The sequence below is a fragment of the Gorilla gorilla genome, chromosome X (genome assembly GCF_029281585.2).
Source record: "Gorilla gorilla gorilla isolate KB3781 chromosome X, NHGRI_mGorGor1-v2.1_pri, whole genome shotgun sequence".
NCBI lineage: Eukaryota > Metazoa > Chordata > Mammalia > Primates > Hominidae > Gorilla > Gorilla gorilla.
In genome coordinates this window covers 113,866,477-113,998,196 of record NC_073247.2, presented here as the reverse complement: position 1 = coordinate 113,998,196, position 131,720 = coordinate 113,866,477, and the positions used below count along the sequence as shown (strand labels likewise).

The following is a 131,720-nucleotide window of genomic DNA, read 5'->3' as shown; positions in this document are numbered from 1 at the left end:
ACAGCAAACAATGAATAAGTTGTGATTTGTAAAATTAATGTGTATCTAAAAGTTATTGTGTTCCCACTGTTCTCTTCCTACCTCAGGGGCTACACACAAGATGAAGGCTAAAATCTCCTTATAGATACCACACGAATCTTACTAGATGGCTCTAAAGCTGAATCCTGCTCCTAAAACAGTAGTTTCCAAATCTGGGTATTCAACAGACAACATTTCAAAACAACATGAGTGACAGATAATGATTTGACAATTTTTATTTTTCCACATATGGACATGAAAGCAAACAAACAAACAATGAAACTACCCTACCATCATCAAAATAATTACTTCATAAAAAGAAAACATATTTTAACACCTCAGAAAGTATAAAGAAAACACAGTCAGCGTTAAGAGTACTCTTTTAAATTGAATCAATTTAATATTATTTTAAAAACTCATTACAACATCTTTATTGTTTTATTTCATTCAATATTGGTAAGAACTATGTCCTAGCCCAGCATTCGAATTTGGGAACCAATGTTCTAAATTCATCATACAGAGTACTTTCAGTAGTAAAACAAAGTATATATAGTAGTCACAATTATTACTTGATATGTAAAATAAAATATGCAATAAAACTATTTTGTAACTCAATTTTAATGTAGTTTCATAACTTGGTCAGAGAGAACGATTTATCCTTAAGATATAATAAAACTCACATATAAGAATCCTAAAACTCACTCCAAGAAGATGGTCCATTTATGCCCATTTATTTTTCATTTAAAAAACAGTTGATAAGACTTCTGTTGAAAAGTTGGTCCATCAACTGGTATTTCCTTTCTATACTAACTAAAAAGCTACATATGTTAAAATATACCATCTAATTAATTCATTAAGACATCATTTCTTTGAGAGATATTATGAAGTATGAATTGTGCCATTCTGCTTACTAGCAGTGACCCCAAGTGGCCACCAGAGAAACACACGTAATTCAACTTCATATTTTTTCCCGTTTCAGTGTTCAAGAGGTTAGATCAAATTGCTACATCTGGAGAGGTCTGCAGATTAACCTTTGGTTAAATTCACTGGAGATTATTGTAAAAGAACTGCAATTTGAGTTCCTGTGAGGTTGGACTAGTCAAGCCAAAGCTTCAAATGCCTAACATAAGGTGTGAAAAAGACTTAAAGTCCCAATGTTCACATAAAAATGCTATTATTAAAGACCTAAATAATTTTACCCCAGAGCAGTGGTAATTTTTATGTCAACAAAGCACCCCTGGAAAAGGACAGAACACAACTGAAGCAACAGATAATTTGGATCACTTCTGATCTGTCCTAGATCTACCATTTACACTTTACAAAATCAAAATACAAGAATGCTATTTATTTCCCAGGCTTTGAACTGACTAAATCACTCTCGACTACTGTCAAACACAAGTAACTTGCTTTGTCGGTCTCTTTCTCTAAAACCAAAATCTTTTAATTTTACTTACCAATTAGGGGCCTAAGTCCTGCATGTAAAAATTAGAGGGGGCAGAAAGACAAGGGAAGGAATAATCCAAAAGGGGACTAACAGAAGGATTAGTAAGGAAACATGCAAGGTTGCAAGAGCCTTCTATATCCCTTAAAGGCCCTTAAATCACAGGCTGTCTATTCCTTTAGCCTAATTGCTGTCCATAGAAGTGATGACATGATTCTAGACCTACCAGGAGACTGGTCATCTAAACAGAAACTCTTGCTTTTCTGGCTCTGCCCTGGTGTTTTAGGCTCAGGGGCCCCATTCTCTGCTACACTGGCATCATTCTGGAGCACAGTTTCCTCAGTCTTCGGCATCTTGATGTTATCTGGAATTGGAGAGAAAAGAAGAGGCAAGCTGTGTAAGACCTGACTCTCGCCCAGGGACAAAAAGAAAGAGTGCTCTTCAACTACAATTGTGTGTCCTGGTGACTGAACCCGCTGCCGTCAGTTGAAAGGATTAAGTACCAGGGCTCAAAGGTTCTCAAAGGAACAACTAGGGTCTTCAATCAGGCCTCGAGGGGAAGGGGAATTAGCGGCACTTCCTTTACTGAAATCAAAGAAGTTTGGTCTTGGGCAAGCCGAAGAGGAAAACAAGGCCCAGAGATGGACAATAACTCGCCAGAAGCGGGGAACACTGCACATTACTGACCAAGCTAGGAAAGGAATCTTCCTCGGCTCTGGCTACCTTTCATTGGTCCTGGAATACCTTCTAACTCCTTAGCTACTGCTCCAGACCTTCCTGAAGGGGCTCTGCCGGCCTGGACTCAAGCAGCAGGGTATCCCCCACAGCCCTCGTGACCCTGGTCCCTCACCTCCTCCTCGTCCTCGACTGGCGGCCTCGCCTCTGCGTCTGCTAGCGAAGCCCCTCTGCCTCCCCAACCTGGTCCTGGGAAGTACCACTGTAGCCAGGAAGAGAGGGGAGATCATCAGGGAGGAGTAGGACGGAACCATGGAGATTATGAGGTCCACCTGGAGCGCACCCCTACCTGTGACACAAGATAGGAGAGTCCAAACATGAAAACAAAGGGTGATCCGTTTCCAGGGTAGCGGGGTGGTATCACTTGCCCAGGGTGCCTTGGAAACCAAGAGAGCAGGAAAGGCAAGCAGAGCCTCACCATTGGGTGATAAAGGCAGGAGGCTGAGATAGACGTAAGGAGGCTTCATGTCCATACCCTCCCGCCCAGGCTCGGAACCCCTCAGGAGCTTGGAAGTCATCTTCTCAAGCCCTGCTCCTCATGAACGAACTGTTCAAAGCTTTTATCCTTACTGCCCCAGAAACAAAAATAGCATTTAAATAACTATTTAGGGGGAAAAAATAAGCGTTTGTTGTCTATTTGTTTCACTTCATGCTGTTCATACGGCCCCTACAAATGAAGAACCAACAGGGCTACAAAATTCCAGAAGTCTGTTTTGGGTTTTCTTTTATCTTTTGTATAAGTGAATCCTCCACACAAAGTAAGGAGAGACACATGAACTGTTAAACTCTCATTTTACAAATATGCAAATCAAGAATCATTTTAAAGGGCTAGCCACAGAAGCTGTGTGGTAAAGGGGCAAGACCATAAGCCTGAGAGGAATCCTACATTTTGGTTTGGGTTCTTTCAGCTCAATTCTTGGCATGTTCTTCATTGCAATCCAATTGTGAGCTTTGGAGCTCATCTGTAAACTGAGGGCACTGGAACGGACGATCCTAAGGGGCCTCATGTTGCTCACTCTTCAGTCCTAGTCTACTTTGTCACTCCACTGGCCAGTCACCACAGTGATATGAGGACCCCTGGATTGGCCTATTTCCAGCATATATACATTTCCACACTATACTAGTTGATCCCTCTCTTACCCTGACTTAATTTCTTAACACATTAACTTGTTTCTTTTATAAATCAAGACTATACTTTGACCGGATTCTCACCACAATCCTCGCCTTGTTAGTGGCAACAGTACAGTGTGAATATCTTGCACAACATGGGGATTTTGAAGAAGAAAGTTATGGGGAAGAGGTCCAAGAACTTTCCAGCCTAGGAAAAATCCACCTTAACTTCCAGGCACAGGAGGATATGAGCGGACTTGGCTAGTAAAGTTAGCGCTTAGCTAAAGAGTTTATTTTACTAATGAATACTAAATCTGAATTTCCTCCTCATCCTCTCCTAGTATTTCCTTCAGTAATATCAGCTGTGAAACAAATTGCTCTCACATCAACCCCAGGATAAATGCGTAAATATATTTTTCTTGATTTGAACATAAAATCATACATTCATAAGGCATATGTTTCACTATACCAGAAGTTCATTTCTCATTAAAAAAAAATCAGAATTCTATTGTATTTCTTTCTAAGAAAAACCTTCCAGAATGACACCAATTCATCTTCTCACAAAATTGCATTGTTAAAAAAAAAACTCTACCCAGTGATAACCTAAAATTGTATTAGCAGTTCGTTCAAATAGTGAAATAGTCTTTTGAAGTGTCTTTTAATATTGAAATCCCCTGGGAGAGGTAATGAGGGGAAATAGAAGTGTGGGAAAAATAAAGGGAGAGAACTAGTGGAAAACAGCAAATCACATTTTGCCTAGGGATGGCCCAGATACTGTATTTAATAATACGTATTATCAAGAGTTGTCAAGAACCAACTAGAGGAACAGAGAGAGATGGTGGAATAGAAGGCTATACCTTGTGTACCCCCTGCAGGAACACCAAATTGCAACCACTATCTGCATACAGAAAAGCATCATCATGAGAACCAAAAATCAGGTGGGCAATCACAGTGCCTGGTTTTAAATTCATATCGTTGAAACAGACATTCAGGAGGTCAGACAGAGACAGTCTTTAAATCGCCGATGCCACCCCTCCCCCGTATCCTGGCAGCAGCTGTGCAGCCCAGAGAGTCTGTACACTTGGGAGAAGAAGAAGGCAGTGACTAGGGAACTTCACATTGAACTCAGTGCTACCCTGCCATACCAGAGAGCAAAGCCGTGCTGGGCTCAGCCAGTGCCCACTCACAGAGGGAGCATCTGGACCAGACCTAGCTAGAGGGGATTCACCCATCCCAGGGTGGAGAACTTGAGTCTCTCGGCAATCCACACCACTACAAGCCAAAGTGCTCTGGGGTCCCAGGTAAACTTGAAGGGATGCCTAGGACACAAAGACTGCCATTCCTAGGCAACTCCTAGGAAATTAAACGATATGCACATAAATGAACAGTGGATCAAAAAAGAAGTTAAAAAGGAAACTGAAAAATTTTACGAAACAAATGATAATGGAAACACAACATACCAAAACCTATGGGATACAGAAAAAGCAGTACTGATATCAAAATTTATAGTTGTAAATGCCTACATTGAAAAGAAGAACAACTTCAAATAAAAAACCTAATGATGCATCATAAAGAACTATAAAAATAAGAGTAAATTAGAAGAAAACAAATTAGAAGAAAAGAAACAATAAAGATCAGAGCAGAAATAAATGAATTTGAAATGAAGAAAACAATACAAAAGATCAATGAAACAAAAAGTTGCTTTTTTTGTTAAACAAAATTGACAAATGTTTAGCCGGACTCATGAAGAACAAAATGGAGAAGACCCAAATAAATAAAATCAGAGATGGAAGAGGAGACATTACGACTGATACCACAGAAATTCAAAGAATCACCAGTGGCTACTATGAGCAAGTATATGCCAATAGATTGGAAAATCTAGAAGAAATGGATAAATTTCTAGACACATACAATCTACCAAGATTGAAACACGAAGAAATCCAAAACCTGAGCAGACCAATAACAGGTAACACAGTAAAGCCTTAATAAATAGTCTCCGTCTATAGTAAAGCAAAGCCCGAGACCTGATGACCTCACTGCTAAATTCTACCAAACATTTAAAGAAGAACTAATGCCAGTCCTACTCAAACTACTCTGAAAAATAGAGGAGGAGAAAATACTTTCAAACTCATCCTACAATGCCAGTATTACCCTGATACCAAAACCAGACAAACACACATCAAAAAAGGAAAACTACAGGCCAATGTCTCTGATGAATATTGATGCAAAAATCCTCAACAAAATACTAGTGAACCCAATTTGACAATACACTAGAAAGATCTTTAATCATGACCAGGAAGGATTTATCCCTGGGATGCAAAGATGGTTCAACATGCACAAATAAATCAGTGTGACACATCATACCAACAGAATGAAGGACGAAAACCATATTATCATTTCAAGTGATGCTGAAAAAGCATTTGATAAAATTCAACATTACTTTATCATAAAAGCCCCCAAAACACTGTGTATAGAAGGAACACGCCTCAACATAATAAAAGCCATAAAAAACAGAGATCCACAGCTAGTATCATAAGAATGAGTAGAAAGTGAAAGTCTTTCCTGTAAGATCTGGAATACAACAAGGATACCCACTTTCACCCCTGTTGTTTCACCACTATGAAACTACTACTACAAGAAAACATTGGGGAAACTGTCCAGGACATTGGTCTGGGCAAAAAATTCTTGAGTAATATCCCATAAGCACAGGCAAACCAAGGCAAAAATAGACAAATGGAATCACATCAAGTAAAAAGCTTCTGCACAGTAAAGGAAACAATCACAAAATGAAGAGACAACACACAGAATGGGAGAAATATTTGCAAACTACCCACCTGACAAGAGATTAATAACCAGTATATATAAGGAGCTCAAACAACTCTATAGGAGAAAATCTAATAATCCAATTAAAACATGGGCAAAAGATCTGAATAGACATTTCTCAAAAGAAGACATACAAATGGCAAACAAGCACATGAAAAGGTGCTCGACATTAGTGATCATCAGAGAAATGCAAATCAAAACTACAGTGAGGTATCATCCGCCCCAGTTAAAATGGCTTATATCCGAAAGACAGACAATAACAAATGCTGGCAAAGTTGTGGACAAAAGGGAACCTTTGTACACTGTCGGCAGGAATGTAAATTAGTATAACCACTATGGAGAACAGTTGGAAGTTCCTCAAAAAACTAAAAACGGACCTACCACATGATCCACCAATACCACTCCTGGGTATATTTCTAAAAGAAAGAAAATCAGTATATTGAAGAGATATCTGCACTCCTCAATATATATTTGTTGGCTTCTTTTATTTCTTGGCGCACTTGGGGTTACCCACTCTGAGTACACATATCACAGTTTGCAAAGTCATTTATGAGAATTTTATGCCTTCAGCAGGGAATTTTTACCCTTCAGATGTGCCTTAACTCTACCTCAATACTGTGACCAATTACCATTTGTTAAATTATACTTTATGTGTACTACTCCAAAAAAGAAAATTATCCTGAGAGTCAATCTTATCCATAAGGACACAAAAGAAGACTACGTAAAAGAGAGATATTCATAGATGTCCATAAGTGGCATAAAATTACAGAATTTAAGAGGAATACTGGGTAAAAATAATTTAGTTAACACATAAAAATTTAAACATTTCATTTCAGAAAGAAGCATTTGAGACTCAGAGAACTTAAATCACTTCTCTAAGACTGCCACCAGTTTACAGAAAAGTCAGGACTAGAACCCATATCTCAGATTGTTTATTCCACAATATATAGAGCCATGCAAGAGCAATTTAACTAAGTATATACATTTGCTAAAGAAAAAAATGTAAATGATAAAATGATACACAACGGATTGTAAAACTAAGAGGTGAAGTTAAATGGGACCTTATTAGTCAAGATTCTCCAGAGGGACAGAACCAATGGGCTATATGTATACATGAAAGGGAGTTTATTAGGGAGAATTGGTTCACATAATTACAAGACGAAGTCCCACAATAGGCTGCCTGCAAGCTGTGGAAGAGAAAAGGCAGTAGTGGCTCAGTCCAAGTCCAAAAGCCTCAAAACCAGGGAAGCCAACAGTGCAGCCTTCAGTCTGTGCCTAAAGGCCTGAGAGCCCTCAGCAAGCCACTGGTGCAAGTCCCCGAGTCCAAAGACCAAAGAATCTGGAGTCTGATGTCCAAGGCAGTAGGAGCGGAAGGAAGCTTCCAGCATGGGAAAAGGAAGCCAGAAGACTCAGCAAGCAAACTTATCCCAGCTTCTTTTGGCTGCTTTGTTCTAGCCATGCTGGCAACCAACTGGATGGTGCCCGCCCACATTAACGGTGGGTCTTCCTCTCCCAGTCCACTGACTCAAATGTCAGTCTCCTCTGGCAACACCCTCACAGACACACACAGAAACAATACTTTACCAGCCACATCCTTCAATTCAATCAAGTTCACACCTGATATTAACTATCCCGGGGCCCAAGATACAGTATAGTGTAGCGGAAGATAAACAGCTAACTAAAGTGGTGGGGACACATAAATACAGGATGGCACCTTTATTTATTTTGTCTTATTAGAGATGAAGGTCTTGCTATGTTGCCCAGGCTAAACTCAAACTACTGGGCTGAAGCAACCCTCCTTCCTCAGCCTCCCAAGTAGCTGGGACCACAGATGCACACCACCATATCCAGCTTTAAATAAAACCACACAGAGTCATAAAATAGATTTATTTCATTACACTTCTCCTTTACAGTACAAAACTACATATCAACATTATCCATGTTAATCTTTTACCAATGTGTTTTCTTCACAGAACACAAAAGGAGTATGCGAAGGTTCTAGGTAATCTGGGGGCTTCCAAGCTAAAAGTGAGGCATGATGGGTGGAGAAACCAGTATAGATCTTCAAGGAAAGGAGAGATACAAAGCAATGGAAGATGAAACTTCTGACAGCAGCATTTAGTGTCTACTTCTACATTCACATCTCACGCCATTCATTCCTAGCGCATGGCAATACTGACCTTTTTTCCTTTTCCTTAACAGGCCACGTGCCTTCCTACCTCAAGATCTTAATCATGCTATTTTTTCCCCCTCTGGTGCTTTCTTCCTTCTTTACCCCCTTTTCCAGGACTAACTGATTCCTCATTGCTCAAGTCTCAGCTTTCAAATTCTAAATTCCTCAGAGAACTTTCTATGGTTCTCCAATCTAAACAAGAGTTCCCTATTAACCCCTCTCTTAACATTCTGTACTTTTTAATAATAGGAATTACCACAGTTTGTAATTATACATTTATTTGCATAATTAGTATTTACTGAATATTGAACTTCACCATGAGTCTAAGCTTTCTGAGGGCAGGGGCTGTGCATTTGGCTCTTCACTGTGCCTAGAACATAATGGATACTCAATAAATAAAGTGTGGAATATGAATAAATGCCCTAACCCCACAGGGCAACAACACTGTTGGGAGAATGACATAAAATGGAACATCCTTCCCTGCCAAATGTGCTGGACTCATCTTAGTTCCCAGAGTCAGCCTTTCTTTCTTTGTGTTATAAACATGTTTCCTCTCTGTGTCTCTTTCAGTTCTTGGCTTCAGAACTCTGATCCACAACCTTCCCAGGAAACTAATCCCCTTATCTATAATTACCAAAGAAGACAGCATGCTGTAAATCAGATTTGCAGGAAGTCAGATTGCTCTCTCTAGTAACAATCCAAGAAACTAAACAACTTCTGTAACAATTGGCCCCAAATGGCAAGTACTTCATTAATAATTGACAGCGTTTCCAATTTTTGTTCCTGCATCCACCTAACAAACTAAATATGAACCTCCTAACCAATCACATAAATTGTTCTGCTTCTAGTTAGCCCACCTACAGCTTCCCTATGCGAAAAAGCTCCAATCAGGGAATACCTGAAGTCTTCCCTTTTTTCCACTATAATGTTTTCCCACTTCTCTGCCTGCCTTTGAGTCTCTGCCAAAACACAAGTGATGATGGCTGACTCATTTGCTATAGTAAGTTCCGAATAAACAGTCTTCGCTTATTCTCATTTGGTTGCTTTTCATTTATTTCCATGCCAGCAAGTGTCTTTAAAGCCGAGAACGAATAAAGCATCAGCTTGGGAAAAAAGAGAGAACATTTTAGGTCCTGAGACCACAGGGGTTTTCCCAGGACACGTGGCAGCAGAGGGCAGCAGCATCCCAGAAGCGACTCAGAGAGGCCTATTCCTGGGTAAGGGCTCTCTCACTATTACCCTCACTCTTGCTCTTTCTCATTCGCTGTCCTGCTTGTTTATAAGATGGTGTTAGAGGCAACCTCAGCCCAAAGATACCAGGCTGATTTTAAAGCCCTACCAAGAGCTGCATCACCACAATTGTACCTGGTGCTCCAGGACATGAATGAGTTACACACTTAAAGCGGTTTCAACAAAAATACACTCAGTTGGTTTTGAATTCTGGCAAAAGTTGGTAGCTTATTTATGGGTTTTTTTGTTTGTTTGTTTTTAACTAGAGAGATTTTTTGTGGACCCCAGAATGCATCTTCACTGGCCAAAAATTTTTAAAATTATCTTTACTTAGAAAATAAAATCCACTTTCTGGCAGCAGGTAATATTTTCTGACATCTCATAATGGAATCGAGTACAGTATTCCCTTGGTATCCATGGAATATTAATTCCAGGACCTCCCCCAGCACCCACGTATACCAAAATCCACACATACTCAAGTCCAGCAGTTGGTCCTGCAGAACTCGACTATACTAAAAGTCGGCTCTCCATATATATGCAAGTTTTGAATCCTGTGAATATGGCATTTTAAATCCACGTTTGGTTGAAAAGATCTGCACATAAATAGACCCATAAAGTTCAAACCTCTGTTGTTCAAGGGTCAACTGTACGTATCTGAATGCCTTCATAATTATGGAAGGTGTTGGAGAAGTTAGAATCTTGATTCAAAGTTGGTATACGCCTTTTCTCAAAATAAGTACATCAAAGGCCTTAGGCTTTTCTGGTCTTAAATAAATCATATGAACCGTGGGAGCTCTTGAAGAAAGTTGTTTGGGGGTTAAAGCCAAGAAAACTCACCTTGCTACCTCTGTGTTAACTAATCTAAAACTATCCATTTGTCAATGGATAAATTCCTTTAATTCCCACTTCTTAATTCCCATCTCCTTTATTTCTACTCTTTTTTTTTTTTCTGAGACAGGGCCTCTCTCTGCCAGCTAGCATGGAATAGAGGCACAATCATGGCTCACTGCAGCTTCAACCTCCTGGACTCAAAAGATCCTCACATCTTAGCCTCCCAAGTACCTGGGACTACAGGCGTGCGCCATCATGCGTGACTAATTTTTATTCTTTGTAGACATGTGGTTTCGCCATGTTGCCCATGCTTGTCTTGAACTCCTGGGTGCAAGCAATCCATCTGCCTCAGCCTCCCAAAGTGCTGGGATTACCAGCATGAGTTACCATGTCCGACCAATTTTCACTCTTAAAACACAGTGTAATGCATTTATATATTTACAGAGTGGGTATTCTTGAAAGGCTAGGGACATTTTTTTGCTCCAATAACTTCATTAAGTGAACCATGGGATTCACAACTTAAAGGAACTTTTAAATTAGTTCTTTAATTGAGCAAATCTTCTTTCATAAAGCAAATAATTATCCACTAATTTTTTTCCTAAACCTGAGATTTTACATAGCAGATTTTCCTAAACGAAGACCCTTTTAGATGGTGGTCTCTAGATTTTCTCGTTTTTCTTGACTCCGGTAAAGACACACTTGTCATAAAAGGCCAATATGGGATGATGTTAGTGACAATGGCAGAGGAAGGACCTTGGAAAATTCTTCTCTCCATAAGAACAGTGAGTACACTGGCAAGTATTGTAAAAGTCAACTTTTTCGGAACTCTGGAAATTAACCAAGGCTTTGAAAAATTCAAGGTGAGTTTATTAAAGAAAAATGTTTGAATTTCAGAGACAACAGCAAGCATTGTGGTATTTCAACTTGTTCTATTTCCACCACTTTTTCTTCAGGTCCAAAGTTGTCGTAAAACTCAACAGCTATATAATCACTGTGAAAACCAACAGCCAAGGGAGGGAGCAGAGGGTTTGAAGCTGTCCAAAACATCATTCTTAGAGAAACATCATCATAGGAACTATTTGGCAGCTTCCTGGAAACACTCATTTCAAGTCTTGTCTTTATTTCACCTGACCCAGATCTCACTCCGTATGAACAGTCTTTTTCACAGGGGCATTTGATTTAAAGAAAACGGTAGCAATCATATAACACAATAGCTCCCTAAGGTGGCAATAAGAGTTAAGACAAACAAGAAGCTGAACAAAAAGCTTAAAAGGTAAAACTGGGGAATAAGATACTTATAGGGGACTCTGAAAAGCTTAGGCCTTTAAAATACCCATGAATCTAGGAGGCCACTCACATGTGCAGGGCTGTGTGCACATCTAGAAAAGATCTAGGAAGGCTCTAAATTTTTGCCTCTGGGTGATCTTGAGACCCAGCACAAGTTGAAGGCTAAGAGAGAGTTGTAAACTGCCTGCCTGAACATTGAAGGAATTATCCACAATACATACAGGCTCCCTTGAAAACAAGTCTGGGAGACTTGTTGGTTAATGGCTTTTCAGGAAATCTATGTCCAATAATTACCTGACCATTAAGCTAACCAGGTAGAGACTTTAGTGGCCACAAATGACAAACAACACACACACACAACAGAATTAATTTAAGAAAGTCCCTAAACAAGCAATAAAAACAAACAGAACAAAAAAATATCCTGGAAAGAAAGGAGAATCTGATTTCCAAGGTCCCCACAATTATATAATTTACAATGTCCAGTTATCTTGGACCCTTCTCTTACATCATACACAAAAATCAACTCAAAATGGATTAAAGGCCGAAATGTAAAACAGGAAACCATATAACTCCCAGAAGAAAACATATAGGAAAACTTCCTTTACATTGGTTTTGGCAGTGATTTTTTTGTTGTTGTTATCACACCAAAAGCTCAAGCAACAAGAATAATAATAAGTGGGACTACATCAAACTAAAAAGCTTCTGCACAGCAAAGGAAGCATCAACAAAATGAAAAAGCAGTCTATGGATTGGCAGAAAATATTTGCAAATGATATATCTGATAAAGAGTTAATATACAAAATATATAAGGAACACACGCAACTCAATAGCAAAAAAAAAAAAAAAAAATACAAATAGTCCCTTTAAAACATGAGTAAAGGACCTGAATAGACATTTTTCCAAAGAAGACATAAAAGTGGCCAGTAAGTATATGTAAATGCGCTCAACATCACTAATCATCAGCGAAACGCAAATTAAAACCACAACAAGATGTCATCTTACACCTGCTAAAATATTATGTTGTACATCCTCAACATATACAATAAGAAATAAAATAAACTATCCTGTTATCAAGGGATGACGTTAGCAAGATGGTGGAATAAGAAGTCCTGGACTCTCCTTCCCCAATAGACACACTGATTCAATAGCAAGATGATTGATCAATTTCCTTCGTGAGAAATGGATCAATTTCTTTTGTGAGAAATCCAGAAACTAGTTGTCAGGTTCCTGCACCCTGAGTGAGTTTGAAACCAGCCACATCAAAACGAGAAGGAAAATTGGAGACCCTCTCACCATAATCCCCACTCTAGGCACAGCACCGTATGACATGAGAGAAGTCCAGGTTCTCAGTGTCTCCTCAAAGAGCAAAGGAGTCACACCACACATCTGGATTTCCAATTTTCCCAGGTATTACCCAAAGGACTGGCTTCTATCTCTCCTGTTTCTAAAAGCTGATGGGGCCCAGCAGACACTAGTTCCCTGGGGGCTCCAGACAGCAATGCCTAAAGTGCAAGCACTTCCCACAGCTCCACCCCGTGGCTCAGCCAGTTTAACTCAAGAAGAAATAGAAAATGTGAATAGACATAGAACAAGTAAAGAGATTCTGTCACTCCTCAAAAACCTTACCACAAAAAAAAACAAACAACAACAAAAAAAAAAACCGAGGGCACGGTGGCTTCATTGGTTAATTCTACCAAAAGTTCTAAAAAGAAATAACACCGATACTTCACAAACTTTTCCAAAAATAAAAAAAGTGGGAACACTATGATTCAAGTATCACTCTTGTATCAAAGCCAGACAGACATTACAAGAAAAGAAGTAAAGGACATACGTATTATGAATATAGATAAAAATTCTTCTGCAAAATTATAGCAAAACAGATCCAGCATCATAGAAAAATAAGTATACACTCTGACCCAGTGCAGTTTATCCCAAGAATGCAAGGTTGTTTCAGCATCTGAAAAACAGTCAATTTAATACACAATATAAATAACACAAAGGCAGAACGACATGATCATCTCAACACATGCATTTGACAAAATCCAACACTATCTTATAATAAAAATAATCAACAAACTAAGACTGGAAGGGAACTTTCTCCACATTATAAAGGGCAGCTGTAAAAAACCAATAGCATACTTCATACTTAATGAAACGCTGGATACTTTTCCATTAAGATCAGGAACCAGACAGAGATGTCCACCTTCACCACTTCTATTCAATAATGTACTGGAAATTCTAACCAGGGAAATTAGACTAGAAAAAAAGTAAAAGTCATCCAGATTGTAAAGGAAGAAATAAAATTATCTCTATTTGCAGATAACATGATTTTATATAAAAAAATCCACAAAGATATATTAGTGCTAATAAACGAGTTCAGTAAGGTTGCAGAATTAACATACAAAAATCAGTTGTATTTCTATATACTAGAAATAATCAATTAAAAATGAAATTAACGAACCAATTTTATTTAAAATAGCATCACATTAATAAAATCACTAAAAAATTTAGAAAAGAAGGTAAAAACTTGCACACCAAAGAGTACAAACCATTGCTGAAAGAAATTAAAGAAGGCCTAAATAAATGAAAAGGCATTTGTGTTCATTAATTGGAAAAATTAATATCATTAAGATGTTGCTACTCCCCTAAATTGATCTACCGATCTAACAAAATAACTTTCAAAATTCCAATTGCATTTTCACAGAAATGGGAAAGCTAAAATTCATGTTTGTATTAGTTTGTTCTCACGTTGGTATAAAGAACTACCTGAGACTGGGTAATTTATAAAAAAAAGAGATTTAGTCGGCTCACAGTTCCACAGCCTGTATGGGAAGCATAGCCTGGATGGTCTCAGGAAGCTTACAACCATGGCGGAAGGTGAAGGGGAAGCCTGCACATCCTACGTGGCTGGAGAAGGAGGAAGAGAGAGAGGGAAGGGGGAGGTGCTATACACTTTGAACCAGATCTCGTGAGAACTCTTTCATGAGACAGCACTAGAGGGATGGTGCTAAACCATTAGAAACTACCCCCAGCTCCAATCACCTCTCACCAACACTGAACAATTCTATGAGAGTTGGGTGGGGACACAGAGCCAAATCATCACAATGTGGAAATAGATGGCGCCCTGAATAACCAACACAATCTTTAAAAAGTAGAACAAATTTGGAGAACTTGCACTCCTGGATTTCAAAACTGTAGTAATCAGTACAGTGTGATACTGATGTTTCCATAAGGATATATATAAGTAAAATAAAATTGAGAGCCCAGATATAACCCATACATCTATGGTAAATTGGTTTTCAATAATCTTTTCAAAAATGGTCCTGGGACAAATGGATATACACATAGTGGTTGCAAAATAATGAATTTGGTCACTTTCCTCACATTCCGTCAAAAAAAAAAAAAACATTAAAATGGATGGAAGACCTAAATGTAAGAATTAAATTTATAAGCTACTGGAAGAAAAAGATGTAAATCTTTGTGACTTTGGACTAAGAAATGGTTTCCTTGATATTTTGTTAGTCAGTTCGGGCTTATATAACAAATACCATAGTCTGGGTGGCTTATAAACGACAGAAATTTATTTCTCGCAGTTCTGGAGGCCGGAAGTCTAAGATCAGGGTGTCAGCATGGTCAGATTTTGGCAAAGGCACTCTTGTGGGTTGGAAACTGCCAATTTCTTACTGTATCATCACGTGGGAGAGAGCAGAGAGAATGAGAGCAAGCTTTTGTGTCTCTTCTTACAAGGGGAATAATCCCATTAATCAGGGCTCCACCCTCATGAGCTAATTACCCCCTAGGGCCCCACATCCCAGTAACATCACACTGGGAATCAGAATTTCAACATATAAATTTGGGAGGACACAAGCATTCAGTCCATAACCGATATGACATCAAAACGCAACAACCAAAGAAAAAGTAAACTGGACATCATCAAAATTTAAAACTTTTGTGCATCAAAGGACACTATCAAGATAACACACGTTTATCCATGTAACAAACCTGCACATCCTGCTCATGTACCCCAGAACTTAAAATAAAAATTTAAATTTAAAAAATATAATGAAAAGATAACACAGAGGAGGAGAAAATATTTGCAAATATTTTATGTAATAAAAATCTAGTATCCAGAATATATAAAGAACTCTTACAATTCAATAATAAAAACAAACCCAATTAAAGCTGAGAAAATAATTTGAATAGATATTTCTATGAAGAAGATACACAAGTGGCCAGTAAGCACATAAAAGAGGATCAGTATCATTAGTCATTAGGGAAATGCGAATGAAAACCACAACTAAATACCACTTCTTACCCACTAGGACAGCTATCATCAAAAGGACAGACATGACACATGGTGATGAGGATGTGGAGAAATTGGAGCCCTCATATACCATTGGTAGGAATGTAAAGTGGTGCAGCTACTCAGGAAAACAGTCTGGAAGTTCCTCAGATGATTAAATATAGAGTTACCATAGGTCCCAACAATTTCACTCGTAGGCATATATCCAGAACTGAAAACATATGGTTACACTAAAACTTGTACACGAATGTTGACCGTAACATTATTCATAATAATCTAAAACTGAAACAAACACAAATCACCATCAATTAATGATTTTATAATTAAAATGTCATATATCCATACAACGCAATATTATTTACCATAAAAGGGATGAAATTCTGCCACATGCTACAACATGGATGAACCTTAAAAAATTATATGTCAAGTGAAAGAAGCCAGTCATAAAAAGCCACATATTGTATGATTCTATTTATATGAAATGTTAACAATAGACAAAACCATAGAGACAGAAACTAGATTAGTGGTTGCCAAAAGCTGTGGGGAAAGGGCAATAGGGGGACTATTAACAGGTACGGGATTTCTTTTTGGGGTGATAAAAATATTCTGGGATTAAGTAGTGGTGATGGCTGCAAAATTGTGTGAACATACTAAAACCCACTGAACTGTACATTTTAAAATAACAAATTTAATGACATATGAATAATTTCTCAATTTAAAAAAGTTAATCCCAATCACCATCAATACACTATAAGGCTCAACTGGGCATCAGTGGCATAGACACAATTCTTCTGTGTCTTTCACTGTTGATCTATCTGCATGTAATTATAGAAATGAAGGTTGGACAGACACTGGATCTTGATGTCAGATTCCATACTATGACTGTATATAGATACTTTCCAAATCCAAATTGAAGTTTCACAATAGGTTTTGTTGTAAATGTGTGGCTCTAATTTTATATACTGTATTTACATGTATTCCATAAATAATGTTCCAAAATTGTATGAGACACACAGATTTCCAGAATACCGTCTTACTTTCCAAGCTTTACTCCAAAAAAATTGAGACTTTCTTCAATAGATTTAGTACAACAAACACAGTCTGTTGTCCTTATTAATATAGTGAAATTTATCCACGGTTCAAACTTTTGTCTGTTGAGCTTTCTGCAGCTACGTGTGCAGCTATGCCACATTGCAGAGACCTGACAAAATAATCCCACCACTTTTACAGCATTAGGTTTGCCTACGGCAGCAAATCAGAAAGACCACATCAAATTTATTTTGGATACACAGACAAAGCTGCGTTTCCCCAAGAAAGTTAGTAAAACAGGTATTGTTGAAATTGCAGTTTCAAAAAAACTCAGCAATGTATATTCTTCTTTCTCTGTCCTTTCTGGAGAGGCACAAGTGGAATATAAATATGGTAAAATAAAATTAATTCAGATTTCATTCCTTTATAACTTTGTAATTGTGATGTGAGCTAGGTATGATGTTTAAACTTTGCAATATTTCCCATTTTAATGTTAATTTTAGAAAAGAAATTTTAACTAACATCAAGCATTTTATACTCCCTTAATATACAAATATTTTATATATTAATGATAAAATTATATCCAGACATTAAAGTAAATCTCCTGAGATCTTTAATTAGATTCAGCTTTGATTGCTCCTAATTCTTGATAGTAGTTGAAATTATTAAAATAGCATTTCAAAGAAATCTTTCATGACCTCAAATTTTCAGTGACTGGGACTGGCTTTCCAGTAAGTTTGAATTAGTAAGTCTGAATTAATATCAATTTACTTTTGAGTACCTCCTGAGTGATTAGGACACAGAATGTGGAGTGAGACTGACCAAAGACAAATCATCGTTTCACTATATACAAGCTCGGTGACCACTTAGCCAAGTGACCTCTGTGCTTCAACTGTCCTCATCTGTAAAATTGGAATAATAATAGCACAAATGTCATAAAGTTATGACAATTAAATGTGTTAACCTTTTAAAGTACCTGGAATATTTTAATCATTATACTTTTTATCAACATAATAATTAAAACGGACTTAATTGGTTTGCTTTAATTTCCTTTAAGCCTGCATTAAATCAACAGTACTTAATCTGTACCAAATACCATGCCTAGGTTCTTGCAGCACTCCCTATATTATGACTATGGTTATAGTTTTATGAAGGGCCTATTTTACTGTTATGTGTTAATTTGTTATGTATTAAATTTAATGTGTTAGTAGAAAACAACATATTAAATGATCACAATAAAAAGGGATGGGGTAGCTAAAGGTGAAGTTCATGTGCTGTGAAGGCCACCTGGAGGCACCACCTTCACTGTGGAGCCCAGGAACATAGGCAATCTCGGATCTCCATGTGTCATGAATCAGATAGACCCCTGAACCATGCAGAACACTAGGACACTACTGCCAATGAACTCTATTGTCATGAGGCAGAAATAGCCATTCCAGGCAAGTGAACATTGCAGGCTTCTAATGCTATGGCTCATGTGAATACTACAATCACGTGGCCTCCTACTTTCATGTGGCAATGAGGCCCTCATAATTATGTGGGCACCACAGGTACTCTACTGCTGTTGGTCACATGGATACCATGTGGCTTAGTCTGTTTGGGCTACTATAACAAAATACCATGGACTGTGTAGTCTATAAACAACAGAAATTTATTTTTCACAGTTCTGGAGGCTGGAAAGTCCAAGGTCAAGGCACTGGCAGATTCAGTGTCTGATAAGGGCACTGGCCATATTTTCACTCTAACCTCACATGGAGGAAGGGGAAAGGGATCTTTCTTGGGCCTATTTTGAAAGGACACTAATCCCATTCATGAGAGCTCTACCCTCATGACTTAATCAACTCCCCAGAGTCCCAGCTCCCAATAACATCACCTTAGGGTTTAGGATTTCAGCATATGAATTTTGGGGGAACACAAATATTCAGACCTTAGCACTCTGATCATGTGCTCCCTTATAGTCATTAGGCAGGCTAAACTCTTTGTATTGTGTAAAAACTGTAGACTTTGGAACCCTGTGAGTCATGTGAATATTGCCCCCCTTATGGCCCTCACTATTGTGTGGCAGGTTCAGCTCTCTCATCCAGGTGAAGTCACATGAATCCTGTGGGCATGGTCACAGTCCTATGGCCATGTACCATGCCTAGCCCATTAATAGAAACTTCTGAACTGGATCTAATCTTTTAGCCCTCTGTAAATTCAGACCTACAGATGCAGAAAATTGTCAGAACTGTAGTCCATGCTCAGGCAAAACTTTGATCGGACTGTGGCTCAGATCCCAACCTTTCTACCAAATTTTACATCCTGCCTCAGTGGACAGTACTTGGGTATCAGGAGTGATAGCAAATATTAGAGGTTTACTCAGCAAATTGGACACTGAGGGAGCCAAATGGGTCCAAGTGGCAGAGGGACACAGAGGGTTGGTGGAGGGAGGGAGACTTCCTCAGGGTTTGTGGACAAATTTGGCAGATTCAGTGTCTGATAAGGGCCCTGGCTGTTATTGGTAGAGAGGGATGTGGTGTTAGCGGGGGGAAACACTATGAGAGGTATAGGTCATGGACTTGTAGATCATCTGTCTGTGGCAGGGCTCTGGAAGGCTGGTAATTAGTTAAGTCTGAATTAATGTCAATTTACTTTTGGCTACCTCCTTACTGATTAGGACACAGAATGTGGAGTGAGACTGACAGAGACAAATCATCATTTCACTATATACAAGCTCGGTGACCACTTAGCTAAGTGACCTAATACCTCTGTGCTTCAACTGTCCTCATCTGTAAAATTGGAATAATAATAGGGACACCATACCCTACCCCTCTCCCATCCCTGCAATAAAGCCCTGTACTTGCCTACCCCCTGCCATATTAACTGTCTGTGGAGATTAATTATCATAATCACCTGTATGTGATGTATCAATTTCCTCCTCCCCTGTTTACACCCCCATAAATGTGTGATGACCTGCTCTGCTCCTCTTCTGCCTATGTTTTTGTTAAGGACATCAGAGATTTTCTAGATGCCAATATGTACAGCATATCCTAAATCAGCTTAATTTCTCTCTTAATTGATTTTGTAATGATTATCTTTATACCCTTATTAATTCTCCCAGTAAACATTCTAAACATGTGCTCAGGGAACAAGCATAACAGAGAGAGTGAAGGAAAAGGAAGAGAAAGGAGAGAGAGTGAAGGAAAAGGAAGAGAAAGGAGAGAAAGGAAGGAAATGAAAGGAAAGGAGGAGACAGGTGATGTGTGTTTTAGTTTTTAAAGAAGTTGATATTTTGATAAAAGTGAGAAAGTAGCAATCATGCAAAGATTCAGAATTGATTTCTTGTATTTATGTTGCAGGTTAGTACTTTTACAAAGTGTATTTGGGGGTAGAACATAACAATGCTTTGTGCTTAGGATCAGTAAATGGTTTAAACCAATGCAGCCAGATACTATTCATTTCTAGCTTACCGCCTGTATTAGTCTGTTTTCACACTGCTATAAAGAAATTCCTGAGGGAGGAGGTTCCAAGATGACCGAATAGGAAGAGATCCAGTCTACAGCTCCCAGTGTGAGTGATGCAGAAGACGGGTGATTTCTGCATTTCCAGCTGAAGTACCAGGTTCATCACACTGGGGCTTGTTGGACAGTGGGTGCAGCCCACGGAGTGTGAGCTGAAGTGGGCGGCGGGGGGGGGGGGGCATCGCCTCACCCAGGAAGTGCAAAGGGTCGGGGAATTCCCTTTCCTAGCCAAGGGAAGTGGTGACAGATGGTACCTGGAAAATTGGGACACTCCCACCCTAATGCTGCACTTTTCCAATGGTCTTAGCAAATGGCACACCAGGACATTATATCCTGTGCATGGCTCGGAGAGTCCCACACCCAAGGAGCCTTGCTCACTGCTGGCACAGCAGTCTGAGATCGAACTTCAAGGTGGAAGTGAGGCTGGGGGAGGGCGTCCACTATTGCTGAGGCTTGAGTAGGTAAACAAAGCAGCCAGGAAGCTCGAACTGGGTGGAGCCCACCGCAGTTGAAAGAGGCCTGCCTGCCTGTGAAGACTCCACCTCTGGGGGCAGGGCATAGCTGAACAAAAGGCAGCAGAAACTTCGGCAGACTTAAACATCCCTGTTGGACAGCTTTGAAGAGAGTAGTGGTTCCCTCAACACAGAGTTTGAGATCTGAGAACAGAGAGGCTGCCTCCTCAAGTGGATCCCTGACCCCAGAGTAGCCTAACTGGGAGACACTCCAAGTAGGGGCCAACTGACACCTTATACAGCCGGGTGCCCCTCTCAGACAAAGCTTCTGGAGGAAAGATAAGGCAGCAACATTTGCTGTTCTGCAATATTTGCTTTTCTCCAGCCCCGGCTGGTGATACCCAGGCAAACAGGGTCTGGAGAGGACCTCTAGCAAACTCCAGCAGACCTGCAGCTGAGGCTCCTGACTGTTAGAAGGAAAACTAACAAATGGGACATCCACATCAAAACCCCATCTGCAGGTCACCATCATCAAAGACCAAAGGTAGATAAAACCACAAAGATGGGGAGAAACTAGAGCAGAAAAGCTGAAAATTCTAAAAATCAGAACACCTCTTCACCTCTTCTCCTCCAAAGGAACGCAGCTCCTCACCAGCAACGGAACAAAGCTGGATGGAGAATGACTTTGACAAGTTGACGGAAGTAGGCTTCAGATGATCAGTAATAACAACCTTCTCCAAGCTAAAGGAGGATGTTCGAACACATTGCAAAGAAGCTAAAAACCTTGAAAAAAGATTAGACAAAAGGCTAACTAGAATAAACAGTGCAGAGAAGACCTTAAATGACCTGCTGGAGCTGAAAAACATGGCATGAGAACTATGTGACGCATGCACAAGCTTAAGTAGTTGATTTCATCAAGTGGAAGAAAGGGTATCAGTGATTGAAGATCAAGTGAATAAAATGAAGCAAGAAGAGAAGTTTAGAGAAAAAAAGAGTAAAAAGAAATGAACAAAGCCTCCAAGAAATATGGAACTATGTGAAAAGACCAAATCTATATCTGATTGGTGTACCTGAACGTGACAGGGAGAATGGAACCAAGTTGGAAAACACTCTGCAGGATATCATTCAGGAGAACTCTCCCAACCTAGCAAGGCAGGCCAACATTCAAATTCAGGAAATACAGAGAACACCACAAAGATACTCCTCGAGAAGAGCAACTCCAAGACACATAATTGTCAGATTCACCAACGTTGAAATGAAGGAAAAAATGTTAAGGGCAGCCAGACAGAAAGGTCAGGTTACCCACAAAGGGAAGCCCATCAGACTAACAGCTGATCTCTCAGCAGAAACTCTACAAGCCAGAAGAGAGTGGGGGCCAATATTCAACATTCTTAAAGAAAAGAATTTTCAACCCAGAATGTCATATCCAGCCAAACTAAGCTTCACAAGTGAAGGAGAAATAAAATCCCTTACAGATAAACAAATGCTGAGAGATATTGTCACCACCAGGCCTGCCCTACAAGAGCTCCTGAAGGAAGCCCTAAATATGGAAAGGAAAAAATAGTACCAGCCACTGCAAAAACATGCCAAATTATAAAGACCATCGATGCTAGGAAGAAACTGCATCAACTAACAAGTAAAATAACCAGCTAACATCATCATGACAGGATCAAATTCACACATAACAATATTAACCTCAAAGGTAAATGGGGTAAATGCTCCAATTAAAAGACACAGACTGGCAAATTGGATAAAGACTCAAGTGTGCTGTATTCAGGAGACACATCTCATGTGCAGGGACGCACATAGACTCAAAATAAAGGGATGGAGGAAGATCTACCAAGCAAATGGAAAACAAAAAAAGGCAGGGGTTGCAATCCTAGTCTCTGATAAAACAGACTGTAAACCAACGAAGATAAAAAGAGACAAAGAAGGCCATTACATAATGGTAAAGTGATCAATTCAACAAGAAGAGCTAACTATCCTACATATATATGCACCCAATACAGGAGCACCCAGATTCATAAAGCAAGTCCTTAGAGACCTACGAAGAGACTTAGACTCCCATACAATAATAATGGGAAACTTTGACACCCCACTGTCAACATTAGACAGATCAACGACACAGAATGTTAACAAGGAGATCCAGGACTTAAACTCAGCCCTGCACCAAGTGGACCTAATAGACATCTACAGAACTCTCCACCCCAAATCAAAAGAATATACATTCTTCTCAGCACCACATCGCACTTATTCTAAAACTGACCACATAATTGGAAATAAAGCACTCCTCAGCAAATGTAAAAGAACAGAAATTATAACAAACGGTCTCTCAGACCACAGTGCAATCAAACTAGAACTCAGGATTAAGAAAATCACTCAAAACCGCTCAACTACATGGAAACTGAACAATCTGCTCCTGAATGGCTACTGGGTACATAACGAAATGAAGGCAGAAAGAAAGATGTTATTTGAAACCAATGAGAACAAAGACACAACATACCAGAATCTCTGGGACACATTCAAAGCAGTGTGTAGAGGCGAATTTATAGCACTAAATGCCCACAAGAGAAAGCAGGAAAGATCCAAAATTGACACCCTAACATCACAATTAAAAGAACTAGAAAAGCAAGAGCAAACACATTCAAAAGCTAGCCGAAGGCAAGAAATAACTAAAATCAGAGCAGAACTGAAGGAAATAGAGACACAAAAAACCCTTCAAAAGATTAATGAATCCAGGAGCTAGTTTTTTGAAAGGATCAACAAAATTGATAGACTGATAGCAAGACTAATAAAGAAGAAAAGAGAGAAGAATCAAATAGATGCCAAAAAAAATGACAAAGGGGATATCACCACCTATCCCACAGAAATACAAACTACCATCAGAGAATACTACAAACAACTCTATGCAAATAAACTAGAAAATCTGGAAGAAATGGATAAATTCCTCGACACATACACTCTCCCAAGACTAAACCAGGAAGAAGTTGACTCTCTGAATAGACCAATAACAGGCTCTGAAATTGTGGCAATAATCAATAGCTTACCAACCAAAAAGAGTCCAGGACCAGATGGATTCACAGCCGAATTCTACCAGAGGTACAAGGAGGAGCTGGTACCATTCCTTCTGAAACTATTCCAATCAATAGAAAAAGAGGGAATCCTCCCTAACTCATTTTATGAGGCCAGCATCATCCTGATACCAAAGCTGGGCAGAGACACAACCAAAAAAGAGAATTTTAGACCAATATCCTTGATGAACATTGATGCAAAAATCCTCAATAAAATACTGGCAAACTGAATCCAGCAGCACATCAAAAAGCTTATCCACCATGATCAAGTGGGCTTCATCCCTGGGATGCAAGGCTAGTTCAATATATGCAAATCAATAAATATAATCCAGTAAATAAACAGAACCAACGACAAAAACCCCATGATTATCTCGATAGATGCAGAGAAGGCCTTTGACAAAATTCAACAACCCTTCATGCTAAAAACTCTCCATAAATTAGGTATTGATGGGACGTATCTCAAAATAATAAGAGCTATCTATGACAAACCCACAGCCAATATCATACTGAATGGGCAAAAACTGGAAGCATTCCCTTTGAAAACCTGCACAAGACAGGGATGCCCTCTCTCACCATTCCTATTCAACATAGTGTTGGAAGTACTGGCCAGGGCAATTAGGCAGGAGAAGGAAATAAAGGGTATTTAATTAGGAAAAGAAGAAGTCAAATTGTCCCTGTTTGCAGATGACTTGATTGTATATCTAGAAAACCCCATTGTCTCAGCCCAAAATCTCCTTAAGCTGATAAGCATCTTCAGCAAAGTCTCAGGATACAAAATCAATGTACAAAAATCACAAGCATTCTTATATACCAATAACAGACAAACAGAGAGCCAAATCATGAGTGAACTCCCATTCACAATTGCTTCAAAAAGAATAAAATACTTAGGAATCCAACTTACAAGGGATGTGAAGGACCTCTTCAGGGAGAACTACAAACCACTGCTCAAGGAAATAAAAGAGGATACAAACAAATGGAAGAACATTCCATGCTCATGGGTAGGAAGAATCAATATTGTGAAAATGGCCATACTGCCCAAGGTAATTTATAGATTCAATGCCATCCCCATCAAGCTACCAATGACTTTCTTCACAGAACTGGAAAAAACTACTTTAAAGTTCATATGGAACCAAAGAAAAGCCCGCATTGCCAAGTCAATCCTAAGCCAAAAGAACAAAGCTAGAGGCATCACGCTACCTGACTTCAAACTATACTACAAGGCTACAGTAACCAAAACAGCATGGTACTGGTACCAAAACAGAGATATAGATCAATGGAACAGAACAGAGCCCTCAGAAATAACGCTGCATATCTACAACTATCTGATCTTTGACAAACCTGAGAAAAACAAGCAATGGGGAAAGGATTCCCTATTTAATAAACGGTGCTGGGAAAACTGGCTAGCCATATGTAGAAAGCTGAAGCTGGATACCTTTCTTACACCTTATACAAAAATTAATTCAAGATGTATTAAAGACTTAAATGTTAGACCTAAAACCACAAAAACCCTAGAAGAAAATCTAGGCATTACCATTCAGGACACAGGCATGGGCAAGGAGTTCATGTCTAAAACACGAAGAGCAATGGCAACAAAAGCCAAAATTGACAAATGGGATCTCATTAAACTAAAGAGCTTCTGCACAGCAAAAGAAACTACCATCAGAGTGAACAGGCAACCTACAAATTGGGAGAAAATTTTCAAAACCTACTCATCTGACAAAGGGCTAATATCCAGAATCTACAATGAACTCAAACAAATTTACAAGAAAAAAACAAACAACCGCATCAAAAATGGGCAAAGGATATGAACAGACACTTCTCAAAAGAAGACATTTATGCAGCCAAAAGACACATGAAAAAATGCTCATCATCACTGGCCATCAGAAATGCAAATCAAAACCACAATGAGATACCATCTCACACCAATTAGAATGGCAATCATTAAAAAGTCAGGAAACAACAGGTGTTGGAGAGGATGTGGAGAAATAGGAACACTTTTACACTGTTGGTGGGACTGTAAACTAGTTCAAACATTGTGGAAGCCAGTGTGGCGATTCCTCAGGGATCTAGAACTAGAAATACCATTTGACCCAGCCATCCCATTACTGGGTATATACCCAAAGGACTATAAATCATGCTGCTATGAAGACACATGCATATGTATGTTTATTGTGGCACCATTCACAATAGCAAAGACTTGAAACCAACCCAAATGTCCAACAATGATAGACTGGATTAAGAAAATGTGGCACATATACACCATGGAATACTATGCAGCCATAAAAAAGGATGAGTTCGTGTCCTTTGTAGGGACATGGATTAAATTGGAAATCATCATTCTCAGTAAACTATCGCAAGAACAAAAAACCAAACACCGCATATTCTCACTCATAGGTGGGAATTGAACAATGAGATCACATGGACACAGGAAGGGGAATATCACACTCTGGGGACTGTGGTGGGGTGGGGGGAGGGGGGAGGGATAGCATTGGGAGATATACCTAATGCTAGATGACGAGTTAGTGGGTGCAGCGCACCAGCATGGCACATGTATACATATGTAAGTAACCTGCACAATGTGCACATGTACCCTAAAACTTAAAGTATAATAAAAAATAAAAATAAAAAAAAAAGAAAAAGAGGGAATCTTCCCTAACTCATTGTATGAGGCCAACCTCATCCTGATAACAAAGCCTGGCAGAGACACACACACACAAAAGAGAATTTTATACCAATATCCCTGATGAACATCCATGCAAATATCCTCAATAAAATGCTGGCAAACCGAATTCAGCAGCACATCAAAAAGCTTACCCACCACGATCAAGTCGGCTTCATCCCTGGGATGCAAGGCTGGTTGGACATATGCAAATCAATAAATGTAATCCATCACATAAACAAAACCTTTGACAAAAACCACATGATTATCTCAATAGATGCAGAAAAGGCCTTTGACAAAATTCAACAACCCTTCATGCTAAAAACTCTCAATAAACTAGGTACTGATGGAATGTATCCCAAAATAATAGAGCTATTTATGACAAACCCACAGCCAATATCATACTGAATGGGCAAAAACTGGAAGGATTCCCTTTGAAAACTGGCCCAAGACAAGGCTGCCCTTTCTCACCATTCCTATTCAATGTGGTGTTGGAAGTTCTGGCCAGGGCAATCAGGCAAGAGAAATAAATAAAGGGTATTCAATCAGGAAAAGAGGAAGTCAAATTGTCCCAGCTTGCAGACGACATGATTGTATATTTAGAAAACCCCATTGTCTCAGTCCAACGTCTCCTTAAGCTCATAAGCAACTTCAGCAAACTCTCAGGATACAAAATCAATGTGCAAAAATCACAAGCATTTCTATACACCATTAACAGACAAACAGAGAGCCGAATCATGAGTGAACTCCCATTCACAAATGCTACAAAGAGAATAAAACACCTAGGAATCCAACTTACAAGGGATGTGAAGGACCTCTTCAAGGAGAACTACAAACCACTGCTCAATGAAATAAAAGAGGATACAAACAAATGGAAGAACATTCCATGCTCATGGGTAGGAAGAATCAATATTGTGAAAATGGCCATACTGCCCAAGGTAATTTATAGATTCAATGCCATCCCCATCAAGCTACCAATGACCTTCTTCACAGAATTGGAAAAAACTACTTTAAAGTTCATGTGAAACCAAAAACGAGCCTGCATTGCCAAGTCAATCCTAAGCCAAAAGAATAAAGCTGGAAGCATTATGCTACCTGACGTCAAACTATACTACAAGGCTACAGTAACCAAAACAGCATGGTACTGTTACCAAAACAGAGATATAGATCAATGGAACAGAACAGAGCCCTCAGAAATAACGCCACATATCTACAACCATCTGATCTTTGACAAACCTGACAAAAACAAGAAATGGGGAAAGAATTTCCTATTTAATAAATGGTGTAGAGAAAACTGGCTAGCCATATGTAGAAAGCTGAAACTGGATCACTTCCTTACACCTTATACAAAAATTAATTCAAGATGGATTAAAGACTTAAATGTTAGACCTAAAACCATAAAAATCCTAGAAGAAAACCTAGGCAATACTATTCAGGACATAGGCATGGGCAAGGACTTCATGTCTAAAACACCAAAAGCAATGGCAACAAAAGCCAAAATAGACAAATGAGATCTAATTAAACTAAAGAGCTTCTGCACAGCAAAAGAAAATACCATCAGAGTGAACAGGCAACCTTGCAGAATGGGAGAAAATTTTTGCAATCTACCCATCTGACAAAGGGCTAATATCTACAAAGAACTCAGACAAATTTACAAGAAAAAAACAAACCCATCAACAAGTGGGCGAAGGATATGAACAGACACTTCTCAAAAGAAGACATTTATGCAGCCAACAGACACATGAAAAAATGCTGGTCATCATTGGCCATCAGAGAAATTCAAATCAAAACCACAAAGAGATACCATCTCATGCCAATTAGGATGGCAATAATTAAAAAGTCAGGAAACAACAGATGCTGGAGAGGATGTGGAGAAATTGGAATGCTTTTACACTGTTGGTGGAAGTGTAAATTGGTTCAACCATTGTGGAAGACAGTGTGGCGATTCCTCAAGGATCTAGAACTAGAATTACCATTTGACCCAGCAATCCCATTACTGGGTATTTACCCAAAGGATTATAAATGATGCTACTATAAAGATACGTGCACATGTATGTTTACTGAGGCACTATTCACAATAGCAAAGATTTGGAACCAACACAAATGTCCATCAATGATAGACTGCATTTAGAAAATGTGGCACATATACATATGTGGAATACTACGCAGCCATAAAAAAGGATGAATTCACGTCCTTTGCAGGAACATGGATGAAGCTGGAAACCACCATTCTCAGCAAACTATCACGAGGACAGAAAACCAAACACCGTGTGTTCTCACTCATAGTTGAACCCCCAAAATAACGAGGACATGATTTTTTTCACCCAGTTTGGTTCTATCCCATAAGTAAGTTTCTATTTTCCCCTGTCCATTCTAAATCCAAAACTTCCAAACCTAATTTTTTTCCTAATTTTCTAGATTGCTGCTTGACTGCTGCAGTTGGCCTAAGAATGATGGGTGAACCTCTACAGTCTCTAAAAATAAACCCAAGTCCCTGTGGACCAAGAATATTTTTATCATTTGTGATGCTGAGTCAGCTGATATTCATAACCTGGCAGTTGGAGTCCCAGACTAGGTGTGAGCAAAAGCGTGGCAGCTGCCCCACTCTTGAATACTCACATCAATTCTGTCAAGAAGAATGAGATGTTCTAAGCCTGGAGATGTGGAAAGATAAGATTAATTCAGCTATAGAAATAGGATCAGGGTGAACTTTGTATGACACTCACTGACCTAATTGCTTCAGTTTAATGTCATTATCAGAAATTCCAAGCCTGACTCCTAGAATCACTTGAAAGAAAGAGAAATCCCGTGGAAGCTGAGACCTGTCCTTAGCTGAATGCCTGTTGGCACAAAGTTGATATTCACAATATCAACTTTCAACCAATCCCCATTTTTCATACTGCTTCAAACCAGACAATAGGACAGGAGTTGAGAACTCTTACTATTGCTGCATCCTTGAAAATTTAAGGGAAACATGGTGCTAGAAATGGAGTTCTGTCTTCTCTTCATCTGCAATTCAGTGAATTTCTGACTTCCAGAAGCCCTTATATTCATTCTCTGGATAATCCCACAAAGAGTTTTCACCGTCCGTCAAGAAAATGATTTTTCACTGGAGAAAATAATGCTAGTGACTGTAGGTTAATGAGTTCCCCCCTCCCCCACCAGATTACTTAAGGCTGTACATCTGCTGCCTGAACCCTGAAGGCCAGGTGGTGATCCAAGGCCATGTATGGTGCCCAGCTTAGAAGCCGAGGTGTCCCTGAGAATCAAAACATCAAAACATCCCAGAGCATACCGGGAAACATACCAAGAAAAAGAGTCTCATTGCATATGGAAGGCAAGAGCCAGAAAATTAGCTTAAAAGCAGTTTGCAGAGGAGTGTCAGGGCAGATCCCCAGAGCTGTCCTGCTGCCACCCAGGAATGTCCTATCTGTAAGTCCCAATAAATTCATCTGCTTATCAAGCAGAACTTGTCTGGGTCATTCTTTGGTCTCTTAGCTCCTTCGCAGTTTTGGGGAGGCATTATTCTATACAGTACCAGTATTTTCCCTTATCAGTACCTGATGCCCTGATTCTGGCTCAGGCCAGCATACTGAAGAATGATCAGCCAGTGAAGGGAAACCGGAGGGCCCACTGGATTCTCATTCAGCTAGTTAGGGGATGAGGGTGTAGAACCTGGCTTCAGCTAGAGCACAGGAGGAACTGAAATTTTCTTGCAGCTCAGAAGTTTATTAGTGAAGGGGATTGGGCCAGTTGGTGTTTACATGCTTGACCCCTGCATCCCTGTGTCCTGGCTGTAGTGAGGAGGTGATGTCATTCCAGAAACATACTGACCTTTCTCTCCTGTTGCCATGGTTGGGGTGCAGCACTATCTGTTTCTTGTGCTTGAGCTGGATGGATGATGTTTTTTAGGATCTCAGCATAGTACGGGCCAAATACCTGCTGATTATGATACTTCAGAATGACAAACTTCCAACCCAGTTCTACCAGCTCCCCTTCAATGAGCATGAGGCCTCCAGGAAAGTGTAGCAGAGACTCCTGCATGCCATGAAGCAAACAGCATTTGAGAAACAAACGGATCCGCTGATCCGTGAGCAGGGAAAAACAATGAAGAGAGGAAAAAAGAGGGTTCAGAATAAATTCTTTTTTTTTGTTGTTCTCATTTTTCTTTTCTTTTTTTTTTCTTTTTTTAAATTATACTTTAAGTTCTAGGGAACATGTGCACAACGTGCAGGTTTATTACATATGTATACATGTGCCATCTTGTTGTGCTGCACCCATTAACTCATCATTTACATTAGGTATATCTCCTAATGCTATCCCTCCTCCCTCCCCCAACTCACAACAGGCCCCAGTGTGTGATGTTCCCCTTCCTGTGTCCAAGTGTTCTCATTGTTCAATTCCCACCTATGAGTGACAACATGAAGTGTTTGGTTTTTTGTCCTTGTGATAGTTTGCTGAGAATGATGGTGTCCAGCTCCATCCATGTCCCTACAAAGGACATGAACTAAAGAAATTCACAATGTCTTTGCACTATCTGCTCACCAAAGTTTTACGTTAACCAGTTTATTCACTGACCTCTCCGCTCATTTGGGTAAACCGTATAAATTAGATTTTTGTTTATTTTGGGGAAGTGAATGCCATCAGGCTCCCAAAGGACAGTGCATGATCAAAAGATGCTGAGGTAGTAAATTTCTGGCGGTTCATAAGATTACTTTATGTAGCTGTACATGAGATCCAAGTGCACATTTAAATTAACAAGAGGACCGTAGACCCGGTACGTGAAAGTAACAATATGTGTTGCAGCCAGTGCACCAAGTTCAGGCCTATACACCCAATCCAGACTATGATCAGATGCTAAAGTTCAAAGCAAGCTGTCCAAATTCACTGCTTCCATTCCAGCACGGAACATGCCCTACAGCCTAACTCAACATCCCTTCCATGGAGAGGAGTAGGGGCCCACATGGTGGCTTAAAGCATAGGATAGAGAAAGGGTTTCTACATATATCTTGGCCGACAGTTAGAAAATGACCAGGAATGACTTCGTAGGGTTAGTGCGACAGTATCCAACACCTGTGAATGACATATCTTGGGTACAGAGCCACCTTCAAACCATACATGCATTCTTCAACCTGAAAAAGATCTAGTTGAACCATGCACATTATAGATGAGGAAACTAAAGCTAAAAAATTTTCCAAGTGATCATGCCTTTCATTTTTAAATGGCTAGGTAACTCACATCCAGGGTAAGGTCTACCTGCCCACCTCCCACATTCTTGCCACTTTTCTGCACCATGACCATGGGGATTCTTACCAACGATGCTACGAATGCCGCTCTCTTCCTTGGTGATGTTCTGGAGTTGGCCTAGAAGACATGCTGTGTTTTCACTGCTCAGAGTAGTGAGGCCCATGTCCTTAAGGCCTTGATAGATTTCCTGAGACACCTGTTCACTCACACTCAGCATAGCTTCTTTAGGCTTAGATAATGAAGGATAGAATGCAGAGTGGGCCTGGCAGAGGGGCAAAGCCCAGAGAGCCTCATACCACAAGCCAGGCCTATTCCAGGAAGAATTCCGTCTCTCTGCCGCCAGAAGACAGCATTAGCCACTGGGCCAGTGAAATACACTCATTGTTACCCACAAGGTACCACCTGATCCCAACATACAGTACCATATGCCACTTCAACAAAAACAAAGTAAATTGGGCAAGGGTTCAGTTCCATCCTTGGATCTACTCAGCATTTTCCAGTCCCATCAACTGTATTTAAATATTGTTTTAAGACTCTATTGGATATTTTTCATGGTTTTTCTCCTACCCCACCAATTAAATTGCAAATATATTAACAGGCTTGGACTTCCTACTCCTCCTTGTACTTTGATATAATATCCCTGCCCTCACATGCAGTGAATGGTCAATATCACTGACCAACTGATCAACTTCTGGATATACATAGCAGAAATCCACTGTCATTCAATCAAGTATATAATGACTCATTTTTAGCAAACACATAAGGAATATTTTTAGCAAACTGGCTTCCACACTCTCCTCTTTGGAAAAAATAAGTTTTATTTTCTGTATCCCAAACCTCAATACAACTTATCGAAGATACCAAAATCTTTGGAGATGGTTCCCAAGGGCCTTTGGTCATTTGTGATGAAGTATAAGCAATAGTAGTATTGATATTACCTGCCTATGTCCCAAATACCACACATTTTCCTTTGTAACAGAGATCTATGAATCTTACCTGGAGATAAATTCCTCAGTTAGGGCCTTGGTGATACATTTCAGTCTATCCACAAATTCAGGTGAGATGAATAAAACTTCACCAGAGAAACTTCTGGCCACTAGCAAGACTGAGGCCAGGTGCAACTAGAATGCCATTTCCTGGAGCCGGATTCTGTCCACCAGCAGAGTATGGTGAGGGAGCGAAGGACAGCCCATCAGAAGAGGAGGGCTTGAATAGAGGCACTAATGCAATAGAACAAGGAATGCCCCAGCACACATCCCTACCTCAGATAATTCTTCATTTTCAGGATCCCAGAGGAGGAGGTTCAGGTAGCCTTGGTATAGCACCATTGTTGGACTGGGGGGCTCTGAGTTGTTACCTGCCCAGTTTGGAAGTGAACATGCCATGCTGCAGGAGGAGCTAGGTGAGTCAGGAGAACTCAGACACAGTGTAGTGATGTCTGTGGCTGCCTTGGTTAGCCATTTTGCAGTATAACTGAGGAGACCTATGATGAGAAGGAAATGCATCTTAAAATTCCAAGGCTTAAGGACGAAGTCTTTGAGACATACTTTTCATCTATAAATAAGTGATTTTGTAGATCTTTCTGTCTTAGAGAAACACTCCTTCTCCCTAACCCTTGCCCAAGGAAGAAACTTTCTATTCAAAAAATAGAAAATAGCCTCTATTGCTATAAAACCGGAGGTCAAATCTCCCCTCTCCTGCCCTTGAATTTTAAACATACTGGGCTGTTTATCAAGGAGTTCCTGGAATTTAGCTTGTTCATACTGGATGGAATGCTCCTGCAGGTAGGGTTGAAAGCTCTGAATGGTATAGTTCACCATGTCCATTTTCATTAGGCCCAGAACATGGAAGATGCCCCTGCCATAGGGAGAAACAGAACATTTACACTGTTAAAGGAAATCTAGTCTGGAAGGGTGGAATCCAAGGAAGGAGCCATAAAAGCAGAGTATTTCAGAGTTGGAAGAAGCCTTAGAAAGAAATAGTCCTGTAGGGGTTCGGATCTTTTGGTGGGAAAAATTATAAAGATAAAGTTATAGGAAATAGACACAAACCTTCTTGGAAGGCCAGGAGGTTTGCATATCTTCAGTAAAAGATTTGGCTGAAGGTAGCCTAATTCTCTTACCTTAAGTTAATAGCTTAGAATAGGTACAAAGGAATATAAGGGAGTTTATCTAAAGAGCTTGTTTGCTCATGTGGTCCTAAGACTGGCCTTTGATCATTCGTAGGACTGCTCTTTCCGGGGGAGGGTGACCAGATTTATTACCCACAGGTGTGTTGACTCAAAGCCTTTGTCATTAAATCCGTGCTGAATAAGTGCCCACGGGCCAGCTATTCAGTGTGTGAAGCTGTTGCATCTCTTTCTGTGAGTGACCCGGGACCCTAGCCACTCTTTCACTGAATATCGGTGTCTGAGTATGTTATTCGTCCATCATGCAGACTGGATCTGTGGGTCAGACCCCAGCAGATGGTGCCCTGTGTGAGGAACGCTACAAAGGATCACAACAGAACCCTCAAAAATGAAGGTGAAAAGGACTGTGCAGTCAGTGAGTCAGTAAGTCATTGGCGCCTGCTCAGGATTTCCAAGTTTCAGGGGGATTTTTCAGGCTGGGGTTTCATCATGGGACAACAGTTATCAGCTCAACAGAAACAATATATAAAAGTATTGAAACAGCTGCTTAAAGCTAGTGGAGCCTCAGTTTCATAGGCTCAATTAAGGGACCTAATGCAAACTGTTGTATTCCATAACCCATGGTTCCTGGGAAAATGTATGCTAGACGTAGAGCTCTGGGAACAAGTGGGGAGAAATATTAAACAACATCATGCATGAGGGCAACCAATCCCAGTATCATCTCTAAAGTTATGGGTTTTTGTTAGGGCAGCCCTTGTCCCATTATATACAGAAGAGCCTAAAAAGGGGAGGGAGGAAGAACCATCACCTACCTTACTGCCTCCATCTCCCTCAGCTCCACCGTTTCCAGGCAAAAATAACAAAGAGGAAACAGAGGTTTTGTCTAAGCCCCCTCCTCCAATAAATTGGAAAAAGACAAGGGATATGCTACAGCTATGGGACCCTATCTTAGGCAAGTGGCATTAGAAGTGGAGCTCTTATCCTGCCTGGTAACGCAAGATTGACAAGGCAATCAGGTACATGAACCCATTTCTTTTGATGCTTAAAAAGAGCTAAGAAAAAGCATTAAAGAAAATGGAGCCACTAGCCCATTTACAAAAGGAATGATTGAAGTCTTGGTAGACAACTTCTGTATGACCCCATGGGACTGGTCAGTGCTAGCTAAAACAACTTTGGAGCCTAGCCAATACCTTCTCTGGAAGGCGGAATACGATGAGTTGTGCGAACAACAAGCCAACCAGAATCAGGTGGCTGGGAAAGACATAACAGCTGCTGTGCTCCAGGGGAGGGGTTCCCCATGCTGATGTACAACAACAACTAGATTTTGATCCCTAGGCCTACGCTCAAGTGCCTTGTGGGCTCTCAGGGCTTGGGATCGAGTTCCTGAAAGTGGAGTTCAACAGAGATCTTTTATAAATGTTCGGCAAGGGCCTCAGGAGCCATTTGTTGAGTTTATCAATTGGTTAACCCAGGCAATTAAGAGACAAATTAGTCACGCCCAGGCTGCTGATATCTTATTGTTGCCATTGGCTTTTGAAAACGCTAATGTGGATTGCCAGCAAGCAATGCAGGCAATCAGAGGAAAGGCAGCCACAGCTGGGGAACTTACAAAAGCATGTCAGCTGGTGGGGACTGAAACACACAAAGCCAAAACATTGGCTATGGTATTAAGGCCTCCTAAAGTGAAAAGGGAGAGAAACCCAAATTGTTTTCTATGCAGAGAGCCAGTTCATATGAAGAGGGAATGCCCCAATAATAGAGACCAAGGTAACTCAGGAAAAGAACCCCCTTCTATATGCCCCCGATGTAAAACAGGGAAATATTTGGCAAATCAATGCAGGTCTAAATTTGATAAAATCGGCAACCCCATAAGCAACCAGGTGGAAAATTTCATGAGGGGCCGGCCCCAGGCCCTGCTTCAAACTGGGGCAATGACAGTGGCTTTCCTCGGTCAGATGGAAAGCCCACAGTCCTCCCTCTCAGAGCAGCCACTACTGGGAGCACAGGACTGGACTTACTCTGCCCCAACGAATTAGTGCTAAAAGAAGGAGAATACCCTAAAAGGGTTGCAACCGGGATCTGGGGCCTGCTGCCTCTGGAACCAGTGGGGTTAGTCCTAGGGCAGTCTAGCCTATCCAGTAAAGGAATTAATGTGCTCACTGGGGTAATTGATGGTGATTATCAAGGTGAGATATTAGTTATGATGGAATGTAAATGTCTGCATATTCTTCCCCGTGGATCAAAGATAGCTCAGCTACTGCTTTTACCATACTGAGTCCCCAATGCCCATGGAAAGGAAAGGGGAAATGGAGTTTTGGAAACACAGGAGCCACAGGAGTATATTGGAATCAATCACTAATCAGAGACCCGTGATTACCCTAAAAATTAAAAATAAGAGTTTTACTGGCTTATTGGAAACAGGAGTGGACATTTCAATCATGAGTGATCAAAACTGGCCAGAAACTTGGCCTTGGGTCACTCAGAAACAAAAAATTGGCGGCATCAGGAAAGCACACACAGCCAAGCAGAGCATGCTCCCCCTAACCTGTTGTGATTCAAAGGGTAGAAAGACAGTTATACAACCTCTAATCATGCCCATCCGTGTTAATCTTTGGGGATGGGACCTATTAGCCCAATGGGGGTCACTTTGCAGACCCCTTTCTAATAATGGCCACTGTTATTATCCCTCCCCTACCCCTGATGTGGCTCTATCAAGATTCAATTTGGATAGAACAGTGGCTTCTGAAGGAAGATAAATTACAAAAAGACCATGAATTAGTGAGGAGTAATTAAAAGTTGGCCATATAAAACCATCAAATAGCCCTTGGAATTCGCCTATTTTCTTCATTCCCAAAAAGTCTGGTAAATGGAGACTTTTGCATAACTTACATGCTATTAATGCTAATTTGCAACCTATGGGGCCCCTTCAACAGGGCCTTCCCTCCCCCGCGGCAATTCCTCGAGGTTGGCCTATAATTATTATTGACTTAAAAGACTGTTTTTATATGATTCCTCTTGCAAAACAAGACAGAGAAAAATTTGCGTTTACAATGCCAGCTATCAATAATAAAAGGCCACCTTGCCGATTTCATTGGAAAGTGCTTCCTCAAGGGATGCTAAACAGTCCTACCATGTGTCAGTATCATGTGAATCAAGTTTTGCTCCCCAGTAAAAAAAAAAAAAAAAAATCCTAATTGCAAGGTTATTCATTTTATAGATAATATTTTACTAGCAGCCCCAACAGAGCCAATGTTTTTAAGTTTATATACCTCTGTCATAAAGAATACACATTTAAGAGGTTTAATCATAGCACCTGAAAAAGTACAGATGTCTTCTCCTTGGAAATAATATTGGATATGTACTTACTTCCCAGTCAGTAAGACATCAAAATGTTAAATTAAATACTAGCAACTTACACACCTTAAATAATTATCAAAAATTACTAGGTGATATTAACTGGCTTCGCCCCACCTTAGGCATTCCTACTAATAAGTTTTAAAACCTGTTTTCTATCTTAAAGGGCAACACAGTCCTGGATACTTCCAGGTATTTAACCCCTGCAGCAAAAAAAAAAAAAAATTTAAAAAATAGAACAAGCTAGTTCCCAAAGGCAACTAGGTTGCATAGACACCCAATATTCCATTCAATTGTTTATCTTTCCCACTAAACACTCCCCTATAGGGTTAATAGAACAGATAACCCCAGGACTGCCCTTTCTAAAATGGGTTTTTACTCACATACTGGGACTAAAACACTCTCTCCCTATATCGAGTTAATCAGCAAAGTCATATATTCAGGCCACAGATGATGCAATCAGTTGCTAGGTTATGATCCTGATATCATGAGGAATCCTTTAAGTAAAAAGCAATTCAAAGCAGTATTGCCATTATCTATAAACCTGCAAATACATCTCCCTAATTACACCGGCCATTTAAAGCATGTCCTTCCTGCTGATAAACTTCTTCAGTTCTTATCTCGCACTTCTGTGGTTTTACCTACAAAAATAGTTCACTCCCTCATACCTAATGCTTTAACACTGTTTACTGACGACTCTGGTAAACATGGAAAAGCGGCCGTTTGGTAAAGACCACATAATTCCCTCACTCGATCTGGGTTTACTAGCACTCCAAAAGCTGAGGTTGGAGCCTTAATATTGGCTCTGGAGACATTTTCCTCTCAGCCCATCGATATTGTCAGTAACTCTGCCTACTCTGTTTGTTTACTGCAGAACCTTAAAACAGCCCTAATTAAGTCCACTGTGGAGCCCACCCTGTGTGCTCTTTTTCTCCAACTTCAGCAATTGCTAAATCAATGTACACATCCTATTTTTATTACATTCAAGCCCACAGCTCACTGCCTGGCCCACTGGCTTATGGCAATAATAAAACAAACCTTTAGGTTATAACATCACTACTTAACCAAGCCACTGAATTGCATCATTTTTTTCACCAAAACTGGAGAAACTTATCTAAACAATTTCAACTTACCCAAAGACTAAACAAATTACCCTGCAATGCCCAAATTGCCAGCTCACAGGCTCATCGTCCCCTCCTTCAATAGGTGTTAACCCTAAAGGACTAAAACCTAATCTTTATGGCAAACAAATGTTACACACATCCCTAAATTTGAAAAACTCAGATATGTTCATGTGTCCATTAATACCAATTTCCACTTAATTAGTGCATAGGCCTTTCCTGGAGAGTCCAACCGATATGTCAATAAACATCTTTTAACTTTTGTGTTTATGGGGCGGCCCACAAAAATTAAAACTAATAATGGTCCAGCTTATGCCAGCTCACAATTTCAACAATTTTGTCACACGTGGAATATCCAACATTCCACAGGCATCCTGTATAACCCCTAAGGACAGGGCATAGTAGAGCGTGCCTACTCCACTCTTAGAAATATTCTCTAAAAACAAAAAAGGGGGAGAATGAGTAAGGACCCTGCAACACTACTAGCACAAGTCTTATTTACCCTTAATTTTTAAAATTTAGATGACAAATTTCAATTGTCTATAGAAAAGCACTTTGCTAAAACCTCTCAAGACATAAAACCCGCAGTTTTATGGAAAGACGTAAACAGTAATGTATGGTGTGGTCCAAAAGAATTGTTAACATGAGGAAGAGGATATGCTTGTGTTCACACCCCCTCAGGTCCTCTTTGGATTCCAGCATGATGCATCAAACCATACCGTGGCATGGCTAGGGCCCAACCTGGTACCAAAAATGAAGAAAATGACCCTATAGGACCCACAGCCCTGGATGATGTGGCTTCCTTGGATGACACAAGCCCCAGACATTACCTGGGGGATGCTAAAGAAGACAACTCAAAAGGCTGAACAAAATCCTACTCTGGATACAGAGACCATTTACTCCAGATAATTTGTTCCTTGATATGCTCTCTGTTGTACATTGCAACTCGCGTAGGGTATTGATCCTGTTCATGCTCTCACTTTGTCTGCAACCTGTATCTGCTATGCTCTATTGGGCTTATATCTTAGATCCACCTTTCTTTCACCCTGTCACCTGACAGACACCCCCTTCCCAGCCTTTAATAACTTCTTGGCTGGGAGGGATAGATTTACCCTACACATCCAACAAACAGCCATATGGAAGGGTGTGCAAGATCATCTCTCCCGGATAGACCCCCGCTCTTGGGCACCACTCCTTGATTGGAAAAGAATGTTGTTCATTATACACATGTTTGTCATATGTCATTTGCTAATTATAGGATGCAAAGCTGGAATAAGAGCAGTGACCACCACACCTGACAGACCTGTTGCTGCACATATCTGCACTCTTCAATCAACAAAGCCTGATGCAAAAAACAGAAAAGGGGGAGATTTAGGGGTTCAGTCTGGGTGGTAGAAAAAATTATAAAGATAAAGTTATAGGAAATAGACACAAACCTTCTTGGAAGGCCGGAAGGTTTGCGTAGCTTCAGTAAAAAATTTGGCTGAAGGCAGCCTAATTCTCTTACCTTGAGTTAATAGCTTAGAGTAGGTACAAAGGAGTGTAAGGGAGTTTATCTAAAGAGCTTGTTTACTCATGTGGTCCTAAGACTGGCCTTTGATCATTCGTAGGACTGCTCTCTCCAGGGGAGGGCGACCAGATTAATTACCCACAGGTGTGTTGATTCAAAGCTTTTGTCATTAAATCCGTGCTGAATAAATGCCCACGGGCCAGCTATTCAGTGTGTGAAGCTGTTGCATCTCTTTCTGTGAGTGACCCGGGACCCTAGCCACTCTTTCACTGAATATTGGTGTCTGAGTATGTTATTGATCCATCATGCCGCCTGGATCTGCGGGTCAGACCCCAGCACAGTCCTACATCAACTTATTAATAATGGTACTGTAGCCAGTGACCCAAGGCCATAGAGTGAGTTGATGGCAAAACTAAGGATAGTTATACCTCCTGACACTTTAACTACCAGATTAGAGCTCTTTCACCTGTAATCATTCTGTCACCTTGAAAAAAGGGTAGTCAGTGAAAGGAAAATCACCAAGGTGCTAGCAATTATATGTGGGTAGCTTGGATGTGGGTGACTGAATTTCTAACTCATTGAGCAGATCATTTTACTTTTCTAGGTCCTGGTTCTTCTACCTGTGAAACACAGATAATCCTCTTTTCTGTCCCCTCACAAGGTTTGAGTTGGGACAAACAGGACAACATCTGGGAAAAGGCAATTTGCAATCTATAGGAGAAAGAATTACTGTACCTTAATGTCTTAACAGTATCATGACATAAAGGAGACCCAACTGATCTACAGATCATCAAAGGAACCCTGAGAGGCTGTCCTTGGAAAATAAAGCCAATAATTCAGAAAGGAGAAAAGGTGTGTTAGTCAGGTTGTCAGTACACAAGAGCTAGACAAGACAGGGGCTATATCCACAGTATCTGGCTCAGAGTTCTCCGGCACAGTGTCTAAGGCAGATTTGGGGGACAGCACATCTAGACTCTCACCTCAGTAACTGCACTGGATCTATTATGGTCTCTAGTTTCTGTATCACTTCATCTCGAACTGGTGCACATAGCAAGGCCATCAAATTGAGAATGTAGTTAGAAAGATGAGGGACATCCAGGGCCCCATGTTCTGCTTCCTGCTTGAGGAGATCTGTGTCCAGAGCTTCTTCTATCTCACTTCTTAGGCGGTTCTGCCATGGTAATAGCAGTGATAACAAGATCTGCCCAACAAAGGATATCAAAGGAGCCAAGTTCTGTTTAGAACCTCAAACTTTCTCTCCAGTGAACTATGTTAGTCCGAAGGCATCCCAGATTATGTCTTCTGTGGGTCAGAAAACTGAGTATCCAAGTTTCTTAGAGAGTATTATTTCTTTCTGTTTAGAGGACAATTACCATTCAAGGTTTCATTGGGATCAGTTATAGTAGGAGTTATTATTATTTTTTAGGTAGAATGAGGTAAAAATATAAATAAAAACAAGAATGTGATTTTAAATGTGTGGGATATAAGAAATATGATATACACACCACCACAAGGAGATGAGGTAGTCAGTGGGAAAAAGGGCAGTCAGTGGAAGGAAAATAAGATTATTTATTCTTTTTTTTTCTCTTTTTTTTAGACGGAGTCTTGCTCTGGCTCCCAGGCTGGAGTGCACTGGCTATATCTCAGCTCACTGCAAGCTCCGCTTCCCAAGTTCATGCCACTCTCCTGCCTCAGCCTCCTGAGTAGCTGGGACTACAAGTGCCTGCCACCACGCCCGGCTAATTTTTTGTATTTTTTTTAGTAGAGGTGGGGTTTCACCGTGTTAGCCAGGATGGTCTCGATCTCCTGACCTCGTGATCTGCCCGCCTCGGCCTCCCAAAATGCTGGGGTTACAGATGTGAGCCACCGCTAATAAAGGAAATAAGATTATTTATTCTTAATAAAGGATAAGGACATTTTTAGATAGTTTTACTCCAAAGCATGAGGATAAAATAGCAAATTTGGAATCTTTATGGGTCACTTGAAATAGGCTTTTGACTCAAACATGTAAGTTCCTTGTGGGCAAGGGCTGTCCTATTCATCTTTGGGTTTCTGAAACACACAGACCATAGTGGGGTTTCAGTAAGAATTTGTTTAATTGAATTACATATTTTTATAATAATCACCCAACTGTCAAGTTTCGTCTTACACAAATAAAATGGAAGCTGCCTCATCCTATCTATTTAAGTAGCAGGCCACGTTAAAAAAGTATGCTACTTAAGATATTAACAGCCATTGACGATCCAAGGTTCTGAGATGCCCAGGAACTTCCCATCTACAAATGGGAGGTTGGTTACTCACCTCCTTAACTTCTTTTAGAAGTTCAAGAGCACAAGTGAAGTCAGGAGGAGTACTCAATAGCTGTTCTTTCAGATGGTTCCAAAAAGCTTTGTACATTGCCCCTGTAAACCTGCCTTCCACACTATAAGAAGGGTCAAATGAGGGCAGGAGCGGTGGCTCATGCCTGCAATCCCAGCACTTTGGGAGGCCGAGGTGGGTGGATCACAAAGTCAGGAGTTCAAGACCAGCCTAGCCAAGATGGTGAAATCCCATCTCTACTAAAAATACAAAAATTAGCCAGACGTGGTGGCAGGTGCCTATAATCCCAGCTACTCGGTAGGCTAAGGCAGAGACTTGCTTGAACCCGGGAGGCAGAGGTTGCAGTGATTCAAGATTGTGCCACTGCACTCCAGCCTGGGCGACAAACTGAGACTCCGTCAAAAAAAAAAAAAGGGGGGGTTAAATGAGTAGATTGCTTTTTACCTAGAGAATTGATACAGGATCATAATCTCCCAAACAGCATTTAAAATAATGAAAGACATTTAAATTGACAGGCTAAGAGGACCTATGTTTAGACTTGATAAGGGCTGAATAAACTGAAGTTAGTCTCAGATGAAAAAGCGTTGGCTAAATTCTCTTAGAAGGGTACCTCATGGTTCCAGAGACACTCTCTTCCTGCAGCAGGAAGAACCATAAACTAGAAGTAGAGACCCCGACTTCTAACCCTAGTTCTGCATCTAGTCTGGATGTGTGACTTAGTTTCCACTGCCATAGACTTAAACCTTTGAACCAGATGCTATTTTTCCTTCAGGCCTGAAATCTAGGAAAGGATTTTACCTCTTGATAATACTTGAAGGTCTTTGAGATGCTTTAAATTCAGCAAGCCCAAAACTGTCTCCTTCAGACAGAACAGGCTTTAAACCAATGAAGAAAAAAACAAAACAAAACAAAGAAGCGTATTACAAAATGGTAAAGAGTTCAATTAAAAAGGAAGATCTAACTACCCTAAATATATATGCACCCAACACGGGAGCACACAGATTCATAAATCAAGTTCTTAAAGACCTTCAAAGGGACTTAGATGCCTACACAATAATAGTTGAAGACTTTAACACTACACTGACATCATTAGACAGAGCAAAGAATGAGAAAATTAACAAAGATATTCAGGACCTGAACTCAGCACTGGATCAAATGGACTTGATAGACATTACAGAAATCTGCATACAAAACAAACAGAATATACATTCTTCTCATCTCTACATGACACATACTCTAAAATCAATCATGTAATTGGAAGTAAAACACTTCTCAGCAAATACAAAAGAACTGAAATCATAACAATCTTGTGAACCACAGTGCAATCAAAATAGAAATTAAGACCAAGAAATTCACTCAAAACCATACAATTACATGGAAATTGAATAACCTGCTCTTGAATGACTTTTGGGTAAATAACAAAATTAAGTCAGGATCAAGAAGTTCTTTGAAACTAATGAGAACAAAGATATGACGTACTAGAATATCTGAGACACAGCTAAGGTAGTGTTAAGAGTTAAATTTATGGCACTAAATGTCCACCTCAAAAAGTTAGAAACATCTCAAATTAATGACCTAACATCATAACTAAAATAACTAGATACTCAAAAGCATACCAATCCCAAAGCTAACAGGAGAAAAAAAATAACCAAAATTAGAGCTGAACTGAAGGAGACTGAGACACAAAAATCCATTCAAAAGATCAACCAATCCAGGAGCTATTTTTGAAAAACATTAATAAAATACTTAGGCCTCTAGCTAGACTAATAAAGAAGAAAAGAGAGAAGATTCAAATAAACACAATCAGAAACAACAAGGGGGATATTACTCCTGACCCCACAGAAACATAAGTAACCATTAGACAATATTATGAACACCCCTGTGCACATTATGAACTAGAAAATCTGGAAGATATGAATAAATTCCTGGTCACATACACATCGCAGGACAGAACCAGGAAGAAATTAAATTCCTGGACAGACCAATAACAAGCTCCAAAATTGAGTCAGTAAAAAAAACAGCCTACCAACCAAAAGAAGCCTGGGACCAGAGGGATTCATAGCTGAATTCTATCAGATATACAAAGAAGAGTTGGTACCTTTCCTGCTGTAACTATTTCAAAAAATTAAGGTGGAGGGACTCCTCCCTAGCTCATTCTATGAGGCCAGCATCATCCTGATACCAAAATCTGGCAGAAACACAACAACAACACAAAAAAACTTAGCCTTATATCCTTGATGGACATTGATGTAAAAATTCCCAACAAAATGCTGGCAAACCAAATTCAGCAGCACATCAAAAAGCTCATCCACCATGATCAAACAGGCTTCTTCCAGGGGATGCAAGGTTGGTTCAACATACACAAGTCAGTAATTGTGATAAATCACATAAACAGAACTGAAGACAAAAACCACATGATCATCTCAATAGATGCAGAAAAGACTTTCAATAAAATTCAACACTCCTTCATGTTAAAAACTCTCAACAAACTAGGCATTGAAGGAACATACCTCAAAATAATAAGTGCCATCTATGAAAACCCACGGCTTACATCATACTGAATGGGCAAAAGCTGGAAACATTCCCCTTGAAAACCGGCACAAGACAAGAATGCCCTCTCTCACCACTCATATTCAACATAGTATTGGAAGTTTTGGCCAGGCAATTAACTAAGAGAGAGAAATAAAGATCATCTAACTAGGAAGACAAGACGTCAAACTACCCTGTTTGCAGATGACATGATCCTATATCTAGAAAACCCCATAGTCTCAGTCCCAAAGTTCTTAAGCTGATATACAACTTCAGCAAATTCTCAGGATACAAAATCACTGTGCAGAAATCACTAACATTCCTATACACAAGCAACAGTCAAGCTGAAATCCAAATCAGGAATGCAATCCCACTCACAATTGCCAGAAAATAATTAAAATACCCAGGAATAGAGTTAAACAGGGAAGTGAAAGATCTCTACATGTAGAACTACAAAACACTGTTCAAAGAAATCAGAGATGACACAAACAAATGAAAAAAAAATCCATGTTCATGGATAGGAAGAATCAGTGTCATTAAAACGGCCATACTGCCCAAAGCAATTTATAAAGTAAATGCTATTCCTATTAAAGTACCATTGACATTGTGCACAGAACTAGATAAAACTAGGTTAAAATTCATATGGAACCAAAAAAGAGCCCGAATAGCCAATGCAATCCTAAGCAAAAAGAACAAAGCTGGAGACATCACAGTACCCAACTTCAAATTGTACTGCAGGGCTACAGTAAACAAAACAGCACGGTACTGATACAAAAACAGACACACAGAACAATGGAACAGAATAGAGAACCCAGAAATAAGGCTACACACCTACAACTATTTGATCTTCTACAAAGCTGACAAGAACAAGCAATGTGAAAAGGATTTCCTGTTTAATAAATGATGCTGGGAGAACTGGCTAGTCATATGCAGAAGATTGAAACTGGATCCCTTCTTTACATCATATACAAAAATCAACTCAAGAAGGATTAAAGACTTAACTGTAAAACCCAAAACTATAAAAACCCTTGAAGATAACCTAGGCAATAGCATTCCGGATATAGGAACAGGCAAAGATTTCATGATGATGACGCCAAAAGCAATTGCAACAAAAACAAAAATTGACAAATGAGATCTAATTAAACTAAAGAACTTCTGCACAACAAAGGAAACTATCAACAGAATGAACAGACAACCTACAGAATGGGAGAAAGTTTTTGCAAACTGCACATCTGACAGGGGTCTAATATCCAGCATCTACAAGGAACTTAAATTTACAAGAAAAAACAACCTGTTAAAAAGTGGGCAAAGTGCACGAACAGACACTTTTCAAAAGAAGACATACATGCAGACCAACAATCATGAAAAAAATCTCATCACTGATCATTAGATAAATGCACATCAAAACCACAATGAGATAACACCTCACATCAGTCAGGATGGCTATTATTAAAAAGTCAAAAAATGACAGATGGCAGTGAGGCTCGGGGTGGGGGGGTGCGGATGTGGGGGAAGGAAAACTTATACACTGCGGCTGAGGAGTGTAAGTTACTTCAAGCATTGTGGAAGACAATGTGGTGATTCCTCAAAGACCTAAAAACAGAACTACCATTCATCCCAGCAATCTCACTACTTGGTATACACCCAAAGGAATATAAATTGTTCTATCATAAAGACACATGCACACGTATGTTTATTGCAGCACTATTCACAAAAGCAAAGACATGGAATCAACCTAAATACTCATCAGTAATAGACTGGATAAATAAAATGTGGTACATATACTCCATGTAATACTATGCAGCCATAAAAAGAACACAATCATGTCCTTTGCAGAAACTTGGATGGAGCTGGAGGCCATTATCCTTAGCCAAACTAATGCAGGAACAGAAAATCAAATACCACATGTTCTGACTTATAACTGGGAGCTAAATGATGAGAATGCATGGACACATAGAGGGGAACAACACACACTGGGGCCTATTAGAGGGTGGAGGTTGGCAGGAGGGAGAAGATCAGGAAAAATAATTAATGTACACTAGGTTTAATATCTGGGTGAGGAAATAATGTGTACCACAAACTCCCGTGAAACAAGTTTAACTATATAACAAACCTGCACATGTACCCCTGAACTTAGAATAAAAGATAAATTAAAAAAGGAAAATGAAAGAAAACATATTATTCAGTAACTTTTTTTTTTTTTTGCTTTTTGTGTTTTGTTTTGTTTTTCTGAAACAGGGTCTCACTCTGTTGTCCATGCTGGAATGCAATGGCGTGATTTCTGTTCACTTCAGCCTTGACCTCCCAGGATCAGGTGACCCTCCCACCTCAGTCTTCCGAGTAGCTGGGACTACGGGCGCACACCACCGTGCCAGGCTAATTTTTGTATTTTTTTGTACAGACATGGTTTCACCATACTGCCCAGGCTGGTCTCGAACTCCTGGGCTCAAGCAATTCGCCAGGCTTGGCCTCCTAAAGTGCCGGGCTTACAGGCATGAGTGACTGTGCCTGGCCTATATTCAGTAAGCTTTTAAATAAAATAAACAACTATTACTGCTTTATTTTTAATATAGCCATGATATTTGGTGGATTTTCTTTGGACACTATGCTTCTTGATACATAATCAAGTGATTCTAAACAATACTTTTATTAGTACCTATGTTAGTTCAGGTTCCCTGAGAGGCAGACACCAAGATAAGCCTCCTGTGAAAGAGATTAATTATGGGAAAAGGGGATAAAGGGGAGGGAGCAGAAGTCAGGAAGAGCCTTTGGATCATAATGCAGAAATGATGTCTGTGAAAGGAGAAGAGGAAGGAAAAAATAAAGATAGGTAGGAATACTTTCAGACTGCCCCACAGTTCTAAGATTTCTTAAAGGTTGATAGGGATACCATGAGTCAAAGTTGCCTGTTGGAGGTGTTCCTCATCTCTGAGGAATTGACCCGTACTACTATTTCCCACTCAGTGATTATCTAGGAGAAGTCTGAGGGAAGCATGGCTTTGGTGCAAATGCAATAGTTGGTCCCGAGGGACAGCAGCTGGGGCCATCAAGTAACTATGCTCCCTATAGCCAGGGATCTGAGCAGCACATTTTCATAGTCACCACAGTCCACCTTTGTACTCGACAGATCTACTTCTCCATTCAGGTTCATGGAACAGTTCCTTCCTTATTCCTTTAAGCTTCTCTTTATGAAGGCAAACTTTGAAGAGGGAGGATAGTGGGACACACTACAGCCCCCCTTGCTGCATTTAGTTTCTGGGTCAGAACTGGTAATTATTATCTTCCTTTTCCACTACCTATTTGAAATGTCCCTCACACAGTTATTATTTTGACAAGTCTTGGAAGCTTACTTAGTCATGTGAACCAAACTTTCATTGTGGAAGTGTCCAAACTCTTTTCAATGACATTATCCATTCACAGTTAAATGAAGCAAGAGAATACCAGGAGGCACTCAAGTAGATCACCTGGTTTCATATGTATTCCTTTCTTACTCATTTTACTAAAGCAGCCCTACCCCTCCTACACATCATAGTCAATTACTCCTGCCACATGTGGATTCCCCTTCTTGTGTGGCGGTTCCTGGATATCAGTAGTCCAATCCTTGTTCAAACCACTGCTGTGATACTTGTGGGCCACTATGATGGGAAGTAGGCACACTCCTGCTTTCACCTCTTATTCCTAATCCCATTCTTCCAATTAGATCTAAAGCCTAACATATAGGTCTGTGATTTAATGTATACACTGCATCCTGGAGGACGGCACCCAATTTTTTCAGGGTTTACTTTTATTGGTGCTTTATCTTTGCCTTCAGAAGTGTTCTGTGAGGTCAGCTCCTTCTGGATGGTGCAGTATTTGATATGATAAGTGGATCCTCTTGTTCTGGACCCATTTGTGCCCCTTCTTTACTATGAAGTGACTACTCTGTCCAGATGCTCTGTTGTGTGGGATTCCGAGACTATGGCTCAAGAACCCCCAAATCCCTCAGATGCTTAATGAGGCTGTGCAGGCAGAAAAGGCAAATCCATACCCAGAATAGGTACATAGTTCTGTGAGCACGAACCACTGACTGTTCCAGGATAAAAAGCATCCAATATAGTCAATTCACTGCTAAGTGGCCTTCATAAATAGTGTCGTATTTGAGATAGAGCCTTGGTCGCTGTTGCTGCAGGTTGGATATTCATACAGGGAAGCAGCTAAATTGTCTTGGTACACAGGAGTCTGTGATATTGGGCCCATATATTACCTCCATTTCTTCTGCCATGGCTAGTTCTTTGAGATGCCTATTGGACCAGTCCTGAGAAGGCCAGAATGAATGCTGGTTAATGTCAATGGTCAAAGTCGCTTTGTCTACTTAGTTCTTCAGTTACTCTTTCACAATTGATGCTTTCATGTGAGCATTAAAATAGGATTGATACAAAAATCTTCCTATTTCATGTCACTTCCAATATGTCTATCCACATGCCTCTACTCTAGACTTCCCTTTCTCTGATCTTTTCCTTCCAAGCTCCTGACCAGCTCACCAGACCTTTGGCTACTGTCCAATAATGCATATATATTACCATCTTGGACCACTTCTTTTTCCACAAAAAGTGGATAATCAGGTGCACTGCTTGCAGTTCTACCCACTGGGAAAATATTTTCACTCCCTGCTGCCTTTCAGGACCACCTCTAAATGTGGCTGTAATACAGTCACCATGTATTTTGACTTACATTCACATACCAAGCTGATCCTGTAAACCAAGCTTGAGCTTTCCTTCAACTGGTTATATGGGACCACATACTTTAATATGGCTATAGGTTCAAACCAAAGGAGAGGCACTGGTGCAACTGTGGTGGATAGCATGGGGATCTGGGCTATCTGCTCATATACCTAATCTGTGTCCTCTGGTTTTCCTCGGACTTAATCTAGGATATTCTGTTTCCACCGTATTATGGGCTACTGCTGGATTCATCTTACTTTATGACTTAGAGGGTATAAAATGTGTTGCTTCAAAAATCCAAAGAGGCCTGCCAGATGCTGTGCTTCCTTCTTTGTGGGAGATGATACAAGATGCAGTAACTTGTCTTTAACTCTGCAGGAGATATCCTGGCATTCTTACAACCACTGAACCTGTTACAATTTCTGTAAAGTAATGGGCTTATCTTCCACAGTCTAGAGCCCATGTGTCTTACAAAGGCCTCTAGTGTAATAACCACATCTTGCTCTTCCTGTCCAATCAGCATATCATGGATATAATGGGTCAATGTGAAGCCCTGTGGGAGTGTATATTTTGTTTGCCCTGAGGCAAAACTATAAATGAATATGTTATCTCCATGTGAAAGTAAATGTTCTGATCCTTTTTTTAAGTAAATGCAAAAGAATACATTCACCACATCAAAAGCTACATACCACGTAATTAGGCTTTGTTAATCTACTCTGGCAATGCTACCACATCCAGTACAGCAGCTTTTATCAAGGATACCCCATGGCTGGACTTGTGGTAGCATGCTATTATTCTCCAGAATCCAATTAGGTTCTGCAAAAGCAAGATTGGCAAAGCAAGTGAAAATATGATAGAGACCACAGCTCCTGTATCCATTAGGTCTTTAACAGTGACTGTAATTTCTTTCTCCACCTTGAGAATGCTATATTATTTGTGATTTATTGCCTTGCCCAGAAGTAAGGGCATCACCATAAGTTTCCACTTAACCTTTCCCACTATGAGATTTCACATCCCACAGGACAATGACTCAATAAATAGTTATTCCAAATGCCAAGTATATAAATCCTAATTATACAATCAGGATGTGAGGGAAAAGAATATAGAAGCTGTAGATCCACAGTGAGCCAGACTTTACACAGAAATTTGTTTATTACCTGGCCTCTGTAAACTCCCACTATAATAGTCAGGCCATCATGATGCCTTGGGTCTCTAGGTATCAATGTCAAACTCAGGCACTGTGTTCAATAGTTGTTGAAATGTCTGGATATTCTTATTCCCCTTGTACACAGTCATCTAATGAATGGCTATAATTCCCTTTGTGGAAGGACTGAAAGAATTATTGTAATGCAAACTTACTGAGATGCTACAAGGTTCTTTTTTCTAGCGATCTGGCTCGTCCTTTAATAAATGTGTTCTGGATCTAAAAATTAGCTTGGATTCAGCAACTGAACAAGGGTCATGACTTCTTATTGAGGAAACCTCTCTCAGCCTCCTAGTCTTACACTCTTGTCTTTTTCAGCTTGTATATGTTGAGCAACACCCATGTTGGCTGATCATCAAGGGCTGGTGATAGCTGTGAAACACTATCCTTGGCTGGGTTTTCTGGTTTTCCATAATATAGTCATTCTAGGCTGCCCTGGAACTTTGTATTTCTTCCTCTATGGGATGCCAGGGTACTTCAGTCATTTCTACTTCACTCAGCAGGGGCCATTGCTTTCTCCAGGCTTTGAAGAACCACACTAGCAGCAAGTCTACTTCACTTCCTAGGGTCCTTGCTAGAGTGTTAAATCCCATGTTCCCAGAAAGTGCTTTCAACTCAATGATTATTGCTTATCCAGTATATTCTGGTTACCTTGATCAAGTATCATTAAAACCCGATATCAAGGCTATTTCCCCGGCTCCTACCAGTACATGCTATGTAATTCTTACATACGACAACTTCAGTATATAATCTCATTCCTTCCTTATCAGGCTCAGAATGTCCTTGGCTGCATCATGCTGTCACTTAGCCCTAATTAATGGTCTGGTAACCTTTCCAAGGAAGTAAGGGCAGTTTCTGAGGGTGGCACTTGTTGCATTGCTGGGTGAGGCCTCTGTAACATGAGGAAAGTGTTTATTCTTATGAGACAATCATGGGCCATCTCTGCAACTTCTGAGGGTTCAGAGTAATCTACGGAACCAACATTCTCAGGACCATCTATCCAGAATGTCCACACCTGCTATGGTTTGGATATTTTGTCCCCTTCAAATCTCAGGTTGAAATGTTATCCCCAAAGTTGGAGTTGGGGTCTGGTGGGAGATGTTTGAATCATGGGGGTGAATCTCTCATGAATGGCTTTGTGGTAATGAATGAATTCTCCTTCTGTGAGTTAACATAAGATCTAGTTGTTTAAAAGAGCCTGGAACTCCCTCCTCTCTCTCTTCCTCCCACTTTCATCGTGTAATATGCCTGTTTGCCCTTCACCTTCCACTATGATTGTAAGCTTCCTGAGGCCCTCACCAGAAGCAGATGCCAGCACCCTGCTTCCTGTACAGTCTGTGGAATTGTGAGCCAAAGTAAACCTCTTTTTTAATAAATTACTCAGTTTCAGGTATTCCTTTACAGCAACATAAATGGCCTAATACAGAAAATTGGTACTGTGGAGTAGTAGAGCATTCCTATAAAGATACCTGAAAGTGTGGATGTCACCTTGGAAATATGTAACAAGCAGGGGTTGGAAGAGTTTGGAGGGCTTAGAAGAAGACAGGAAGATGAGGGAAAGTTTGGAACTTCTTAGACACTAGTTAATTGGTTGTGACCAAAATGTTGATAGAAATATGGACAGTGAAGGCCAGGCTGATAAGGTCTGAGATGAACATGAGGAAGTTATTGAGTACTGGAGCAAAGATCACCCTTGTTACATGGTAGCAAAAACTTGGCTGCATTGTGCTTATGCCATAGGGATTGGTGGAAGGTTGAACTTAAGAGTGATGATTTAGGGTATCTGGTGGAAGAAATTTCTAAGCAGCAAAGTGTTCAAGATGTGGCATGGCTGCTTCTAACAGCCTGTGATTTGATTCCAGAGCAAATAAATGACTTAAATTTGGAACTTATATTTAAAAGGAATGCAGAGTGTAAAAATTTGGAAAATTTGCAGCCTGGATATGTGGTAGAGAGGGAAAGAGTATACTCAGGAGAGGAATCCAAGCAGGCTGCTATGGAGCAACCACTTGCTAGATAGATTTACATGACTAAAAGGGAGCCAGGTGCTAATACTGGGGAAAAGGGCTAAAAGCCATTTCAGAAGTTTTTGGGCCAGTCCGTTCTATCACAAACCCAGAGGCCTAGGATGAAAGAATGGTTTCAGGGGCCGAGCCCAGTGCCCAACTGCCCCACATAGCCTCGGGACACTGCTCCCTGCATCCAGGACCCTCTGGCTCCAGCCTTGGCTCAAAGGCTCCAGGTACAGCTTAGTCCATTGCTCCAGAGGGCAAAAGTCATAAGCCTTGGTGATTCCTATGTGGTGTTTACCATACAGGTGCATAGAATGTGAGCATGAAGGAGCCTTTGGAGCTTCTACCTAGATTTCAGAGGATGTATAGGAAAGCCTGGGTGCCCAGGCAGAAGTCTGCTGCAGCAGTGGAGCCCCTGCAGAGAGACTCTACTAGGGCAATGCAGAGGTGAAATGTGGGATTGGAGCTCCCACACAGAGTCTCCACCTAGGAACTGGCTGCAGGAGCTTTAGGAATGGGGCTGCCACCGTCCATACCTGAGAATGATAGAGCCACTGGCAGCATGCCCATTGAGCCTAGAAAAGCCATAGGCACTCAACTTCAAACCATGAGAACAGCCATGGAGGTTACACCCTGCAAAGCCAGGGGAAGGGTTGCACAAGCCCTTGGGAGCCCACCCCTTGCACCAGTGTGCCCAGGAAGTAGGACATGGAATCAAGGAATATTTTTGGAAATCTGAGGTTAAATGTCCCCTGCTGGGTTTCAGACTTACATGGGACCTGTTGCTCCTTTCTTTTGGCCAATTTCTCCCTTTGGGAGTGGGAATGTCTACTCAATACATGTACCACCATTGTACCTTGGGAATAAATAACTTGTATTGATTTCACAGGCTCATAGGCTAAAGGAACTTGCCTTGAGTTTCAGATGAGAATTTGGACTTTGGACTTTGAGTTAATGCTAGAATGAACTAAGACATTTAGGGACTACTGGAAAGGAGTGATTGTATTTTGCAATGTGAAAAGTATATGGTATTTGTGGGGCCAGGGGTGGAATGATATGATTTGGATGTTTTCTCCCCTCCAAATCTCATGTTGAAATGTGATCCCAATGTTAGAGGTTGGGCCTGGTGGGAGATGTTTGAATAATGGGGGTGGATCTCTCATGAATGACTTTGTGCCATTCTTGCAGTAATGTGTGAGTTTTCAGTCTATTAATTAATGCAAGATTTAGTTTTTTAAAAGAGCCTGGAACTTCCTCCTCCTCTTTCTCCTACTCTCATCATGTGATATGCCTGCTCCCCCTTTAACTTCCACTACGAATATAAGCTTCCTGAGGCCCTTACCAGAAGCAGATGCCAGCACCATATTTCCTGTACAATCTGCAGAATTGTGAGCCAAAATAAACCTCTTTTTTTTTTTTTTTATAAATTAACGAGTCTCAGGTATTCCTCTATAGCAATGCAAATGGACTAATACACCATCCCATGTTTCTGGATCCCAGATTTTTTCGACCTAGGTCATAACATGAATATAACATACCTGTCTTGACTCAGTATCTAAATATCTCTGAAGCTCTGCAACTGTCCCAAGTCTGCTGTTCAACTGTTTCTGCTTTTCCACTGCAGGAAGTACGAGCCTCTTTATAAGCTACCAGAAAGACTCTTAGATTTTAATACTTAGCTTTAGTTGCTTGGTGATGATCCTCAGTTTTTTGTTTTTGTTTTGTTTTTGTTTTTGTTTGAGACAGAGTCTTGCTGTGTCACCCAGGCTGGAGTGCAGTTGTGCAGTCTTGGATCACAGCAACCACCCCCTCCCAGATTCAAGTGATTCTCCTGCCTCAGCCTCCCAAGTAGCTGGGACTACAGGCGCCTGCCACCACACCCGGCTTATTATTATTATTATTATTTTGTATTTTTAGTAGAGACAGGGTCTCACTATGTTAGCCAGGCTGATCTTGAACTCCTGACCTCGTGATCTGCCCGCCTCAGCCTCCCAAAGTGCTGGGATTACAGACGTGAGCCACTGCGCCCAGCCCAACCCTCAGTTTTTCATTATATCTCTTCAGAGTAGCAATAAAAATTATCCAACTATTAGCTAGCCTACTTGGCTGCCTGACAGGCATTATTTCTCTCTTATTTTTCAAATGCCTGAATGCTAGCAAGGGTGTTCTCCATCTACAGGATATGCTTCCAGGTCAGGACTGGTGAAATTTTTAGCTATTTGATCACTATCTTGTGCCAGGAACTCTCTGTGTCCACATACCACTCAAGATGTTGTTTTATTTGCCCAGTGGGTAGCGAGTGAGTCAGATCCCAAACTCCACCGTATCATAATTTTTCTTGGACAGCTCCTGTCACCACTTATGTTAGCTCTTATCCTCTTAGAAGTAACAACCCAAATGGGAATAGATGAGCAAGAGTTTAACTGGGGACAACACCTGTGAAGGATAAAGGAGAAGGAGTGGGAGAAGGTGGAGAGAGTGTTCAGATGGTAATGCAGATCTGACATTGGTGAGGGAGAGCAGGGAAAGGAGGAAGATTTGACAGGAAGAGCCCTAGACTGTCACGTAATCCTAAGGTTTCAGCTAGGCTGAAGGGGAGCTGTGGAGCCAAAGACTTCAATTACAGAAGCCCTGTAACTTACAGAAATGCAACTGAATAGTGCTAGTTATTGGCAAGGATCAGCCCATGGGATTCATGACCTCAGCATGAATGTGCTAGTGGATTCAGAGGGTCAGCAACTAGAACCATCAATCAACAATACTTCCCACAGCAGGAGATCTAAGTGGTGCATTTTCATGGCTGCCAGATTATCTTATAAATTTTTAACTGAGCTAAAAATTCCTGTTGTATGGCTGCTCCACCATTTGTGATTACTTTAGTTTTTTCAGTTTATATTAATTAATGATATAATAATATGGACTCAATTGCACTAAATATTTTTAAATGACCATTTGGTCTTCAATTGATTTTCAAATGGTTCAGAAAAAAATAATAATGTATTCTTCAATATGAAGGGAGAATGAGAAAGCAAATGTAGCAAAACTCTGAGAACTGGGAAATGCAGTGAAGGGCATGTGGGGTTTTTCTCAAAAACATTCTATAAGTTTGAAATTATTTTGTAATAATTTTTTTAAAAAAAGATCACTTACATAATGATGGGAGATTCTTTTTTCTTTGTTTCATTTTGGTTTTTGCCTGTGACAGGGTTTCCCAACTCTATCTGATATTAAAAATTATGTCAAAGGAGCTTCTTAAATGCAGGTTTTCACACCTGACTCTAATCTATTAAACTGGGATCTTTAGAGAAAGAGCCTAAAAATCTTAACCCCAAGTGCTTCTTATGATGTGTCAAGTTTAGAAAACATTACCTGGTGACCTTGAGAAGTGTATTTAAATAAAAAATTAAACAAAAGAAAAAATAAAATACAATAATAGTTAAAAAAAAATAAACCAGGTGATATGGTTTGGCTGTGTCCCCGCCCAAATCTCATCTTGAATTGTAACTCCCACAATTCCCATGTGGAACCCAGTGGGAGGCGATTGAATTACGGGAGTGGGTCTTTTCTGCGCTGTTCTCATGATAGGGAATGAGAATCATGAGATATGATGGTTTTAAAAACGAGAGTTCTCTGCACAGGCTCTCTCTTTGCCTGCCACCATCCGTGTAAGACGTGACTTGCTTCTCCTTGCCTTTCATCTTCCACCATGATTGCAAGGCCTCCCCAGCCCCATGAAAGTAAGTCCAATAAATCTCTTTCTTTTGTAAATTGACCAGTTTCAGGTATGTCTTTATCAGCAGTGTGAAAACGATTAATACACCAGGCAATATTAAGCATTGGCAGACATGAAAAAGCAGGAATTCTCATACATTATAGATACCAAATTTGGACATTTTTCAGGATTGACTTCTATGACACTGAAAAATATCCACATATATATAGAAACGACTGTTCTAGAAATTTCAAAATTTGATATTAGTATGAAAATTTTATGTACACAGAAGTTCAATCAACATCATCTATGATAATGAACACTACAAACAACTCAAACATTTATAAATATGAAAATGAATATGTGTGTACAATAGCAAAGACTTGGGACCAACCCAATGCCCATCAATGATAGACTGGATAAAGAAAATGTGGCACATATACACCATGGAATACTATGCAGCTATATAAAAGATGAGTTCATGTCCTTTGCAGGGACATGGATGAAGCTGGAAACCATCATTCTCAGCAAACTAACACAGGAACAGAAAACCAAACACCACATGTTCTCACTCATAAGTGGGAGTTGAACAATGAGAACATATGGGCACAGAGAGGGGAACATCACACACTGGGGCCTGTCTGGGGGTGGGGGGCAAGGGAAGGGATAGCATTAGGAGAAATACCTAATGTAGATGATGAGTTGATGGGTGCGGCAAATCACTCCATGGCACATGTATACTTATGTAACAAACCTGCACATTCTGCACATGTATCCCAGAACTTAAAGTATAATAATAATAATAATAAGAAGAAGAAGAAGAAGAAGAAGACGAAGAAGAAGAAGAAAATGAATATGTGTGTATTATCTTTGTTTTTGAAGGGAGATATTTGGACTGATTTAGAGTAAAATGTGAATAGTATATTTCCTGTAGTGGGGATAAAACTGATATTATCCTTCTACCTTACCTGTGTTTTCTAATTTTGCTGAGGGCTTTTTCTGGTACCTTGGGAACTTGCTCAGCCCAGGTGTGGGACAACTTAAAAGTGCCAGAGATTTTAACATCCTCAGCGTGACATCCACCAATAGAGGGCCAAGTCTGTAGAAAAATACCCCAACTTCTCATCACTAGTTAGGATAATTCTGAGGCACACTCTAAATCATTTCTGAGACTTGGAGGGTCCCCAGCAGATTTGAGCCAGTTGCCTTTTGGTCTTGTCAGGATCTGGTGCTGTATTTTAAAACAACTTTTCCATTCTATTATATAAAAAATAACATGCTAAGTTCTATTTTTAATGGTTTAATGTCTTTTATGCAAACATTTAGTGTCTATTTTTAAGTGTATGAGAATGATAAGGCACTTCATTGTTTTTGAAAATAGTCAATTATCCCAATACAATTTCTTCAATCTAAACTTTCCCCACTGATTCAAAATATTTCAATGCATTTACTAGCATTTTTTCCATATTTGGGTTTGATAATTGAATCTCTTTTCTGGTTCATTTGTTCTAAATTTATTCTGGTACACTATTATCTTAACATTGTAATTTCACAATACTTTTTAAACTTTTATTTTAAGTTCAGGAATACTTGTGCAGCTTTGTTATATAGGTAAACTGATCCTCTCCCTCCTCCCACCCTCCACCCTCCTGTAGGCCCCAGTGTTGTTCCCCTCTATGTGTCCATCACAATACATTTTCATCTGTCAGGGTAGCTTCCCCAAATTATTGTCCTGAATCATCAGGGCTAGGTGTTATTGTAAATTGTGGTTAGACTAATATAATTTAGAGGAGATCATCAGTTTGTCACAGGTTCTCAAGACATGAAAATCCACCAGAGAGGCTCTATTAGACTCAATGCATCATTTCACGGAAGGACATGTAGAGATCCTTCATGAGAAAATCACTTTTTTCCTTCCTCTTTTCTTTTCTTTTCTTCTTTTCTTTTCTTCTTCCTTTCTTTCTCTTTCTTTTTTTCTCTTTCTTTTCTTTCTTTCTTTCCTTCCTTCCTTCCTTCCTTCCTTCCTTCCTTCCTTCCTTCTTCCTTCCTTCCTTCCTTCCTTCCTTTCTTTCTTTCTTTCTTTCTTTCTTTCTTTCTTTCTTTCTTTCTTTCTTTCTTTCTTTCTTTCTCTCCTTCCTTCCTTCCTTCTTTCTTTCTTGACAGAGTCTCACTCTATTGCCCAGGCTTGGTGTGCAATGGCGCTACCTCGGCTCACTACAACCTCTGCGGCCCAGGTTCAAGCAATTCTCCTGCCTCAGCCTCCCGAGTAGCTGGGATTACAGGCGCCTGCCACCACGCCCAGCTACTTTTTGTATTTTTAGTAGAGACGGGATTTCACCATCTTGGCCAGGCTGGTCTTGAACTACTGACCTCGTGATCCACCCACCTCGGCCTCCCAAAGTGCTAGGATCACAGGCACGAGCCACCGCGCCTGGCCTTATTTCAAAGTCCTTAAAGGAGGCAGGGGAGTGCTTTCTGGAAGGTTTATATTTATAATATGATTCAGCAGGAGAAACAGATTGCCATGTTTTTACAACTCGAATCCTGTTTTTTCAACTGAAAATAATTGTATTGTCTAGTTATAAAAACAACAACAAAATGAATGCATGCTGATGAAAAATAAAAGGAACCCCCTTCCCAAATAAACAAACAAAAAGGAAAGTAGTTGAAGTGAAAAAAAATTTGAATACCACTTCCTGCCTATTTTCCAGACTTCCTAGCCTCTCCCTCCCCACCCCTTCTCCGGGTTCCAATCTGGGACCAAGCCCTACAAGACTGTTAGGGCTTTACTTGCTGGACGTGAAGGGGAGAGAAGTGTGCGTTAGGGGAAGAAGCGATTTTTTAAAAGCTCCAGCAGATACCAGAGCAAGCCAAATACAAAATATTATGACCCGTTTGGTCATGGGGATCGCTAAATAAAAAAATAGAGGGGTGGATAGTAGCCTGTGGTAGTGGTGGAGAAAGCACGAATGAAGAGAAAGGTGGCCCCGCCCACAGTCCCGCCCCCACCCTCCTGCCGCACTGCGGGTGTGAATGGTAATTGGAAATCTCAGCTCACAGTGACGTGGCCCTTAGGAGACCCAGAGCCAATGCGTGGATTAGTCCCTCCTCCTAGTTGCAGTCTGGTAGTCGTCGCTGGCCGTGCGACGGCTCGCTGTTGCCCTGAAGGCAGGCGAGCCAGCTGCCCAGGAAAGGTGGAAAGTGGTAGAAGCTGACCCCTGAGCCCTGGCAGGTAGGTGGGCGCTGACCGGTGTGTGAGCTGCAGAGGGCAAAGACCAGAGCGGGTCTAGGACTGAATACACACCCTTTCCAGATACACACCCGTTTAGTGCGAGAAATGGAGCGGTTGGGGAGAGTATCTCCCGAGGGGGCTGGATTGAGAATGGGTACCATTTGAGATCTCCTAGGAGGCCGGCCATTGGGCAATGTCTGATGGAGTCCAGCCGGTGGAGGAGACTGAAAGGAAACAGCCTGCTTCCTGCAGGTCCGCGGGAGGGAGGTACAGCTGGCAAACAACGGGTGGGGAGGGCGGACCCTGCCAAGGTTTTAGGCCTGCCTTCTAGGTATCTTTTCTTCACCCTCTACCCATTTAGAGCTGGAAATGATAGGCTGCGGGGGCCGAGGAGAGGAATTGCTGCAGAGGAGGGGGACAGAGATTAGGTCTGGAAAGCAGGTCCCTATTGCGGCAGTTGAGCGGGCGAGCTTCTGACTGAGGGACAGAGGCGAGGAGCGAGAAACTGTTTTTGGTCTCAGCAGGTCGGTCGGTGTAAGCGTGGGCGCTACCTATAGATCCTGGAGTGAGAATGACAAAGCGCAGAGACAGCAGCAAGTCCTAGTTTTCAATGCCCACATACCTCTTCACTCATCGTCCATCTTGATGCATAAAATGGTGGGCATGGGAGTGGGGATCGGGTGGAGAGAGGGCCTGATGGATATCTAGATTGAAATTCTTTGTGAATAAACTACGTATTCATTCAGCAAGCTCTTCTAACTCCCCCGCCAGGCAAGTTGCCTGCGTTGCAGAAAGGGTAACTAGATGACAGGTAGGAGGAAACAGTAGAGATGGGCGCCTAAAGAAGAGGTTAAAACGTTTTGGAAATAATCATCTTTGATGCCTATTTCTGGAAGGTGGGATAGCCTGTCACAGGGTGGGAAAAGAAGCCATGAGACAGGATGGAGGAGAAACAGAAGGTGCTAATACTAGGAGAACCCTAAATCAACTCCCATTACCAGTGCTTTGATTAAAAGATCAGTCCTGGTAATTGTCACATTTGTCTGCAGGTCTTTAAGTGCGTTTGTGCAGCCGATTTCAAGGCTAAGAGAGAAAGACTGCCTCTGATCCCTGAAGGTAGGAGGTTGCCTGGGGCCCTCTGGTGTAGGGGTATCAAGGATCAGAGCAGAATCTGGGTGACTCACAGCCCTTCCTGCCCGAGTTGAGTGCAGGAGAAACTTAGGAGAGTCTTCATAAAATGACAGCCCTGAATCTGATGAGGGAAGAAGGGAGTAGAGGGGCGAGATCTGGGGCGCTCCTGGAGAGCTTATTAGGATCCCAGGGAGGTGAAGTCTGGTCTCTCTATGGTTGTCCCCCTCCGCCAAGTCGTCCTGCATTTTGGCGGTAGGAGTGGCCTGGGGAAGGGATTTTCAGGGAAAATGATGGGCTTTGGGGCAGCTCTGGGTCTGGGGCGCCCCCTACAGGGTTCACAAAGTTTCTCAGGTGGGAAAACCTTTGCCAAACAGAGCTCTGAATCCTATCAAGCATTCATTCCCTCTTCTTGCTTTTTATCTTCTAGGAAGAAAAAAAAAAACAGGAAAAAAACTCAACATGGAAAATGTCCCCAAGGAAAACAAAGTTGTGGAGAAGGCCCCAGTGCAGAATGAAGCCCCCGCTTTAGGAGGTGGTGAATACCAGGAGCCTGGAGGAAATGTTAGAGGGGTTTGGGCTCCACCTGCCCCGGATTTTGGAGAGGATGTGCCCAATAGGCTTGTCGATAACATTGATATGATAGATGGAGATGGAGATGATATGGAACGGTTCATGGAGGAGATGAGAGAGCTAAGGAGGAAAATTAGGGAACTTCAGTTGAGGTACAGTCTGCGCATTCTTATAGGGGACCCCCCTCACCATGATCATCATGATGAGTTTTGCCTTATGCCTTGAATCTTGAGGTTAATAATCATAAAATCCCTGCTTTCTAAATTCGCATTTTTCCTGGTGTACCTTTAATGTGAACCTTTTGGCATTCTTCTGCAATTTTCTGATTGGAGATTGCATTTTGACCTAGTCTGTAAGTTTTCCTGTCAGAAGAGGACTTTCATCAACTTTCATGGAAAGATGTTTATTGCATACTGTAAAGTTAATAAAGCAATTTAAAAGCAGTCTAAGATAGACTATTTCATTTAGATGTGTACGTATGCACACTATATATAATATATATGAAATATATATATATATATATATATGAATGAATGAAAACCAGAATGTGCTTTTTCTATGTTGTATAGTTACTGGTACTTTTAAATTTCTTTATTTTTTTCTTGGTTATCCGCTTTTTCTCACTTTTCCAAAATGAATACATGCGTTTCCTATGTTTCAGGGAAAAAAAAAGTAAGAAGCAAGGAACTTGCCAATCAACTTATATAGGAAATGGGGGCAATTAATAAACACTTGAAACACAGTTTAAAGACATATAAATCTTATATTACCTATGGATCTCTCATTTAGAAACATGTACCTGATAATTACAGGTACGTTACATTATAAATGCCTCAGACGGCTGCTGTGGGAATCAAATGAGGTGATGACTGAGCTCTGTGTCTTGCTCTATTTATACATGCAAGGCTCCAGCCCTCTAAGTGCCCTTCATTTTTAGGGAAGATTCCATGGAGAGTGCCTATCAGCAAGTCCAGTTGATTTCCAGGTGAGTACAGGTTCAAAATCCATTATCCGAAATGATTGGGACTAGCATTTCAGATTTCAGATTTCTGGTTTTTTTTTTCAGTTTTTGAAGTATTTGCATGTACATAAAGAGCTGTCTTGAGGATGAAACCCAACTCTAAACATGAAATTTATTTAATTTTATATACACCTCAAACACATAGCCTGAAGGTAATTTTATACAATATTTTAAATAATTTTGCGTGTGAAACAAAGTTTGCATATATGAAGTCAGGTGTGGAATTTTCCATTTCTAGCATCATGTCATGTTCAAAACGCTTTGGATTTTGGAGCACTTCGATTTTGGATTTTTGGATTAGGGATGCTCAACTGTAAATGCTTTTCTATTCATCTGCTACTCTGGCTTGCTTTCCTGCATAATGCCATAACTATTAGGCACATCTTCCTCTTCTCTTGCGTTTTGCTCCCTCCACTGGCTTCTACCACTGCAGATGTACTGGACTTCTAAAGATGACAAAGACCCACCGATTTCTCTGGAACCTTCAGTAATCCGAATCCCCATTTTGCCTTTTCAAAAATGTATAGAGTGTCCCTCCCTGCTTTAGAGTTATACTTAAACCAGGCAGATACTTCACCAACACTGCTTATAAATGCAAGCAGCCCTTTATGGTTTTCTCCCACTTCCTTCCTCATCCCCTTCTCCCAGACAAATTTAAGTGACACTCATGATAGTGTGCTCAGAATTGGACTATCTCTTCCATCCTCTGATGAATATAGCTTAGTCTCCTTGACTATCAATTTTCTGTGCAGACATTGCTACAGGTTTCATTCTGCACATACACAGGAGTTGTAGGGATAATTTTATGTTCCCAAGACTGTTCTGGTTCACACCACCCTGACCTCAGGAGTCCCCAGTAGTCTACACTAATTTACACGGATCCAGATACATTTCCCTCTTCCTTTGCTTTGAGATTTCTGTGCCAAATAAACCTGTAATTACAGATTGATGGGAAATAATGGCAGGAACTGGGGATCTGGTAGGTGAATCCCAATTTTAAAACATTGTTCACAGTCATCACTGTTCCCCACTAAACTGTGCCCTTCTCACAGTAAATATTTTGTCTCATTTATACTGGTACCCTTAGTGTTTAGTACAGGGCCTGATAAGTTGTAGGGCACAACAGTTAATTATAGCTGAGATCAATCCTGCAATGTGGACCCAGGTTTGCTTCTGATTATTTATGGGCAAGTGCTTCTTTTCCCTACACACTGTAGCTTGCAATTAAAAAGGAACACAGCAGAAGAAGCATTATACGCCAATTTCCAAAAAAAAATGCACTTATCATAACATTATATATGTCAGTGTTTATCAGCATGTGCTGTATAGACCAGCTGCATCAAAATTGCCTGAAGAACTGGCTAAAAATTCAGAAAAAAATGTGTTTCAGTCCATACTCACTGTACCCTAGTTAATCAGACATCTCTGGACTTACATAAATTAAAGCGGAGGCCCCAGCTTTAGTCAATCTCGGACACCCCTCTCCCCACCTTATATTTTATAGAAATGGGTGATTGGTTGATTGGTAGATCTGAGACCTGTGAAAACACTACATAGAATTTAATTAATCTGTATACATCAGGCATTATTTTCCCATCAGACGGTGCCCTTCTTAAAGAGACAACTACTTTTTATTTTTTAATGCTATTGTCTTTAGTGCATAAGTTCTCAATCCTTGCTTCAGATTTGAAATACCTGAGGATACTTTAAAGTGGAGCTCAGTACCCAATTCCAACCAGTTGAGTCAGACTCATTAAAAGTGAGACCAACAGATCCTTAGCGTGAAAGATCCCGTGGTGATTCCGATGTAGAGTAGAGTTGAGAAGTGAGTGAAATTTGTGGCTAAAATATCTTTGGCTTATTTTCTCTGTACTATCCCTGATTGTGTTACCCTAAGCAGGTTAATTTGTTTATATAGAATTTACATCTTGTGAAAGAAATACCTTAGGGGAGGAATTATACCCCCAAATCACAAAAACATCCTTTTAAGAAAATATTTGCCAGTGTTCTTCCAGCTTCGCTAGCCTATCAAATACTTCAGAATTCCACTTGGAGCTTGTTTAAAATACATAATTCTGGCACCATCCAAAATCCACTCTTTGGCAATGGTACTCAGGTAGCTACATTGTTAACAATCTTTAGGTGATTCTGATGCACATTAGAGTTTGTGGATCACTTGTGCATACATTTTTATCCGGATTGTGTTAAAAACAAACCAATAAAATAACTAAAATAAAATATAAATGTTCACCCAAATTCAGGGAAAGGAGCAGCAAGGAGAAGATGTATATGGGCACAAAAAATAATTTAAAAAACTAAAATAAAAATTTTAAAACATTAAATCATAAAGGGAAAGATTGACATTCACCATGTAAAAAATATTAAATCTTCTGCAAAGTAAAGCAAGACTGTAAATAAAGTTCAAGGAACTTCAACGAATTTCAGTTAGAAAGGAATATGTTCACTAAACCAATTATACCATGGTGACTATAGTTAATAACATAATATTGTCTACTTGAAATTGCTAGGAGAGTAGACTTTAAGTGTTCTCACCACAAAAATTGATTAGTATGTGAGTTAATGCATGTGTTATATTGCTTAATTCAGTACTTCCATAACGTATAAAGATATCAAAACATCATTTTTTGCACCATAAATATATACAATTTTTACTTCTCAACTAAAAACGTAAATTAAAATAGAAGATGAGACGAAGAGCAAAGGCAGCCATCAGCAAGCCAAAAAGAAAGGCCTCAGGAGAAACCAAGCCTGCTGACACCATGATCTTGAACTTCCAGCCTCCAGAACTGTGAAAAATAAACTTTTACTATTTAAACCACCCAGTATGTGGCATTTTGTTATAGCAGTCCTAGTAGACTGATAAAAGATATAACACATACTGGTGGTTATCAAGGACTAGGGGAGACAGTAACGATCAAAAACTGCTTTGTGGGTGAGGGGTTTTACTTTGGGGTGATGGAAATGGTTTGGAACTAGATAGAGGTGGTAGTTGCACAACATTGTGAATGTGGTAAATGCCGTTGCATTGTTCACTTTAAAATAGTTAAGTTTTCGGATATTTTTAATTGTGGAAAAATATACATAATATAAAGTTTACACCTCAGCCATTTGTAAATGTACAATTTATTGGTATTAAGTACATTCATTCTGTTTTAGAATCATCACCGGCATTCATCTCCAGAAATTTTGTGTCATTACAAACTGAAACCCTGTACTCATAAACAATAACTTCCTAGTCCCCATTTTCCTCTCCCTATGTCCCCTGGTAACCACTGTTCTACTTTCTGTCTATATGAATTTGACTTTTCTAGGTATCTCATATAAATGGAATCATACAGTATGTGCCCTTTGATGTCCGGCTTCTTTCACCTAGTATAATGTTTTTAAGGTTCACTAATTTTTTAGCATGTAGCAGAACTTTATTCCTTTCTAAAGCTAATATTCTTTTGTATGTACATATAACATATTGTTAATCCATTCATCTCTTGATGTACACTTGGCTTGCTTCCACCTTTTAGCTACTGTTGATAATACTGCTAGGAACACGGGTGTATAAATACCTGTCCCAGAGTCTGCTTTCAATTATTTTTGGCATATACCCAGAAATGAAATATAGTGATTTTATGTTAATTTTTTGAAGAAAGGCCATAATGTTTTCCCTAGTGGCTGTATAATTTTACATTCCCACCAGCAGTGTGTGAGGGTTCTAATTTCTCCACACCCTACTTGCCTTAGTCCATTTCGTGTTGCTAAAACAGAATACCTGAGGATGGGTAATTTATAAAGAAAAGAGGTTTATTTAGCTCATGGTCTTGTGGGCTGGGAAATATAAGAAGCATGGCACCCACATCTGCTCTTCCTCTATTGTAAGCCATGAATTAGATCAAAACATTGCAGAGAAGTTCAAAGGGAAAGCAGAGATGTGCAAAGAGATAAAACACAAGGAGTGTCCTGGCTTTACAACAACCCACTTTCCAGGGAACTAACCCATTCCAGTGATAACTAATCCAGTCTCATCAGAGTGTAAACTCACTAACTACCTCCAGAGTAGCACCAAGCCATTCATGAGTGATCCATCCCCATGATCCAGACATCTACCACCAGGCCTCATGTTCCAACACCACCACAATGGGGATGAAATATCAACATATATTTTGGTGGGAACAAACTTAGACCATAGCACTCACCAACGCTTATTATTTTTTTGATAACAATGATCCTAATGAGCATGAAGTGGTATCTCACTGGGCTTTTGATTTACATTTCCTTAATGATTAGTGATGTTGGGCATCTTTTCATGTGCTTATTGGCCACTTGTATATCTTTGGAGAAATGTTGATTCAATTTATTTGCCCATTCTTAAATTGGGTTCTATGTGGTTTTTTTTTGTTGTTGTCACTGACTTATGAAAGTTTTAAAATATGTTCTGGATTTTAATCCCTCTTCAGATATAGACCTGCAAATATTTCCTTTTGTCCTGTAAGTTGCATTTTCATTCTCTTGACACTGTCCTGTGATGCACAAAAGTGTTAAATATTGATCAATTTCTATTTTTTTTGGCCTATACTTTGTGTGTCATATTGAAGAAGCAACAGCCAAGACCAATGTCATCAAGCTTTCTCCTATTTTTCTCTAAGGTTTTCATAGTTTTACATTTTACATTAAGGTCTTTGATCAACTTTTAGTTAATTTTTATAAATGATGTGAGATAATAGTACAACTTCATTCTTTTGCATGAGAATATCCAACTTTTCCAGTATCATTTGTGGAAAAGACTACCTTTTCTCCATTGAACGGAAAACAACTGTAATGAAAAACTTGTTAGAGCAGCTCAATAATGGGTCTGAAGTGAACTAAGAAATAATCAGTGAGCTTGAGGATAGATAAATGAAGATTATGAGTATAAGGAACAAAAAAACAAAGAAAAATGGAGAAAAATATAGAGACATTAGAGAACCATGGCACACCATCAAGCATACAAGCATAGGCATGAAGGGAATTCCATAAAGAGGGGAAAAAGAAAAGTTTCAGGAAAATGTATTTGAAGAAATAATGACAAAATACTTTTTGAACTTGATGGAAAACACGAATCTACAGCTGACTTTTTATCAGAAATCATGGAGGCCAGAAGACAGTAAGATGACATTTTCAGAAAGTTGAAGGAAAAAGACTTACCTAACACTTCTTAGTCCGGAAACTCTCCTTAAAACTTTAAGGATAAATGAAGACACTCTCAAATAACAAACAGTGAGTAATTTTTAATCAGCAGCACTGTCCTACAATAAATACCAATGAGTCTTTCATGCTGAAATTAGAAAACACTAAATGGTAACATGAATCCACATGAAGAAATAAAGAACACTAGTAAGGTAACTAAATAGGTAAATATAAAAGACAGTGTGGTAGACAGAATAGTGGGTTTCCAAAAGTTATGCATGTCCAAACCCCTGGAACCTGTGAATGTTACCTTTTATGCCAAAAAGAGACTTTGAAGATGTTATTATGTATCTTGAGATGTTATTAAGTGTCTTAATTATCCTGAATTATCTAGGTGGGCCCTAAATGCAATCACAAGTGTTCTTATAAGGAGACACAGGGAAATTTGACACAAAGGAGAAAGAAAGGTATGTGATGATGGAAGCAGAGAGACATTTGAAGATACTATGCTGCTGGCTTTTAAGATGAATGAAGGGGACGTAAGCCAAGGAATACAAGAAATTCAGCTCCAGAAGCTGAAAAAAATAAGGCAGTGGATACCTGCTGACTCTGGTTAAAACCCCATGAAGGCATTTTAATTTCTTACTTCTAGCATTGTAAGAGAATAAGTTTTTCCTATTTTAAGCCACTAAGTTTGTGGTAATTGTTACAGCAACAATAGGAAATAAACACAAATAGTTATAAACGTATATTTGTCTGTAACTCATTTTTCTCTTATTAGATTAGAAAGAAAACTTGATAAAACAATAATTACAAAACAGATATAATGGCTAAGATGTAATTTCTATGACACTTTTCCTAAATCACAAAGGAGGAAAGAGGAAATGGAGATAAAGTTTTGCATCCCATTAAAATTAAGTCAGAACTGATACAAATTCACTTGTTTTAAATTAATACACTAATTTTAATCCTTAGACCAACTACACCAAGAAAATTATTCAAAAACTTTGTACAAGAAAAAGGAGAATTAAAATGGTAGGCCAAAAAAATATCCTTTTAAAAGTAATTCAATAATGGAGAAATAGAGGAAAAAAACACACAACAAATGGAAAACAAATAGCAAAACAGCAGATGTAAATATTACCTTATCATTATTGCATTAAATATAAGTTGATTAAACACTTCAGTCAAAAGGCAGAAAGTAGCAGAATGGGTAAAAAAAAAGCATGATACAACTATACACTATCTAAAAGAGAATATATTTAAATAAGCAAATAAAATTAATGTGAAAGGATGGAAAATATATACTATGCAAAGAATAACCAAAAGAGTCAGATGAAACAGACATTAAGACAAAAAATGTTATCGTAGAATAAAAACGTGTTATATAACAAGTCCTATCCATCAGGACTATACAAAAATTATAAACATATATGAACATAAAACAGATTTCCAAAATACATAAAGCAAAAACTTACAGAATAGAAGAAAAAAATTAGAAGAAAATAAAGACAATTTAAAAATAGTAATTGGAGACTTCAAAACCATACATTCAAAAATAAATGAAACAAATAAGAATATCAACAAGGAAATAGAAGACTTAAACAAAACTACAAAACCAACTGGAATAACAGACATGTATAGAACACTCCAAACAGCATAAGCATATACATTCTTGTCAAGCACCCATGGAACATTTTCCTGGAAAGGCTACATAATAAATAATAAAATCCTACATACACTTAAAAGTATTGAAATTATAAAAATAATATTCCATGATCATAATGGAATTAAATTTGTAATCAACAACATAAAGAAATTCAAAAACCCTGCAAATATGTGGAAATTAAACAATATACTTCAATTCAACCTGAAATATCATGAGAGAAATTGGAAAATACTTTTAAAAACAAACAAAAAAACCACAACACATCAAAAGTTGTGGGATATAGTTAAGCAGCATTTAGATGGAAATGTGTAACTGTAAATGTTTACTTTGAAAAGATGAAAATCCCATATCAGTAAACTTTCATCTTAAAAAGCTACAGAAAGAAGAGCAACTTAAATCAAAGAAATCAGAAGGAAGGGAATAGTAACCACTAGAGTGGAAATAAATGAATTACAGAATAGAACATCAATGAAACTAAAAGTTTGTTGTTTGAAAATATATATAAAAACAACCTGACAAAACTTTAGCTACACTCACCAATAAAAAATGATGAAGACTGAAACTATTAAAATCAGGAATAAAAAAGGGGTCATCATTAGCAACTCTACAGATATATAAAAAAAAGATTATAAGGTAATACTATTAACAACTGCATGACAAAAAAATGAGACAAGGTAGATGAATGGGATGAATTCCAAAAAAGACACAACCTACCCAATTGACTTAAAAAGAAATAGAAACACAAGTAACATCATTAAAAATGGTAGCGTATGGAACTCTGGAACTCCATAATGAGCAATTAGTGAGCTGGCAAAAACTGCTACCATCAGCTTTCTCAGAACTCTGGAATCCAGTAAAAAAGTTATAACAATGAGAGGAAAATTTGGTGAAGAATAAAAGCTGCTAATTTGTGGTAAGAAAGAAATTTTCAATTGCCTATCTACCATTCTCTATGCCCCAGATTAGCAGTGATCTGTTGATGATAGCCCACTATCCTGGTTTAGATAGCTAGTACCAGTGGTAGGAATTTGGACCGTATTCTCATAGAAGTGTGGTATGGCTATCAGCCTGCCTGGCAGCACTTTCATCACTAAGGCTTCTTTCATTACACCAGACTGGGAGGACTCCCAGGGCTTGGGCTGCATTGGCTCTCCAGTTGGCTTTTGCCAGAAGCATTTAAAATCACAGGTATTGACCAAAGAAGTCTGGAGCAAACGACAACACTCAGAACAAGCAATGAACAGACCGAGAAGCCTGAGAAGGAAGAGTTTGGGAAACAAGATATGTGGAAGAACAAGCATTTTAAAAAACCCTTTATATATACTGGAAAATCAAGAAGGCCATGTGTATGCCAAGGGTGGGACACATACTCAGAAAAGACCAGAGAAAATGCAAGCATTCAACTTCATTGAATTTGAGCTTCAGGCTCTGCATAAGAAAAATGTACAGCATTAAAAAGGTACTCCAACTCAGAGTTCATCTGCAAAGACTGGGAAATTTGTTTTGTTTTGTTTTGTTTTTTGAGATGGAGCCTCACTCTCTAGCCCAAGCTGGAGTGCAGTGGCACGATATCGGCTCACTGCAACCTTCGCCTCTGGGGCTCAAGTGATTCTCCTGTCTCAGCCTCCCAAGTAGCTGGGACTAGAGACGTGCGCCACCACACCTGGCAAATTTTTTTGTATTTTTAGTAGAGACAGAGTTTCACCATGTTGCCCTGGGTGGTCTTGAACTCCTGAGCCCAGGCGATCCACCTGCCTCGGCCTCCCCAAGTGCTGGGATTACAGGTGTGAGCCACCGCGCCAGGCCAGGAAATTATTTTTTTATTTATTGTTTTTCTTTTGTTGGCTTTAGGTACTTAGAGTAATGGCATCCAAACACCAGCTGATTAATAAGCTAATAAAACACAGACTTTAGTGGCCACACATGACAAAGAATACATAATTTGCTAAAATAGTTTAAAAAGTCACTAAATAAGTAAACAATAACCCACGAGAGAGTAACAACAAAACCCAAGGAAGAGGGAAAATCTAATTTCCAGAGTCAACATATTAGAATCAAAATATACAGATTTCAACAAAACTTTGTGAGGCATATAAGGAAATAAGAAAACATAGCCCATACACAGGAAAGAAATAATTAGATACTATCATGAAGAAGCCCGTGTATTAGAATACCTAGAAAATATTTTTAATCAACTGTCTTATATATGCTCGAAGAACTAAAGGAAATCATAAACAAAGGACTAAAGAAAAAGAGAAGAGTGTCTCAGCAAATACACAATATCAGTAAAGATGTAAAAATACAAAGAGATGTAGAAATTATAAAATAAATAGAAATTCTTTATTTGAAAAGTACAATAACTAAAAGTCACTAGAGGGGTACAACAGTAGGTTTGAGCAGGCAAAAGAATCAGTGAACTTAAAATAGGTCAATTGAGATTATTCAGTCCGAGGAGCAGAAAAATAAAAGTAATGTGAAAAATGAACAGAGCACACCTATGCATGATGGGGGTTCAACAAGAAGAGAAACAGAATAGAGAAGAAAGAATTTTCAAAGGAAAAATGACTGCAAATTACTCAAACTTGAGGAAAGACACTAATCGATGTATCCAAGAAGTTCAATACACTCCAAACAGGATAATCTGAAAGAGATCCAAACAAAAACATGTTATAAACATCTTGTCAAAACCCAAATATATGACACTACACTGTAGTGACAAGAATATTAAAAATTTTCTAGTTCTTTGAGTTCAGTGGTGGTTTCACAAATGTGAAAGAGAAAAACAATGGAAGGAAAGTAAACAGTTATTAGCAATTTTCTAGTTCTTTGGGTTTAGTGGTGGTTTCACAAATGTGAAAGAGAAAAACAATGGAACGAAAGTAAACAGTGGGGGAAAAGAAGGGAAAGCAGGGGAGGGAAGAGTAGTCAGTGAGAAGAGCATGTTGTGAACCAAGGGTTATGATGAATTTGTGGATCTGCAGTTCATATTAAAAACGTTTGAATGCTTTCTTTTCTAGCTGTCTGACATTCTCTTTCTATGAAAACTGGTCAACTGTTGGAAGGTAACTTTCAAGTGTGGAGAAAGGCCAATGGAGATTATAAGAAGGAAGTTGGTAAATCAATTTGGGGTACATGGGCTTTTGAAATCAATTTGTGGTACAGGGTTTTTACGTACCGTGTCCCTCAGGGATACTCAAGCGGTGATGTCCAATAAACAGTTGGCAAAGCTGATATGAGACACGGAGAAGGGAACAGCCTGGAGCTGTAGATCTGGGAGTCATCGGTGTTTACTGGAAATGAATGAGATCACACAGAGAGAGACAACTTGAGGACTGAGGAGAGAGGAGGCCCAGGACAGAACCCCAGGAACACCGCCACTCAAGGTGGCAGCTCAGCTTCCTGGCAGGCACCACTATCCCCCGGGCTCTGGAGTCAGGCAGAGCCGGTATTGAAAGTGGGCTGTGGAGTTCTGGGGCTAAGCGCTCTTGGCAAGTCCGGTACCCTCTCTGATCAGCTGTCACACCTGGCGATAATGGGCATTTAGAGAGAGATGCCTTGCGAGGATGCTGTGAGCTGCGTCAGGTAAAGCACCTGGGATCAGAAAGCCACCCCCTCCTCCTCTTCTTCTTGATGACCCCCACTCCTTTGTTACACACACCCTCTCCCATCTTCGGCAACCTCCTGGTCCCTCGGGGATGGATGGTGAGGTGGGCGGGAAGGGGGTGGTGGTGGCCTAGCTCCCGTGACGCGGTGCTCACGTGAGTGACCAGGCGCCTACGTGGGCACCAGCCCCCGCGCCCGCCCGCCCGCCCTGCGGTCCGGTCCAGGCGCCCGCGCAGAATCAGCTGTCTGAGCTGCCCAGGCGGCGGGGGAGCAGCGAGCGGGCTTCCGCGAGCCGGAGGAGGCACAGGCCTGTCCTGGGTACCCGCAGGTCAGTGTGAAGGCGTGCGCTGCCGGCGGACCCTGGGACAGGGGTGGAGGAGGCTGGCAGTAGGATTGGGGAGGGGGCGGAGAAGGGATCCCGTAGATTGGGGAGGAGGGGGATGCGGAGCGGGCCGGGGCGGGGGCAGGGGAGGGAGCACCCCGAAGCGAACCTGGCCCGCCTTCTCGACGCCCCTTGCACTGAGCCCTCCATCCATTTTAGTGCTGGAAATGGGGGGCTGGGGGTAGCGACCCCGCAGTGCGACAGTGAAACACAGACTTATTCTGGAAATAACCCCCTCTCACAATCCGCTCCCATGGAAACATCTGACCTCCGCAAAAACGGGGTGGCGCTGAGACAGGTTGCCTCCGGGGGAAGGGCACAAAGAGACAAACGCAGTTTGGAGGCATCCTGGTTTGGTGCCCCAGGCCTGGAAAGAAATGGCGGCTGGGGTGCGGGGGAGGTAGGGGAGGAAAACATTGGGTGAGCAAGGCCTAGACTCAGAAAAGGGAACGGAGTTCCTGTGAGCCCGCTGAGCGCACAGCCCCTACCCCTGTCTCCTGTCTGTCCGCAGGTCTGCGCGTCTGTTGTTCCCAGCGCTCTTGCAGGCCTGCAAAGGAAGAGCAACCTGTCCAGAATCCCCGCAGGTCCGTGAAAGCAGGGGGCTGCATGGACAGGGGCCCACAAGGGTTGAGAGTGTGGAGGGCCCAGCCAAGGCCAAATTGGGACCCCTGCACATAACCCCACCCACGTGAACACACACCTTACCAGGCTGAATCAGTTCAGAGAAGGTGGCAGGGCCTGCCAGGGTATGGCTGGCTCACGTGTGTGGGAGGAGTGGCGGGCTACGTGCTGGGCAGAAGGCCCTCTTGGAGGCCCGGCCAGCTTAGGGGAACCCTCACCAGGGGTGAGATGCAGTTACTATCCAGACCTGCATTCCACCCCAGGCCCTCAGTCTCCCATGTCTCCTCTTTGTCTCCTCTTCCCTCCACTGTCGTCCCCCAGGACAGGAAAAAGAGAAATCTCGACATGGAAAAACCCTACAATAAAAATGAAGGAAACCTGGAAAACGAGGGAAAGCCAGAAGATGAAGTAGAGCCTGATGATGAAGGAAAGTCAGACGAGGAAGAAAAGCCAGACGCGGAGGGGAAGACAGAATGCGAGGGAAAGCGAAAAGCTGAGGGAGAGCCAAGTGATGAGGGACAACTGGTAGATGTGGGAAGCCAGGAAAAGCAGGGCAAGTCCGAACGTGAGGGCAAGCCACAAGGCGAGGGCAAGCCAGCCTCCCAGGCAAAGCCAGAGAGCCAGCCGCGGGCCGCCGAAAAGCGCCCGGCTGAAGATTATGTGCCCCGGAAAGCAAAAAGAAAAACAGACAGGGGGACCGAGGATTCCCCCAAGGACACTCAGGAGGACTTACAGGAAAGGCATCTGAGCAGTGAGGAGATGATGAGAGAATGTGGAGATGTGTCAAGGGCTCAGGAGGAGCTAAGGAAAAAACAGAAAATGGGTGGTTTTCATTGGATGCAAAGAGATGTACAGGATCCATTCGCCCCAAGGGGACAACGGGGTGTCAGGGGAGTGAGGGGTGGAGGTAGGGGCCAAAGAGGCTTACACGATATCCCATACCTTTAATGCCTTTGGCCTTCCATTCTGACTTCTCTGATGAGATTATTGTCAACCCTGCTTTCCCTGGTAGATATTTGCCAGGCCCAATGCTTTAACCTTAAGCTGATATTTTTGCTTTAGATGTCAATCTCGTTACCAGCAGCCTTTTGACCCAACTACAGCGCTCTATATTTTAGTAGAGGATTTTCACCCATGTGCATGGAAAAGATGTTCATGACACATTGTAAAAAATAAATAAATAAAGAACAGTTTGCAGAACCGCGTATACGGTATCAGCCAATTTTTATAAAAATGTAAATGTTCGTATAATGCATTTCTGCGCAAAGAAAACCCTGAAAGCATGTACACTAAAAAGCAGGCAATGGTTATTCCTGAAGGGTAGCCAAGAATAGGTCTCACCTGTATTCAAAAATGAGTCCTACCACCTCTTGTATGTACCTCCATGACATTCCTCTGCTGCTGTGCACATCCCTATGTCTTCCCTAGGTCTAGCCAGGTCAGTGGGCACTGTTGCTAGGTCCTCTATCATGTTCCTGGGTCTTCTAACATGAGTGCTGGGTCTGCATACTCAGACCCATACTAAAATATAATACTAAATATTTGTCATACTAAAAAATAAATAAAAGCTGAAAACAATGCATACTAAGAAATTGAACTGTTCGGTGCACTTACAAAGGCAATAAAGACACTCAGAATTCCTGTTATCAGAACATAAGATGACAGGTAAAATTCATATTATCTCTGGGACTAAAAGCTAAAGGAATCAACCTGGAAATTCTAGCAGATCTATTGCTGTAAGAGTCAATCTTGTCATTTGTAAAATAAGGGTAATTCTTGCCTCACAGGACTGCCTGGTGGATCAGATGAGATATTAAGTATGTGAGCTGTGTTGTGACCAGGTCCCCACCAGGCACTCAGGGGAGGAATGGCTTCTAAACTATTCCCACACAGTGGCAGGAAAGTCGATGGAATCAGACACATCGGAGGAGGGCTGAAGGAGTTCTCACCATGTCTAGGAATATTTCCAGGCAGCTAAGAAGTAGATGCCACTCTCTCCTGGATACTGCCATGTCTGCTGGGCACTATGCCCTTTTTCCCGGGTCCTGCACCCTTTACTGATAGAGGATTTATGGTGTCAAAGCCCTGTCATTTTCTCTGGAGTCACTGGTGAGCAATGTCCACCAACCCATGACCCCCGTAGAAGTGGATAAAGCCCTCTCTCCACTTTATAGTTACAGTAACCAGGTACACATGGATATCACCTTGGTGCTGCTTCAGCCTCTCATTAATATCTTCCAAATTCTTTTTTGCCAAAATAATCATTTATGTGTATTCCTTATTTGTTTGTTTTGCATACATAAATATTGTCCTCACAAAACTCAGATATTGCAGGCTAGGCCAGGAAAAAATACCTGCATGATAGTAGTTGTGCTGTTCTCATGGGTTAATATCTTGTCTGCAGATGCTCTTTTCTCTGTTGAGTTCACTCTCAGGAAACTTGTCAGGTAACACTTTAGCAGTTCAGCAGACCCATCAATACATTTGAGTTTTAAATCCTTTGTAATGAACATGTTGTGGTCCATGAAAAAGCTGCATAGTCATCACCTGGGGAACTAATTAGAAATGCAGAATCTCAGGTCTTGCCTCAGACCTAATGAATTAGAATCTTCATTTTAACAAGATCCCAAGAAGATTCCTATGCACATTGAAGTTTGAGAAGCACCGGCTTAGAAAGAGACCCTTCAGGCTCCCCACTCCCACCTTCACATAAAATATGTGCCTAAAAATATAAATATATGTGCTATATAAGACACACATCACAGATTATTAAATAAGCCCATGTTTTTCAAAATGAAGTTGTCCTTCCTCCATGAAGAGTAGATCTTGAAATCAATTCAATGGGTCAAGATAGGTAATTTTTTAAAAATGAAATAGGTTAGAATAGACTTGAATACAGCCAAACAGAAAATAGCAAATAGCAAATAGCATTGTAACTAGAGTGAATATTTTTTGTGAAATTTGTGTTTCAGTTATGTATGTATGTATGTGTGTGCACCATGAGTTATGATGAAAATAAATTTCTGACTGTGGGCTGCAGCAAAAAAATTGAGAAAGACTGCACTGGATTCTGCATCTCAAAGCATGGCATGTCCATTTTATATTTGTATTTCTAGTGCCCAACACAAGTAACTGACAAGTAGTAAGCACTTAATAAAAATGTAAATAATAATGACTGAGACTCCAAGTTTAGCCCCTGTCTACCTAAATAACTTTGGACAAATAACTTAAATTGTCTAACAGGATTTACTTACATTCTCCAAAGTACTGAGGAGTAATGGGCTTTACAGGCTGTATAGGACCTTCTATATATAGCAGAATATCAGCAGAGATATTAGTTCACTATATATAGTTCACAGTAAAAGCTTCGCTTACTAAAGAACGCATATTCAGCAGCACCAAGGAGAGCTCCCGCACTGTAAGGGGTGAAACTTCTTAGCCCCTGGAAGACAGGCTCTGCAAAGTGAAACTAAACAACTGTGGAATCTGTGCTATAAAAGGACCCAGGGCTGGGTGAAGTGGCTCATGCCTGTAATCCCAGCACTTTCGGAGGCCAAGGCAGGTGGATCACCTGGGGTCAGGAGTTTGAGACCAGCTTGGCCAACATAGTGAAACCCCGTCTCTATTAAAAATACAAAAAAAAAAAATTAGCTGGGTGTGGTGGTGGGTGCCTGTAATCCCAGCTACTTTGGAGGCTGAGGCAGGAGAATTGCTTGAACCCGGGAGGTGGAGGTTGCAGTCAGCTGAGATCGTGCCATTAAAAACAAACAAACAAACAAACAAACAACAACAACAAAAACCCAGTGGAGGGTTCTGTATATGCCACAGGAGCACAGCCTCACAAAGGAACAGAAGAAATGCCATAGTGGGAAATCACGGGTGGTAAGCTGCCCTAGATGGGTAGCAGTTAAGTACATACCTGCAGATGATCTTACTACACTTACCTTGAAAGAATTAAGACCTTAGATTTTAGAGACAATATGTATCATACTGATTTTGTTCTTGGACTCCATATGGTTTCCAGTTTTAAGTGGTACCCAGAGCAAGAAAAAGATCTACAGTAGTTCCAGACTGTAGTGCAGGCTTCTCTGACACTTCAGCCTCATGACCCTGCAGATCCAATTGTATTGTGTCCATGCTAGAAAGAGAGGCTCCATGGAGTTTTAGAAAGCCCCAGTAGTAGATTAAAGTATATGCCTCTAGGGTTTTTTAAGCAAAATCATTCCCTCTTTTCTTGGCAACTAGTCTACATTTGAGAATCTGCTCCTGGCTTGCTATCAAACCCAGTAGAGACTTAACACCTGACCATGAGGTATTAGTTTTCCATACTAACAAGCTACTCTTAATGAATGTGTTGCTGTCTACTCTGTTGAATAATAAAGTTTTGTGTGGACATCAGCTTTCAACCGTTAATTGCAAATGGCTTTACAAGATCAGACTTGAGTAAACCAAGAAGGCACAAGTAAATTTCATGTGCAGTTTGATCAGACTCATTGCCTCTCTCAACCAACATATATCATATATGGCATCTTGGTGAATTCTTCATCCTTGTGACCAGTTAGAAAAAGAGAAATGAAACAATGTATCAGTTCCTTGTTGTATCTTCCTGGTATATTGATAGTAGGTACAAGTGGATGGCTGCCTCATTATAGTCCCACTCAGGGATAACCCAGAATAGTAGGAAAAAGACATGCTAGGATTTGGGGTACGATTTTGAGTGAATCATATGATTGTCCATTTTGTATAGAACTCTTAATTGTTGGAGGTATAGATCTACCCTGCCTCATGAGCAATGACTAAAACCAGCAATCGGCTGGTCAGGGACTTGAAGAGAACTATTTGGACAATTAATGATGAGGAGGATTTTAGAGGTCCTAGATGTCTTGCGGAGGATTCAAAATTTCATCCAGACTGAGTTCTCATTGGAGGTTCTGGGGGAAATATATATCCAAGTTCTTTCATGTTGTTTTCAGAATTTGCTTCCTTGCAGCTGTAGGAGTGTGGTCCCAGTTTTTTTTTTTTTTCTGGCTGTCAGGCAAGCCATTTTCAGCTCCTAGAGGCCATTTGCATTCCTTATGATGTGAACCCCTCCAATCTTCACTGTGTAACTGCACATTGATTCTTTCTAAAGCTTCTAACCTGCGACTTTTCTGTCTCTGACTCTAGACCCTTATCTAAAGGGATGATGTGATTAGGTTAGGCTCACCCAGATTGTCTCCCTATGTTATGATCAACTGATCTGGGAACCTAATTATATCTGCGAAATCTGTTCACAGCAACACATAGATTAGCATTGGATTGAGTAACTGGAAGAAGATATGTATAATACACTGTGGGCTGGTAACTTGTGGGAACCATCTTAGAATTCTGCCTACCATAGTCTGCCTTCAGGTCCCCCAAATTTATTTCCCTACCAAATGTAAAAATACTGTCAACTTCTCCCAAGATTCGCCAAAATCTCATCCCATTACAGCATGAGCTCAAAAATAAACATGTCATCATCTAAATTATATAAACCAGATGTGGATGAGGATCTTGGGCATAATCCATTAAGTAAAGCTCCTGAAGACATTTCATCCCATCTGCAGATCTGTAAAACTGAGGAGACAAATTATTTGCCCATAAAATTCCCAACCTATGATGATGTGACAAGCACAGGATAACAGTTATAGACAAAAGAGGGTAAAAATGGAAGATAAAAAGAGGTCACTGGCTCAAAAAAATTCTTTATTAGGTTTTAAGGCCTGGGAAAAATCTTTTGTGGCACTCAGCTTCACTCTCTGGATGTGTCCTCTGGACTGTCAGGTCTGTGCTCTGAACTCTTGGTTCTGTGATCTGAGTAATCCTTCCTTTTTCATTAGATGCAGCATGTGTTCTCAGCTGAGTAGTTTTATCAGACCATTCTTCAAGAGAATTTTGGGGATCTCACAACCTTCTCTCATGTTGTACTCCATCACTTTCATTTAGAGTTGGCAGTGTTTCTACTGATATAATTTTCTTTAAAATCTTGTGAGGTGAGCCTTGCATAAATTACAGTAGGTTTTACTTCATTGAAGAAAATTCACATTGACAGATATTTTTGAAATCATCTTTCTCTATTTTTGTCTCTTGCTGAGGTAGCTGAGCGTGGCTGGTTTCAGCTCCTAAAGGCTACGTTCATTCCTTGCCACATGGTACCCTCCAGCTTTAAGGCAGCAGCAGCAGCACATTGAATCCTTCTTATGCTTTGAATCTCTGATTTCTCTGCCTCTGACCTCTAGACTTGGCCCATCTAGTTCGATTGAGAGCATATTTGAGTCATGCTTTCAACCTCTTGAAAATGACCTTTGTGTGACTGAGTGCTCTGACTTTCTTATTTTTCTAAGGTTTCAGAGAAAGACTGTAACAACTACATCCTCAGCTTTTTCTCTGTGTCATACTTTCAGAAGGAATCTCTTAATTTTGTGTATTTTTCCATTTGGGTAGGATGGGTATTTCCCAGTCCTCAAGTTTTAGTTCCTTTTTGTTTAACAGCTATTCTCTCAATATATCTTTCTCGTCACCTTTTGCTATAAGCAGCAGGAAGAAACCAGGCTACACTTCAAAACATTGCTTGGAAATCATCACAGCTAAATGTCCCAGTGCATCACTTGCAAGTTCGGCTTTCCACATAACTGTTGGAGACTATTTCTCTGATTTCCATGCCACTAAATATAAGGATCTTTTTCCTCCAATTTCTAGTAACTTGCTCCTCACATACTACTGGCCCCTCACCAGCAGAATCTTTAAGGTATATGTTTTTACTGACAGTTGGATAAACATCGTCGTGTTCCTCAAAATTCTCCCAGCCTCCATCAATTGCCGGTTTCCCCAGCCACTCTCATATATTTAGGCATTCACTACTTTCAGTACCAAAATTTTTATTAATATTCTGTTACTGTGTAACATATCACTTCAAATGTAGCAGCTTAAAACAACACCTACTTATTATCTGACACTTCTATAGGTCAGAACTTTGGAATTCACAGCTGAATTCCTTAATCAGGGTCTCACAAAGCTAAAATCAAGGTGTCAGCTAAACTGAGTTCGTATCTGGGGATCTTGACAAAAAATAATGTATTACCAAGCTAATTCCTCTTGGCAAAATTTAGTTTCTTGTATTGTAAACTAAAAATAAAATCTCAAGCCCCCCACCGACTGAACAGACCACTTCTTGGCCAAGGGGACTCCAGAGAAACCTTAAAAACTGAGTTCCTGGCTGTGAGAGGATGCTAGGTCAGACACGCCTCATTATACCCCCTCCCTTTTACAATTTAGACAAAACAACTGACCATAGTTAATGTAAAAATATATATCATTAATGCTAATAGAATGGACTCTTTGTGGCAATAAGATACAAAATTATAAACAGGACCTAAAGCCATAGCAGGTAAGGGTTAAGTCATGCATGCCTGGACTTAAAGAATAAACTATGTTTTAACTGCTACAAGATTTTTCTTTTTGTCTAACAGCTACACAAACACCGGCCTTGAGATAAGCAATATTAAAACAATTGTAGCTCACTACCAGACACGGAGTAACTGACTCCCTGTTCCACAAGCCATAACTACAGCTTTGATTGGACAAGAGACAGATTTCAGTAACTTTCTCCTGATAAGAAGACCACTGACCATGGACTGGTTCTAGGCCAGTTTACAGAGGCCAGAACTTGAGTGCCTTCATGTCCCTGCTTTACCTTTTAACTTATAGAGACCAATTGTAATATATTTAAATGTTAAGTTTCCACCCCAATGTGAATGGGGTTCATATATAACATGGATGTTTATTCAATAGGCATGCATTAGGACTCACTGAATTATATTCATATCTCCTCCTATAACCTGTTGAATACGTATGCTTAGCCAACCTATCCAGCATAAATTCCTGTCTTACCCCTTTCTCCCTCGAAGTGCCTGTTTCTGGGTTCTGCCAGAGGCTATGCTTCCCAGACTGTCAAAATGACCACCTTGAAGGCTGTAACTCTTTATAAAAAATAAAATCTCCTTTCTAAATTTACAAATTGTGTCATTTTTAAGTCAACATACTGTAGGTCTGAGGTCCCCAGTTAGGACAGAAACAGATCATCTTAATTCAAGTTGGGACTGACCTTATTTAAAGCTAGGCTTTAGATATTGTGAAAACAGGTTTATTTTCCATTTACCTTTATTTCTAGAGCATAATGTTACCTGGTACCAACTGAAATTCAAGGACGTATACCAGGACCCTTCCTCCCTTGGAACCTGAACTTCAATTTCTGTGTCCCAGCCTTTTAAAACTGCTGAAAACTTCACTGCTTCTCAGCCTAATATCCTTAATTTTCCTATCAACAAATATCTCAAAGCAAAAAAGTTCTACCAAGTCTAGGTTTCATGTCTGTGGAATTATTTTCTCTTTAAAATTTTGGTCACACAAGTCTTCAGTGCTTTGTTATCTCCCCAGTGTCTTCAAACAGATTGTTTGTTTTCTGTTCGGCTTTTCTAGTAGTTCTTCATGGGAGGGTTTGCTCTGAAACAAGGTGATCTACCACTGCTAAAAACGTTATTTTTTTGTCCTCCTAATTACTAAGAACTTCTTCCATAATAGATGCCCTCTGGTGATTATTTAATTGAGAAACAAATATTTTGGCGCTCTGTTTACCTTGTGAACAGTTCAGGCACATACTTCTCCACTAAACCTCCTCATCACTAATTTTCCAAGTTTGTTCTTTCCAAGTCCCTGAAAAGCCAGCCAACTCACGTGCTGTTGCTCATGAATCAGGCTGTCTCTCTTTCCATGCCAAGTGAGCAACAAGTTATATCACTGAAATTTCTGCCCATTAGTAAGATTTCCCTCTGCTGCTGTCTTTCCTGAGTGAGATTGTAGTACAGCAGCCTTTCTCTTCCAGTGGGTTCCAGCATGCCATGCACATTCAGCTATAAAACAGACCTATACTTTTCTATTCTCTAGTTACAGGGAGTGTTCCATTAGGCCACAAATGTGGGTTGATAGGGAGGTGGCCAAGCAGTAGGAGACAGTACCTTGAGAGTCTGAACTTCTTGCTTATGTAGTTTTCTTGTGTCTTTTAGTTAAGTTTAAATTCAGTCAGTTATGTATAATTCTCATCTTAAAATAGAATTCTGCTGTGCATTTCTAGTTATGTGGTTTGATGAATTAAACAGTAGCTAGTTCATGATAACATTTCTAGGTGCATAGTTACTTGGAATAACATAGTCAGATGTTGGGTACCAGCCAGCACCCAGCAGTTACTTTCCAAATATAGAGCAGTTATTGGCTTATTTCCTCTACACAGCATCTCACAAGCTCCCCAATCTGATTATTTGTTATGATGCAGTTTGAGGTCTCCAGAAATTAGCCTCAATCCTGAGCCTTTAGCTAATAACTCCCAGAAGATTTTGGTATTTTATTTTCCTTAGTGCACAGTCACTCTGAAAAGTGTCTGTAGGTCCCACTGGGAAAGGTTTGATGTAAGAGTCACAGTATACACCAGTGGCTGCAAGATCATACCTTGGAGGTACCCTTCCTTTCCCTCAGTTGGGTAAGAAGTTTAGAAAACATGCTACAGCATCTTGAGTTAGACTTTCTTGCAGATCTAGAAATTTTTTTCTGCCTGAATATGTCAAGCAGCATCCAATAGGCTGCCCAATTATTTCATTTTAAGGAATGCTCTGATTAGCTATCACCACAAATCCCTGTGGGCCAAAAATTCACTAATTACCATTCAATTCCTGTGGCTTATTGTGGTAGTTCCACTCACCTTGTCTCAGATAATTAAGCCCTGTCACCTGACTTCCACCGCTCTGGGATTCCATAATTCACATTAAGATGAGGTAGGACAATTCTACTGCAGCATTCTGCACCATCATCTCCAGCCTACAAAGCACAGGCCCACAGAAATCTTCAAAGATGCTCTTGACCCTCTCACAAATGCATTTCTTAATGCCTCAGAGTACGTCTGCACAAATGTCCCTATCCCATATATCACAGTTCTATTCCTTCTCTACTAGTGTCCTTACTTTATTGTAAAAGCAACTGCATTTAGAGCATTTAATTGGCAGCGGAACCACAACACCATGAGGACCTAGCCTTGGTTCACAGCTATATCTACCCTAAGATGAGGGACTCCTTCAACACTGCCTTAGAGACTTTCTGGTGCTGTACATATGTTCTCTGCTGTATTTTTGTAGCTTCCAATGTCCTCTTTTTTCTATGCATACTCTCTAGGGTTGTCAGATGAACACAGATGACTCCAGAAACTTCTTGGTAATTATTTTTGTTTTAGTACTTAAGTAACATAACCACTTGATTTCTCAAACCTTTGGATTCCACTCGCACTTCATTCCATGCCACCAGTGGTGTATGAGTTACCATCATACTGCTACATACCGTGTACCTGTGAACCTCTCCTAACAGCTTCCCCCTACTGTTCTCAACCCTATTGTCAGTAGGTTATATTTTTCCCTCAAATTTACAAGGAACCCAATTCCTGGAGTGACTTCCTGTATCTGTTACTGTACCTGAAAAGTGCATTGCAGGAGATAGGGGGTACATTTGCAGTGGAAAATTTGAGGGCAGTTCTTAATAAAGGAGAATAGACAAAGGTATGGGAAGGGTATTAGAGAACCAAAATGAGTAGTGCAATACACCATGGCTACTAAAGGTGAGATTACCAGAGGTAGGCCTGAGGGACAGAGGCAAAGAGGGGTAACTAAAAGTTGGAGGTGCAGAGCCTATGTGGAGAGGGCTACCTTCTAGGAACCTTGGGAGAAGGGACTCCACCAGCATCTGACAACACTGCAGGGAACAAGTTGGGAAACAAATTTCCTGACTGCACTCACCACTGCTGGCTCCCAGAGGACAAGGGAGCCCTTTGATGTGGTCCATATAGGTCAGAGTACTTTGGGAGACAGCAGGGTAAAGAAGAATGTAGAGTGAATTGGGATGGGAAGATGGGGAGATATCCACAAATGAGTGAGGGCCATGTTAATAGTACTCATTAGGAATTGTGCCTGCAGCTTTATGCATATCGTAAGGAGGAGGATAAAAAGCATATTATTTTGTGAAAGTGAACTCCAGTAGGGCTGAGATTTGCCTGAGCTTTTTATCAAAATAAGAAATGTGCCTGCATGGCATTGACCCATGGTAAAGGCACAAAACATTGATTAAGAGTGCTGTTTGATAATCATGGGTCTGAGGAATTTGGGATGATTTTTACCAGCCTGTTAGCTTTATTGATAACAGTGAGATTGATCATTTAAACCTAGTCTCAGTGAACCTCATTGCCAAGGGCTCTGCCGTTGAGACTGGCTACATAGCAAGAATATGCTTACATAACCAGCAGTGTACCAGAAACCTTGACTGAGACTATTTTGCGTTCTCTGGTTTCAAGGTATTCTATGCATACATTAATGGTTCCTTATCTGAAAAGAGAAGTGCATCCTGCCAGGGCTATTATAAACAGGGAAGATAATCAAAGCTCATACCTGGCCACTCCAGATCCCTTACTATTAGACAGCTTTTGACTATGATGTTTCTCCTTAATGCTGTTGCTATGTTGCATCCATTTTTTTCTCCAACAAACTGTAGATTTGCAATCATGACCATTTGGGGTCCCAAGAGTCTTCTTTAGCAGTGGAACTGTTCAGCTGCCACAGTTATCATGGCATCTGGAGGAGGAAATACACTATACTATGATATGCTTTGACTTTGCCTTTGTTTATAAGTGTGGTTTGCTCTAAAGATACTTTCGGGTTCTATGCAATAAATATATTAAACCTTGACTTTATGGATTTTTACTTTTAACCTTTGTTTTAGAACTTAGAAAAGACTTCACCTTCCCCACCAAAAAAGAGACAGTGTAATTCTTTTTTTCTGCTTACCTTATGGTTTACAGTTAATACAGTGGAGATCATAATGAATATATAAATCAGTGGTGATTAGCCTTTATTATGAATCAGAATCACCCAGGCAGCCTGTTTAAGATGGAAATTATAGAGCTCCACCTAGTGGATCTGACATGGGGATTATAAATTCAGTTTTGATGAAGTCTTATGGTGATTCTGACATGTGACAAACTAGGACACTTTAAAAATGCATTAATAAGTGAGATAAGGTTAAATTCATGGTACAAACCCTTCTCCATGGTGTTTCTTTTGGAATTGCAAGTAAATGCTGCTAGAGATATAGAGTCCACAGTTATTTATGTAGACAGGGAATGATCTTGGACAAGAATTCTTGACTCAGGTATTATTATTTACAAATTCATCGAGAACCTATTACTTATCAGGCACTGTGCTAGGTATTGGGGTACCAGGATAAAGAACAGTTTGCGCTTTGACAAGCAAAGTCCAATGTTCCTCAATTTTAAAAAACCTCACCCCACAGTCAGAAACATATTGTTCAAATATACATAACTGAAATACAAATTTCAGAAAATAATATTAATCCTACCTACCTGCCATATAATCTGATGTTTACTATCTGGTTCTGGTTGAATCTACTATATCCTATTTCATTTAAAAATATTGCAGGTCTTGACCTGCTGAATTTGTTTTAAACTCTGCAAATATAGGAAGGTGAAACTTCAGTTTGACAAACACAGGTCTATTTAAAAATCTGTGATGTGCATCCTATGAAGCACATGTATTTATCCTTCTAGGCACATATATCATGAGAAGGTGGAATTGGGGAGGCTAAGAGTTTCCTCATTAACCTTGCTTCTCAAACTTTAAGGTGTACAGGAATCACCTGCAGATCTTGTTAAAACTAGAAAAGATTCTTATTTCAGTAGGTCTGGGGTGAGGATGTGAGAGTCTACATTTCTAACTATCTTTCAGTTGATGCTGATGCAGCTAGTCCATGAACCACTATTTGAGTAGCATTGCTCTAAAAATTACAAATGTGGGTAGGGGTGTTAAACTGGTAAGGTGGGACCTGGAAGGACTTTCCTAGAAGAGAATTTACTCTAAGGAAAGATGAGTCAAGCATACAAGTCACTGACAGATGAGAACAGATGAGTGTGTGCCACTCAAATTTTACCCCAGCCTCTATCTCTGAATTTGGTGGAGAGATGGCTGTATGCACACACTTACAAACCAACAAGCATAGAAATAATTGTTTTACTAAAAATCTGAAATCCCCCAGGGGCTGAAGCATCACTGAGGTGTTACCCTATTGGGCGAGTATAACTCTAAAGTGAGGAAAGGGACTTTATCCACATTTTCATAGTTGTTGTGGAATGGGGTCAGTAGGCTTGGCTCACTGGGGACTCCAGGGAAATCAACTGGACCTTGTTACCTTGAGAACTTCAGCCCATCGGCATCAATGTGAGCTTTAGGAGGGTGCAAGATTTATGAGAAGGAGCACAGTGCCCAGTGGACATGACATTGTCTAAGAGAGGATGGCACCCACATTTCAGTTTCCTAGACTTATTCCTGGACACAGGTAAGATTTACCCTAGTCCTCTTCCAAGTGTCTGAGGGGGTATTTTTTTCTGCTAGAGCAGGGGAGAAGGTAGATGCCAACCCAACAAATATATTCTCTACCTTATCCAACCCACTCAGCAGTTCTGAAAAGCAAGGTATTATCTCCATTCGACAAATGAAAAGACTGTCCGTTAGAGCAATGGATCTGTAACAACCCCAGATTGACTTCTCCAGATGAGTCCCACAGGTAGGTAATGTGAATTTTACCTATCATTTTAAGTTCTGACAACAAGAACGTTAAGTGTCTCTACTGAACTTCATAAGTTCACTGGACAGTTATTCTCTTTGCTTTTTACATACTGTTCTGATTTTTAAAAATATTTTATTATTTTTGTGAGAAAAGTAATTTGTGTTCTCTGGGAAAAGAAAGATTAGTAGAAAGAAAACAAAGAAATGAAATCACCTGCTAGCTCACAACTCAGAAAACCACTGTTAACCTTTCATGTATTTAACAAAAACAGACAGATTCTGTAGATGATATTATAAGCTGCTTTATTTTTCCACGAATCATGACGTCTCTGCAATGCACATGTGTGAAAATCTGCTACTGAAACATAGAGCAAGCAAACACTGGCAGGTGTGTCAAAACGCTCCTGGTAGCAGGAGGAACGACTAAAGCAAAGTATTACCATAAGGTTAAAACATATGGCCTGACAAATGCCTGCCAGGGACACTACACATAAGGAATGTCTTCAGTGTCCCTTCGTGGGGCCCTGCAGCCACCCCTGAATTCCCTTGGACCCCTAGGATAGAAGGGGTCCTGTAAATTTCTTTGCATCCACAAAAACGCCCCCAATTTCTGTTTGCTTTTTCTCCTTTTATCCTCCACCCTAGCCATGTTGTCAAATTCTCTTATCATGTCCTCATTGCTGAAATTCATATCGTGTATGGCTTCCTTATATTGCTTGAGGTACTGAGCCAGCCCCTTGTTGGTTTTTCTTTTGGCTTTCCTGGGTATATCATCCTCAGCTGGGCGCTTTCCTGCAGCCCTTGTTTCACTTTCTGGCTCTCCCTCACTCTCTGGCTCTCTTTCACTGTCTGGCTCTCCTTCACCCTCTGCCCTTCCCCCTCTCTCTGGCTTTCCCTCTCTCTTTGATCCTCCCTCCATCTCTGACTTTCCCTTCCTCTCTGACTTTCCTTCTCCTTTTGCCTTTCCCGCACTCTCTGGCTTTTCTTTATCCTTTAACGGTTCCTCATCTCTCTTGCCCTTGTTTTCTGTATTTCCCTCGTTTTCTAACTGCTTGTCTTCCAGAATACAAGCTACTTCTGGCTTTCCCTCGTCCGGTGGCTGTTCTTCATTGTCTATCTTTCCTTGATTCGAAGGCATTCCTTCATTTTCATTGAAGAGTTTTTCCATGTCGAGATTTCCCCTCCTTTTCCTTTCCTGGGGGATGGGTGTGGAGGGAAGAGGAGACAAAGAGGAGACATGGGAGACTGAGGGCATGGGGTGGAATGCAGGTCTGGATACTACTTGCATCTCACCCCTGGTGAGGGTTCCCCTAAGCTGACTGGGCCTCCAAGAGGGCCTTCTGCCCACCACTCCTCCCACACACGTGAGCCAGCTGTTCCCTGGCAGGCCCTGCCACCTTCTCTGCACTGGTTCAGCCTGGTAAGGTGTGTGTTCATGTAGGTAAGGGGATGGGCAGGGGCCCCAATTCGGCCCTGACTGTGCCCTCCACACTCTCAACCCTTGTGGGCCCCTGTCCATGCAGCCTCCTGCTTTCACGGACCTGCGGGGATTCTGGACAGGTTGCTCCTCCTTTTCAGGCCTCTCAGAGCGCTGGGAACAACAGACGCGCAGACCTGCGGACAGACAGGAGACAGGGGCAGGGGCTGCGCGCTTAGCGGGCTCACAGGCACTCGGTTCCCTTTCCTGAGTCCAGGCCCTGCTTACCCACCGTTTTCCTCCCCTTCCTCCCCCGCACCCCAGGCGCCATTTCTTTCCAGGCCTCCGGCACCAAACCAGGATGCTTTCCAAACTGCGTTTGTCTCTGTGTCCCCCTTCCCCGGAGGCAACCTGCCCCAGCGCCACCTCATTTTTGCGGAGATCAAGTGTTTCCATGGGTGTAGATTGTGAGAAGGGGTTATTTCCAGAATATGTCTACGTTTCACTGTCGCACTGCGGGGTCGCTACCCCCAGCCCCCGATTTCCAGCACTAAAATGGATGGAGGACTCAGTGCAAGGGGGCGTCGAGAAGGCGAGCCAGGCTTGCTTCGGGGGTTCTCCCTCCACTGCCCCCGCCGCCGCGACTCCGCATCCCCCTCCTCACCAATCTACCGGATCCCTTCTCCGCCCCCTCCCCAATCCTACTGCCAGCCCCCTCCACCCCTGTCCCAGGGTCCGCCGGCAGCGCACGCCTTCACACTGACCTGCGGGGACCCAGGACAGGCCTGTGCCTCCTGCGGCTCGCTGAAGCCCGCTCGCTGCTCCCCCGCCGCCTGGGCAGCTCAGACAGCTGATTCTGCGCGGGCGCCGGGACCCGACCGCTGGGCGGGCTGGCGGGCGGGCGCGGGGGCTGGTGCCCACGTAGGCGCCGGGCGGGTCACGTGAACACCGCGTCACCGGAGCTCTGCCCCCGCTCTTGCCTGACACACCTCACCTTGGAGCTGGGCCCCCCTACTCTTTCCTGACATACCTCACCTTCCATCCCTGAGGCACCGGAGGCTGCGGACGGTCGGAGTCTCGGTGCGTTTGTGTAGCAAAGTGGGGTCGCGGAGAAGAGGAGGAGAGGTGGCTTTCTGACCCCAGGTGCTTTACCTGACGCAGCTCACAGCATCCTCGCAAGGCATCTCTCTCTGATGCCCATTATCGCCAGGTGTGACAGCTGATCATAGAGGTACCGGAGTTTGCCAAGAGCGCTCAGCCCCAGAACTCCACAGCCCACTTTCAATACCGGCTCTGCCTGACTCCAGAGCCCGGGGGGTGGTGGTGCCTGCCAGGAAGCTGAGCTGCCACCTTGAGTGGCGGTGTTCCTGGGGTTCTGTCCTGGGCCTCCTCTCTCCTCAGTCCTCAAGTTGTCTCTCCCTGTGTGATCTCATTCATTTCCAGTAAACACCGATGACTCCCAGATCTACAGCTCTAGGCTGTTCCCTTCTCCGTGTCTCATATCAGCTTTGCCAACTGTCTATTGGACATCACCGCCTGAGTGTCCCTGAGGGACCCCAAAGCCCGTGTACCCCAAATTGATTTACCAACTTCCTTCTTGCCATCTCCCTTGGCCTCTCTCCACACTTGAAACTTACCTTCCAATATTTGATCAGTTTTCATAGAGAGAGAATGTCAGACAGGTAGAAAAGAAAGCATTAAAACATTTTAAATATGAATTTCAGATGCACAAATTCATCATAGTCCTTGGTTTACAACACACCCTTATCATCGATCCCTGCTTGTCCCTCTTCCTTCCCTTTTCTTTCCCGTCCTATTATTTCCTCCCCTTCCCATCCTTTGTCTTTTTTTTCTTTCCTTTTCTTTCACATTCGTGAAGCCACCACCCACAAAAACTAAAAATCACCAATATTTTAGCTTCTACAGTGTAGTGACATGTATATGTATATATACACATATGTTTATTTATACACACATATATGTATAGATGTATATGTGTGTACATATGTATGTGTATGTCTTGTGTATATCTGGGCAACAACTATTTTTATTTTGATTTGCAAAATACCTTATCATGATTACAGGATTATGAATTATGTGTGTTACACAAGCAATTCTGATTATACTTCTGCTACACATCTTTCTTCATTTAGTAAAACCTTGATCTTCCTACAATATTTTGCTCTATCAATATGTATATTCGTCATTATCACATCACCAATAATTCTGTCCTCAATGTTGAATTTTTTTTCCTGAATTATCGAGGCTAGGTGTTTCAATTTCATCAGTATAAACTTCCATAAAATTATTATAATTATTCAAGAATTTGATGAAAATAATATCAAATCAGTTGAAAAGAACTGATTTTCTGTTTTAATCATCTAATTATAGTGATTTTAAGCTGCCTTCAGTAACTATTTGCTAAGTTATTTTGCTAATGGAGCCAAAGTATTAACAACTATTTCTCCTCTTTTAAAACATATACACAAAAATGTGGAATTCAAAATTAGTATCATGAAATTTGAAGAAAAGTCATTTTATCTAAATTAAAAGATCTGTTCACAAAATGAGAAGTCAACACAACTTTTGCATTTGCATGTAATAAATTGACACATTGTTCCTCAAGTAATTACTACCTTTGGAAGAAGATATAATGACAGTTCTCTTGATGCATAGTATATGTTGATTAAACATATTTTAAGTTAAATGTTTGTCATCCACTTTCTTAGAAAAGTAACATTACTGAACATACCATTCACTAGAGACCTTTTGTTTCTTATTGCAGAATAAAAGTATCATTCCCATCAGTAAAATAAATATAGACATATATTAACACTATAAAATCACTAAGTGATACCAACACCTGGCAGAGACACACACACAAAAAGGAAACTTCAGGCCAATATCCTTAATTAACATGGATGCAAAAATCCTCAACAAAATAGTGGCAAACTGAATACAGTAGCATGTCAAAAAATGTATCCACCATGATCAGGTAGGATCCATCTCCAGGATGCAAGTTTAGCTCAATATACACAAATCAGTAAATGTGATTCATCACATAAACAGAACTAAAGACAAAAGCCACATGATCATCTCAGTAGATGCAGAAAAGGCTATGGATAAAATTCAACATCCCTTCATGTTAAAAACTCTCCATAAACTAGGTATTGAAGGAATGTACCTCAAAATAACAAGAGCCGTGTATAACAAATCCACAGCCAACATTATACTGAATGGGCAGAAGCTGGAAGCATTCCCCTTGAGAACCAGAACAAGACAAGGATGTCTCACACACTACCAGACAAAAGCAATGCAAAAATGGAAGTAAAAAGTGGAGATCTGTGGTAGGCTTAATAATTGCCTTCAAAGATATCCAGGTCTTAATGCCTGGAACCTGTGAATTTTACCTTATATGGCAAAAGGGGACTTTGCAAATGTCATTAAGGATCTTGAGATAGGAAGATTACCAAGGATTATCCAGGAAGACCCTAAATGTAATAACAAGTATTCTTATAAAAGGGAAACAGAGAGAGATTTTACTATGGAAGAAGAAGGCAATGTGAAAACTGAAACAAGATTCTACACTACAGACTTAGAAGATGAAGGAAAAGGCCATGAGCCAAGAAAGGCAAGGAATGCAAACTCCAGACGATGGAAAATGTAGGAAAATAGAGTCTCTTTTGGACCTCCAGAGGAAGCAAAGCTCTGCCAATATCTTTACTTCAGCCCAGTAAAACTAATTTTGGACTTTGGACTTCCACAACTGTAAGAGAATTAATGTGTATCATCTTAAGCTAACAAAACTGTTATTTGTCACAGCAGCCCTAAGAACTAAAGGTTTCCTAAACCCATTCTGGCTTATTTTAACATAAATATCAGTAATAAGAGTACATTTTAAAAAATGACAAATTTTGGAAAACGTTAAGCTAGATGGGATCCTAGGTCAACAGGTAAAAATAATTAGGACTATTCAGGGAAAGCCAGGAGATACTTTTATCCTAGAGGTAATTTATGTAAAGTCACTGGCACAGTGACTGGAACATAGCAAGAGTACAGTTGGGGTGAGTTTTCTTAGCTCCCTGGACAAGAATGCAATGCATTTTTAAAAACTTTTTTACATAATTATAGATTTATTTGTAATTATAAGGAATAATAGAGATCTCTCTTATTCTTTTACCTGTTTTCCTCCAATGGCAACATCTTTTGTAGCTACAGTAGAGTATCACTACAGAAAATTAATATTGATATACTCTAACAACCTTTTTCATATTTCACCGTTTAACACACATCTATTTGTGTGAGAGTGTGCATATTAGTTATATGCAATTTTATCACATATGTTTTCCTAGATGGAATCTCAATAACCTCCACATAGATATGAAAGGTGTTATTAAAAAAAATGGTTAGCACAGGAGAAATGACCTATCCAAGCCCTATGATGTAACTGGCTCTCAATGTTCTTTTGCAATGCTCTTCTGAAAAACCTCTTCTTGCAATGCTCTTCTGAAAAGCCTCTTCTTTCGGGGTCAATTGCACATATTTTTCTTGAGAATTTAACATAAAATATACAAAATGAATGATGAAGTATATGAAATAAAGTGAAATGAAGTGACGGTTTTATTTTACAAATTCAGTGGAACTGGTCCAGTGATTGTTCTTTTTTTAATTACTTTTATTTTAGGTTCAGTGGTATATGTACAAGTGTGTTTTAAGGGTAATTTGCATGCTGCATGTAATTTGCATGTTGTGTGTGCAGATTATTTCATCACCCAGGTAATAAGCATAGTAGCTGATAGGTAATGTTTTAGTCCTCACCATCCACCTTCAAGTAGGCCCTGGTGTCTGTTGTTCCCTTATTTGCATCTATATATACTCAATGTTTAGCATGCACTTATGTGAGAACATGTGATATTTTGTTTTCTGTTCCTGTGTGAGTTCACTTAGGATAATGACCTCCAGCTTCATCCATGTTGCTGCAAAGGACACGATCTCATTCTTTTTTATGGCTATATAGTATTCCACGGTGTATATGTACTACATTTTCTTTATCCAGTCTACCATTGATAGGCATTTAGGTTGGTTCCATATATTTGCTATTGTGAATAATGCTGCAATGAATGTACACCTGCATGTATCTTTATGGTAGAATAATTTATATTCCTTTGGGTATGTACTCAGTAATGGGACTGCTGAATTGAATGGCAATTCTGTTTCAAGTTATTTCAGAACTTGCCAAATTGCTTTCCACAGTGGTTGAACTAATTTACATTCACACCAGCAGTGTATAAGTGTTCCTGTTTTTCCACAAACTCACCAGCATCTGTTACTTTTCAACTTTTTAATAATAGCCATTCTGATCGATGTGAGATGGCATCTCACTGTGGTTTTGATTTCCATTTTTCTTATGATTAGTGATGTTGAGAATTTTTTTCATATGCTTTTTGGTTGCCTGTATGTCTTTTGAAAGTGTCTGCTCATGTCCTTTGCCAATTTTTAATGAGATTTTTTTCCTGGAAATATGTTTAAGTTCCTTATAGATTCTGGATATTACACCTTTGTCAGATGCATTGTTTGCAAAAATTTTCTCTCATTCTGGAGGTTGTCTATTTATTCTGTTGATAGTTTCTTTTGCTGTGCAAAAGCTTTTTGGTTTAATTAGGTCCCATTTGTCTGTTTTTGGTTTTGTTGTAATCGCTTTTGGTGTCTTCATTGTGAAATCTTTGCCAGGTCCTATGCACAAAATGCTATTACCTAGGTTATATTCCAGGGTGTTTATACTTTCAGGTTTTACATTTAAGACTTTAATCTGTCTTGAGTTGATTTTTGTATGGTGAAAGGAAGGGATCCAGTTTCAGTCTTCTGCATATGGCTAGCCACCTATCCCAGCACCATTTATTGAATAGGGGGTCCTTTCCCCATTGCTTGTTTTTGCTGACTTTGTCAAAGATCATATGGTTGTAGATGCATGGCATTATTTCTGCTCTCTATTCTGCTCCATTGGACTATGTGTCTGTTTTTGTACCAATATCATGCTATTTTGGTTACTGTAGCCCTGTAGTATAGTTTGAAATCAGGTAACATGACACCTGCAGCTTTGTTCTTTTTGCTTAGCATTGCTTTGGCTATTCAGGCCTTTTTTGGTTTCATATAAAATTTAAAATAGATTGTTCTAATTCTGTGAGGAATGTCATTGCCAGTTTAATAGAAATAGTATGAATCTATAAATTGCTTTGGATAGTATGGTCATTTTAACAATACTGATTCTTCCTATTCATGAGGATGGAATGTTTTTCCATTTGTTTGTGTCATCTCTGATTACTTTGATCAGTGTTTTATAATTCTCTTTGTAGAGATCTTTTACCTCAGTACTTAGCTGTATTTCTGGGTATTTTACTCTTTTTGTGACAATTGTGAATGGGATTGCATCCTTGATTTGGCTCTCAGCTTGGATGATGTTGGTGTATAGGGATACTACTGATTCTTGTACATTGATTTGTATCCTGAAACCTTGCTGAAGTTGTTTATCAAATCAAGGCACTTTTGGGCAGATCCTGTGGGGTTTTCTAGGTGTAGAATCATTTCATCTGCAAAGACAGGTAGTTTGAATTCCCTTTTTCCTATTCGGATGGATTTTATTTCTTTTACTTGCCTGATTGTTCTGGACACGACATCCAGTACTGTGTTGAATAACAGTGATGAGAGAAGGCATCCTAACCTTGTTTTGGTTTTGAAAGGGAATGCTTCCAGCTTCTGCCCATTCAATATGATGATGGCTGTGGTGTTTTCATAGATGGTTGTTATTATTTTGAAGTATGTTCCTTTGATGTCTACTTCATTGAGGGTTTTTTACATGCAGGGCTGTCGAATTTCATTGAAAGTCTTTTCTGCATATATCAAGATGATCATGTTGGTTTTGTTTTTAATTCTCTTTATGTGATGAATCATATATATTGATTTGTATATGTTGAACCAATTTTGCATCCCAGGCATAAAAACAGCTTGATTGTGGTGGATCAGCATTTTGATAAGCTGCTGGATTCAGATTGCTAGTATTGTGTTGGGGATTTTTGTATCTATGTTCTTCAAGGATATTAGCCTGAAGTTTTCTTCTTTTGTTGTACTTCTGCCAGGTTTTTGGTGTCAGGATGATACTGACCTCATAGAATGAGTTAGAGAAGAGTTCCTCTGTCTCAATTTTGGGGAATACTTTCGGTAGAATGGTATCAACTCTTTTTGATATTTCTGCTAGAATTCAGCTGTGAATCTATCTGGTCCAGGGCTTTTTCTTGTTGATAGGCTTTTTATTATTAATTGAATTTTGGAACTTGTTACTCGTCTGTTCAGGAATTCAGTTTCTTCCTGGCTCAGTTTTGGGAGGTTGTATGTTTCCAGAAATGTATCCATTTCTTCTAGGTTTTCTAGTTTGTGTGCAGAAAGGTGTTCATAGTAGTCTCTGAAGGTTTTTTTCTTTTAAATTTCTGTGGGATAACTGGTGAGGTCTCCTTTCTCATTCCTGATTGTACTATTTGAATCTTCCCTCTTTTTTCTTCATTAGTCTAGCTAGGAGCCTATCAGTCTTATTTATTCTTTCAAAGAACTAACTGCTAATTTTGTTGATCTTTTGTATGTTTTTTTCATGTCTTAATTTCCTTCAGTTGCACTCTGATTTTGGTTATTTATATTCTTATTCTAGCTTTGGGGTTAGTGTGCTTTTGTTTATATAGTTTCTCTAGCTGTGATGTCAGGTTGTTAATCTGCAATCTTTCTAACTTTTTGATGTGGGCATTTAATGCTATAAACTTTCCTCTTAACCATGCTTTAGCAGTATCACAGAGATTCCAGTATGTTGTATCTTTATTTTCATTAGTTTCAAATAATTTCTTGATTTCTGCCTTACTTTAACTGTTTACCCAAAGGTCATTTAGAAGAAGGTTAATTTTCATATGATTTTATTGTTTTGTGCAATTTTCTTAGTACTGATTTCTATTTTTATTGCAATGTGGTTCGAGAGTGTGTTTGGTATGATTTCAGTTGTTTTTTGTTTTTTTTTTTTTTTTTTTTTGAGACAGAGTCTCGCTCTGTTGCCCAGACTGGAGTGCAGTGGCATGATCTCAGCTCGCTGCAAGCTCCACCTCCTGGGTTAACGCCATTCTCCTGCCTCAGCCTCCCGAGTAGCTGGGACCACAGGCACCCGCCACCACACCCGGCTAATTTTTTGTATTTTTAGTAGAGATGGGGTTTCACCATGTTAGCCAGGATGGTCTCGATCTCCTGACCTCATGATCCACCCACCTCAGCTTCCCAAAGTGCTGGGATTACAGGCGTGAGCCACTGCACCCGGCCAATTTCAGTTTTTTAAAAATTTGCTGAGTATTGCTTTATGGCCAATTGTGTGGTTGATTTTAAGAGTCTGTGCCATGTGCAGATGAGACAAATTTATGTTCTGTTGTTGGGCAGAGTGTTCTGTAGATGTTTTTTAGGTCCCTTTGGTCAAGTGTCATGTTTAGGTCTCAAATATCTTTGTTAGTTTCCTGCCTTGATGACCTGTCTAATACTGTCAGTGGGGTATTAAAGTCTCCCACTCTTACTGTGTGGTTATCTAAGTCTCTTTTTAGATTTCTAAGAACTTGCTTTATGAATCTGAATGCTCCAGTGTTGGGTGCATGTATATTTAGAATAGTTAGGTCTTCTTTTTGAATTGAACTCTTTACTATTATTTAGTGCCCTTCTTTGTCTTTCTTTATTATTGTCAATTTAAAGTCTGTTTTGTCTGAAATTAGAATAGCAACCCCTGCTTTTTTTTTCTATCTTCTGTTTGCTTGGTACATTTTTCTCCACCCCCTTACTTTGAGTCTATGGGTGTCATTGCATGTGAGATAGTTCTCTTGAAGACAGAAAACTGTGGAGTCTTATTTCTTTATCTAACTTGCCATTATGTGCCTTTTAATTAGGGCATTTAGCCCATTTACATTCAAGGTTAATATTGATATGTGCAGATTTGATCTTGCCATCATGTTGTTAGGTGATTATTACGGAAATGTGATTGTGTCATTTCTGTATAATGTCAATGGTCCATGTACTTAAACATGTTCTTGTGGTGACTGGTAATTGTTTTTCCTTTTCATATTTAGCATTTCCTTTAAAACCTCTTATAAGGCAGGTCTAGTGGTAACAGATTCCCTCAGCATTTGCTTGTTTGAAAAGGATCTTATTTCTCCTTCACTAATGAAGCTTAGTTTGACTGGATGTAAAATTCTTGGTTGAAATTTCTTTCCTTTAAGAATGCTGAGTATAGGCCCCTAATATCTTCTGGTTTCTAGGGTTTCTGCTGAAAGGTCCACTGTTAGCTTGGTGGGGTTTCCTTTGTAGATGACCTGCCCATTCTCTCTAGCTGCCTTTAACACTTTTTATTTTATTTCAACCTTAGAGAATCTGATGACTATGTGTCTTGCAAATAATCATCTTGTATAGTCTCTCACAGGGGTTCTCTGCATTTCCTGAATTTGAATGCTGGCCTCTCTAGTGAAGTCGGGAAAATTTTTGTGGTTGATATCCTCAAATATGTTTTCCAAGTTGCTTGCTTTCTCTCCCTTTCTTTCATGGATACCAATGATTTATATATTTGTTCTCTCTAACATAATTCCATATTTCGTGGAGGCTTTGTTCATTCTTTATTATTGCTTTTTGTTTCTTTTTGCTTGACTGAGTTTTTTGGAAAACCAGCCTTAAAGCTCTGAGATTCTTTCCTCAGCTTGGTCAATTCTGCTGTTAACACTGATGATTGTATTACACAGTTTTTGAAGTGAGTTTTTCAGCCCTATAAGTTTAGTTTGGTTCTTTCTTAAAATGGCCATTTCATCTTTCATCTCCTGTATTGTTTTATTGTGTTCCTTATATTCCTTGGATTGAGTTTTGACTTTCTACTGAACGTCAGTGATCTTCATTGCTATTCATATGCCGGAACTCTATTTCTGACATTTTAGTATTTCTTTCTGGTTAATAACCATTGCTAGGGTACTAGTGGGGTCATTTGGAGTAAGAAGAACTAGCTTTTTGAGTTGCCAGAATTTTTGTGCTGGTTCTTTCTCATCTGTGTGGGCTGATGTTCCTCCAATTTTTGGAGTTGTTGTCCTTTGGAATTTTTTTTCTTTTGCTTTTATCTTCTTTGATGCCCTTGAGGTTTTGATTGTGGTATATAGTGGGTTCAGTCAACTGACTTCAATTCTAGTCCACTCCTAGGTCTTGCAGGAACCCTTTCTGATTACTCTCTTTGTGCCCCTGTTTCCTCTGTTGGGTGTTCCGGTCTAGGCAGGGGCTGCAGTTAGCAGACAGGCCATATACTTGCTGGTTCAGCTATAACTTGCTGCCTGAGTGCTTCCCAGGGGACATGGGATTGCACCTGCTTGCAGAGTTCAGGCAGAAGCAAAAGCACTGGACTTGAAATTTCTAGCAGGCATTGCCCACCTAGCTACCAGTGGTGGGGGGTAGGGTGGGCTCACCTGGCTGCAGTCCAGGTGCTTCCTGGGGCAACAGGAGGCTGCACCTGCTGGCTGAGTTCCCACAGAAGTGGACCACTGGGCCAGAAGTTCTAGCAGGCTTTGTCTGCCTGGCTACCAGTGGTGGGGATGGGTGGGGTCACTTACCCTGTCATCCAGGTGCCTCCTGGCACAACGGGAAGCTGCACTCACCAGCCGAGTTCAGGCAGAAGTGGGACTCCTAGGCTGGAAACTCTAGCAGGCATTGCCCACCTGGATACCAGCAGCGCGGGTGAGCAGGGTTTCCCCAGGACAACAAAAGACTGTTTTTCCCAGGACAACAAGAGACTGTGCCTGGTGGCTGAGTTCAGACAGAAGCAGGGCCACTGAGCAAGAAACTTTAGCAAGTGTTGCCTGCCTAACTACTAATGGTGGAGGTGGGTGGGCTCACAAACCCTGCCTTTTGGGGCTTTCCTGGGAAACAGGAGGCTGCACCATCTGGCTGGGTTCACACGGATGCAGGACTGCTGTGCCAGAGACTCTAGCAAGAGTTGCCTGCCGGTTGCTTCATTTTTTTCTAAATTATCTGAGAAATTATTTCAGCACATAGAAATGACAAAGAAATGACAAATACCTAATGAAAACTTGTACATTTCCTTTTTATTAAACATTTTAATTTCGGCCAGATGCAGTGGCTCATGCCTGTAATCCCAACAATTTGGGAGGCTGAGGTGGGAGAATAGCTTGAGTCTATGAGCTTGAGACCAGCCTGGGCAGCATGGTGAAACCCCATATCTACAAAATTTACCTAGGCATGGTGGTGTGCACCTATAATTCCAGTTACTCAGGAGGCTGAGGTGGGAGCATCACTTGAGCCCCTGTGGTCGAGGTTGCAGTGAGCCATGATTGCACCACTGCACTCCAGCTGGGCAACAGAATGAGACCCTGTCTCAAAAAAAAATCCATTTAACCTTCTAAAACAGGGACAAATGTTTTTGAACTATGTATGATGTTCTTGACAATTCATGCATGTATGGATGATTTTCAATACTTTTCTTTATCCAAGTGGACATTTCCAGTAAATATAAGCATCTAGATCCCAAAAGAAAGATCTGGGATACAGATGATAGCTGGAGTGTCTAGAAAATAATTTACACCCAATAAATATCTGTTGAAATAATTGATCTATCAATCAGTGAACGGTATTAGCCTTAATGCATTAAGAGCCCCTATAACAAAATGGGAAAAAGGACAAAATTTGTAAACAGTGCATAAAGGAAGAAATGCACATGGATAATTATCACAGGAAAATATTCTAGCTCATTAATAATTTAAAAATTGAAACTCAAAGCCTCTAAATAGTTTTAATTATTTATCACCTATGACAAAATTTAAGTATAGAAGTAACTCAATAACATGGGAAAAAATTTGCAGAAGAAAAAATTTAAAATTGGTTCTGTGTGTGGAGAGAGAGTGTGTGAGAGAGAGACAAAGAGAGAAAAGCCGAACTTCAATATCAATCAAGGAAATAATAACATGCCTATCAGTTAGAAATAAATTTTAATGTGATGATTCCAGGTATACAGGTGGTATGAAGAAATAAGAATTCTTATACACTTTTTGAGGAAGTTTAAATTACTGAGATCAAGTCCTAAGGAATATATGTTTAAGAATGTAATGTAGGAAAATTTTCTCACATATACATAAGAAGACAGGCAGAAGATATTGACTGTTGTATTGCCTGAAATAGAAAGCAGAAAAATAAAGCAATTAATCCAAATATCCATCAATACACAAACAAATTTGTGGGTAAAGATTAACAAAACTGTTTCTGCTTCTCTGGGAAAATGATCTCTGGTTTACCTTCTTTTAGTACACTTTTCTTGGAAACTTGATAAAGGTGAAATATCAACTATGTAACTGGATAAGATTTCTTATGGTAAAAATGACCACCGATCAGTGAAGACTTATGTCATTGAGCATGCCCTCTGCTGCTAGGATCACCATAAATGGCACTCATGGATTTATAAAATATATTGACACTTTTCAAACATGGGGCTTGCAATCAGGGGGCTCCCACACCCTATATGGCCTCTGCCTTATACCTGAGCACTCACTTGTGGAGATGGAGGAATGCAAATAATAATTCTTAGACAGCTCTAAGGCCTCCTCCTGTTGAAAAGACATTTGTATCTGACAATGTTCTCCAGTGTATCCTATTACAAAGCCAAGTGTACGTATACGAGTTGGAGCTGGTTGAGTCATGTTCGATTGTCAATCTGAATCCAAGTTTATTGATGTGGGAGTCACAAACTATAACAAAAATACTATGTCAATGCAATGGAATGCTATGCTGCCATTAAAATGAATTAATTATATTTACATGTATTAAAATGGATAAATCTCTAAAAAAAGTTAAATGAGAGCAATTCAGGTGCCAACATTATGAAATCAGTACAGTATCACTTACATGGTTACCAGAGGCTGGGAATGGTAGTTGGGGGCTGTAGGGGAGTTGGGGATGGTTAGTAGGTACTAACAAAACTAGAAAGAATGAATGAGACCTACTATCTGATAGCACAAAAGGGTGACAATGGTCAATAATAACTTAATTGTACATTTTAAAATAACTTAAAGAGTTTAATTGGATTGTTTGTACCACAAAAAATAAATGCTTAAAGGGATGGATACCCTATTCTCCGTGATGTGCTTATTTTACATTGCATGCCTGTATCAAAACATCTCACATACCTCATAAATATATACATCTACTATGTACTCACAAATATTAAAAATAAAAATAAAGAATACCACTTACAAAGTAGAATCTTATAGATACAAAATGATACCTTACATTCTTTATAATACACTATTATAAGATAAATGTAGAAATAACTAAATGGAAAGTATACATATCATGCTTATCTCTAGGGAACTAGGGAAAATAATGAGATGATGAGCCTTTGGTATATCTGTAATATTATATTTCTTTAAAAAATATGTTTAAATCAAATATGTCAAAATATTAATATGGGTTAAATATATATGATGAACACACAGATACCTGCTAGAATATTTTCTTTCCCATGTTTAAGATATTTTTTGTAAAATGAGATGGATAATATTCCATGTTGGTGACACTCTTAACAAATGTCCTTGTGAAAGTAAAAATTGCTAAAACCCTTAAAAAAAGTGTGTGTATATATATACATATATATATGTGTATATATATACATATATATGTGTGTATATATATACATATATATGTGTGTGTGTGTATATATATATATATGACCTTTTAAGGTCAGTATTCCTGACTTCCTTATAATAGAGAGCCCAGGTTTAATTCTTGGATCTCAACACCTTCCTATCTTCTCTCACTTAAGAAATAATTTTGTGAATTTGGGTGCTCCTGTATTGGGTGCATATATATCAGAATAGTTAGCTCTTCTTGTTGAATTGTTCCCTTTACCATTATGTAATGTCTTTCTTTGTCCTTTTTAATCTTTGTTGGTTTAAAGTCTGTTTTGTCAGATACTACGATTGCAACCTCTGCTTTTTTTTTTTTTTCTTTCCATTTGCTTGGTAAATTTTCCTCCATCCCTTTATTTTGAACCTGGTGTGTCTTTGCATGTAAGATGGGTCTCCTCAATACAGCACACGGATGGGCCTTGACTCCTTATCCAATTTTCCAGTCTGTGTCTTTTAATTGGGGCGTTTAGCCCATTTACATTTAGGGTTAGTATTGTTATGTGTGAATTTGATCCTGTCATCATGATGCTATTTGGTTATTTTGCACACTTGTTGATGCAGTTTCTTCGTAGTGTCATTGGCCTTTGTATTTTAGTGTGTTTTTGCAGTAGCTGGTACTGGTTTTTCCTTTCCTTATTTAGTGCTTCTTTCAGGAGTTCTTACAGAGCAGGCCTGGTGGTAATGAAATCCCTCAGCATTTGCTTGTCTGGAAAGGATTTTATTTCTCCTTCACTTATGAAACTTAGTTTGACTGGATATGAAATTCCAGGTGGAAAATTCTTTTAAGAATGTTGAATATTGGCCCCCAATCTCTTCTGGCTTATAGAGTTTCTGCTGAGAGGTCTTTTTTTTTAGTCTGATGGGCTTCCCTTTGTAGGTGACCTGGCCTTTCTCTCTGGCTGCCCTTAACAGTTTTTCCTTCATTTCAGCCTTGGAGAATCTGATGGTCATGTGTCTTGGAGTTGATCTTCTCATGGAGTATCATAACGGTGTTCTCTGTATTTCTTGAATTTGCATGTTGGCCTGTCTTGCTAGCTTGGGGAAGTTCTCCTGGATAATATCCTGAAGTGTTTTCCTACTTGTTTCCATTCTCTTTTTATCTTTCTGGTACTCCAATCAATTGTAGGTTTGGTCTGTTTATGAAGTCCCATATTTCTTGGAGGCTTTTTCATTCCTTTTTCTCTATTATTGTCTGCATGACTTATTTCAGTAAGGTGGTCTTCAAACTCTGATATCCTTTCTTCCACTTGGTCAATTTGGCTGTTGATACTTGTGTATGCTTCACGAAGTTCTCTTGCTGTTTTTCAATTCCATCAGGTCGTTCATGTTCCTCTCTTGGTTATTCTAGTTAGCAATTCCTCTAACCTTTTATCAAGGTTCTTAGCTTCTTTGCATTGTGTTAGAATGTGGTCCTTTAGCTCATCGTAATTTTTTATTACCCATCTTCTGAAGCCTACCTCTGTCAATTCATCCATCTGATCTTCCATCTAGTTCTGGGCCCTTGATGGAGAGAGATGTTGTGATCACACAGAGGAGAAAAGGCACTCTGGCCTTTTGGGTTTTCAGCTTTTTTTAATTGATTCTTTCACATCTTTGTGAGTTTTGGTCTTTGAGGCTGTTGACCCTTGGGTGGGGTTTTTGTGGGGGCCTTTTGTTGTTGTTGTTGATACTGCTGTTGTCACTTTCTGCTTGTTTGTTTTTCTTTCAATAGTCAGGTCCCTCTTCTGTAGGGCTCCTGCAGCTTGCTGGGGGTTCACTTCAGGCCCTATTCATTTGATTCACTCTCATGCCTGGAGATGTCACTCAAGGAGGCTGGAGAGCAGCAAAGATGGGTGCCAGCTCCTTTTTCTGAGACCTCTGACCTTGAAGAGCACCAACCTGATGCCAGTGGGATTCCTCCTGTATAGGATGTCTGACAACCCCTGTTGGAGGGTCTCACTATGTGATGTGCCAGCTCCCACTTCATCTTCCACCATGATTGAAAATTTACTGAGGCTTCACCAGAAGCAGGTGCTTGTGCTACACTTCTTGTACAGTTTGCAAAACTGTGAGCCAAAATAAACCTCTTTTATTTATAAATTACCAAGTTTTAGGTATTCTTTTATAGCAACACAAAACGAACTAATATACCACCCCCTGATACCCATGCATCTGTTCTCTGTTTTTTGAGTTCAACTTTTTTGGATTTCACATATAAGTGAGATGACGTGATATTTGTCATTCTGTGATAGCTTATTTCATATAGCTTAATGTTTTGTAGGCTCATCCAAATGGCAGAATTTCCTTCCTTTTTAAGGCTGAATAATATTTCATTGTATTTATTTACTACATTTTCTTTATCAACTCATCCTTTGATGGACAAGTAGGCTGTTTCCACATTGGCTATTCACATTGACTATTGTGAATAATGCTATGATAAACATGGAATTTTGTTTCCTTTGGATATGTACTCAGAGAAGGGAATGCTGGATCATATGGTAGTTTTACTTTTTTTAACGTTTTATTTTTAAATTTTGTGGGTACATAGTAGGTGCATATATTTATGAGGTACATGTGATACTTTGATGCAGGCATGTAACGGAAAATAATCACATCACGGTAAAAGGAGTATCCATTTACTCAAGCATTTATCCTCTGGGTTACAAACAATCTAATTATATTCTTCAACTGTTTTAAAATGTATAATTACATTATTATTGACTATAGTCACTCTGTTGTGCTATCAAATGCTAGGTCTTATTCATTCTAAGTATTTTTGTACCCATTAACCAGCCCCATTTGACCCACACCCCAACTCCCCCAGTATACTTCCCAGCCTCTGGTAATTATCCTCTATTTTTAATTTTTTGAGAAATCTCGATACTGTTTCCCATAATGACTGTACTAATTTACATTCTCACCAACAGTGTGCAAGGTTTCCCTTTTCACCACATCTTTGCCAACATTTGGTATCTTTCATTTTTTTTTATAATAGCCATCCTGACAGGTGTGAGATGATATCTTATTGTGGTTTAGATTTGTATTTCCTTGATGATCAGTGATGTTGATCATCACTTACCTTCTCATGTACCTGTTGGCCACTTGTATATCTTCTTTGGGAAAGTATTTTTCATGTCTTTCATCTATTTTTTAATCAAATTATTTGGTGTTTTTGCTATTTAATTTTATGCATTCTTTATATATTTTGAATATTAACCCTTATTGGCTGTATGGTTTGCAAATATTGTCTTCCATTCTATAGGTTGTCTTTTCATTTTATTGATTGTTTCCTTTGCTGAGCAGAAGTTTTTTAGTTTGACGTAATCCCACTTGCTTATTTTCACTTTTGTTGCTGGCACTTTTAGCGTCATATCCAAAAATCCATTGCCGAGACCAATGCCAAGGAATTTTTCATTATATTTTCTTTTTTTAATTAATTTTTTTATTATACTTTAAGTTTTAGGGTACATGTGCACAACATGCAGGTTAGTTACATATGTAAATATATGCCATGTTGGTGTGCTGCACCCATTAAATCGTCATTTAACATTAGATACATCTCCTAATGCTATCCCTCCCTCCTCCCCCCACCCCACAACAGGCCCTGATGTGTGATGTTCCCCTTCCTGTGTCCGTGTGTTCTCATTGTTCAGTTCCCACCTATGAGTGAGAACATGCGGTGTTTGGTTTTTTGTCCTTGCGCTAGTTTGCTGAGAATGATGGTTTCCAGCTTCATCCATATCCCTACAAAGGACATGAACTCATCATTTTTTATGGCTGCATAGTATCCCATGGTGTATATGTGCCACATTTAGGAGTTTTATGGTTTAATGACTACATTTAAGTCTTTCACCTATTTTGAGTTAATTTTTGTAAGTGGTAAAAGATACGGGACTAGTTTCATTTTTTACTTGTGGATATCCAATTTTCCCAACACTGTTTATTGAAGAGGCTATTGTTTCCACATTGAGTGTTCTTAGTGCCCTTGCAAAAATTAGTTGGCCATATATATGTGGTTTATTTGTGGGATCTCTATTTTGTATCATTGGTCCATGTGATTACCATACTGTTTTGATTACTAAAGCTTTGTAATATAGTTTAAAATCAGGAAGTGTGGGGCTTCCAGCTTTATTCATGCTCAATATTACTTTGGCTATTTGGGGTCTTTTGTGGCTCTATGTACATTTTTGGATTTTTTTTCTATGTCTGTGAAAAATTTCATTGGGATTTTGATAGGGATTACATTGAATCTGTAGATCACATTGAATTGTATGTATGTTTTACCAAATTAATTCTTCCAAACCAAGAATACAGGATATCCTTTCTGTCTTCTTCAATTTCTTTTATTGGTGACTTATAGTTATCACTGTACATATCTTTCACCTCCTTGTCTAAATTGCCTATTTTATGCTTTTTAATATTATAAATGGAATTTCTTTTATAATTTCTCTTTAAGTAGTTTATTGTTACTGTATAAAAACACAACTGATTTATTTTGTATCCTGCAATTTTACTGAATTTGTTTATTAGTTCTAACAGTTTTTCAGTGAAGTTATTTGGGTTTTTATATCTAAGATTATGTCATCTGCAAACAGAAACAACTTGAGTTCTTCCATTCTGATTTGGATTTTATATATATAAATACATGTAATATGTAATATATTATATGTTTAAGTAATATATATAACATAATATAATCATATAATATGTTACACGTAATACACAATTATATAATATACTACATATATCATATAATATATTACACATAATGTAATATATAATATATTACATAATTATTATAATATATTACATCTTATATTACCTAATTATATAACATATAATTATATATCATATATGCATATATTGCATAATTATGTAATATATAATGTTATATATCTATCATATAATGTTATATATAAAATGTAATTATATATAAAAACATAATTATATGTATAATGTATATATATATATATGTATGTATTTTAGTAATGGTTCCAGCTGGGACTGCCACTACTCCGGTATTATGTTGAATAGAAGTGGTAAGAGTGAACACCCTTGTCTTGTTCTTGATGTTAGAGAAAAATCTTTCAACTTTTTACCATTGAGCGTGATGTTAGCGGTGGATTTGTCATATGTGGCCTTTATTCTGTTGGGCTACATTCCTTCTATACCTAATTTTTTTAGAGTATTTTACCATGAATACATGTTGATTTTTTTCAAATGCTTTTTATCATCTTTTGAAATGATCAGAAAGGATAAAATGGTTTTATCATTTATTCTGTTGATGTGATATATCACATTTACTAATTTCCATATTTTGAACCATCCTTGAATCCCAGAACTGAATCCCACCTGACCATGGTGTATGGTCCTTTTAATGTGCTGTTAAATATGGTTTGTTGATATTTTGTTCAGAATTTTTGCATCTATGTTCTTCAGGGATATTATACAGCCAATTACTTTGAGAAATGTTATTAGTAGACAAGTAGGTTACAAAACTAAATATAAGATGAGATCTTATATTTGTAAATCAATATATAAATGCATGCATACATGTATAAATGTATAAGTACTTTCATAAGAAAACTATTAAAATAAAATAATGTTGATGAAAGCAATAGCAGATGTTATGAATGGAATCGTGTTCCCCAAAAAACATATATTAAAGTCATAACCCCAATGATCTCAGAATGTGACCTTATTAAGAAATAAGGTATTTATAGAAGTAATCCAGTCAAAATGAGGTCATTAGTTTGGCCCTATTACAAGATCAGTGGTGACCTTATTGAAAGAAGACATTTAGACACAGATTCACAAAGAGAAGGTGATATAAAGAGACACAGGAAGAATGTCATGTAAAGATGGAGGAGTGGAATGATGCATCTAGAAGCCAAAGGATGCTAGAGATTGCCTTCAAACCACAAAAACTAGGAAGAAACTATAAAGGAGTCCCCTGCAGGTTTGAGAGGGAGCATGGTTCTATCAATACCTTTATTTCAGATTTCTAGCCTCTAGAACTGTGAGACAATAAATTTCTATTTTTAAGCCACTCAGTTTTTGGTACTATATTATGGCAGCCTTAATAAAGTGATACAATAGGGCTTATCTTTGTGTGGTATGTTTTGAGGTAACAGTATTTTATTTTCTATGTTATATATTTTTACCTATAATAAACATGGATGGTCTTATAAGAATATAAAATAATAAATGGCAGTGAAATGTAAATATTTTCAGTCTTACTAACTGGAAACTCATTCAGCTTTAGAATGAGGAACATCCTTGGAGCTCAGAAAGGGAGACAGGATGGGAGATAACTTACATATCGTACAGAACTCATGTCTCCCAAATTCCAAACCACACTTATTATCATTGATATTTTATATTTCTGCCTAGTTAGCTAGGAAAAAAAATGGCACCTCAGTTTGTTGTATTTTGTTTTTTATTGAATTATAGTAAGATTGAAGCTCTTATTATATGAGAGGCAGTAACATATCCTGGTTAGATGTAGAGGCTCCAGAGCTACACAGTGTGTTGTACCCTCACTGCTTGCTAGCCCTGCTCTTGCTATGCCCCAGTTCCCTTATTTCTAAAGGTGAGCAACAATAGAACATCCATGTAGGTTGTAATGAGATTAAATGAGTAAGTATAGGTTTAGCACTTACAACACTGTTGGGTACAGAGGATGTCAGAAATAAATATTAATCTTTTAAAAATCGGTATTTTCATACCTGAATTGACCATTAGTGTTTCTATTTCCATTTTATTTTATTTTATAATGTTTAATTATATATGATAATTTATTTAAAATGTTTCCAAGTCGTCCAGTGATTTAACAGGATTTGATTCACTTTTATCATCTGAAGCAGCTAGAAATAAACACACTATTGGTATTTTATCTTAACCTTTATGTATGCTCTTTTAATATCATTTTTCTATATTAATAACAGAACAAAATTTCTTGACCAATAAGCAGTATAGATTTAAATTATCTCCTTGTATAGTTATGGTGTCATTTACAGATTCTTGAGATTTACCTGATGCTAGATGCTATTTCAGGCCCTGCCTCTAATTAGTTGTTTGTCTTAGGCAAAACTTGCCAATGTTCTAGGCCTGTTTTCTAATGTGCAAAATAAATGCCTAAATTAGATGATACCTACTGTTTTATCTGGCTTTAAAATTCTATGGCTATATTCCCCATCATTTCACTTACTTTTACTTCAATTTTATTTGCTACTTCTCTACTTACAAAACACAATTTTCCATACCCAAGTAAACATGAATTTACTAAAATGTAAACACAAACCCAAAATATTCTTATTCTAATATTATTGCATTAATAGATAAAAAGACTTTCACTTGAATTTTCATTTTTTATTTCTACCTCTTATGCAAAGTCAATAGTAAAATGAATGCATTTAAAAACGCAAAAGTGGAGAGAAGCAGAGCAAGATGGCAGAATAGAAAGCTCCACCAATTGTCTTCCCCCACAAGGATACTAAGTTAAACAACTATGTACACAGAAGAACACCTTCATGAGAACAAAATATCAGGTGAGCACTCATAGCACCTGGTTTTCTCTTCATATTGCTGAAAGAGGCACTGAAGAGATAGAAAAAACAGCCCTGAATTGCCAATGTCACTTCTCCCCCATGCCCTGCAGTGGTGCCATGGTGCAGAGAGCATCTCTGGCTGCTGGGGCACAGAGTACACAGCAATTGTGAGGCATCAAACTCAGTTTTGCACTGTTAGAGCAGAAAGGAAAACCAGACCAAACTCAGTTGACAACTGCCCACAGAGGGAGCATTTATTATACATATATATATATAATTAGACTTTAAGTTCTAGGGTACATGTGCACAACATATATATATATATAGATAGATATAGATATAGATATATATAAAAAATTAGACTTTAAGTTCTAGGGTACATGTGCACAACGTGCAGGTTTGTTACATATGTATACATGTGCCATGTAAGCCTGAGCCAGAGGAGAATCACCCATCCTAATGGTCAGACTTCAGTGCCTTCAGCACTCTGAGTTTCCAAATAAGTTCAAAAGGCAACCTAGGCCATAAAGACTGCAACTCTTAGGTGAGTCCTAGTGCTGAGCTATACCCAGAGACAGTAAACTGGTGAGGTATGTGAACTACTGAGACACCAGCTGGAGCAGCCTAGGGACTGCTGGCGTCACTCGTCCCCTGACCCGAGGCTGCACAGCTCATGACTCTAAAAAAGACTCCTTTCTTCCACTTGAAGAGAGGGGAGGGAGAAAAATAAATTAATCCTGTGATGTGGGTGTTGTTCTGGTCCACCACAACAGCTCCCAGGGCCAGGCAACCAGAACCTGGCAGGGTGTGTGGCAGCCACAGCTGCCTCCACAACAGGGCTGCTGCTGCCAGGGAGAGAGCTGGGGCCTGTACCCACAACAGGGGCAGCCCGACCATCCAGGCCTCTGAATCCGCCAGGGACTTGTCATAGCTCTATTGCCATTTTAATTATGTATATTTGTATTTATCAGCATGTGTTGAGTTTCATAATATGATGTTGGTCTAAATAAATCAGTTTATAGATCTGTAAATAGGATATCATCTAATTGCTACTCTTAAATATAGGTGTTTATATCTGCATAGTAGAATTTCTAAAAAATATATATCTCTATATTTTTTCTTACATATTTCATTTTTATCTATAGTGACAATATCTTGGCTTTGGAAGTGAAAACATAATAAGAATAAATAAAAATCCCTGGCCTTTACCTTAAAAAAGTGGCTCAGCATCCAAAAGGGGAACATCCCTACTCAAAGAAAATCAAGTAATAGGGTCATCACAGAACAAATGTATGAATATACTCACATGACAGTCTAAATTGAGAAGCTTCAGGGAAATTACAGAAGGCTAAGGGAAGGGCAAGCTGTCTCTCAGGTGAACCTTATATTTGTAAGTCAGACCATGTCTTCGCGTCCCAAGATTTTAGTGAAAGTCATGAGATGAAAGTAGTTTCACAGCACACTTCTCTCTGCACTCTCCCAAATGAAGCCCCTTGAACTCACAGTAGGCTCCTCTGTTTACTCACCTACTTAGCTAAGTTGTGAATGCTACCAGGGAGGTAAAGAGGAAGGGACTGCAGGAAACCACCCAGGGTTTAGCACTACAGTTTCCACAGGGGAGAATACTGACACAGAAGGATTAGGCCCTGCTCATTCAGTCTCATTCAGCCCAGGTCCCCAGGATCGATCAGCACATGTGAATTAAAACATCTTTGAAGCACCTTCCTTGTGCAATTAAAAACAATAAAAGGTGAGCATTTTTTCATGTGTTTTTTGGATGCATAAATGTCTTCTTTTGAGAAGTGTCTGTTCATGTCCTTCGCCCACTTTTTGATGGGGTTGTTTGTTTTTTCTTGTAAATTTGTTTGAGTTCATTGTAGATTCTGGATATTAGCCCTTTGTCAGATGAGTAGGTTGTGAAAATTTTCTCCCATGTTGTAGGTTGCCTGTTCACTCTGATGGTAGTTTCTTTTGCTGTGCAGAAGCTCTTTAGTTTAATGAGATCCCATTTGTCAATTTTGTCTTTTGTTGCCATTGCTTTTGGTGTTTTAGACATGAAGTCCTTGCCCATGCCTATGTCCTGAATGGTAATGCCTAGGTTTTCTTCTAGGGTTTTTATGGTTTTAGGTCTAACATTTAAGTCTTTAATCCATCTTGAATTAATTTTTGTATAAGGTGTAAGGAAGGGAACCAGTTTCAGCTTTCTACATATGGCTAGCCAGTTTTCCCAGCACCATTTATTAAATGGCCATCAGAGAAATGCAAATCAAAACCAAAATGAGATACCATCTCACACCAGTTAGAATGGCAATCATTAAAAAGTCAGGAAACAACAGGTGCTGGAGAGGATGTGGAGAAATAGGAACACTTTTACACTGTTGGTGGGACTGTAAACTAGTTCAACCATTGTGGAAGTCAGTGTGGCAATTCCTCAGGGATCTAGAACTAGAAATACCATTTGACCCAGCCATCCCATTACTGGGTATATACCCAAAGGACTATAAATCATGCTGCTATAAAGACACATGCACACATATGTTTATTGTGACACTATTCACAATAGCAAAGACTTGGAACCAACCCAAATGTCCAACAATGATAGACTGGATTAAGAAAATGTGGCACATATACACCATGAAATACTATGCAGCCATAAAAAATGAGTTCATGTCCTTTGTAGGGACATGGATGAAATTGGAAATCATCATTCTCAGTAAACTATCGCAAGAACAAAAAACCAAACACCGCATGTTCTCACTCATAGGTGGGCATTGAACAATGATATCACATGGACACAGGAAGGGGAACATCACACTCTGGGGACTGTTGTGGGGTGGGGAGAGGGGGGAGGGATAGCATTAGGATATATGCCTAATGCTAAATGACGAGTTAATGGGTGCAGCAGACCAGCAGGGCACATGTATACATATGTAACTAACCTGCACATTGTGCACAGGTACCCTAAAACTGAAAGTATAATAATAATAAAATAAAATTAAAAAAAATAAAAGGAAAGGAAAATACATGCATGCCCAGCAACTGTAATACAAAATCAGATCATGTTCTGAATGGGATGCATCCCTAAACCAAGAAAGGTATTTGTGTCTGGACACATTAAAACAAACTCACAGAAAGTGTTGTCTTCTTTCACTAGCATGGTCCACATTGGATTATGGATGTACAGGTGTAGATGAGTAATAGTGTGAGTAAAAGACAGAATATTAGGCCCAGACAAATGGGAAAATGTTTCACATTCAGGATTTACTGAGACATTGTTTTGGTATAGCTGGAACCTGAGAAATTGTAAGGCTTTGAACGCATCAGGGAACAAAGTGGCAAAAATGGTATTTGCAGATTCTGTCAGTGTTTCCTAGAGCATATAAACTGAGAAAATTGGTGTGTCCAATTTAGAAGCTCTGAAAGAGGATACATATTGCAAGGAAGCTGTATTAGTCTGTTCTCATGCTGCTGATAAAGACATACCCAAGACTGGGTAATTTATTTAAAAAAATAGGTTTAATGGACTAACAGATTTGTATGGCTGGGAAAACTTCACAGTCATAGTGGAAGGTAAAAGTTACATCTTACATGGTGGCAGACAAGAGAGAATGAGAACCAAGCAAAAGGGGAACCCCTTATAAATCCATCAGATCTCATAAGACGTATTCACTACCATGAGAGCAGTATGGGGGAAACTGCCCCCCATGAGTCAATTATCTCCCACCGGGTCCCTCCCACAACATGTGGGAATTATGGGAGGTGTAATTCAAGATGAGAGTTGGGTGGGGACGCAGAGGCAAACAATATCATTCTGCCCCAGCCCCTCCCAAATCTTATGTCCTCCCATTTCAAAACCAATCATGCCTTCCCAACAGTCCCCCAAAGTTTTAGCTCATTTCAGCATTAGCAAAAAAAAGGGGCTAAAGGCCCCAGGCAAGTCTGAAATCCAGTGGGGCAGTCAAATCTTAAAGCTCCAAAATGATCTCCTTGGACTCCATGTCTCACATCCAGGTCATGCTGATGCAAGAGGTGTGTTCCCATAGTCTTGAGCACCTCCACCCCTGTGGCTTTGCAGGGTAAAGCCTACCTCCTAGCTACTTTCATGGGCTGGTGTTGAGTGTCTGTTTTCAGTTGCATGGTGCAAGCTGTCAGTGGATCTACTATTCTGGGGTCTGGAGGATGGTGGCCCTCTTCTCACAGCTCCACTAGGCAGTGCCCCAGTGGAGACTGTGTGAGGACTTCAACCCCACATTTCCTTCTGCACTGCCCTAGCAGAGGTTCTCTATGAGGTCCTTCCGCTGCAGCAAACTCCTTCCTGAACACCCAGGCATTTCTGTCCATCCTCTGAAATCTAGGCAGAGGTTCCCAAAGTCAATTCTTGACTTCTGTGCACCCTCAGGCTCAACACCACAAGGATGCTGCCAAGGCTTGGAGCTTGTATCCTCTGAAGCCATGGCCCAAGCTGTACCTTAGCCCCTTTTAGCAATGGCTAGAATGGCTGGGGCTCAGGGCACCAAGTCCTTAGGCAACACACAGCAGGGGACCCTGGACCTGGCCCAGGAAACCATTTTTTTCTCCTGGGCCTCTGGGCCTGTGATGCAAGGGGCTGCCTCAAAGTTCTCTGACATGCCCTGGAGACATTTTCCCCACTGTCTTGGAGATTAACATTTGGCTTCTTGTTACTTATGCAAATTTCTGCAGCTGGCTTGAATTTCTCCTCAGAGAATGGGATTTTCTTTACTATTGTATTTTCAGGCTGCAAATTTTCCAAATTTTTATGCTCTGTTTCCCTTTTAAACCAAACTGCTTTTAACAGCACCCAAGTGACCTCTTGAATGCTTTGCTGCTTAGAAATTTCTTCCACCAAATACCCTAAATTATCTCCCTCAAGTTCAAAGTTCCACAGATCTCTAGGGCAGGGGCAAACTGCCACCAGTCTCTTTTTTTTTCTTTTTTTTCTTTTTCTTTTCTTTTTTTTTTTTCTTTTTTTTCTTTTTCTTTTCTTTCTTTTTTTTTTTTTTTTTTTTGAGATGGAGTCTCACTCTGTCGCCCAGACTGGAGTGCAGTGGCGCAATCTTGGCTCACTGCAAGCTCTGCCTCCCAGGTTCACGCCATTCTCCTGCCTCAGCCTCCCAAGTAGCTGGGACTACAGGCACCCACCACCAAGCCTGGTTAATTTTTTTGTATTCTTAGTAGAGATGGGGTTTCACTGTGTTAGCCAGGATGGTCTCGATCTCCTGACTTCATGATCTGCCTGCCTTGGCCTCCCAAAGTGCTGGGATTACAGGCGTAAGCCACCACACCTGACCAACTGCCACCAGTTTCTTGGCTAAAACATAGTAGGAATCACCTTTACTCCAGTTCCTAACAAGTTCCTCATCTCCATCTGAGACCACCTTGGCATGGATTTCATTGTCCATGTCTTTATCAGCATTTTGGTCAAAACCATTCAACAAGTCTCTAGGGAGTTTCAAACTTTCCCACATTTTTCCGTCTTATTCTGAGCCCTCCAAACTGTTCCGACCTCTGCCTGTTACCCAGTTCCAAATTCACTTCCACATTTTCAGGAATCTTTACAGCAGTTCCCCACTCCCATACCAATTTACTGTACTGGTCTGTTCTCACACTGCTGTTAAAGACATATCCAGGATTGGGTAATTTATTGAAAAAAAAAAGAGGTATAATGGACTCATAATTCCACGTGGCTGAGGAGGCCTCACAATCATGGCAGAACAGAAGGCAAAAGGCAAGTCATTCTTACATAATGGCAGGCAAGGGAGAATGACAACCAAGCAAAAGGGGAACCTCTTAAAAAACCATCAGATCTCATGAGACTTATTCACTACCATGGGAAAAATGTGGGGGAAACTGCCCCCATGGTTCAATTATCTCCCACCAGGTTCCTCCCACAAGTGAATGTGTATTTGTCCTCCATGCATTTTTTCTTCCTCTTTTCCCTCTATAGCCAGGCATTTATAGATAAATACATGCAATAAAACAATACTATTTTTCACTCATGAACATATATATGTAATAAAAGTATGAAGAATGGTCTTAAGAATGAGAAATCCAAATTCTTGATAGTGGTTACCCCTGGGGAAGAAGAAGTCTAATTTAATCAGAGAAAACTTCAAAGAGAGTTTCAACAGCATATGTAATGTTTTATTTCTTAATTCCAATATGTAGAAGCCTATTATATTATCTTCCATAACTTTTTGTATGTCTGAAATATTTAATAACAAACAATGCTTTTATAAGCTTTAACTGTAATTTTAAAAAGAGTCCATACTAATTTAGCAAATATGGGAAACATAGTCAAGTCCAGAATTAAATTTGTGATCAACCAACAACTCTACCACACATTATTTTCAAAAAATATATTATATCTGGCATTTCCTTCCATTATGTTGTCTTTATATGCATACAACAATGTGTATACATATGTGTTTTGCAAAATTGAAACATTATGTGTAATTTTCAGTATCTCCCCTTTTCACTCTTTAGCTATTGTAATTTTGCATATTTTAGAAAGTTTATGCTTACATTACTGTTTTCTTATGTGAATCATCTCTTGATGTCAAATATCCCCACCTCTATTCATTTTGAATACATACAGATGTGTGTGTATATATAGGAAATTTACATTTGTAGAAATTATGACAGAATTGAGCCTAAATAACTAAATAAATGAATCATATTAAATACAATAAATGGTTTAACTCAAGAGATATACCTAAAACAAATATACTCAGATAGGTTAATTTTTTTTAAATAAACAAGCACATTTCAGTCAGCTACAAATAAAAATAACCAGGGTTATAATCTTTCTGTTTATGAGGGTAGAAGAGAGACCTAAGTAGATTAAAGAAGTTTTCCTTGTTGAGTTTGTTCACATCCTTGGTTAGGTATATTCATAAGTTTTTTTTTTTCAGCTACTGTGAAAGCTGATTTCACAATAGCTGGATTTCAGCTTGATTTGATTCTCATCTTGGTCGCTGGTGGTGTATAGCAGAGCGACAGATTTGTGTACATTAATTTTGTATCCTGAAACTGTGCGAATTTTCTAGGTTAATCTCATTAATGATCTATCAATTTTATTAGTCTTTGTAAAGAACGAGCTTTTTGTTTCATGTATCTTTTGTATTTTTCTGTTTCAATTTCATTTAGTTGTGCTTTGATCTGTTATTTTTTTATTCTGCTGGATTTTGGTTTGGTTTGTTCTTGTTTCTCCAGTTCTGAGAGGTGTGCCCTTAAACTATTTGTGCTCTTTCAGACTTTTTGATGTAGGCATTTAATGCTATGAACTTTCCTCTTTGCACCACTTTTCGTGTATCCCAGAGGTTACATATCCTCTGTTCGCTGTATCCCATGGGTTGTGTCACTATTATCATTCAGTCAAAAAATTTTAATTTCCATCTTGATTTCATTGTTGGCCCAATGATTATTCAGGAGCAGGTTATTTAATTTCCATGCATTTGCATGGTTTTGAGAGTTCCTTTTGGAGTTTATTTCCAATTTTATTCCACTGTGGTCTGGGAGAGTACTTGATATAGCTTCAATTTTTAAAAATGTACTAAGTCTTGTTTTATAGCCTATCAGATGCTCTATCTTGGAGAATGTTCCATGTGCTGATGAGTAGAATGTGTATTCTGCAGTTGTTGGATAGAATGTTCTTTAAATATCTGTTAAGTCCATTTGTTGTAGGGTATAGTTGAAGTCCATTGTTTCTTTGTTGACTTTCTGTCTTGATAACCAGTCTAGTGCTGTCAGGGGACTATTAAAGTCCCCACTATTATTGTGTTGTCATCTATCTCATAAGTCTAGCAGTAATAGGCTAATAAATTTGGAAGCTCCAGCGTTAGGTGCATGTATATTTAGGACTGTGATATTTTCTTGTTGGACTGGTCCTTTTATCATTATATAATGTTTCCTGAAGACAGCAGAAACTTGGTTGGTGAATTCTTATCCATTCTGCTATTCTGTATCTGTTAAGTGGAGCATTTAGGCCATTTACATTCAATGTGAGTATTGAGATCTGAGGTGCTATTCTATTTATTGTGCTATTTGTTGCCTGAATAACTTGTTTTTTCTTCATTGTGTTATTGTTATATAGGTCCTGTGAAACTTATGCTTTAAGGAGGTTCTATTTTGGTGTATTTTGAGAATTTGTGTCAAGATTTACAGCTCCTTTTTGCAGTTCTTGTAGTGCTGGCTTGGTAGTGGCAAATTCTCTCAGCATTTGTTTGTCTGGAGAAGACTGTATCTTTCCTTCATTTATGAAGTTTAGTTTTTCTGGATACAAAATTCTTGGCTGATAATTGTTTTGTTTAAGAAGGCTAGCAATAGGACTCCAATCCCTTGTAGCCTGTAGGGTTTCTGCTGAGAAATCTGCTGTTAATCTGCTAGGCTTTCCTTTATAGGTTACATGATTTTTTTTACTTTGTCTTGACTTTAGATAATCTGATGACTATGTGCCTAGGTGACAATCTTTTTGCAATGAATTTCCCAGGAGTTCTTTGAGCTTCTTGGATTTGGATGTCTAGATCTCTAGCAAGGCCGGGGAAGGTTTCCTTGATTATGACCTAAAATATGTTTTCAAAACTTTTAGATATCTTCCTTAGGAACACCAATTATTCTTAGATTTGGATGTTTAACATAGTCTCAAGCTTCTTGGAGGCCTTGTTCATTTTTGTTTTAATTCTTTTTTCTTTGTCTTTGATGGATTGGGTTAATTCAAAAGCCTTGTCTTCAAGCTCTGAAGCTGTTTCTTTTGCTTATTTGATTCTGTTGCTGAGATTTTCCAGTACATTTTGCTTTTCTCTATGTGTGCCCTTGATTTCCAGAAGTTGTGATTGTTTTTTGTTTATGCTATCTTTTTCACCGAAGAATTTTCCTTTCATATCCAGTATCGTGATTTCAATTTCCTTAAGTTGGACTTCACTTTTCTCTGCTGCTTCCTTGATTAGCTTAATAATCAGCCTTCTGAATTCTTTTCCTGTAAATTCCAAGATTTTATCTTGGTTTGGATCCATTGCTGGTGAGATGGCATGATCCTTTGGGGGTGTTAAAGAATCTTGTTTTGTCATATTACCAGAATTCTTTTTCTGGTTCCTTCCTATTTGGTTAGACTATGTTAGAGGGAAGGTTGGGATTCAAGGGCTGCTTTTCAGACTTTTTGGTCCCACGGGGTGCTCCCTTGATGTGGTGTTCTTCTCCTTCCCCTAGGAATGGTGGTTCCTGAGAGCCAAACTGCAATGATTGTTTTTGCTTTTCTGGGTCTAGTCACCCAGCACAGCTACCAAACTCTAGGCTGGTACTAGGGGACAAAGGACAAATATCCAGAATCTACAACAAACTCAAACAAATTAGCAAGAAAAAAGAAATCAAAAAGTAGGCTAAGAACATAAATAGACAATTCTCAAAAGAAGATATGCAAATGGCCAACAAGCATATGGAAAAATCCTTATCACTAATTATCAGGGAAATGAGAATCAAAACCATAATGTGATACCTCACTCCTGCAAGAAATAAAGACAGATCTACCATTTGATCCAGCAATCCCACTACTAGGTATCTACCAGAGGAAAGAAAGTCATTGTATGAAAAAGATACTTGCACATGCATGTTTATAGCAGCACAATTTGCAATTGCAAAACTATGGAACCAGCCCAAATGCACATCAATTGAGTTGATAAAGAAAATGTGATTCCCTATTTAATAAATGGTGTTGGGAAAACTGGCTAGCCATATGCAGAAAACTAAAACTGGACTCTTTCCTTACCTTATACAAAAATTAACTTAAGATGGATTAAAGACTTAAACATAAGACTTAAAACCATAAAATCCCTAGAAGAAAACCTAGGCAATACCATTCAGGACATAGACATGGGCAAAGACTTCATGACTAAAACACCAAAAGCAATGGCAACAAACACCAAAATTGACAAATGGAATCTAATTAAACTGAAGAGCTTCTGCACAGCAAAAGAAACTATCATCAGAGTGAAAAGGCAACCTACAGAATTGGAGGAAAATTTTTGTAATCTATCCATCTGACAAAGGGCTAATATTCAGAATCTACAAAGAACTTAAACAAATTTACAAGAAAAAAACAAACAACCCCATCAAAAAGTGGGCAAAAGATATGAACAGACACTTCTTAAAAGAAGACATTTATGTGGCCAACAAACATATGAAAAAAAGCTCATCATCACTGGTCATTAGAGAAATGCAAATCAGAACCTTATGAGATACCACCTCATGCCAGTTAGAATGGTGATCATTAAAAAGTCAGGAAACAACAGATACTGGAGAGGATGTGGAGAAATAGGAATGCTTTTACACTGTTGGTGGGAGTGTAAACTAGTTCAACCATTGTGTGGAACACAGTGTGGCGATTCCTCAAGGATATAGAACCAGAAATACCATTTTGACCCAGTGATCCTATTACTGGGTATATACCCAAAGGATTATAAATCATTCTACTATAAAGACACATGCACGCGTATGTTTATTGAGGCACTGTTCACAATAGCAAAGACTTGGAAGCAACCCAAATGCCCATCAATGACAGACTGGATAAAGAAAATGTGGCACATACGCACCATGGAATACTATGCAGCCATAGAAAAAAGGATGAATTCATGTCCTTTGCAGGGACATGGATGAAACTAGACACCATCATTCTCAGCAAACTAACACAATAACAGAAAACCAAACACCGCATGTTCTCACTCATAAGTGGGAGTTGAACAATGAGAACACACGGACACAGGGAGGGGAACATCACACACCAGGGCCTGTCGGGGGGTGGGGGGCTAGGGGAGGGGTAGCATTAGAAGAAATACCAAATGTAAATGACAGGTTGATGGGTGCAGCAAACCACCATGGCACGTGTATACCTATGTAACAAACCTGGACGTTCTGCACATGTACCCCAGAACTTAAACCATAATAAAGAAAACAAAATTAGCCAGGCATGGTGGTGGGCACCTGTAATCCCAGCTATTCAGGAGGCTGAGGCAGGAGAATCGCTTCAACCCAGGAGGTGAAGGTTGCAGCAAGCCGAGATCGTGCCATTGCACTACAGCCTGGGTGAGAAGAGCAAAATTCTGTCTCAAAAAAAAGGTCTATTATGCTTCTGTATATGATGTCAGATTTAGTGGTTCTGCAGCGGCTTGCTAAATGGAGAAAAAAAGTCCCCTGTCATTACTAATGAAGAAAACTGTGATCTCTATCCCACTGGTCTTATGAAAGATAATAGATGTTTTCCCCTAATATCTAAAAAAAAAGTTATATATGGAATACTATTCAGCCATAAAAAGGAAGAAAATAATGGCATTCTCAGCAATCTGAATGGAACTGGAGACTATTATTGTAAGTGAAGTAGCTGAGGAATTTAAAACCAAACACATATGTTCTCATTCATATGTGGGAGTTAAGCTATGAGGACGCAAAAGCATAAGAATGATACATTGGACTTTGGGGACTCAGGGGAAAGGGTTGGGGGGTAACAAGGGATAAAAGACTACACATTGAGTACAGTGTACACTGCCTGGGTGCTAGGTGCACCAAAATCTCAGAAATCACTACTAAAGAACTTATTCATGCAACCAAACACTACTTGTTCCCCAAAAATGTATTGAAATAAATACATACATACATACATACATACATAGATTAAAGAAGACCGGAAAACTTTACATTTGATAATTCTGAAGGCTAAATTTAACAAGCAAGATTTGAGTTATTAATTTTTTTTGCACACACAGCAAAAAATACTCATAAACACTAAACGTGGCAAGGAGAAATCAAAAGAAACACATGAATAAAAGATAATTCTACCACACTTACCTCCATCCAAGAATACTCAAGTGGTAAAAATTTAGAAAACATAAAGAAATTCTAAAGAACATAATTTAAATGGTAGACCTTACAGACCTACTTAACTCTGATGCCTGATATTAAAGAATACAACTACATTTCAGATAATCAAGAAAATATTAATAGAAATCAACTGTGTCTGAAATTGCTGAACAAATTTGAAATAAAATGGAAATAGATTAAAATCACAGAATTAGATGAGGATAGTGATAATGAAAACAAAACATATCAGAATCTAGAGCTAGAGGAGTTATCACAAGAAATTTTATAACATTAAATACCTAAATCAAAAAATTAAAATAAATGAATTATATATTCTATTAAAAATACTGATAAAGAACCATATTGTGACTAAAAGAATGCAGAAGGAAATAATCACAACATGTAAAAGTAGAAGTGAATGAGTTAGGAAAAATGACAATAATATGTGTACAGGTTTATACTGGATTGGTCAGCAAAGTGAATAAACCACTGGATAATTTAATCAAGAAAATAGAAAATGAATTTTAAAAATTAATCAAAAAATATAAAAAATTTAAAATGACAAGGAAAAATAGTTATCCAAAGAAAGGAAGTTTTCAACACTCTTAAATTAATAATTTGCACAACTCTATTCACATACATTTGAAAACATGGATGAAATGAATAATTTCTAGAAAAATACAACTTGCAAAAATTGATCCCAGTAGAGACAGAGTCCAAACAGATGAATTACATCAAAGATCATTTAAAACATTGGTTAAATTTCTCCCATGCAAAAGTACCAGGCCCAGAAATCTCCAAAGAAAAATTCTACCAAACCTTTTAAGGTAAGATCATCCTAATATGAATTAAATTATTCCAAGCATGAAGGAAAGAAGAAAAATGTGCATATTCTTATGATGAATCAAGTATACAATTGATTCCTGTGACAGTTAATTTTATGTGTCAATTTGACTGGGCCACAGGGTGCCCAGATATTTGATTAAACATTTCTGGGTGTGTCTGTGAGGAATAGTCTGGATGAGATTAGCACTTGAATCAGTAGGCTGAGTAAAACAAATTGTCCCCAGTATGGGTGGGCCTAATCTGGTCTTTCGAAGGCCAGAATAGAATAAAAGGCTAATAAATCTTTTTTTGCCTGACTGTCTTTAAACAGGGACATCAATCTCCTGCCATTGGACTCAGACTCAGATGGGAATGTACGCCTTTGGCTTTCCTGATTCTCAGTCCTTCAGACTTAGAATGGAAATATTTCACTGGTTCTCTTGGGCCTCCAGCTTGCCCACTACAGATCTTGAACTTCTCAGGCTCCATAATCACCTGAGCCAATTCCTTCTCTAATGATCAGCAATGAGTTTTTTTTCATATGTTTGTTGGCCGCATAAATGTCTTCTTTTGAGAAGTGTCTGTTCATGTCCTTTGCCCACTTTCTGATGGAGTTGTTTGCTTTTCTCTTGTAAATTTGTTTAAGTTCTTTGTAGATTCTGGGTATTAGCCAACTTGATTGTGGTGGATTAGCTTTTTGATGTGCTGCTGGATTTGATTTGCCAGTATTTTATTGAAAATTTTCTCATTGATGTTCATCAGAGTTATTGGTCTGAAGTTTTCTTTTCTTGTTGTTGTATCTCTGCCAAGTTTTGGTATCAGGATGATACAGGCCTCATAAAATGAGTTAGGGCGAAGTCCCTCATTTTCAATTGTGTGGAATAATTTCAGAAAAAAATGGTACCAGCTCCTTTTTATACCTCTGGTAGAATTTGGCTGTAATTCCGTCTGGTCCTGTGCTTTTTTTGGTTGGTAGGCTATTTATCATTGCCTCAATTTCAGAACTTGTTATTGGTCTATTCAGGGATTAAACTTCTTCCTGGTTTAGTTTTGGGAGGGTGTATGTGTCCAGGAATTTTTCCATTTCTTCTAGATTTTCTAGTTTATTTGTGTAGATGTGTTTATAGTATTCTCTTATGGTTGTTTGTATTTCTGTGGGGTCAGTGGTGATATCCCCTTTATCATTTTTTATTGTGTCAGTTTGATTCTTCTCTCTTTTCTTCTTTATTAGTCTAGATAGTGACCTATTTTATTTCATTTTATTTTATATTATTTTTTTCAAATAACCAGCTCCTGGATTTATTGACGTTTCAAAGGGTTTCTCATGTCTCTATCTCCCTTCAGTTACACTCTGATCTTAGTTATTTTTTGTCTTCTGCTAGCTTTTGGATTTGTTTGCTCTTGCTTCTCTGGTTCTTTTAGCTGTAATGTTAGTGTGTGGATTTAACATATTTCTAGCTTTCTGATGTGGGCATTTAGTGCTATAAATTTCCTTCTTAACACTGCTTTAGCTGCATCCTAGTGATTCTGGTACATTGTCTCTTTGTTCTCACTGGTTTTAAAGAAATTCTTGATTTCTGCCTTAATTTCATTATTTACCCAGGAGTCATTCAGGAGCAGGTTGTTCAATTTCCATGTAGTTGTGTGGTTTTGAGTAAGTTTCTTAATCTTGAGTTCCAATTTGATTGCACTGTGGTCTGAGAGACTGTTAGGATTTCAGTTCTTTTGCATTTGCTGAGAAGTGTTTTACTTCCAATTATGTTATTGAGTTTAGAGTAAGTGACATATGGCACTGAGAAGAATATATATTCTGTTGTTTTGGGGTGGAGAATTTTGTAGATATCTGTCAGATTCACTTGATCCAGAGCTGAGTTCAAGTCCTGTGTATCCTTCTTAATTTTCCATCTTGATGACCTGTCTGATATTGACAGTGGGGTGTAAGGTCTCCCACTACTGTTTTGTTGAAGTCTAAGTCTTTTTGTAGTCCTCTAAGAATGTGTTTTATGAATCTGGGTGCTCCTATGTTGTGTGCCTATATACTTAGGATTGTTAGCTTTTCTTGTTGAATTGATCCATTTGCCTTTACGTAATGCTCTTCTTTGTCTTTTTTAATCTTTGTTGGTTTAAAGTCTATTTTGTCAGAGACTAGGATTGCAAATCCTGCTTTTTTCTGCTTTCCATTTTCTTGGTAAATTTTCCTCCTTCCCTTTATTTTGAGTTTATGTGTGTCTGCATGTGAGATGGGTCTCTTGAATACAGCTCACCGATGGGTCTTGACTCTTTATCCAATTTGCCAGTCTGTGTCTTTTAATTGGGACATTTAGCCCATTTACATTTAAAGTTAATATTGCTATGTGTGAATTTGATCCTGTCATCATGATGCTAGCTGGTTATTTTGCAGAATAGTTGATACAGTTTCTTCGTAGTGTCATTGGTCTTTGTACTTCAGTGTGTTTTTGCAGTGGCTGGTACTGGTTTTCCTTTCCATATTTAGTGCCTCCTGAAGGAGTTCTTGCAAGGAAGGTATGGTGGTAATGAATTCCCTCAGCTTTTGATTGTCTGAAAAGAATTTTATTTCTCCTTTGCTTATGAAGCTTAGTTTGGCCAGATTTGAAATTCTGGGTTAGAAATTCTTTTATTTAGGAATGTTGAATATTGGCCCCTACTCTCTTGTGGCTTGTAGTGTTTCTTCTGGGAGGTCTTCTGTTATTCTGATGGGCTTCCCTTTGTAGGTGACCTGGCCTTTCTGGCTGCCCTTAAATTTTTGTATTTCCTTTTGTCCTTGGAGAATCTGATGATTATGTGTCTTGGGGTTGATCTTCTCATCAAGTATGTTACTAGGGTTCTCTGGATTTCCTAAATTTGAGTGTTGGCCTATCTTGAGAGGTTGGGGAAGTTCTCCTGGATGATATCCTGAACTGTGTGGTCCACTTTGTTTCCATCCTCCCCGTCTCTTTCAAGTACTTCAATCAGTCATAAGTTCAACCTTTTTACATAGGTCCAAAGTTCTCAAAGGTTTTATTCATTTCTTTTCTTTCTTTTTCCTCTAATCTTGTCTGCCTGCCTTATTTCAGCAGTGTGTGTCTGTGTCTGAAATTGCTGAACAAATTTGAAATAAAATGGAAATAGATTAAAATCACAGAATTAAATGAGGATAGTGATAATGAAAATAAAACATATCAGAATCTAGAGCTAGAGGAGTTATCACAGGAAATTTTATAACCTTAAATACCTAAATCAAAAAATTAAAATAAATGAATTATATATTCCATATTCTGATATTCTGTCTTCGACTTGATTGATTCAGTTATTGATACTTGTGTTTGCATCACAAAGTTATCGTACCGTGCTTTTCAGCTCCATCAGGTCATGTATGTTCCTCTCTAAACTGGTTATTTTAGTTAGCAGCTCCTGTAACCTTTTATCATGGTTCTTAGCTTCTTTGCATTGGGTTAGAACATGCTCCTTTAGCTCAGCAAAGCTTGTTATTACCCACCTTCTGAAGCCTACTTCTGTCAACTCATCCATCCAGCTTCTACCCACTTCTGTGCCCTTGCTGGAGATGTGTTGCAATCATTTTAAGGAGAAGAGGAACTCTGGCCTTTTGAGTTTTCAGCATTTTTTTCATTGATTCTTTCTCATCTTCATGAGCTTGTCTAATTTCAATCTTTGAGGCTGCTGACCTTTGGATGGGGTTTTTGTTTGGACTTTTTTGTTGATGCTGTTGTTGTTGCTTTATGTTTGTTTGTTTTTCTTTTAACAGTCAGGACCATCTTCTGTAGGGCTGCTGTGGTTTGCTGGGGGTTCACTTCGGGCCCTATTCACCTGGGTCCCTCCCACACCTGGAGATATCACCCAAAGAGGTTGGAGAACAGCAAAGATGGGTGCTGGCTTCTTTCTCTGGGTTCTCTGTCCTCAAGAGTCACTGACCTGATGGCAGCAGGAAAACTCTGTTCAAGGTGTCTGGAATCCCCTGTTGGGAGGTCTCACCCAGTTAAGGGGCACAAGATCTGGGACCCACTTAAGGAGGCACTCTGGCTGCCCTTTGGTGGAGGGGGTCCACTGTGCTGGGGAAACCTACTCATCTGTGCTGCCCAGATTCCTTAGAGCTAGCATTGGGGGAGACTAAGTTTGCTGGTCCAGAGAGACCTCAGCCACCCCTTCCCCTATTGGCTCAGGCCCAGGAAGATCAGAGTTCTGTCCCAAAGCCCCTGGCTGGAGTTGCTGAAGTTTCCGCAGGGAGTCCCCACCCAGTGAGGAGAAATAGGTCAGGGTTCAGCCTGAAGAGGCAGTCTGGCCATGATCTGCCACAGCCAGTGTGCTGTGCTGTGGGGAATACCTCTTGGGTCCAAGCTGTCCAGTCTCTTGGACACCAGCAGGGGAAAAATGGAGGCCTGGAGTATTAGCGATGGCTGTCGCCCCTCTCCCAGGGAGCTCAGACATCTTAGGCAGCAGGCAGCCACAGTTATGATGGCCGCCCCTCCCCCTAGGAACTCACTAGTCTTAGGCAGACTCCAGCCAAGTGGCCTTTGAGAATCTGCTCAGCTCTGTGGTTGGGACCCAAGGCCCTGGTGGCGTGGGCTCACGAGTGGGACCTCCTGAACCACGGATTGCACAGATCTGTGGACAAAGCATGGGTTCCCAGGCTGGGTAGTGCAATCACTCACTGCCTCCTTTGGCTGGGGGTGGAGGCTCCCCTTTCCCTGTGTGGCTCTCAGGTGGGCCAACACACCACCTTGCTTTTTCGGGCTGTAGGTCATGCCAACTGCCTAGTCAGTCCTGATGATAGAACCTGGATACCTCCATCGCTGGTGCAGGATTCACACGTTGTTTTGATTATTATCAGTGACAGCCTTCAATCGCAGCTGTTTCTAGTCAGCCATCTTGGCCCCGCCTCCTGTCTTAGTTTTTTACAAAAAAGTTTTGGCGGGGCACGGTGGCTCACGCCTGTAATCCCAGCACTTTGGGAGGCTGAGGCGGGAGGATCACGAGGTCAGGAGATCGAGACCATCCTGACTAACACGGTGAAACCCTCGTCTCTACTAAAAATACAAAAAAATTAGCCGGGCATGTTCATAACACTAAGAAATAATACATGTTTGAGGTGGGTAATATATATGCTAACTATCCTGATTTGATTATTACATATTATGTATACATATCAAAACATCATTCTGTATCCCATAAATAAGTATAATTATTACATATCAACTGAAGTTAAAAGGAAAAACTTTTTCTTTCTTGATAATAAATTAACCTGCTGGGCATGGTGGTGGGCACCTGTAGTCCCAGCTACTGGGAGTCTGAGGCAGGAAAATGTCGTGAACCCAGGAGGCGGAGCTTGCAGTGAGCTGAAATCGCGCCACTGCACTCCAGCCTGGGTGACAGAGCAAGACTCCATCTCAAAAAAAAAAAAAAAAAAAGACAGTTTTAAGAGTAATTTTAAAAAATTTAAAAATCACAAATAAAAGTTTGCAGAATAAGGATATAAAGAAAAACATATTTTTATAGCTGTACAATGCATTTGTTTTTCAAGTTATGTGTTATTACAAGAGTCAAAAACTTAAAAAATATTAAAAATTTATAAAGTAAAAAAGTTACAGTAAGCTAAGGTTAATTTATTATCAAGAAAGAAAAAGTGTTTCCTTTTAACTTCAGTTGATATGTAATAATTATACTTATTTATGGGATACAGAATGATGTTTTGATATGTACACATAATACGTAATAATCAAATCAGGATAGTTAGCATATATATTACCCACCTCAAACATGTATTATTTCTTAGTGTTACGAACATTCGGAATCCCCTTTTCTAGCTTTTTGAAAATATACAATAAATTATAGTTAACCATATTCACCCTACATTGCTGCAGAACACCAGAAATCACTCTTCCTCTCTAGCTGTAATTTTGTAACCATTAACCAACCCGTTCCCATCCTCCCTTTCCCCTATGCTTCCCATACCCTAATACTGAAAGTTCTATTCTCTACATCTATGATTTCATTTTTTAGTTCCCACATGTTAGTGAGAACATGCAGTATTTATCTCTTTATCTCTCTGTGCCTGACATTTTACTTAACATAATGTTCTCCAGGCTCCATGTTGCCCAGAATTACAGGTTTTTTTTAAAAAAAATCTCTGAATAGCATTTTACTGTCAATATATACCACATTTTCCTTATCTATTTGTTTGTTGAAGAACATTTAGGTTGACTCCACATCTTAGCTCGTGTGAATCGTGCTGCAATAAACATAGAGGTGCAGGTAACCCTGTGATACACTGATTTCTTTTCCTTTGGGTAAATATACAGGAGAGAGATTTCTGAAGAGCATTCTAGTTCTATTTTTAGTTTTTTGAGAAACCACCACATTGTTTTCCATAATGGCTGTACTAATTAATTTACATTCTCACCAACAGTGTACAAGAGTTCCCTTTTCTCTGCATCCTCATCAGCATTTGTTATTTTTTGTCTTTTTGATAATAGCCATTCTAAAGGAAGTGATATATCTCATTGTGGTGAGAAAATTTTAAAATAAATTTAGTGTAGCCTAAGTGTACAGTGTTTATAAAGTCTACAGTAGTGTACGGTAATGTCCTAGGCCTTGACATTCACTCACCACTCACTCATTGACACCCAGAGCAACTTCCTGTCTTGCAAGCTTTATTCTTCGTAAGTGCCCCATACAGGTCTGCCATTTAAAAAATCTCTTATACTGTATTCTTACTGCATCTTTTCTATGTTGATATATGTTTAGATACACAAACACCACTGTGTTACAACTGCCTATGGTGTTCAGTACAGTAAAATACTGTACAGGTTTATAGCCTAAGTGCAATAGGTTATACCATATAGCTTAGGTGTGTAGGGGATTATACCATCCAAGTTTGTGTAAGTACACTCTGTGATGTTCAAACAATGACAAAATCACCAAACAATGCATATCTCAGAATATATTCCCATTGTTAAGTGATGCATGACTGTAGTAAATGTATGTATATATATATATATATATATATAAAATATATGTGTGTTTGTGTCTGTGTGTGTATGTATATACAGTTTTGTATCCATTAACCAGAGTTGGGTCTAATTTCCAGTTGATTCTGCATAATATGAAGACAACACCCAGAAGTGAAGAGCTGAAGTACTTTAACCCCTTTCTAGAATGTCTCTGAAGGACACTGGTGAAGGGACGTCCTTCCTGGTGGCAGAACTTGAGCAGTGCACCTAGTTGTTCATTTTGCTTGGAAGGAAAAAATGGGTTGATGTATGATAATGCCAATGTATGGGCTCTGGCCAATAGTTTGTCTAGTCTGTTAGGGACTTGGAAGAAACATAATTGGAAAACTGATGACAGGGAAATTGGGGAAAGAGGCATGTGGATAGGCCTCTCTAAATGGGCAAAAGGCATGAATATATTTGTGTCTCATGTGAATGCTCAACAAAGGGTAACTTCAGTAGAGGAAAATCTTTTTTTATATTTGTTCAGCTTTATTAAGGTATATTTGACAAAATTTGCATGCATTCAAGGTGTACTCAACAGAGGAGCATTTAAATAATCAAGTGCATAGGATAACCCACTCTGTTTCCCTAGCCAACCCTGTTATTGCCCAATGGGCTCAAAGAACAGTGGCCATGGTGGCAAGGTTGGAGATTCTGCATGGGCTTGACATCATGGACTTCCACTTGCCAAGGCTGACCTGCCTATGGCCACTGCTGAGTGCACAATCTGCCAGTAGCAAAGACCAACACTGGATCCCTAATATGACACCGTTCTCCAGGGTGATCAACCTTCTGACAAGTTAATTACATTGGCCCACTTTTATAATGGAAGGGAAATATTTTGTTCTTACTGGAATTGACACTTATTCTGGAAACATATTTGCCTTCCCTGCATGGCATACTTCTGCCAAAATCACCATCTTTGGACTTATGGAGAATGTCTTATTGATAATCATGATATTCCATACATTTCTTTTGATCATTGAACTCACATCACAGCAAAAGAGGTGTGGCAATGGTCCTGTGCTGATGGAATTCACTGGTCTTACCATGGTTCCCAACCATCTTGAAGCAACTAGTTTAATGGAATGGTAGAATGGCCTTTTGGAAACTCTGCTAGGTGTCAATATCTTGCAGGGCTGAAACAAGGTTCTCCAGAAAGCTGTATGTACTCTGAATCAGTTTCCAATATATGGTGCCTTTTCTCTCATAGCCAGAAATAATGGGTCCAGAAATAAAGGCATGGAAATGGGAATCGCACCACTCACTATTATCCCTAGCAACTGAATATTAAAATTTTTGCTTCCTGTTAATGTGACCTTATGCTCTGCTCTCCTAGAGATCTTAGTTTCAAAGGGAGGAATGCTTCCAGTAGGAGATTGCATGAAAATGATTGCATCAAAAATGAAAATTACTGAACAGTCTCATATATTAATATGCATAAATATTCTTAAGTAAAAGAGCAAGCAATCCCACAGCACATAAAAAAGTAGATCATGACATCGTGAAGTTTATTCTAAGAACAAAGAGGTGTTTCAATATCAGGACAGCCATTACCATGATCTGTTATAATAATAGAATCAAAAGGAAAAATTATATGATTATCTCCAGAGATGCAGAAAAAAAAAACATTTGAAAGCATCAACACTCATTCATGTTTTAAAAACCACAACAAAATAAAAATCAGTGGACACTTTCTTAACATGACTATGTATATACACTGTAGTCAAAAAGCCAGACTCTTGCCTAAAGGG

General features: G+C 39.6%; 4 protein-coding genes, 1 long non-coding RNA gene and 1 pseudogene across 9 annotated transcripts in view; 2 read left to right on the top strand and 4 right to left on the bottom strand.

Annotated features, from left to right (window-relative positions):
- The window catches only part of LOC101145835 (T-complex protein 11-like X-linked protein 2), a 14,184-nt gene extending 11,814 nt beyond the window's left edge, over nt 1–2,370 (bottom strand). For 4 of the 5 annotated variants that reach the window (XR_010132587.1, XM_055376610.2, XM_004064544.4 and 1 more), the window contains exons 1-2: nt 2,310–2,370; nt 1,686–1,823 (exon numbers count right to left, since the gene is read on the bottom strand). Coding sequence is in view for 3 of the 5 variants with exons in the window: in XM_055376610.2 (XP_055232585.1) it covers nt 1,686–1,812 (127 nt within the window). In the remaining 2 variants the exon portion in view is untranslated. Of the gene's footprint in view, nt 1–1,685; nt 1,824–2,309 lie in introns of those variants that run through there. The other variant, XM_055376612.2, reaches the window with a different exon arrangement.
- A 28,289-nt stretch (nt 2,371–30,659) lies between these two features.
- Nucleotides 30,660–42,419, bottom strand: LOC129530094 (T-complex protein 11-like X-linked protein 2; annotated as a pseudogene).
- Nucleotides 42,420–59,567: 17,148 nt separating this feature from the next.
- On the top strand, nt 59,568–61,880 carry BEX5 (brain expressed X-linked 5). Its single transcript, XM_004064541.4, has 3 exons — nt 59,568–59,730; nt 60,780–60,846; nt 61,289–61,880. Exon 3 carries the CDS (start codon nt 61,321–61,323, stop codon nt 61,654–61,656), a length of 336 nt encoding a protein of 111 aa, XP_004064589.1. The 5' UTR covers nt 59,568–59,730; nt 60,780–60,846; nt 61,289–61,320; the 3' UTR covers nt 61,657–61,880.
- A 9,751-nt stretch (nt 61,881–71,631) lies between these two features.
- Nucleotides 71,632–73,058, bottom strand: LOC129530093 (uncharacterized). The gene is made up of 3 exons (XR_008675636.2): nt 72,958–73,058; nt 72,475–72,589; nt 71,632–71,940 (listed from the first exon to the last, which is right to left on the bottom strand). It is a non-coding gene; the product is annotated as an uncharacterized lncRNA (long non-coding RNA).
- Nucleotides 73,048–75,110, top strand: TCEAL6 (transcription elongation factor A like 6). Its single transcript, XM_004064538.3, is given in 4 exon segments — nt 73,048–73,230; nt 73,796–73,868; nt 74,227–74,772; nt 74,774–75,110. Coding segments are annotated over 2 exon segments (552 nt in total). The 5' UTR covers nt 73,048–73,230; nt 73,796–73,868; nt 74,227–74,250; the 3' UTR covers nt 74,804–75,110.
- A 12,769-nt stretch (nt 75,111–87,879) lies between these two features.
- TCEAL2 (transcription elongation factor A like 2) lies at nt 87,880–89,937 on the bottom strand. Its single transcript, XM_019019498.3, has 3 exons — nt 89,775–89,937; nt 89,135–89,207; nt 87,880–88,788 (listed from the first exon to the last, which is right to left on the bottom strand). Exon 3 carries the CDS (start codon nt 88,759–88,761, stop codon nt 88,078–88,080), a length of 684 nt encoding a protein of 227 aa, XP_018875043.1. The 5' UTR covers nt 88,762–88,788; nt 89,135–89,207; nt 89,775–89,937; the 3' UTR covers nt 87,880–88,077.
- Nucleotides 89,938–131,720: the final 41,783 nt, after the last annotated feature.

Coding starts and splice junctions, on each gene's coding strand:
- TCEAL2 (XM_019019498.3), bottom strand. CDS start 88,761: ATGGAAAAACTCTTCAATGAAAATGAAGGAATGCCTTCGAATCAAGGA.
- BEX5 (XM_004064541.4), top strand. CDS start 61,321: ATGGAAAATGTCCCCAAGGAAAACAAAGTTGTGGAGAAGGCCCCAGTG.